The sequence below is a fragment of the Biomphalaria glabrata genome, chromosome 1 (genome assembly GCF_947242115.1).
Source record: "Biomphalaria glabrata chromosome 1, xgBioGlab47.1, whole genome shotgun sequence".
NCBI classification, from domain to species: Eukaryota; Metazoa; Mollusca; class Gastropoda; family Planorbidae; genus Biomphalaria; species Biomphalaria glabrata.
The window spans coordinates 18,457,366-18,579,261 of record NC_074711.1 but is presented as its reverse complement, the minus strand read 5'-3'; the positions used below and the strand labels follow the sequence as shown (position 1 = coordinate 18,579,261).

The 121,896-nt window shown below is 35.8% G+C and overlaps 5 protein-coding genes and 1 long non-coding RNA gene across 7 annotated transcripts; 5 read left to right on the top strand and 1 right to left on the bottom strand.

Annotated features, from left to right (window-relative positions):
* Positions 1–6,930: 6,930 nt before the first annotated feature.
* Positions 6,931–17,654, bottom strand: LOC106058125 (uncharacterized). Of its 2 annotated transcripts, XR_008777474.1 has the most exons (5): positions 17,436–17,654; positions 16,701–16,768; positions 12,975–13,132; positions 8,162–10,120; positions 6,931–7,132 (listed from the first exon to the last, which is right to left on the bottom strand). It is a non-coding gene; the product is annotated as an uncharacterized LOC106058125 (long non-coding RNA). The 2 variants fall into 2 exon arrangements; XR_008777473.1 differs by lacking the exon at positions 8,162–10,120 and having other exon boundaries at positions 17,436–17,612.
* On the top strand, positions 9,468–44,937 carry LOC106058120 (uncharacterized). The gene is made up of 10 exons (XM_056026092.1): positions 9,468–9,605; positions 18,146–18,296; positions 23,141–23,377; positions 23,887–24,061; positions 31,490–31,689; positions 36,771–36,905; positions 42,051–42,098; positions 42,579–42,654; positions 42,839–42,974; positions 43,715–44,937. The coding sequence occupies exons 2-10, from the start codon at positions 18,218–18,220 to the stop codon at positions 44,615–44,617; spliced, it is 1,989 nt and encodes a 662-aa protein (XP_055882067.1). The 5' UTR covers positions 9,468–9,605; positions 18,146–18,217; the 3' UTR covers positions 44,618–44,937.
* A 1,554-nt stretch (positions 44,938–46,491) lies between these two features.
* On the top strand, positions 46,492–53,338 carry LOC106058139 (uncharacterized). The gene is made up of 6 exons (XM_056026104.1): positions 46,492–46,737; positions 48,672–48,762; positions 49,001–49,101; positions 50,716–50,797; positions 51,717–52,024; positions 53,124–53,338. The coding sequence occupies exons 1-6, from the start codon at positions 46,586–46,588 to the stop codon at positions 53,182–53,184; spliced, it is 795 nt and encodes a 264-aa protein (XP_055882079.1). The 5' UTR covers positions 46,492–46,585; the 3' UTR covers positions 53,185–53,338.
* A 2,215-nt stretch (positions 53,339–55,553) lies between these two features.
* On the top strand, positions 55,554–66,224 carry LOC106058118 (uncharacterized). Its single transcript, XM_056026085.1, has 7 exons — positions 55,554–55,815; positions 60,447–60,537; positions 61,028–61,131; positions 62,115–62,193; positions 64,323–64,380; positions 64,411–64,669; positions 65,246–66,224. Exons 1-7 carry the CDS (start codon positions 55,676–55,678, stop codon positions 65,295–65,297), a joined length of 783 nt encoding a protein of 260 aa, XP_055882060.1. The 5' UTR covers positions 55,554–55,675; the 3' UTR covers positions 65,298–66,224.
* Positions 66,225–68,976: 2,752 nt separating this feature from the next.
* LOC106058119 (uncharacterized) lies at positions 68,977–84,535 on the top strand. The gene is made up of 7 exons (XM_056026073.1): positions 68,977–69,245; positions 73,608–73,695; positions 77,546–77,646; positions 79,100–79,181; positions 80,285–80,863; positions 81,170–81,363; positions 83,584–84,535. Exons 1-7 carry the CDS (start codon positions 69,097–69,099, stop codon positions 83,654–83,656), a joined length of 1,266 nt encoding a protein of 421 aa, XP_055882048.1. The 5' UTR covers positions 68,977–69,096; the 3' UTR covers positions 83,657–84,535.
* Positions 84,536–85,401: 866 nt separating this feature from the next.
* Positions 85,402–102,413, top strand: LOC106061908 (uncharacterized). The gene is made up of 6 exons (XM_056026068.1): positions 85,402–85,646; positions 95,219–95,300; positions 95,944–96,044; positions 96,315–96,396; positions 100,481–100,995; positions 101,836–102,413. Exons 1-6 carry the CDS (start codon positions 85,489–85,491, stop codon positions 101,894–101,896), a joined length of 999 nt encoding a protein of 332 aa, XP_055882043.1. The 5' UTR covers positions 85,402–85,488; the 3' UTR covers positions 101,897–102,413.
* Positions 102,414–121,896: the final 19,483 nt, after the last annotated feature.

Here is a 121,896-nt window from a genome sequence, read left to right as displayed (position 1 = left end):
CTTTACTTTACTACTCTCTAATTAAACGCATCAAGGAAGAAAATAGATCGATTCTATTCAGTGATTTGATTGCCAGGGGGACAAGGAGTTTCTGTTTTTGTAAACTGTGTCGTATAGCCTTTGTGATGGTACAATCTCAAACTCCTGGCCCAGAGAGTGTTTTTTTTATTTAAAAATATTTTTAGCTTTCTCACGAATGTTTGTCTCAAATAGTTACCCAAATGGAATTTATTTGTTAACAATGACTTTGCTAGCGGCATTTATTTTTAATGTTCAGATTGCCATACCAGCAGTGATATTGAAACTTAAAATACACTACACTCAAGAAGAGCATTACCTGTTTAAAACTTTTTTAGATTAGTTTGTCATTTTAGCTCTCGTGTTTATGACTGTAATGTTATCATAGCGCCTTGAGCCTACATTTTTTTTTTATGTTAACAGCGCTTTTTAAATAAAATTATTATTATTAATACTGTTGATGTGAGCATGGTAAAACATAGACAAGGCTTTTTCGCTAACACTAAAGGAGGATATTTTTCTTAGTAACCGTAATTTTTGTTGCCCTTTTTGGTGATGAAATCAGTATTTGCAGTAAAAGTAATTTATCATCTAAGACAGTGCCAAGGTATTTACAAGTTTGCACTATTTCAATGGTCTCTCCAGTGACAGAAACAATGTTAATGCCTTCTTTTTCCTACAAAAATCAATTATCATTTCTTTGTTGTTTTTTTTACATTTAATATAAAAAAAAATTTCATTGCAGTATTCTTCAATGTTTTTTTAAAATATCTACAAGATAGTCATTTATGTCTGAGCCCTCTGAGAGCAGGGCTAGGAGAACCGATCAGCGAATTTCGTCAAGGAGCAAAAAGAAATATCTGAAAGAAAATTAGTTGTGTATAGAATGTACCAAAATGGCGATGTCACATCCACTGGGGGCTGTCCCTGTACTGACTATACGTGCTCTAGGTGTTGCACTGTTTACCCTTACTCTCTGAGGTCTCTGTGTCAAAAATTCATTAGCCCATATATGAGCTAATCTTCATCGTTTCCATTTTTTTTCAACAAGTATGAAGTTGTATGACATCATCTACACCAGTGACTCCCAAAGTGGTCTATATAGACCCCCAGGGGTCTACAAAGACTTCTAAGGGGTCTACGAAAGTGAAAAAGTAAATTGGTGGTCTATGAGATGTCCATGGGGGTCTACGATAGTGGATTTCATTTCAGCAAGTCATGACTTTAAAGCCAAGGCTAACGAGTCCCTCCTGCCCGAAGCTTACTAGTTTAGGCGCCAGTAACTCACCTTTGCCCCTTCTCATGTTAGTAAAAACAGTTCGGAAGGCCCAATATTTGAGCCAAACGTGAAAGATCAAGAAATACACGAGAAACTCTTTGTGAAAACTTTTACAATAATGCTTAAGGCAAATTAATTAATTAATAGTAAATGTTTGAAGGACTACTTCATAGAACAACTATATGAAACAATATCCGTAGAAACGGATGATGAACATGCAAAAAAACAAACATTTTAAATGTGTATGGTGATTCCAGCAATACATATTAATTTGTTATTTTAATTGGTTTAAATTTGAATTTTATGTGGAAAAAAGATAGATCTCTCTTGAGTAACTTATGATGCAGCTTTACACTATTTTTCACTCTTCGACTCACTGCAGCTAGAAATTAGTTTAAAAAATTAAATTCGTTTATGAATGTGCCAAAATGCAATAGAAGTTAAGCAGGGGGTTTACAAAAAAAAACAACAAAAAACAACAGAAAACATAGCAAGGGGTCTGCAAGACAAAAAAGTTTGGGAACCACTGATCTACACCTTTACCCTTCTGGTAAGTCAATTATTAAGAGTCTAACTTAGTAGAAAGATCCTTCGAAAGAAATTTTTGAACAAGCAATTTCTAAATGTTTAGACACAATGGAAGTAAATGAAACAGTTCTAAAGTCATTCATTAAGTTTTGTGCCATAGTTAGGGAGACGATGTATCTAAATTACTTGATGGTCCGATGTGATACTGATTACCAATAAGTCAAACAGAGGAGCAAAGAAGTGCAAAGAAAGAAAGGGGCCCAACCACCTTATGCTAAGACAAACTTAACACATTGATCTTCCCTTTTGAAGTAACGTGTGTAATTGATAGGACAAGCAAAAAAAAAATACTTTAAAAAAAAAAAAATAAAGCACATCTCAGAGGAACAACTCCACTTTTATAAACATATGATTTATTTCCCTTTTCTATATCAATTCAGATAATTAATTTCATTTCCACTAATTAATTGATTAATTATTTTTTTTTATTTTTTAAATTGCTTTTGTTAAGGAACAATAAGTAATTTCAACGTTGATCCGAGAATATCGACACTGTCATCATGGCTTCACACAACATAGAACAACGCTATGGCACACATAGGTGTGACTGGCAACACTATTGCAGACTCCTTGGCCCACCAGGGAGGGCAAATTCCACCCACTGAACAGGCTGTAAGTTTTCATAATGCTCTGGCTATAATTCAAAAAACAGAAATGGAAAAGTGGTTTGAGTGCTGGGACAAGTCCCAAAAAGCCCTTGGAGTCTGTGAGCGCACGAGGCGCCCTGACCGCACTTCCCCGTGGTGGAGGCTGTCCAGGCCTGAGCAAGCTATTATAGCTCAGTGCAGAACAGGCCATTCTCCTGTTGGCTCATATTTCTCACTGCTATTGCCAAATTTCGAATCACGGTGCCCCCGCTGCGGGGAAGAAGAGGAAACCGTGCATCATATCATGTTTGACTGCCCCAGACTTGCTGATCTCCGTCTCGACAGGTCTGGGAAACCAAAAATTCTCGACCTGTATGGTGACATTTATGCACTACGCAAGACAGCAGAGTTTCTGTCCAGGGCTTTTGCAAGAGAGGATTTGAGCCTCTCAAGCCCTCACTCAAATGGAGTTTGATGATGATGATGATGACCAATTCAGATAATTAATTTCCACTAATTAATTGATTAATTTTTTTATTTATTTTTTAAATTGATTTTTTAGGTACACTAAGTAATTTCAACGTGATCCGAGAATGGGTGAGGGAGAAATAACTTGTACGAAAATTGTATCAGACAGACAGAGAGACAGACAAAGTGAATAAGAAAATTGGCCGCTACCCCAGCTTATGGCTGATGCTGAGGCCTGACATGGCATTTGCTAAAGAATATATGCCGAGTACAAGGTATACAGGATGAAGCTACGATTCATATAGATCCATTCTCACGTAGACATACAGGATGAAGCTACGATTCATATAGATCCATTCTCACGTAGACATACAGGATGAAGCTACGATTCATATAGATCCATTCTCACGTAGACATACAGGAGGCCGAAATGTAAGTCACACTTGACTGATTTTACCATGTCGAGGCTATAATGAGAGCTCATTAACGAACACAAACGTGGTGGAAGAACCAAGCAAACATTAATTATGTCTGTGGCCCGGCATCTCGTATGGGCACATATAGATCTATTTATATCTCGATATTAACATCGTTTTACTGTGTTAAGTGGTCCCGAGCTCAAAGTCCTAATGGCGGTCACTTAATGAAGCTAATTATCTCCCTTAGTCAACGCCACGTTATCTTGAAAAAAACCTTGAAACAATCCCGTCTATTTTTAGACTAACACCGTAAGGTTTGGGAGAGGGGGGGGGGAGGTGAAGTGTATGAGGGTACTATTCACTAAGGCGTGACTAGGTGTACATGATCAAATTAAACACGTGACGTCCATCAAATGAACCAGCGGACAATCAAAACAGACAAATGATACCACTCTTATTACGTTAAAGTAAAAATACTTAGATCCATAACGTAAAAAACATAGGAGTGTACGCAAGAGATTCTGGTGTGATCCAAGTAGTGATGGTCTCCTACAGTGAGGAACTCTCAGAATCGGGAGTGAAGAGCTTACGCCTTGTCCGCTAAGAGAAATCCCTCTCACTGATCATAGAGTCAGCCCTTCCCTTAATGGACTTCATTTGAAATTGTTGAGCCTCGATATCTTCCCACCTGGCGTCCACTGTTCTTAGGTCCTCCTTGAAAGTGTGGTGCTAAGCTATACGAGGACGTCCCTGTTTGCGATGTTCTCGAAATAGCCTCCATGTCATCGCAACTCTTGGTATGCGTAGTTCATCCTGTCGGAGGACATGCCCCAAAAACCTCATGCGCCTCTCACAACCTCATAAGTGGTTTAGTTCCAGTTCGGCACAGCATTCCTTTGTTTGAGACCTGATCTTAGCTAAATATAGACAAACAAAATGAAAGGATATGAAGAGATAAAATACAATTTCTGAAACAGAAAACATTGGTCAATGTAGACTAGTTTGAAAACAAGTCAGTGAAGTAGAGAAAACCCTATTATAATTATGTCTTCATTGTTTTTATTTATTTTATTTTTAACTAGATTTAGACTCTTAGATTTAAAATCTATACTAGAATCTAATCTCAATCTAGATCTAAACTTCAGAAGGCCTACTCCTTAGTGGTACATCCCACAGCAAGCCACTGTTCTTAACTCCACATTTTTAAACGAAAAACTGCACTGACATCAAAGACTACATTGACACAGGATTTTGTGTATGACCATGGTATGACGCATTATTATTTTTTTTTTATTTTGAAAGAAAATCTTTTAATCATGTTTTTAATTTATTGATTCCCATCAATGGCGGTAGCTAGTATTTTTGGTGTATCCGGGGAACATAATTGATGATGCATTTATAATCAATTTCTACACAGCAAAATAAAATTTCTACGATCTTTCGATTGTAGCAAAAAGTAATCTTTATTATATAGTTGAAGGCGCGGTGGCTAAGTGGTTAAGCGATTGACTTCCGAACCTGGGGTTCGAATCACGGCGAAGACTGGGATTTTGAATTTCGGAACTTTTAGGGCCCTCCCCCCCACCCCAGCTATGTCACTGGTACCTGACTTAAGTTGGGGAATGTAAAGGCGGTTGGTCGTGTACTTGCCACATGACACCCCGTCGGCCAAAGAAACAGATGACCTTAACATAGATCTATAGATCGCAAGGTCTGAAAGGGGAACTTTACTTTGGAGGCTTTTTAGATGAGTGGTAAAGCGCTTGGTTTCCGAACCAAAATGGTCCCTGGTTTGAATTCTGGTAGAGACTGATTTTTAATTTCGGGATCTTTAGAGCGAATCTTAGCCTTCCCTGCTCTAATGGGTACCAGACATTAGCTGGCGAAAGTGGTTAGTCGTTGTGCTGACTGCATTACACAGTCGTTAACCGTGGGCCACATCAACTGCCCTATAGATCCTAAGATCTGAAAGCGGAACTTTATTATATAGCTGGCAATACGGCGTTCCAGACATTGTTTTGTTTGTTCAGCTAATTCAAAATCTTTCAAAATCTTCTTTCTTCCTCTATTTATTTTCTTACGTTTATCTTTGGGTTACCTTATATCGCCCCATATTTCTCCATATTGCTTTCTCTTCTTTGACTATGTTACAGTTGTTACTGTATTTTAGCCTTGTGTCGTGTGGTACGCTCTCAGTACTGTCGTCTCTATAGTCCCGGTTTCGAACCAAACCCCCCGCCCTCCCCTCTAGGATGTAACTATCTCCACTTCTGAAGGAACATTCCAAACATGAAATAAAATATTGCTTAACGCCTAAAGGATGTAGATCGTAACTTTTAAGTCGAGTGTATGTCAAAAAGAGATAACTGCTTTGTACATTTATCGTGAAAATTGTGAATAGGAAGAATCAAACTGTAGGCCAAACAGATAGTTTATGACACATAAGACTTAGGACAAAACAAGTACTGTTATCAAATTAAGGTAGTGTAAAATATGTTTTTATAAATGGACATTCTGGGCCAATTAATAAAAAAGGTCTACTTCTTAAGTCAAAAATGAGAAATGATTAGGCATAGAGTAGATCCTTCCTACCTATAGGTTAGACTGTTAGTCTATGTCTGGTATTAATGAAATTATTTTTTGAATAAACACGTGGAATGTACTGATAGCTTAACAACTCAGTTGGCTTTAAGTTGAAACCGGAAGCTACTGCAGCTGGCTCTTGGACTCCCACCACCTGTCTGATCTGCTGCTGTGCCTCACGCAGAAACTGATCCGGTTAAGAGCAAGATATACGTGATCAAAGATGAACTTTGACCTCACATCTACCAGATCGTTAAAAAAAAAAGTTTGAGGAACCAGGCCAACTATCATTAAAACATGTCTAGGGAAGAAATACTTGACCTGTTTAGTTCGCGTTTCCCGTATGAATGGAACTGCAGGGACTTGTACGCTGTGTTCGGTAAGGTGTGGCTGCATGGTTAAACCTAAAGATGCCACACTCGAAGTGCAAGGATGTCTGTAGGGGTGGGGCAATGAACATTTGCCTAATGAATTGTTTAATGTAGGCTAATTTAAATTTTAAAAAGTGTAAATGTGCAGGTGTGTAAATGTGTAGACCTGTAGTCGAGATGTGTAGTCTAGATATGTAGGTATTGTAATAATAAGCATAAAGATAATTAAAAAAAAATCGTACACATTTGTACATTATTATCGGATGTACACTTATGTATAACGTACAGTAAAACAAAAAGATTTTTTGTTTGTTCCATTAACAGACTATTTGTACTGCCAACACTGCCAACACAGCCTATTGTATTTTCATCTTTGAAGTGGTGCATACGTTTATTTTATTATTTATAATAATCCATTCATTCATTAAATGTTTATACACTCCAGACTCATTCTAAAATGAATATTTATAAATCCTAGTCCAAACCTCCAACAGAAAGGCAGGAAATGGAAACCAGCAAGATTCGAACTTGAGAATCTGAAGCTCATACTCCATGACCAGGCCTCCATCCAAGATCCTGATAAGTTTCTACTAGAAACAAAAAAACAACTCTTCAAAGCAAAGAAATACATTTTATTATAAAATAATTTTGTTTTGTTTTTGTTTTACACGTTTCCGACGTTTGTTGTAGGCCTCTACGTTCAGACTTGAAGATTATTACATTCTAATCCCAAACATCTCGCTGGCTGCGGGCACGGTTCGAACCCAGGACCATCGAGACGATGGCTTAGAGCGCATACCACGGGACCAAGCAGCTATCCTAGATAAAGTAAAAAAGATATAAATTAAACAACAACAAAACAAAAATTTCTTAACCCAGACTTAGTTAACATTATTTAATTCCCTTTTGAAAATACACCATTTATGAAAACATAAGCTCTTCTTTCTGACTTAACAGATTCCAATCTTTCTAATCTGATGATTATGACACTGGGCACACTGAAGGTAACCTTGCCTTGTTCCAGCCGGTGGTCAAAATGTGTGGGGCCAAAGAATCATTTCTACAACAGATCCATTTAGGTCTATTTATATCTACAGTCTTATCACAGAGATGCTTCATGCTTTGGAAACAAAAACGCGAAAAGAACAGGAAAAGAACGAAATTAAAAAAAAAAAAAAACAGATTTGGAAGAAAATGTAAAATTATTTTTTATTACAAAAGATTTTTTTTTTATTGTAAAGCATTTTAATGAAAATTCTCCACTCAACATTTTCAATACAACCAAACCATTGTGTGTAGACCTACTTTGACTATATGTCGAGAGTCATTGTAATACTAGTGCCGGATGGAAGTATGTGGACGACCTGGGCAGTGATTTTGTGTGGTGGCCCATACGCTCGTTTTTAGACTTGAATCATGAAAATGAACTAAATTAATGCGAGGCGTTACCGTACTTGTCCATTTATTTATTGTTTGTTTGTGGAGTGAGGGTAAGGCAGGTCCTGGGTGGCTGCTCTGCCTGCACCGTCTTAAATCCGGTGAGTAGATATCAATATTTAGCTCATGGTCGACAGATCTAGTATTAAAGCTAACGTTACGTACTACAAAGACGAACTAAATTTTTGTTTTATTGACCTTAATGTGTGCAGTGACGAGTGTATGTGTGTGTGTAGGGTCTATAACTGATATGTTGGATTCGGGCTACAGTTTTAAAGAATTTCCCCCAACATAATCTCTTGATCTGCCCTTGAATGTGTGTATATGTATGAGTGTAGAAGAAGGTTATAGGCCTATACATATTCTACAAATAAAATATCATCCTATTTGTTTTGTTTTTGTTATACGTACCAATTTAATTAGTTTAATTATTTCTAATATCAAATTTCTAAGTCTAGTATGCTGGAAATGTCAAGGTTTCCTATAGGGTGTTTTTTCCCCCTATGTTTATCTCTCTATAGTCTATAGTGTAGTGTCCTATTGTTGTTGGTAGTTGGCTGGTATGTATGCAGAACCAAACAGCTAATGCACCCAAACCGATGAGGATGTATTCAATTCATGCTGAAATAAACTTGAAAAGTCTTTTTAAACAAACTTCAATATAACTTTTATTTATAAATATAAATAAATCCAATTTTAAATGAGATCTAATATTAACCTATAATGAAATGATTATTGAACTCCAACTCTAACTACACAACCACGTCTGTACTGTTTCACGTCTCTTAAACAAAACTCCCTCAACTATCATACAAGTGACCGAGTTTGTAATATCCATTAGGACAGACAAGCTCATGGTTTCATCAGAAACACCAGCTCTCCTTTCCTCGTCTTTACCCTGGAAACACACACATACACTACATAACACTTACCTATATACATTCTATTTGTATGTAATAAATTGTGTAAAGAAAGTGAAACCAGCAAAATTAATATATAAATACTTAAAAAAAACATACTTAGGCCTATATAGAATTAAGTTAGCGCACTGTTTAATTACTACCATATCTCAATATTACAAGTTTTATCCTCCCGTTTTTTGTGTAATACAAAATTAGTTGATTAATTAGTTACGACTAATTGATTAGCTAATTGGTTAATTAAAAAAAAAAGATTAATGTGTTGTCATTGACAATGAATGATTGCGCGAAATTTCTACTTGATTCGAGAAAGCGAAGTTGGAGAAAAGTGTAAAAGAATCCACCCAGACAGACAGAGAGACAGGGTGAGTTAAAAATTAATATAAGCTTTATATAAAGTAAATTAATGGTTACGTTTAACATTGGTATTAAAACGAGAAAAAGTGGCGCTTTCGTTATGCCATAGAAATTTCTGCGCCTAACCTTGGCTACAAGAAAAACAAAGAGTATGGATGCTACTCTTCCTACCGCCCCTCGTGTGCACGAAAAAGGGGGATAACCAAAACCAAGCAGTCTTTGATTCGATTTAGTGCAAGCGTAAAGAGCACAGCAAAATAGAGTGATAAAATGCCATCTGTGTTTCATTCTAAACGTTGGATTTTAAATTGCCTTTTCATTGTCTAGAACTTTTGATGGATTACCAGGACAAATGCCAGAACGTTTTCAAATATATGTGCACATATTTGGGTAGATAGATCTAATCTAGAGTCTAGTCTAGAGAATCAGAATTGCTGTGAACACTCCATAATTGTAAACTTGAGTCTAGATTCTGTACATTTCTGTAGATCTAGTCTATGCATTATCACGAAAACATGAATGAGTGTTCTACATTGAGGAATAAAATCCAGATCTAAACCTAAATCAACCATTCAATGGTAAGGCTAGCATGTTGCTATATTTTGTTATAGACCCTACTCTATGTTGCCTAGATATTGAGTCCCTTTATTTTTGAGTCATAGAGGTAAATATATTTAGGAGTTTGCAACTAGATCTATTTATATCCTGATCTAAATGACGTGTACATTTAAAAAATGTGTTTAGAATTTAAGATTAAATCTTGCGGTTTCCGGAACTGAAAGACAAGGTGAAAATGAAACCGGAAGCTTTTTTTTAGTTTCCAATTTGCAGATGACACTAACTCTCGAAGAATTATAAACTAAGTGAGAATTAAACTCATCTTTAAACTTTAAACTTGTTATGATTTGCTTTCATGAATGTACTAAATAGAAACAGAGTCATCAGTTGTGCCGCAACGTTGAGACGTGGATTCCTGAAAGGTTCGGGTTACTAGACGTCCGGAGAAAGAGGACGTGTTCTCCTTTTTGAGGTCTTGTCTCATGTAGGAATCGGCCCAAAATGTAAAAATGTCCGGATTTTATTCCACTGTTTACTGCAATGAAATAGATCTAGTATGAAACAGCAGAATTCAATCCACCATATCTTCTGGAATCAACTTATAAACTCACATATGAATGATGCAATGTGTACAGGACCTAAAAATTAGTCTGACCTTTGTTCACTTGTTTAACCTGTACTGCAACTTAAATTATTTTGCAAGACACAGTTGGCATTTAAAAAAAAAATTTGGCCATCTCTTTCCTAAACAATGTTGTTTGTATATTTTAAAAGGTTCAAGTAGAACCAGTTTTTTAGAGACCCTCAAAATTTATATATTTTCCTTTTCACTAAGAATTTTCAATCAGTGTACACAAGTGAAACTTGTCACTTCTAAAGGACTTAAGGAGCTATTCAGTCATACTAAAGATGCAAGCGTAATTTGGACTATTTTATGACATTTAAATGTACATAAAATTTTTAAAATGTAGTTTGCACTCTATGCCTTTACTCCGACAGATATTATATAGCCCAAGTAATCCATTTGTAGAGTATTCAGTTTTATCCCCTATATAATATCCCCCCCGCCCCCCAGATATAATGGTGTATTATGAGGTAGTAATAATTAAAACTCTAGGAATATATAAAATGTTTTATATGTTTCGGATGTTCCTTCAGAGTTGAAGATAATTACTTCCTAGTCCAAACCTCCCGCAGAACGACGGGAGATGGGAGCGGGCAGGGTTTGAACCCGGGACCATCGATAAATCTGAACGACAGTCCAGCGTGCAAACCGCACGACCAGGCAGCCATATATAAACAATGTAATGTATCTCTTTCATACCTATATAGTAGTAAACGATACATTTAGCCCCGTATATACATGCTACTGACAGCAGAAATAGATTTCTCTTTTTTTTTAAATATGAGATGAATGCCTGGGTATTAGCCGGAACTATGTCGAATACTTAATACTTTCTGAATAACTTATGAAATATGTTGCTATAACCATATCCGTCAAATCTTTTTTTGTTTTAATTTTAAAACTACACGCAGACGACTCACTTTTACGCACGCACACGTACTTTATATACGTCATCCCTGACATTATCTTGGAAATAAGGATTGGACGTACATTTGCATAGAGATAATTCGCGCCAATATATTTCAGTGTTGGGTCTCTTGATCCAAACTCTGATATAATGCGAATTCAAGTTACTAGATTTATTGGCATCGACTCCATTGCAATCTTCACCAAAACTTCTGGACAAATACGCCGGCTTCTAATTTTTCCTAACGGTTGACCCCACCCCCTCTCGAAGCCTTTCCCAAGAAAGAACCAAATCAAAGAGAATTTGCTTTCGAAAAAAAAATCACTTTAGAGCTCTCTCAATGGACAGACCAAGTCCAAATCAACACTAAACTAGAAATGATCTTACATTGGTGTTCAGCACTGGTTGTTAATATAAAGTCTATGTCTGTGATTCGTTTGTAGCCTTGTAGGAGTGATCTTTGCAGCATTACGCTAAATCTTGACTTCAGAAAGGAAAACAACGATCTTCTTATCTTATATAACACAGACCATACTTCAAAAAAAAAAGAAGATGATTACGTCCTACGCGTCATGCATCTAGTCATGCATGTTTACCAATGACTTAAATTCTGCCAAGTCACTGGTTTTCCTGGCTGGTTGAGGCAACCCATTCCTTGCTCTAATAGCATTAGGAAGAAGGAGCATTTGTTCAAATTTGTCTTAGTATATGGGACGAGGAATGTGCCTTTATTTTATTATCTTGCTGCTTTATTTTAATTACCAAAGTTTCGTTATTTGCATTTATTGACATTCTAATAGTCTCTTATTTTCAAAAGTTTGAATGTAGACTTCATTTGTTAGAGTTACAATTTATTTTAATGAGTAGGCCTAATGCATAAATAGTAAGATCTATTTTCAGAATAATAAGATATTATTATTAAATATATTTTTGTTATAGTTATTATTATTGTTATTTTTTATTTTAATTAAATTCATTTATATAATTTTTTTTTCAAATCTTCAATATTTAAACAATAGACTTTTTTTTTTCAATTATTAATTAGGGCTTCTAAAATTTAGGCCAGGATATTTTTTTTTTTTTATATTTAGGGCTAGGTTTAATTTTGTGGAAGTTTATCTTATTAAGGGCTAGGCTTAATTTTCTGGAAGGTTTTATCTTATTAAGGGCTGGGCTTAATTTTCTGGAAGGTTTTATCTTATTAAGGGCTAGGCTTAATTTTCTGGAAGGTTTTATCTTATTTAGGGCTAGGTTTAATTTCGTGGAAGGTTTTTTCTTAGGGCTAGGCTTAAGCTTGTAGAGGTCTTTATAATGTTTTTTTTTTAAATATTAAGGCTTTAGATAAATATATCGCTTGACGATTTTGTCGAATGCAGCCGAATCGTTCATTAATGTCACGCGTATGTGTGTGTAGGTTACAATGAGGATATGGCCACGTCATGTGTGTGTGTGTGTGTGTGTGTGTGTGTATGCAAACAACAAATATGTGATCAAGTAGCGTGTGTGTAGTTAACAACGAGGCTGTGGTAACGTGAGTGTATAGGTAAGAATCTTCAGTAATGAAAAAAGAAATTCCATTAATACATAAATTGAGTTGACCCAGTGGCAGTGCAGCTGCATGCACTTAAAGCTAATATTGAGTTAACTCCAGGCCACTACGTCCTAAGAGTGAGCTGTTTGACCTACTTTACATGTGTCAGGGTAACCCGTTCATTGTTGTGTTGTTTGTAAATCAGCTGTCGCCACGAAATTCCATTTTTGAAAGTTACATTCTTTACTAAATACATGATTTACTTCTACATTTGGAGACTTTGTCTAAACAATTTTTTTGTTCTCATGTTCTCAGTACGCTCTTACTTGATGCGTTAGTTGGTCGCAGTGAGACCAAAACACACATTTCAAACGTTGTCTGCTGTCTTGGTGTCTGTAACAGGATTCAAGTAGCTTCTTGTTTTCCAGCTCTCCCTACTGTGCGTGCAGTGCTTATTGAGTCAGCATGGGCATTTTTTTAATGACTAATAGGAAAAAAAAAAGAATTTCTTTTTAGTGTCATAGCCGACACAGTTTTATTGTGATTATTTCATTGAAGTCTTATCAATGTTCAGAATGTTAGTCCACGCGGCTGTGATGTTGTTTATTAGCAGGACTCAGATGACTGCATTGTTTATACATGTTACTCTATGAGATTGCGGTTGATTATTTAAACAAGAAGAAAAAAAACACTCTCATTAAAATACAATACCTCATTTATAGAGTGATTATTTTTCTCTAAATCACTAATGAATGTTAGGTTTAAAAAAAAAAAGTAAACTTTTTCTGACCATAATTTAATTAAACTCTTGAATGAATATTGCCTACATGCCGTTGCATGCGGAAATACCCGAAAACGTAAAGCCCGTTCGAGAGAAATATTTTTTCGTTCTCTAGCCAAATTTTTTTTTTTTTTTTTTACTTTGTATTATTATAACGGTCAAAATAAAGTTTTCCCAGTGTGGCCAACGAGCTAGTAATTCTTTGCCCAACGATATACGTCAGATTTCTAGGAAAATCATTATAGTCGCGTTAGAGATCCGTGTTTATGTTTTTCCCACCCAAAAGGTTCCAGGTTCCATGAAGGTATAAGTTGAATAGAGGTATTGTGAAGAAGTGCACACCAAAGGATACATTTAATGGATATTTAATCTATTATAATGTAAATATTCAATCTTTGTTCAAATACAAAAACATGAATTTAAATGTATTTTTCCAGCAGAGAAATATCTAAAGACATTACGATGCTCATTCTCGACTAAAAAAATATCTAGGCTTTAACAATTACAATAAGAATTCTTTAAGATATTTGTAGGGTTTCTGTGGTTAGAGCATTTCGTATTTAAAAAATCTCAATATGAAGGTTAGTGATGCGAGTTGTTTGAATCTCTACGATATGAACCACAGTCAGTCTACGAATGAATGCGTACAGCGTTTAGTCAATGTTATTTTTATTTGGTCTTTATTTCTTATCCAGCTCTTCAATGAACTGTTTCTCCACAGCTCTACCATCAACACAATGAAACTTTTGTACCAATACCGTGAATATAAAAAACAACATTTAATTAGGCGCTTATCAGCCTTTCCCATCCCTACTATTGGTCCACAAATAATACCCTTTTTTTTAGAGGAGTCACGCATTGTTGCGTGCAAGCCTCCTCATTTCGCTCTGAAGCTGATGCATCAGCCTGCCAAGGGAAGCAATCTATTTCTCGGACGAAATCGTCAGAAAAACGATGATGCCATCATAGCATTTATGACGAGGTATTTGCAAACGTATTTAGCCTCTTTTTAGAAGCCTGCTGATTTTCTGTCGAGGACCTACTTAACCTTCTGAACATGGCTGTTTAGAGAAAGTTGGCAGGAGTGGAAGTGTCCACGATTGACAGCGATTGACAGATTCTGTTCAGGCCGGAATGTTACTATAAACAATAAATCATCAGCTGATCAATGCAGACTTAGGCTAAAGGTTATTTGCCAACTTTGAAATGTTGTTTGAAGTTTTAAATGGTTTCTTTGTTTACAATGACAAAAATAAAGAGCACACGAACGACCAATCTAATTAAGATGACCTAAAATTCTTAATTTTTTAATTATTCCCCCCCCCCCTAAAAAACAAAAGCAAACAAACGAATAAAAATAAAACAATTACTAATTACTTTAAAAAAGTTTCCAATAACTTTATTTGAATTAAATACAGACAACAAAATTAAACGATCGTACATGCTAGATAAATTAAAAAAAAAAAGTCTTAAAATTAAAACTCTAAATAATTGACTGACCTTAATGGTTTGACTTACATGGTGCCAGACTTTCACGAGTAACGACTAGCAGAAACGGATTTATTTACCAGAATAACTTACACGAGTGACTGACTGTGACTGTTTACCTTACAGCAATGAATGACTGTAATGGTTTAACTAACACGAGTGGCTGGTTGTAATAGTTTAACTTATACTAGTGACTGGTTGTCATAGTTTAAATTACACGAGTGACTGGCTGTAATGGCTTGACTTACATGAGTGACTGTTTGTAATGGTTTGACTTACAGGAGTGAATGGCTGTAATGGTTTGACTTACAGGAGTGACTGGTTGTAATGGTTTGACTTACACGAGCTGTAATGTTTTAAATTACAGGAGTGAGTATAAATCTTCGATCTGTGAAGTAGTAACACTTCAGTGTACTACCGCAAACATTCCTCCGAAACTATGAAAGTAACACTTCGTTTCTATCGTATTAATACAAGAAGTCTATATCATGTAGGGGGTACATGTATGAACTTAAAGCTGTCAATTAAGAGCACTAAGCGTGTTTTTTGTTGTTTCCAAATGCTACAAATGTTTTTTTTTCATCAAATGGCTAAGAAATCATATCTGTCAGTACCATTTATTTTGTTATTTACTGAAGACGACTAATTTCTGGATCTCTAAATGTCGCTAAGTTGTCAACTAATACGCGTCTTAACCAATGTAGGTGTTTGTGTGTGTGTGGGGGGGGGCAGGGGGTGATATTATTACTATAAATAAAGTAAATAATTAAAATAAGATCAATGCATTTTTCTGCCTTTCAGCACAAGTCGTATACTGCAAACAAGTTTGAAATGCATTGGACATTCATATTAAAATCATATCGTTATTTATAGGGCCTCTTTAAAATAACAACAACAACAACTCTACAGTAGTTGGTTGCACCTTTGACCTTTTAAGGACACTAGGTTCACCAGGCATTACTATTTGGTCAATTTTTTGTTTAAAGCAACATGACCCCTAACTTTTGCACTTCTTTGGCATCTTTCTACAAGTCTATCTACTAAATCTACCATTCCACAACAGTGGTAGTGTGTGTGTGTGTGTTTGTGTGTGTGTACTGTCTTCACTTGTGACCCCCACACTCACGCCCACAACTTGAATGAACTGCCATCCCAGTCTCCCCCACCCCTCTCCCCTTTTTGCCCGCCCGCCACATTGTTACTCTCCTGTGTGCAGACAGTGGTTGTTTATGCAGAGGGAAGTCCATTGTGAGCTATTTTTAAATCCATTTCCAAGGACTATCACTCCTTAAGTTGGATTTTTGAAAAGTATTTTGCACTTGGGAGTAGCTTAGTATGCGTACATATGCGTTATACGCTGTAAAAAGTCCTTTACATTTTTTTGTTTTCTGTACCAAAATTGTCATTTTCACAACAGTTTTATTGTGTAGGTCTATGAGAAAGAAGCGCAATATAACTGTCATATATCTCAATACTGCAGGAATAAACTCCATTTTTTACTCTATATAATACTAATTTAATTAGTTACCACTTATTAATTAACTAATTATTTATTTCTCTGATCGATTCACGTTTTGTCAATTGTCATTGATAATGAATAATTGTTCAAAGTTTCAACTTGATCCGACAACGGAAAGTGGACAAAGTAGTGATGTGTTATAATTTCTTGTTGTATGTACATAGAGTGAGCTGATGTAACCTTTATACAAATGCTTCTTGATTGTGGTTATGGTGGTTGATTACTTAGTTTACTAGAAAAAAAAAGAAGAAAAAAAAAACTTACCAATTCTTTTTGTTTAACACAGTTTCATGCTTTTAGCTTTCTCAACACGCAATGATCCCATCACTTGCCTGGACCAGTTGGGGAAAAGGGGGTGGAGAAAGAAGAGAAAAAAGGGGCCATCTTGTGAATGTTACCGTGATCACTTTTGAAATGCATTTATAAAAAAGTTGAAAGACTTGAATTCAAACTCAGGGCGCAAACCTCATAGAGCTTATACAATTGTCACTGTGCCAGAGAAGTGCTTAATAGGTTTTATAGTTATCTGTTGTTAGTTTTAAACTAACTCTACACAAAGTATAAAGGGGACTAATTCTGCTTATACCGCCACATCAGTCAAGTACAATTTCTTTCCCTTGTTCGTTACCAAACAAAATAATTAAAAAATTGATTCTTTTTTTTTTGTCAGGTGCAATAAATAATTGCTCAAAGTTTCAACTTGATCCGAGAATGGGTGTGAGAGAAATAAAGTGTTCAAACTTTTAAACAGACAGACATACCTTGAGCTGATATAAGCCTCCAGTTTCTATATTATCAATTGTAAATGGTATTGATCTTTATTGCCATAATTATTGATTTGAAATAGCCAAAGTCACTTTGAATACAACATAAAGTTTACCTTTTTTACTATAACACTTAACAACTAAAAGAAAGTAGAGTAGAGCTCTCCATATTAATATGTGGCTATACACAATACATAGCCAACATCTAACAATTGTTATTGTAGCTAAGACTTACTGTTGTCCAGACCACATCAGAGATGGGACCCGATACTGTAAGGGTAGCAGATGAGTTATTGTCTCTTTTCTTGTCTAATTACAAGTCTACCGAAATATAATTTAAATATCACAAACATAAGTCATGTAAAGTGCATGACAACATGAAATTTTTATTTATTTTGATTAAAAACTGTGTGTATTTGTCTGTGTGTGTGTGTATTTCGAGTGTGTGTGCGTGCTTCAATGTTCTTGCACGTAACTATCTGTGTATCTCTCTGCTATCTGTGCAGCACTCTCCACCCACAAATCTAACCGACCAATCAGATTCATCACTTTTGATACTTCCACTTATTTCGTGTGACGCAGAAATTGGCTTCTGTTTTTAAAGTTTTTATTACTTTTTTTTTTCTTTTAAAGAATAACCTAGTTTTTTGACGGTTTTGTGCCAGAATTCATAAGAAACTATCAAAAAATACACAGGCAAATATAAACTAAGGATATAATAGAAGTATTAGGGCCTACTATATAAGTCAAGTAGAGAGTTTATGTATTGAAATATTGATATTTAATATATTAATATATACTGAGATATATTGTATGACATTTGGATTATGATTCTATTTTGTAAGGCAATATTAAAACAAATAATCATTCTTCGCTGTTTTTTTTTAAAAATACAATGATTTTTAACCTACGATTTATTTCTATATATTGTGGTGCATATTTCAGACTTGGATTAACCTTCAGAACAAATAAAACTCACAATGGAATATATTTAGATAACAAGAAAAACAACTAGTAATGAAGAGAAACAACTTATCTCCCCTGACTACCCAAGTCGTAGGCTCGACACTGTGTATGCTTCTGTTTGGATATATAGGTAGGGTATACTTTTTTTTTAAAAACAATTCTAAACTCCTGTGCTCTATCTTTTTAAATGATAATTTCATTAATGTACACCGATAAACACACTTTTACATTGGAAGACTTGATGTCAACTCCTGTCAAACTGCTCTCACAAACGTAATAGGCCTCATTAAATGTATCACATTCAGAGAACCATGCGGCCTTTGCATTAAACTGCAGTCCGGGACATAAATAGTTGCCTTATGATGAGCATCCATTCCTACATTGCACTTATGTAAATGTTGATAATGCATCAAAAACTGAACCCTAGCATCAATGGCAAAAAACATGAATATGTAATTGTATAATACAACTCATTAATAATACTAAGCTCTGCACCTTGCGGTATCATTCACTACTCTTGGTAATGTGTTGTACGTTAGGTAGACTATTCCATCAGTAAGAACAATGTGGAAGGCAAGGAATGACACTGTAAAATCTATTTCTTAAAAGATCTTTAATAAAAGATGATGCGAGTGTCAATCACGATTCGACAGTCCGTAGGACATTTGACAAGAAAAATAGAATCGTTTATGAGCTCTACTATCATTCAAAGATACTATCATTCAAAGCAAACATTACGCGGCGGCCCCAACGGTCCATTGGATATAGCCAGTCGCAGTGAACTATGTATGTATAATTTCTTTGCTTGAAGTTGTTACATTTCATTAATGTAAATACTATATAGAAAAATGCTTTCTAAAAAATTTGATTTTTTAAAAATTTATAGTGAACTACTACTACACCAGTAAAAGCACAAAGTTTTTAGAATCTTTCAGTAGTCGATAAGAAAAGTGAATTAACAAGAGATTTACTGGCAGTGTGTATTAGCTTTCTATTAGTGTTGAAAGCGAGCACTTTTCCAATGACTCGAGTAGTTCTGTTGATCAAAATATGCTTCTTTAGGAGGACAAAATTAAGCCTACCTTTGAATTGAGGAGGTGCGGCGGAAATCTGCATCATTTCACCAGAGCAAAAAACATTAACTCGCTTCTCTGTTGAATGATAAAATCAGTCTCATAACATTGATTGATTAATTCGGCACGCTCCTGTATGCTTCACTACTATTTCCATTCATTCCTTAATTGATTTGTTGTTGCCGCCATGTTTGTAAATTTGATGAACTTCTGGCTAAAGAGTTCAAGCGTTCATGTCTACACAATAAATGATTACATCGTCGCAGGACGTTTTTCATTTGTTTTTATCTGAATGATGACATATGCCTCAATTTCCTTCAATAGATTATTAGTATTAATCATTGCCAATATTTTGAGTTAACCCTGTCTAATATATCTATATCTATATCTAAAGACATGTCCATGCTCTCATAGCGCTAGGGAAGAAAGAGCGTATGTACAAATTTGTCCTAGCATATGGAACAATGAATGTGCCTTTATCTTTGTATCTTTCTGAGTATTTTATTAGATTTTGTTTTTGAAGATTATGGTTCAGTGTTTTATGTATAATTGCTACTTTATTTTTGAGTCTTCTATCCCGAAGGCTTTCTAATTTAGTGGTTTTACTAAAGGTGTTACTCTAGTCAAATGTGAATATTCCTTTGTCATGAAAGTGTCTGTGCTCTATTTTGTGTCTATTCCAGTTTCTTAATGTTTTCTACAGGGGTTCCAAACAGAGGATTCGTATTCTATTATTGGCCTAACCAAGGTTAAATAACATTTTAGTTTTATGTTCTTATTTGATTTATAGAAATTTCTTGTAATAAATCCTAATGCTTTGTTTGATTTTGTGATAGTTTCATCAGTATGAGGATTCCATGACAGTTTTTCATTTTTTATAACACCTAGGTATTTTGCGTTTTTAGTCTGTGTTACTGGTTTGCCATGAATAAGATAAGTGGAATTAATTTGTTTTAGTTTTTTGTTACTCTTAATAATTGACATTTTTCTCGGTGGAAAGACATGCTCCAATTTGATTCCCATTTCTGTAATTCATCTAATTCTTATTGTAAAAAGTATGTATCTTGTGTTGTTTTTAATGTTCTATATGTTATGCTATCGGTCTGCAGATAATTTAACAATACAACCTCTCCCATCCCTATTCTACTATCCAACTTCTTTTTCATCCTACTATCTCATTCCTCACTTGTCTGTCTTCATCCGCAATGATCCATTCACAGTCTTCTATCCCTAATTCCCCTTCCCACATCTTCCAACTCTACCTTTCAATTCTCTCTCTCTCGGTTCCACGACTATTCGTTCACTGACATTTCGTTCACCGACACAGCGTTCACGACTTTTCGAAATTAAATAAACTTGGATTTGACCTGATCTCTATAAATTTTTTGCATTTGGAAATAATAGCTACAAAAGTTTTAATGTAAATAAATTAAACACGCGACGAGAATATATAATATTAGCAATATGTTGTCTGTGAACAATTTGTCCGTGCCGTGAACGAATAGTCGCGTGAACGATTTGTCGCGTGAACGATTTGTCGTGAACCAACTGTCGGTGAACATGTTGTCGGTGAACAAGTTGTCTGTGAGCGAATAGTCAGTGAGCGATATGTCGGGTGAACGAATTGTCGGGTGAACGAAATGTCTGGTGAACGAATAGTCGCGTGAACGAAAAGTCGTGAACGAAATGTCAGTGAACGAATTGTCGTGTCCCCCCCCCCCTCTCTCTCTCTCTCTCTCCTACTCTCTCTCACCCTTTATCCATTGTTTTTATGCATGAGCACTTGTTGAATATTTCAAAGGTCTGTGTATTGAAAGACTAATTATCAGTGACTAGGACTACCACTGCACTTGTTCTAGCCAGTTCTGACCTTTTGGTATTGCCACGCCTCAAGTCATTAGTGTTGTTAATGAATGTGATCTACAAGTACGTACTGACATTTGTGTTTTCTGGGTATAATACAGGCAGACATTACTCACCAGAGAGCCAAGGCAACACGTCTCTATGACTTACATGTACACAACAAGACGTGACGTAGTTCCCAAAAGTTTACATTCTGATGGAGGCTTACCTAGATGGAGTCTTAGATCCTCCCACACAGCGCATTGGGCGGCTTGCTGTCTCCATAGAATCGATCTCCAGCAATGTTGTGCCCTCTTCCCAAACTGGCGTCTACTGCCCTGAGATCCCTCATGAAGGTGCGGCGCCAAACTTTATCCCTATTTGAGTTTTCCTCATTTCGGCCTGCATGTTATAACTATCCTTGGGGCGCACGATTCCTTTTGTCGGAGAGCATGTCCTGCAAACAGGTGACGTAACAAGTTCATAATTTCGCTAAATTGTCGAGTTCGGCATATTTCTTTTGTTTGTGATCCGATCTCTGTGACTCTTAAAATCCGTTTTGTCACTTCTGCTGACCCACATTTAGACGTCTCTCGATTTTTGCAGATGACTTCTATGTCTCCCTTCATAAGTTACCCATGAGCTTGGCCTTGCCCAAATAGGCCGTAATCTTTGGAAAATGGCCCATGCCTTTCTTTTTGGGCATGCCCCGTCATGGTAGGCATCCTCATCGCTTGTAATGATAGTGCCTAGAGAAGGTTTAGGGATTGTAATGATAGTGCCTAGAGAAGGTTTAGGGATTGTAATGATAGTGCCTAGAGAAGGTTTAGGGATTGTAATGATAGTGCCTAGAGAAGGTTTAGGGATTGTAATGATAGTGCCTAGAGAAGGTTTAGGGATTGTAATGATAGTGCCCTAGAGAAGGTTTAGGGATTGTAATGATAGTGCATAGAGAAGGTTTAGGGATTGTAATGATAGTGCCTAGAGAAGGTTTAGGGATTGTAATGATAGTGCCTAGAGAAGGTCAGGGATTGTAATGATAGTGCCCTAGAGCAGGTTTAGGGATTGTAATGATAGTGCCTAGAGAAGGTTTAGGGATTGTAATGATACAATCTATTTTTGTAAACTCGGTTTTGCTGAGATCGCTTACTCTAATGGAGCTCTTGAGTTTTGTTGGGAAATGTTAATTTGGTTGGTTACACAGCACCATGGGAGTCGTTCACATCATTAACTTTTATTTTATGGCAAGGGGTCTTATCTATATCAAATACTTTCCTTAGTAAACTCAAACTGTTATCCCCAGAGTTAGCTTTTTAATGCTGCAGAGGCACTAGAAATAATTCATTAACTCTATCTCTCCGTAATTATTTTTCTCATTTGTATTTTACTGTCCTGTTACGATTATACTTCAATTAGTTTTTTGTTTTAATTAGAAAATATTATAAGTGGTATAGATAAATGCATGAACTTTTTATATAACACCAATTAAAGTTAATAAACCCAAAAATTAAGTTAATTTAATGGGGGTCACATCATTGATGACAATCAGGAGAGAAAGAGTTAGATAAACTTAAGAAATGTATTAACTAAGTCTTTTAGAAACGCAATATAAAATAAACTTAAAAAAAGACTTCCGGTATCAAGACACATTTAGCCTTTTATAGATCCAAATAGTTAGGCGTAACTATTATGAAACAGCTTTCTAGGAATTCCCATATTAATGAAATTATAAAGAAATCCTTGCATGTCTATTAGAGATTTAAACCCAGTGCTAAGTCATTGGTTTTTCTGGACGATTCAGGGAACCCGTTCCAAGTTAGATCTTCCCGCACTGTTCACTGTTGGGCGGCTGTCTCCATAGAAATCGATCTCCAGTAATGTTTGCAGCCTAGTTCCAACTGGTGTCCACTGTCCTGAGATCCTTCTTGAAAGTGCCGCACTGTGTTATACGAGGACGTCTCTGTTAATATGGATCCCTAAAGTGAACTAAACAGAACAGAACCAAGCCTAACTCAGTACGCAGAAAGTAAAACGTATACATGTATTTTGTCTCCTCCAGTTCCGGTACAAGGCAACTCAGAATGTATCCGGCACTCGTGTGACAGCTCCGCCCTTATCTCTTGCAACCATTCCATGGTCCTGCTCGTGACAGATGTAACCAATGGACGCTTGAATAGGAGCAAGGAGACCTTTGAGGACGTGAAGCAGTCGTGCATGGGAAGGAACAGGTGCAGCCTGCCGTCTTCCTGTAACAGCCGTCCCGGACAGCTTTTCGTCCACTACTTTTGTGTCAATTGTAAGTGCTCAACTGATTTACCAGTTTTAGTTGTTTGTTTTACATGTTTTGGATGTTCCTTTAAATTTGATGATAATTACATCCTAGCCCAAACCTATAGGACGACAGGAAATGGCGTCGGGCAGGGTTAAAACCGGTGTCCATTGAAACGACAGTCCAGAGCGCTAGCCACACGACCAGGCAGTATTTTTTAATTCCCTAGGCCTATATAAAAAAAAATGAATGGATATTAAAGGGAAAAAGGGGTTGAACTTACATGAAACTAATAAAAATGCTGTAGATATCTTTGTCTAAAGGAATTACAAACATGCCCTTATCACGTGACTCAGGAGAAGTTGCAAGGGAACAAAGCGTCTCTCATGACGTCACATGCCACAGAGTATCATTAACTTTGTACATTTGAACCTATTAGTTTTGAAGTTTGATCATTCTAGGAATATTTACTGTGTGCTATTTACCTGTAATCAACCAAACGAACTAGTCATCAAAGATAAATGTCTTCCCTGCAGCCAGCCACATACGATCCAAGACGTGTAGCGGTACTACATCCATCAAAGCCCAAACAGGATTTATTCAATCTCCCGGTTATCCCAGATTTATTGATAAACCAGTTCCTTGCCGATGGAAACTCGAGGCTCCCAGAAACAGTGTCATGGTTCTGTCCCTTCACGATATTGTTATCAGGTAGGAAGTCTTTCTTTTTTTTTGTTCTCTCTCCCTCTCTCTCTCCCTCTCTCTCTCCCTCTCTCTCTTTCTCTCTTTCTTATCAGTAGTGTTCTTTCTCCCTCTCTCTCCCCCTCTCTCTAGTTCTCTTTCTGTCTTATCAATAGTGTTCTCTCTCTCTCTCTCTCTCTCCACCTCTTTCACTTGTTCTTTCTTATAGACTTTTTCTCACCCTCGTCTTTCTCTTTTACATTTTTGTTTCTTTCTCTGTCTTGCTCTTCTCGTTCTCTCTCTCTCTCTTTAATTTTGTTTTTTCTCTTATCCCTATTGTATACATTATCTTTTTTTTTCTCACTATTCAATCTCAAATTCTCTGATGGCCCTCTTGTATTCCCTCTATACTCTCCTCTTTGATTTCTCTCCCACTTCCTCATTCTCTCTCTCTAATTTTCTTTCACAAGAACGCAATTGTAATTCTTTAATTTAATGAGCTACCCCCCCCCCCCCATGACTCTTGTATATATTCCCTATTCTAAATCTATTTATCCGTGTGAACGACCCTAGTTTATATTCCCTATTCTAAATCTATCCGTGTGAACGACCCTAGTTTATATTCCCTATTCTAAATCTATCCGTGTGAACGACCCTAGTTTATATTCCCTATTCTAAATCTATCCGTGTGAACGACCCTAGTATATATTCCCTATTCTAAATCTATTTATCCGTGTGAACGACCCTAGTTTTCCCTATTCTTGACCTATTATTGCAGTCCTATAAAAAACAAACCTTTGTTTAAATCTTCGCCACTCTTCAGTCAGGTTCCTATCTCATATCTCGGAGGAGTTATTCTTTCCATTTTACTACGCTACCATCGTGTAAAGATCACAAGACGAAATAAACACACAAATAACGTTCATCTGCAAAAGCATCTTGATCTAAACTAATCTTCCGTTCAATACCCATGCGCACCATACATTAGTTGTGCATTATTTACATATCAGCACAGTGTTAACGACCCTCGTATAAATTTCCATTCTTGATCTACTAATAGCCTACGGGCTACGTGGTGCGCTCAATTTCGGTTGGTACTCAAATATATCAAGATTTAATGTTGGCCCTTCACTCCAACACACACTGTTGTTATTCCAACCCCAACATCTAAACCAGGGGTTCTCAACCTGTGGGTCGCGACCCCTTTGGGGGTCGATTGGCGATTTGCCAGGGGTCGCCTAAGACCATCGAAAAAATGAATTGTTTTTGTCCATTCTTCTATTGCTGTTTGTGTATGCGGAGGTTGGGGGGGTCGCGGCAGAGTGGGGGGTTGTAAAAAGGGGTCGCCGAGCCTAAAAGGTTGAGAACCGCTGATCTAAACCAAAGGTATATCTGCAGCAGGATGACCTCATTCCGGTAACCTATGACCACTAATTACCACTGGCTTCATTAGCGACGTAGGTGCCAGGACAATGCGAGCTGGTGAATAATCTTTTTTTTTCCCCCGTGGACTATTATCTCGCCTAGAACTAACATATCTAGCAGTTTTACCCATAATTCGTTACTTAGTGCTAGTTTTTGTTGTAAGGGTTGGTGTTGTGCCTCTTTGTGTTGCAATGGGTTGTTAGGGTCTATGTTGCAATAGGGTTAAGGGTTTATTTGTGTTGGCTTATTTGTAGTGGGTTAGGTCGTGATCCTTATTTGTAGTGGGTTAGGTCGTGATCATTTATAGTGGGTTAGGTCGTGATCCTTTATAGTGGGTTACGTCGTGATCATTTGTAGTGGGTTAGGTCGTGATCCTTTATAGTGGGTTAGGTAGTGATCATTTGTAGTGGGTTAGGTCGTGATCCTTTATAGTGGGTTAGGTCGTGATCATTTGTAGTGGGTTACGTCGTGATCATTTGTAGTGGGTTAGGTCGTGATCATTTATAGTGGGTTAGGTCGTGATCATTTGTAATGGGTTAGGTCGTGATCATTTATAGTGGATTAGGTCGTGATCCTTTATAGTGGGTTAGGTCGTGATCATTTGTCGTGGGTTAGGTCGTGATCATTTGTTGTGGGTTAGGTCGTGATCCTTTATAGTGGGTTAGGTCGTGATCATTTATAGTGGGTTAGGTCGTGATCATTTGTAGTGGGTTAGGTCGTGATCATTTGTTGTGGGTTAGGTCGTGATCCTTATTTGTAGTGGGTTAGGTCGTGATCCTTATTTGTAGTGGGTTAGGTCGTGATCATTTGTAGTGGGTTAGGTCGTGATCATTTGTAGTGGGTTAGGTCGTGATCATTTGTAGTGGGTTAGGTCGTGATCCTTTATAGTGGGTTAGGTCGTGATCATTTGTAGTGGGTTAGGTCATGATCATTTGTAGTGGGTTAGGTCGTGATCATTTGTAGTGGGTTAGGTCGTGATCATTTATAGTGGGTTAGGTCGTGATCATTTGTAGTGGGTTAGGTCGTGATCCTTATTTGTAGTGGGTTAGGTCGTGATCCTTATTTGTAGTGGGTTAGGTCGTGATCATTTGTAGTGGGTTAGGTCGTGATCATTTGTAGTGGGTTAGGTCGTGATCCTTTATAGTGGGTTAGGTCGTGATCATTTGTAGTGGGTTAGGTCGTGATCATTTGTAGTGGGTTAGGTCGTGATCATTTGTAGTGGGTTAGGTCGTGATCATTTGTAGTGGGTTAGGTCGTGATCATTTGTAGTGGGTTAGGTCGTGATCATTTATAGTGGGTTAGGTCGTGATCATTTGTAGTGGGTTAGGTCGTGATCATTTATAGTGGGTTAGGTCGTGATCATTTGTAGTGGGTTAGGTCGTGATCATTTGTAGTGGGTTAGGTCGTGATAATTTGTAGTGGGTTAGGTCGTGATCATTTGTAGTGGGTTATGTCGTGATCATTTGTAGTGGGTTAGGTCGTGATCATTTGTAGTGGGTTAGGTCGTGATCATTTGTAGTGGGTTAGGTCGTGATCCTTATTTGTAGTGGGTTAGGTCGTGATCCTTATTTGTAGTGGGTTAGGTCGTCATCATTTGTAGTGGGTTAGGTCGTGATCATTTGTAATGGGTTAGGTCGTGATCATTTGTAGTGGGTTAGGTCGTGATCATTTGTAGTGGGTTAGGTCGTGATCATTTATAGTGGGTTAGGTCGTGATCATTTGTAGTGGGTTAGGTCGTGATCATTTATAGTGGGTTAGGTCGTGATCCTTTATAGTGGGTTAGGTCGTGATCATTTATAGTGGGTTAGGTCGTGATCATTTACAGTGGGTTAGGTCGTGATCATTTATAGTGGGTTAGGTCGTGATCCTTTATAGTGGGTTAGGTCGTGATCCTTATTTGCAGTTGTTTATGCTGCGATGGCTTATTTGTGATGGTGTGTGTTATGATGGTTTATGTTTTTTTTTGTTTATGTTGCCTCCAAAGTTTATTCTCATTTTTTTTTTGCGAGCGCCAAGATCTACAATTTACACACTGTTATAACCTAGACTGCCCTAGACCAGCGACTAGTAGGGTCTACTAGTTCTACATATTTTAACGATTTCAAACGATTTCCATACTTCCCCCATCCCTATTTTATTTTCCCCTCATTAATCAATTTAGTTGAAGACAATTCTCCTTTTTTTTCTCATGATTTAAAATGTTTCATAGAGGATTGATGAAACTTTTCGCCCCTTCCTTCTAGTTTGCCCGCTCCTTTAAAAACTGGAGGGGTCTATTTTTAGAAAACCGAGTCGAAAATCCTATTTTTAGCTGGCTTGTAAAATAATGTAGATCTAGTTTAATATGAATAAGGAGACATCCAAGAGCGGCTATGAAATTTAATCCGAAAACATGTGCCTGTTTTTAGATTACCAGCAAAATCTTTCAAATCAATAATAGACAAAGGTTAAAACAAAATAATACATAGCTAGAAATCTAGGACAGTAATAACAACGGAGGGCTCAGAGCAATAAAAATTCTTTTTGTCATTCTCTCTCTTTCTGTCTCTCTCTTTCTGTCTCTCTCTTTCCCCTTTTTTTCCCCAACTTGTCCTTTATCATGTATCCTTCTTATTTCTTGGTTTGACCTCCACACTTGTAACAAGGAGATGTTCTAGTAATTTTAGACATCTCTTTTTCTAGCACGGTTTTTTTTTTTGTATGTACGCCATTTCGAGTGTGATGACATCTTGTTTAAATAAGAACATGGCATCTTACACTTCTGGTGTCAGAAGAAGGTATTTTGTTTTTTATAAGTATAAGTACTTAATCGTATCTTCACGTGATGTCGTCAACCGAACCATATACATCAAAGATTCATTATAGATAGAGCCACTCACACACACAGACACATTATAGATAAAGTTACTTACACACACAGACACATTATAGATAAAGTTACTCACACACACAGACACATTATAGATAAAGCTACTCACACACACAGACACATTATAGATAAAGCTACTCACACACACAGACACATTATAGATAAAGCTACTCACACACACAGACACATTATAGATAAAGCTACTTACAGACACAGACACATTATAGATAAAGCTACTCACACACACAGACACATTATAGATAAAGCTACTCACACACACAGACACATTATAGATAAAGCTACTCACACACACAGACACATTATAGATAAAGCTACTCACACACACACAGACACATTATAGATAAAGCTACTCACACACACAGACACATTATAGATAAAGCTACTCACACACACAGACACATTATAGATAAAGCTACTCACACACACAGACACATTAATGATAAAGCTACTTACAGACACAGACACATTATAGATAAAGCTACTCACACACACAGACACATTATAGATAAAGCTACTCACACACACACAGACACATTATAGATAAAGCTACTTACAGACACAGACACATTATAGATAAAGCTACTCACACCCACAGACACATTATAGATAAAGCTACTCACACACAGACACATTATAGATAAAGCTACTCACACACACACAGACACATTATAGATAAAGCTACTCACACACAGACACATTATAGATAAAGCTACTCACACACACAGACACATCATAGATAAAGCTACTCACACACACAACCTTCAATGCAAGCCCAACATACCCTCTCAACTCGAATTATCTGGCGTCCCTGACCCCCCCCCCCCCCCCCCCCCAAGCCATGGTCTTGTCCACTGATTACATTCAATTGACTAGCTCAACTTTCTGGACTACAATTACAGGTCATTGAAAACTTTCTTTTATCTCAGTTCAACAGCCCCCCCCCCCCCAGAATCAATGTATCTATGTCTCTACTAGTTCCAATGTTGTTTACCTGTATCCAGCGAAAGGAAGCGATTTCGTTTCTGGCATCCTTGACCTTGTTTACTTTGTGCGAATTAATTTCAAAATCTCTACAGATCTTTTAATCGTTTCATTCTCTTACGTCTTCATTTGGCTTCCATTTCATCACCACCACATTTCTTCATAACCCATTCTCTTCTTTTTCTCTGTTAATGAATTTTAATACTTAAAGAACGCAAACATGGTCTTAAACAATAAAAGCACAAAAAATACTTTAAAAAATAAAAGCTTATATTAAGTGTAATTGTATCAATTAGTTTAGACCAGTCATGCAATTAAATTTGTAATAGATCTAGACTAACAATAATACATCTGTGCGATTATAAATATTTGTACAAAGCTCATATCAACTCACTCTGTATGTCTGGTAAAAGTTTGTACACGTTATTTTGCGGCTTTTTTTGCCCACACCCAATTTCGGATCAAGTTCAAATTTTGCACAATTATTTCTTGTACCTGACAAAACAAATGTAAAAAAAACAACAAATGAGTTTATTGATTATCGGTCATTAATTATTTTGATTGGTATCGAACAAGGGAAAGAAATTGTACTTGACAGATTGTGGTGGTATAAGTTGAATTAGTCCTCTTTATTCATTGTCAACAGAAAGGACTATTGATGGATAGTGTATTGGCTTTGGGAGCTAGAGCTCTCGAGTTCGAATCTAAGTCGTACAACTTTCTTTAAACAAACTATCTCTCGGGTCAAACCTTTCTCCACACACTGCCATCGTTCTCCACAATTAGTACAAATCTCTCGGGTCAAACCTTTCTCCACACACTGCCATCGTTCTCCACAATTAGTACAAATCTCTCGGGTCAAACCTTTCTCCACACACTGCCATCGTTCTCCACAATTAGTACAAATCTCTCGGGTCAAACCTTTCTCCACACACTGCCATCGTTCTCCACAATTAGTACAAATCTCTCGGGTCAAACCTTTCTCCACACACTGCCATCGTTCTCCACAATTAGTACAAATCTCTCGGGTCAAACCTTTCTCCACACACTGCCATCGTTCTCCACAATTAGTACAAATCTCTCGGGTCAAACCTTTCTCCACACACTGCCATCGTTCTCCACAATTAGTACAAATCTCTCGGGTCAAACCTTTCTCCACACACTGCCATCGTTCTCCACAATTAGTACAAATATCTCTAATTGCACAGATCTATTAAAGATTTTAAAAAATTACATAACTGATCCAACCTAATTGATAAATTACACTTAATAGAAGCTTTTCATTAAAAGTATTTTTTTTTTACCATTTGCTTTAGTTTTTCTCAGCTTCATGCTTTTATCTTTCTGAATGCGCTATTATCAATTGTCTGGACCAGTTGGGAAAAGGGCGCGTTTAAGGGGAGAAAGATGGTATCTGTGCGAATGTTACAGTGATCACTTGGAACTTGAATCATCAATTTGATACAAGAAAAAAGTTACCACTGAGTTCAGATCTTTAAAAAAAAAATATTTGTATTTTGATTTCAGTACTCTTAATTTTAACTAACCAATTGTCTCTTGTTAGGGAGTATTCTTTCATGTTAAATGTAGGCGTGGGCTGTTAACCATCTGTTTTGGTGTGAGTGTGTCGCTCGCTGTGGATGTGAATGTGTCGTGTAGTGTGCTTGTCGCGTGCTCCAAGATGACTGTAATTTGCTAAGATGATACGTTCTTGACCTTTGGATCTTAATTAACGCGACCGGCCGCCTTATCTTGTTAATGTAAGCCACCTTCCTGGTCAGCAGCGCTTGCAACGCTAAGTATTTCCCACTAGATCTAGATCTGGACGTTTGGATGCGGTAAGACAGGGGCTGGAGGATCCTGTTTGGGGAAAGTTAAAAAATGACAATTATTTCTTATGATTATTGAAATATATTATCAAATTCTTTAATATTTACGTTAAAATCTTAATTTTTTTTAAAAATTAGATAGTAGCTAAGTTACGGATAAAAATGAAAAACTGCTGGGTACTTTGAAAAATCAAAATAACAAGATTCTTGGTGTTTTTTTTTTCTTTCACCTGCGGCATCGCTGGCCAGTCTTAAGTAACTGACTAACTCGATTGCTATTTGAACTTGCAGACTAAAATAATGTCACATTTACACGTTCATCTGGATTTACAGGGCCGACAAAGAGCTGTGTGACGGGGGCCTGAAGGTTACTGGTTTCAAATGTGACGAGGAAAACCGAGTCTCCCAGACCATCTCCCTCTGCACAGGTGAGGACGAGAGGCTGCTCGGTCACATCAGGTGTAGCCAGGTGGACATAGAACTGGATATAACCACACGATTCTACCCTCTCAAGTTTTGGATGTCGTTTCACGGTAAACCTTTGATCTTAGTAGTCGTTTATTACATTGAAAGTAACCATTTCAAGTGGTCCCTTTGCCAGGGTCACTATTTGGGTTGTTTGACTTTGGCGTTCATTCATATTTCTAAAACTAAAAGCGTTAGCAAACATTTGGTTTCATTGTGGTTCCTTAATTTCGACTCATTAAGCACTTCCAAAAGCGTGGTTTATTATAATATGATAATGTTGATGCACGCCGGATTAACTAACTTAACAAACAAAACAACAACAAATAAACAAACAAAAAGAAAAAAAATCCCGTTTATCTAAGGGAAATAATTAATCAATTGAATGTAAATTGTATGGATATTATTGTCTTCCGAAAATGTACCGACACGCATATTTAAATAACTATTAGGGATGTCTACATAGCTTGAAAAAAAAAATTGATATTTGATTTTCCCGATGAGTATCGTGTTCAAGACTGGTGCAACTGTTATTTATGGTTCTACCAATAGATGCCCATTATAGAACACTGTTCACAAAACGACGGACTTTCAGGATAAAACATTATTCTTTTTTTTTCAATTGGTTAATCAATCATTCGATTATTCTCGGTCAGAATGTCAATTTTACTTGTTCTTACTGTCAAAATGCTTTACCATAGCCTATATTCATTGATTAGTGGCTTCTTAATTGTCTTAATCCAGCGGTTCTCAACATTTTAAGCTCGGCGACCCCTTTTACCACCCCCCACTCTGCCGCGACCCCCCCCCACACACACACAGCAACAGAAGAGTAGACAATAGCAAACCATATTTTCGATGGTCTTAAGCGACCCCTGGTAAATAGTCAATCGACCCCCAAGAGGGCCGCGACCCAGAGGTTGAGAACCACTGTCTTAATCTAATGTTGACATTAGATTCACATTGTATGTGTTTATCATCTTTAGTAGGAATTAAATTAAAGGAAAACAATTTATTTTCACTTGAAAAATGTTTGATGAAAATGTTGAGACCATCAACTGTAAAAGTATTTAAGAATATATAGAGTCGTTTCAACGTCTCAGACGTTAGACACAGCACTTTGATCACATGGCATGAGGTGTGCTTGGTAACAACAATTGACTGCCTCAGAGTTTTAGTTCTCGTCTATTAATGAATGCCATAACTTTTTTTTAAATTTTTAATGTGTGGATGAGTGACATAAGCCTCTTGGCTACCTGGGGGGAGGGGGTCCAATTTAGTGTCTCAATGTTGTATAAGGATTTTAGATTTGACTCGAGCTGAGTTTTGCTTGCTGTGTGACTAAATGCAAAATATTCTATAAACCCTTTCTTTTAAAAGTGCACCAAAGAGAAATGGCCAGAGCACACTGTCTCACTGAGCCTGTTAACGGAACACGGACCCGAGAAAATAAAAGGAAAATATTTGGCAGCTAATTTGTGTCGGCCATCTTTCCGTTCTCCCTAAATTCAATAAAAATTATGAGGACGCTATTATATTTGCTGTGCTGCACATGGCATGAAGTCATTCAATACCTTTTTTCAATCTTTTTATTTTGTAACTAATAAATGGTTCCCTTCAGTGGACCATTGAATAGAGTGTAATGAAGAAATCTGAAAGTAATGAATCATCTGATCACTGAACACCTCACACCTTTGAAGTACATGTCTAGAGATCTAGATCACTGTTTTAGCTTGTCAATCTGTCAGACTTGATGCAGTGCCAAGCTGTTTACACACTGCCATCCACATACAAGTCACCCACTCCACTGTTTCAACTTAAAAACAACATGACAACATCGTACATATTGAAAGAAACATAACTAAAACTGAAACATTCTATATTAATATAAGAATATATAATTCATTTATGGCATTATTCCACCATACTTGACGAAGAGAACGGCTATATTACATCTGTTGGCGAACTTAACTAAGAAGTAAGCTACAATGATTAACTTAAACTAAACTAATTCTCTTGGCCAACGAAAAAATAATCCTTAAAAAAAACTTATCTAAAGGGGAAGAACACAGTCCTCAAAACTATATCTACCAATATTGTGCAATCTATTGCCCTTATTCGATATCAAGCAAGATAATTAATTACCAATAAATCTTTGACTAATTGAGTATGTTTGTTTATTGATTCATGTCTTGTTAGGTACAATAAATAATTGTTTAAAGTATCAACTTGATTGGAGAATGCGTTGAGGGAGAAATAACGTTAACAATTATTTAATTGAACTAAATCCTACAAATTGATACATATCTGTGAATACTGAAGTATTAGTTTCCCTTGTTGCTATTAAACAAAATAATTAATTACCAGTAATTGATTGTCTAATAATTGGTTGCTTTTTTTATTCATGTCTTGTCTATGTCAATGAATAACTGTGCGAAGTTTTAATTTGATCAGAGAATTGGTGTGAGAGAAATAAAGTGTACACACTTTTTACCAGACAGACAGAAAGATAAATAGACGGACAGATTGAGCTGATATAAGCTTTGTAAAAATAAAATCCTCAAGAAAAAAAAGTTATTTAAAGAATATTAGACAGATAATACAAATCGTTCTCTAAAGCGTCTAAAAAGAAAGTAAAAACAAACAAACAACAACAACCCACATTAACTGCGTTTTACTCGATTCTCATCTTACAACGGTGATTAGAAAAAAACTAAGAATGCCCAAAAGAGAAAGAAGTGTGAGAGGCGACATAATATATAGACTTTCATTGTTCTTTGACACTGTGGCGCCTGTTATTCTATTTTTTGACAACTCGGTGGAAATAATGAGAGTTGGCAGCTTTGTTTAGATGTGTAAAGTGACCATTTCCGGACGGATGGCTCCTGTTACCAGTTACATTCTTACACATCTCCAATTCTGTCTGTGTGTACTAGCACATTGCTGCTTGAACTTGTTACACACTTCACATCAAACACATTGGGTTCTTGGGAAATGTCTTCGCATTTCATTGTAACATGTCAAAAAGACACTCTGGAAATACTAAAATTAGGAGTCAATGAGAACTTGTTTTTCATGGCAAGACAGCTCACATTTGTCGACAGAAGAATGGTCCATAAATCGGGTCGATAGTAGAACGAATCACTCGTAGGAAACAAATCACTTTATAGAAAACTTTGTAATTATTTCCCTTTCTTTTAACCTGAAACTATACTTTGTATCTAAGTTTAAATACAGAACTAAACAAGATTACAGAGTATTCAGAGGAAGCCCCTATCAAATTCACCAATAGACGAGAAATATATTCAAGCCATATTCTTGTTTTGATCGTTTAAAGAAATAAAAAAAAAATGGCTTTATTTTTCACATAATAGCAAACAGTGCAACACGTCGTCTTTGATAAGACTCTTCTAACTCTTCTGGAATAAGTAGAGTAGCGTTAAGTGATCACCTAAGATCAGCATGGAAACCTCCCGATACAGTGTCGCACCTAATACGGTAGCTCAGGGTGTCACCCCTCCCCATCAACTTTCTTGAAATATATTCCAATGAACACTATTGCTAGTTTTGTTGAACCAATACAGTGAGCCGATTACCTACTTTATTGATTTTTACTCAAATGTAAAATCCCAATGTTGATTACATATATTCAAATGTTATTGCAAATTTTACAATAATATTTAATTAAAATTATAAACAGACTTAACATCATATGAACAGGTTTCTTTTGTTATTCTTTAAATGGTATAACATTGTGCTGTATCATTTACACTTTAACTACCATCTAGATGTGTCAAGGCATATTTGGGCATCTAGAGATTTTTGTATTATATTTTTCAATGTGTCTGCTTTTGCCAAGATAATTTTTTCAACTTGGTTGCCACCCCCAAAGTGGTGTCGACTGGTGCGGATCGCACCCTCTACCCCCCTTCCCCAATGACGCCACTGCTCCAAGATACCTACTTCTTCCCAACAATTTCCAATAATATATTGGAGTAGATGTAGTAAGAAATAAAAAAAAAAAATAATGAGCCGGCACAACTTAACAGGTTTCCCATGCAAACGGCATAGGCTAATAACTATTACCCACTAGTAGGCCTACTAATCCTGATCATAATCACTCTATTTACTTAATAGGTCTAGACTAGATCCAGAATATAGAATATATATAGAATCTAGATCTAGATTTCTTGACTAGTTCTAGACATGATATAGTCTAGATCTAGAATTACATCTATAAAATATAATTATAATCCATTGATACTTTACCATTGTGACCTTAGATGTCAATTTTTTGTACCAATGCACGAATCTATGAATGCAGCTTGATTTATAAATGAAGTCTGTGACCTTTTTAAAAGACTTACCTCCCCTGAAGTTTTTCATTTAAAAGTGGTGTAGTTTAAAAAAAAAATGTCTTTGCATATATAATTTTAAAAATTAGATGGTTCACTTTCGGAAAAGAAAAAAGTAGCCGTTGCATCAGAACTTTGAATATCATGATGTCCGATTTTCATTTTCTCTTCTAGTTTCTGAGATCTTAATGAGACGGACGGACGGACAGACAGGCCACACAAAACTAATAGCGTCTTTTCCCCTTTCGGGATCCGCTTAAAACTATTATACACATAGTCTGAAGTACTTTCTTCTACCAATTTATATTAAACATACGCTTTCATTGGACAATAGATCCCCTTTTTTTCATCATCTTAAGCATACTTGGAATAAAAAACAAAAGTAAAGTCCACGCTTTCATAAAACCATATGTACTCGATGGACGATGGGTTTTAGATATGTACAGTTTGAGAGTCTCTAGTGTCATCAGAGTTGATTTTGTCTTTTGAGTATTGTGATAGTAAAGTTAACTCTTGACGCTAGTGAGCTGACGGATGTAGATAAAATAAACAACTTTTTTTTTATTTCTCATTACTCGTGGCTCACTTTTTAGAGACTGGTGTCCACTAACTGTCCACTGTTGCTAGATATTGACTTAATGTAAACCAGTTTTATATTACAAACATATGTCTAGCTTACTGTGGAAAGACTATATCTTTTATTTTCATGCACTGAGATTGTACTTGCCGCATTTGAATTTTTCGGTTTTTACTCTTGACACAATCGCTAATAAGTTTCTATTGTCTGTGTTCAGTTCGACCCAGACCCCAGTCAGTTCTTAGCATACAAGAACAATCACCTCTGAACATTCAAGCCTCATTGTTGCCATGTTCAGGATGGATTTACTACATGGACACTGGGACTTTTGAATATCCTCTGGTCACTACAGGTAATTGCTATCTAATGTAGAAAGCTAAGGTAGATTTTTTTTTCTTTTCACTATCTATTTTTTTGTACATATCCATTTGGAGGACTTTATGTTCTGTGTCTCTGTCTCTTCCATTCATCACGTCTTGTCTAAGTATAACAATGTAAACTTTAACTTATTTAGACTTGTATCAAAATAAAAATAGCAAAACACTAACAGTTATAAATAACAAAAATATTCCAATTTGGTTTGAAAGTAAACTAAAGGCTTACACACATTTATTTGGTATAAGGGAAGTTTGTGTAAGACAAACTTGTGGGCGGAACTGCGGAGTGCAGTGTATTGGGTGGCCCTGAAAGGAGCCTTGAGCGTTTAAAGTTACTATGAAGTGACCCTGAAAAGGACCTTAGACTTTACCTTCAAGTGCGTCTGGTCACACGTGGTGACCCTGAAAAGGACCTTAGACTTAATGACGTAATGCTTCGGATGGCCCTGAAAAAGTCGTATGAGACTAAGTGTGAACGTTTTTTTCAGGTAGCCCCAAAATGCGGTACGTGACGTTTAGGCATGAGCTGAATTGGCTATGTGGACGTTTTGGCGCAAGATATAATTTGACGATAAGTCAGATTTCTATCTTGTAACGACATGCCCCACCCTCCCCACTAAGCCCACTGGATGACATTCTTCGATTTCTATTTCCAAAAGACAGTTTTTAAAAAGTATTTATTTCCGAAGCTTCAGAAGAGAAAACATGGGTCCACAACCAACAGGGACGATATACAGCCAACTTCAACAATATCTTGCTTTTGCCGATGACATTGCCTTATTGGGTAAAGAAACCTCTGACATTGCCAGAGCCTTTACACAACTAGAAGAAGCATCTCGACCAACAGGACTTGAGGTCAATGACAGTAAAACCAAATACATCACAATGACAAGAGACAATGAAACAGAGGGACAATATATCAAAATCATAGACCACGAATTTAAAAATGTCCTAACTTTCAAACATCTAGGAAGTACAATTGATTTTAAAAGAGGACCTACTAACAGAAATAAAGGAAAGAATAGCAGGAGGCAACAAGGCCTTTTATAGCACCCACCATTTACTTAAGAGCAAAACAATTTCAAGGAAAACCAAAAAAATAATATACAAAACTATAATAAGACCAGTAGCAATGTCTGCAAGTGAGACCTGGACACTGACAAAGACATCTGAAAATATATTAAATACATGGGAACGAAAAATTCTTAGGAAAATCTATGGTGCTATACAAGATGAAACAGGGTGGAGGACTCGCAGTGGCGTCACTAGGGGGGCGCGGGGGTGAGGTCAGCACCCGTTTGGGGGTGACACCCGAGCGGAAAGAAATGCAATTTTCCAAAAAAAAATATAATAAATACCAACATAAAAATGTGAAAGAAGCAAGATCATAAAGCATAGGAATGGTTGAATAAAATGATTCTTAATGGGGAAAAATCAATAGGAAGATTTGCTCGTTTGATAAATAGTGGGCATGTCCACAATGGGAAACTCGCGAGAAGAGTGAAGAACATTTATCAGGTTTTCAAATTTGTAACAATTAAGCAGCCGGACAATTGACAAGTAAGTCATTGCTATGATTGACGTATAGATGAGAAAACAGAGGAACATCTTGCACTTATAGATTGCTTACTATCACATTGTTTCTAGCAAAACAAAAGTTGGTATATGGTGGCGAATTGAAGAAGAGTTTACAGAAATAATGGAATTGTTTTCTTGGGATTGTGGAAATGTTATCTAAATATGAGCCAGTGCTGAAATAATAACTTATAAAACTGCAAGGGAGCGATGCATGTTTCTAAATGTTTTAGCATACCACTTGAGGGATATACTGAGACATAAATGTTGCAAGGTACCATGGTACTCTGGTATCTTGTATTACACCACACCTAACATAGATCTCTGAAGTTGTAAAATATATTAACAGTAGCAATGGTAATGTTGAAATGACAGAAATGTTGTAGGATATTCCTCTTGAAGTGGACCAAAAGCTGATGGTATCAGTTCTGATAATTTAAAAACGCCTGAAAAGAGATGGGCTTAACGTCTAGATATGATGAGCTCAAGGACTTGGTCATGCAGCTACAATGTCAAGGAAGTCACGAAGAAGTGCAATCAGTAGTAATGGAGAACAGAAAAGAAACTTGAATGGATGTGTACACCGTTTATTTGAGATATTTGGTCTAAATTCTTAATCAGAAAATGCTTCTGGCATACATTTTTATAGTTTTCTAGAAAAATGTTTTCTTTCTTTGCCGCTTTTACCAATCGATGGGATATTTGAATTAATGATAGAGTTTCATATGAACAAATCTCTGGTGTGCTCATCGTGTTGCTGTTAAGACCCATGAAAGTACGATTTGATGAAAGTGTGACTGCGAAAATCTTTGCCGTCTTTCTGAAAATACAAACACTTGAGGACCAGCGCAAAGACAGATGTCTGTGAATACAAGCATACATTTCATTGCTTTACTTTCTTGTTGGCAGATGTACTGAGGAAAAAGTCAACAAAATACAAGAGTACCTTTAAATTAAAGTGTAAATTATTGGCAAAGTGGTGGTCAAGGGCTTCATTTACTCTACGAAACGTGTGACAAGTTAGCTCAAAATATTATTGAGATCACTTTTGTCCAATCCAACGAGCATGTTATTGCAACAGAAAAACAAGTTTTAACGATAAGAACACATCATGAAAGTAATCTTAAGATTCCGGATTCACTAATCAAATAGAGAACAAGAGGTCAATGCTGAGTGCATCCATCTCTTTTATACTGAGCCAGACGACAAGATCTGTGAACTAGAAGACATCTACAGGCAGCCAAGTTTTGAAGGACGTCAACGAATCTCTACCAGCTTTAGATTGAAGCCTTTAACTGTTTCTTGCCAAATACGTTTACGTGGCATATGGCATGCCTACGTGGCGTCGTGTGAAAGAAGCTTTTCAAAACTTAAGCTAATTAACCAATGTTAATAACTTTTGAAATCGAATTTGAAATCAAGCATTTCCGTCCATTGAAAACGAAGTCGCAAACTATATTGAGTTTAAAGTTATTTATAAGTTTTCAAAGTTGAAATCCTGAAAAGGAAATTTAGGTTTTTATTTTCTAAAGTTATTGTAGACTTTTAAATGTTAAGATTAAAAAATAATTCATTTTCAAGTATTTGTACCGATCATTATACTTTTCATAAAGTTGCATTTTTTTCCCAGTAGTCGTCTTCAGGAAACTAGCACTATAATTTTAAAAAGTTTCCGTTAGGAGCTCTCTAAAGTTTACTAAGGAAAGCATGTTCAGCAGATGATTAATTTGTTTGTAATTAAAAAATCTTAGATGTTAATATATGTAATAATTAACGATAAAATGTCAGCGACAAAAACAGAATCGACACTCATTTGAACGTTGTGTAACAGCAACCAACGACAAACCAACGAGAGTTGTTATTGGGAAGAAAAGGTGGAACGCTGCGAGGGGGGGGGTGACACTCTGATCTTACCGCACCGGCTGACATCCATCCTAGTGACGCCACTGAGGACACGCACTAACCATGAGATATATCAATTGTATGAAGGCCCACCAATAGTGACCGAAATAAAAAAAAGAATAGACTACGTTGGGCAGGTCGCCTTGAAAGAATGTCAGATAACAGAGGAGCGAAAATCGTATACAGGCAAAACCAAAAGACAGGTGACCTAAAGACAGACTCCGAATGCGATGGATTGATGATGTGGAGGCAGAAATAGCTTGGGGTTAGGGCGTGGAGACGAAAAACCCAGGAGAGATCTGAGTGGAAGGGTGTGTTGAAGCAGGCCAGAGCCCTTCATGGGCTGAAGCGCCATTTTGATGGATGGATGGATTTATATCCGAACAAGCTAAGAATAATTTTATTTTATTTGAGAAATTGGTTAGGGGTGATTCGGGTGACACAAGTCCCTTTGACACAGGTAAAGTCAAACAACTGAAGACAAGACCTACACCAAGCGCTGGTCGTTGGCGTCATGCGTCTGACGATCATCTTCTCTGACTGGTCATTACGTCATGCGTCTGACGATCAACTTCTCTGACTGGTCATTACGTCGTACGTCTGACGATCAACTTCTCTGACTGGTCATTACGTCGTACGTCTGACGATCAACTTCTCTGACTGGTCATTACGTCGTACGTCTGACGATCAACTTCTCTGACTGGTCATTACGTCGTACGTCTGACGATCAACTTCTCTGACTGGTCATTACGTCGTACGTCTGACGATCAACTTCTCTGACTGGTCATTACGTCGTACGTCTGACGATCAACTTCTCTGACTGGTCATTACGTCGTACGTCTGACGATCAACTTCTCTGACTGGTCATTACGTCGTACGTCTGACGATCATCTTCTCTGACTGGTCATTACGTCGTACGTCTGACGATCAACTTCTCTGACTGGTCATTACGTCGTACGTCTGACGATCAACTTCTCTGACTGGTCATTACGTCGTACGTCTGACGATCATCTTCTCTGACTGGTCATTACGTCGTACGTCTGACGATCAACTTCTCTGACTGGTCATTACGTCGTACAACTCGACGATGTGCTCTGAACATTAAATGGAAATAATTGAACAAACGATTTTGTTGAAGCCCATCGACGATGGATGAGCCACCCAGCCATATGTAAATTTATTGCTGGTGTGCGAGTTGTCTTAAAAGTCTGTGACCTTATTCATAAACAACCCATCGGGGGAGATCAGCTGCTTTCAAAACGAAAAGAGTCTATTGAAACAGACACAAAAATACAAGTAATCGTACAAACAAACTTACTAACAGAGAAACATCATTGCATAGGCCCATGGTGCTTTGTGTTGCCCGAAAAAACACACTAGTTTTTACCTTAAAATTAAAAGTCTATTGGGCAAGCGGATGATCTTTCCAGAAGCTATATCTGGTGAAAATATGCTACCGATATTAAGATAACAGAAAAGTCATGTCAGGTAAAAGTAAAAAGAATAGAATAGAATAAAAAACTATGGACCATTAAAAATACAACACCAGAATCTTCTAGAATTTAGACAAAAGGATAAATAAAATACGCAGATACTTTTAAGTAGATAATGTTTTAAATCTATCCAAAAGTTTTCTTTTGCAGCCACACCACAAGAACCAGAGATGGCTAACCAGGGAAATAACACAGAGTGTAAGTGAATACATAAGTTAGACCTGATTGTCTACCCTATCAACATTTTATACTGAACTATTTCCTGCTACTGCAATGGACATTAGGCAGTAATGATGTAAAACAAAAATATACAAATAAACAGACAGCCAGTATATAAGTTTAAATTGTTTTAAACTGTAGGGCTTCATTTTTAATTGAAAACATACACACAAATACATAAAAAACTAACTCTTAAGATGAAATGATGAAAGCCAGGTGAGAGGTAAATTGTTGATCTTTAGTAATTTGATAAATTCAAGCAAATGTACTTCCTTTTTACAAGTTAATATTAAATAACAATAATCATATTCTGAGGCTGATTCTAACTTATTAGAAAAATCTAAAGCAAATCTTATAAACAATAATTCTGATACTTATTATAAAAAAGTACATTTGTAAAAACAAAAATATTTCTTTAAACACTGCTCTACTATTATCTTTTACTATTTTTCTTTTCAGTACTTATTATAATGCTGTCAATAATTAGTGGATTCTCACTGGTGCTGCTGGTTATACTTGTACTTGTGTGTATCAGGTACTGACACATTACAGAGCAAACCCTCTCCCCCCCTCCCCCCAATAATTTCATTGAGTAATATATTTACATTTATTATGTTATTAGTTCTTATGTTATTAGTCACCTATATTTTTATTGTTGCGAAACAGGTATCAGTTTTTAGATTGGAAGTGATAAGGAATCTTTTCTTTTATTTTGACAGATGTCATCTCCTTCAGACCAGTCATACTGAGTATCTTTACACTGAAACCAGTTCAGGCCTTCAGGAACACAATCAGTACATTTCTTCACTCGAAAATGAGAAGCCCAGACCTCGATTAGCAGACGGTTATTATGAGGTAAACAGAGAATCTGTACAAAGTGTTTCTATTCTAATTGAAGCAACTTTGTAACAAGATTACAACTTCAGTTTAGATTGAAATTATATAGTAGCTAGCAAACAGAGACAATGAAAATGAAATCAAATAATTGTTCAAGATCTTAACAATTGTGAATAACCTAGTTTATAAAATAGGTAAATTGAAGCATTTTATTTTAAAAAGGTAACTCTTTTGAACTTATGGTCTGTGTTGGCTGATGATGTAAAGCTCATCTGTTTCTATGGTAGATAGTTAACAAGCGTGTCATGTGGTTAGCACAATGACCCAATGCCAGGATGGCTGCCTGGTCATGAGGTTTGCGCGCTGGACTGTCGTTCGGATTTATCGATGGTCGAGGGTTCAAATCCTGCCCACTCCCATCCCCCGTCGTCCTGCGGGACGTTTGGACTAGGAAGTAAACTATCTTCAACTCTGAAGGAACATCCGAAACATGTAAAACAAACAAAACAAATGCCTTTATTTCCCCAACACAAGTCAAACACCCATTTGTGTTGTGTGAAATCAGGAGCATCCTTAAAATCCTGAATGAAATCACAGTATTCAAAGGGATGCAAACTCAAGTCAATTGCCTTACTACATTGCCTTCTTGTCCCTTTCTAAAAAAAATGCTGTTTTTTTTAGCCTTAATTTATTTGTAAAAAAAATGTAAGTATTTTATATATAATATATTCATTATTTGTTATAATATATTGACCCAGGTTGCTGATGCAATACCTCCATCCCAGCGTGGAACTACTCCAACTTCACCTGCTTATGCCGAGGTAGAGACCATTGTGAATCTCAGAAAAGGTCCTTGGATGGAAAATGACATCAAATTATTCAAGCCATCTCTCTTAAAAACAGATGACAAAATTTCTATTAAAACTGGTGATGGCCTAAATGGAAGATTAAAATTTGGAACTCTGCCTGTCATGAAAGAAGAAAATGTCAAAAGTGACAATAACATTTCTGCTGGCTTCCGAAATAGCACAGGGCCAGTAATTATAGCAGCCACATTAAAGAAAAAGAACCTGAATTCTGAGTCCATCATTCAGAATGAGGTTACAACAAGCATCACATCTAGTTCTGTCCAGGATGATGGTTCGCCAACATATGAGCCAATTGGTGACTGTCCTGTTAAAAAATCAACTGAAGCCAACAGTGAATCTGTCTCACAAAGAAGCCCAGGCTCTAAGAAAAAAAAGGTGAAAAATTGTTTGGACAATCAGACCTATGTGGATTTAGAAAACTATAGCAAAACCTGGAACAGGGATCCTGGAAAAGCAACAAATGCCAAGGCCAATGGTGTTGTCTTAGACACTCAGTTTAAAGGAAATAATATTCTGACCAAAGATGGTCAAAAGGTGATAACAGCGGCTTCTACAAGAAACAATGTGCGAACAACAGGACAGAAAAGTGATGTGGTAAAAATACAAGATGGAAGCAAAACACTTCCAAATAAAAACACCAGAGGTTTCCTTGAAATTCATGCAATGAAGAACAACAATTATAAATTTTCTGATTGCTCAGACCTGCAAAGTTCAAAGGGCATTGTGCGTAATGGAATTAGAATGTTTGAAAAAAATAAAGTGCCTGACATTGACAGCCTTTCAAATTCATAGACATTGTTTTTTTTTGTTGTGTTATAGTTAATATATTGCAAGCATAAATATTGTTACAGTTTATTTAAAATGTTTTTTTTAATAGAATTATGGACCAGTACAATCTTTTTATTGGTTTCTCCATTTATATTATAAACTATATATAAGAATGTTTCCATTTTTCATCAGTAACAAATGTTTGTGTATTTTGTTTTATGATAAGTTAAAGTATCATAATACTTCAGTCAAAAGCTGAAAATGAGAATACTTGTTTAATCATAATTATTGAACATGAAGATGCATGCTGATAATGCATTTATTCAATAAATTCATTTTTTTTTTACAATTGAGAAATAGAAATTCTTAGCAGCAGTTCTTTGATTTGTTTAATTAATATCTAAAACCTGTTGTTGTTTTCTTATTATGTTTTATTGCTGCATTTTAACTGCTTTTGTGTTTTCTAAAATTGTGCCTCCTTCCTGTTGGTTTGAGTTTTAAACAAATCTACTCATTTTATACCAATCAAAATAGTAAATTATATTCTGTTCCTGCAATAAACTTCTTTGTGGAAGAGTTACAGCCAAAGAGCCACAGTTCCCTATCACTGAGTTTGTCCAACTAATCCGATGTATGTGTATCAAATTCGTCTTTTAAAACACAACTAAATATGAAAGTAGATGCAATGTTAAAACACAAGGAAATGATAGCTAAAACAAAGTTTAACTCACTAAAAATACATGTTTTTTCAGACTCAGTGTTTCAGTAGTTTCCCCTTGTTCAACTTTCATGCCAATATTTATGAACAGAAATTTTTCAGCAGCATCTGTCCTACTTTCCTAATGATTACACCATAGCACCAACATTATAAGATCTGTAATAAGACAATATAATTTGTAAGCTCTCAATTAAAATACTAGAGTTTTTACTACCTCTGATTAGAAAATATTGCTATTCTAAAAGAATATGAAGAGTAATTTAATGAAATGAAGGATATGATTTATAATTTCTCCACCTTAGAGAATAAAATGTGTAACAATATTTAATGAAATCATACATTTTGTAATATCTGTGCTATAATATAAATGGAATTTACTTTAGACAAATCAGTACTCATACAAATGAAACCAGTATTTACAATCTCCATCCCTAAGAAAATGTTTCTTAAAGGTTTTAAAGAGATTTCTCTGGTCTTGTTTGTATTGTGTACTTCTAATTTTAACATTAAATTTTTGTATATGATGACTAAATCTTTTAACTCTTTGGTCGCCATTACAAAATTGTAGAGAACATCATCTTATGAATTGAAAAGTATTCTAAGGTTCAAGGAGATTTGCTGAGAAGTATAAAATCAATTGAATTTGAGTATATCCAGGTATATATTAGTCTCCAATAGGTCAAAATAAATCTAAGTTATTTTCACGATAAAATAATTTTAATAATTAGTTCATGGCACAACTTAATTTTCCTTGACACCCAAATATCTTTCTTTTATGCTGTCAGTCAATTGTATAACTGGTGATAATGCCAATGATATGTTTTAAACTAATTTCGACCTCCTTAATCTGATTTGAAATCATTCATCCCCTGAAAGACATCATTGATACTAATAAAATGTGCACATAATAAAGCATTCAAAATATGCATTACCGGAATAGCCAAAATGTTTATTTATAAAGTTTATATATGAGAATCGAATATAAGAAAAAAAAAACAACAACATATTTTAAATATAACATATAAAAATCGAAAACAAAATGACTGTAAGATTAAAGATCTAATTAATGAACTCTTTGTTTTCTTTAAAAAACAAAAACAAAAAAAAAAACGGTACGATACAACGCTACACACCTACACACATTGACCTGAACAGTTTGTGTTGATAAATAAATCAATTGAGTTTAATCAGAAGGACGCGTGATCAACAACACACCTGCTCTCTAACCAACACCGCCTTTCCTTTTTTTTGTTTGGTTGGAGACACCTGAGAAGATGAAGACTGCTGTGGTATGTCTGCATGCTGTTCTTGTACTCATTCTGCCTGGTACTGTTCTCTGCGGTCTATTGTGTACGCAGCAGCACTTATGTCAATGTGCCCTGCCTAATAATACCTATATAGACCTGACCCCACTAGCTAACGTCACGTAAGTAGATAATTATTGTTGTGTTGTAAAGGATTTCCCAATATTTGAGTTCTCAATAACTTTCAATGTAAACAGTTGGCTACTATCTTCATCATGGCTGGCAGCAATTATTCGTATCTTCAAATATCTTAAGTAGTACCCGATTATATCCCTCGCAAATATAGTATCGTATTGTCTTCTTTACTAATATCTTAACAAATACCAGGCTACATTGCCGCTACAGGAATATATTAAGGGGATGGACGTTTTGTTGGATTTTCGTCTGCATATCCTAATGACTATATCCAACAACAGTGTTTGGTATTGAGTTTGTAGCGTCAGCATAGAAGTTTACGTTAGGCCCTACCCCTCATAGGCCCTCCCCATCGTCTTGTCTTACGCGTCTGTATATATAGATCATCATAGAAATGGGATGAATGCCTGGGCATTAGTTATGGTCGGAACTAAGTCGCCCATGCCACAGCCCCCCCCCCTACCTTTTCACGCGGCTGATGTTTACAAGGGATTTGCGGCGTCGCAAAATCTCTAAGGGTCGCCGGCTCCTGATTTTTCCCCAGGGTTGGCTCCCGAACGTAGATAATTAAAAGTAATTGTGTGATTAATCATCAAGTTGGTGAATATATTGTTCATTGGTTAATTTTGTTCCATCTATCTCTCATCTCATCTGTTCCTTGACTTAGTTGTATGTGTGCTGGGACAGTTCGCAAAACCAAATCCCTCCCCCACTTTTCCCGATTAGCAGCTGTTATTAGCTGGATGTTCCATAGGACATACAAATGTTAGATTGCAGCATCGTCTTGGATACAAAGTTTTAAAAGAGGTTATTAGTAATGTTATTTTTTTTAAACATGAATACCATCTTGGCTTGTCTTTAAATATAGATAGTACTACACAAACTGAACTTCACTAACTAATTTGACCCATACAACATTGATTCTATTTATACATGGAAACAAAAAATGTCTCTTTCATTCAATGATTCAAGGAAATAAGCTAAAACTAAATTCACATTTTTCACGAAGTCATGAACTCAACTTACAGTAAAATAAGAAGCAGGGGAAGTAATTACAATAAAATTGCAATACAAACGAGAATTTATTTTAAATTTGAATGTTTAAAAAGTTTTACAATTCCACTTTTAAGTTTGAAAAATTCATGTGTGGAACCTGAAACCTATCTGAGGGGGACACGGATATCAACAGTAGCTCTAACGATTTTTTCTAGAGATTTGAAAGTTTATGAATATCTTTGCAAAAAAATTACTTGCTACTCGGCTACACGGAAACCGTTATAGATGTCACAACGACCAACCGCCTTTACTTTCCCCAAGTAATGTCAGGTACTCATTAGAGCTGGGTGGACTCAGAGGTGCCCAAAGATCCCGTAGTTAAAAATCCCAGTCTTCACCAGGATTCGAACCCGGGACCTAGGTTCGGAATCTAGTGCGCCTCCTCTTTTTCCTGGTACTGTTCCCTTAAGGAAGGTCTTTGCGAGCCCCGATGACCTTGTAATATGCCCATAGAATTTTAGTTTGAGTTTTTTTACATCAGTTAGCAGGTCATCGTGGAGTCCAATCGCTGTACTAAACCTGTCTCTAATCTCTTCGTTCGGTCTTCGTATGTGATACTTGTGATCATTCGGTTATTGTAAACTTTGTAAAAAGTATTTTTTAATATGTTACTTTATTACAATAGAACACAAATTAGTTGAAATGTTTCAGTTGTAATTGCTATCGAGCTACATACGAAAATATGAGTATAAATATAGTTATAAGGAAGAAATAAAAGAAATGTTAATGTAAAGTTTTAGTTTGAACCTTGAGATTAAGAAACAAACTCGCTTGATGCGCTAAAAGACTCCACAGAATTAAATAGTCATTGTTTTATACATGGGATACTACCGAATATGCTTTATGTGTTGTTCAATATTCTTAGATTTGACCAGCTATTCCCTACTGGGGATTATAAATATGCAATTAATCTGTGCCAGCCATTCAACAAGGCAGAAGATTGTACTAATGTATATGTAAGTATATTAACTTAATGTATCTTTTAAAATCTAGGCCTGTATGCTGGATAGATGAGGTTTGGTTCGTATTGCATTTTATTTATTGGGAGTTCTTTCAGTTTTTGTGTTGGTGAAGAGTCTAAGTGCTGATTGGTAGCTAAAAGAAGTTTGTACCTTCGCTCACTTTAGAATGAAAATAAGTTTTCAAATAAATATTTTCAATGTTTTAAATGTTTTCAAATATATGATTTGATAGGCTTGTCAGTACAACAACGAAACAGGGAAATTCAATGCACTAGGAAACAATGAGCCAACCTTTATTGACATCAATACACTCATGCTAGAGAACAACACCAGGTAATGCTATATGTTACGTTTTCTTTAGGCTCTTGTCCAGAATAAAAGACAAACATTAGGCCTACACAAGTTTCACACATGTCAAGGTCAGAGAAACAAAACTCACTCGGAATAAAACAACCGCTTTAGTATTCTTGACGTTAAAGTTAGCTCATTGACCAGGTAAATACTTGACAAAAGTATCTCAATATTACTTTTAGAGGAGTTAACAAAGTGAACGTCTCATTCCCAATATTGCATATCACACCAAAGTTGGTGATATAGATGTATTCTTTAGTTGTTGTTTTTTTTACAATACCTCTATTCAAGTCACTTCTTCTTATATATTACAGTTGATGCATATCGTTGAGAAAAGTATTACTAGTTCGTGGATCACACGAGGAAAACTCTACTTTGACCGTTATAAATTTTCAAAGTGAAAGATGTAAATTTGGCTGGAGACTATATCTAGGTCTAGAGCCAACATGGCGTAATCAGCCGTATCACCGTAATTTTGAGATAACAGTAAATTTAAAGTTGCTTCAATTTTATTGATATTTATAACCGTTGCTTATATAGATTAGCCTACATCTAGATCTAGAAGTAGATGTAGACTAGATCTTAAGAGTTCTCTATCAGAACTTTAGGTCTAGTGTTAGATCTAAATGTCCATTTAATGAATACAAATGGAGATCGTCTTGTCTCACTATCCGTTGTTTACCTAGCAGTCTCTATCAATATCCTTTTTTCTACAAGCTCTAGCCATATCTCCTCTATGTACCCGCATTCTGTAACGTCATTCTGTCTGACTACGTCACTACTTTTACCGTCGATAAAAAACAATGCACAATATATTTATTTACAATGCTAAACAATGTAAAAACGTAAGTTTAATAAATTTAACGAGAGCAAAATAGACTAGATTTAAATGTTTTATGAAGCTGAAGTACAACTGAGCAATACCTTTGGTTGTGTTTGCCAAACTTACATTGCTTCAATTCTTGACTATTTTTCTGTGAACATTATTGACTACCTGATATTGTTTTATGGTAGTTATCACAGTTAGGGTTACTTTATGTTGATGGAAATGCTCGTTCGTCGATGGTGCTAATAGATTGTAGGCCTTTTCATGACTGTGACGTGCCGGGGATTCTGTAGATATATCTCTCTAGATCTAAATACTATCTTAGAGATTCAATTAACAAAGATCCTTTTTATTTAAATACAGAACTTTAATTAATAAAACTGTATTAGATGAATATCTTCTTTCAAAGCTCAATAATGAAATATATTCAGATTAATACTAGATCAAATAAAATACAAGATTTGTCAATGCGACTCACAACTCAAAACTCAAATACGTCTTATCTCTATAAAATTTCCTCCACAACTAAATTTAAATCCCACTTTCTTCCAAATCATCTTATCCCCACCCCAGACGCTTGTTTAGCCAATCCAAATACTCCGCGCCAGATGTGAAGCTGTCACAGGATGTGATGAAGTCCTGTGCATTTCTTTGTTTTTACATACTCGTAGTTTGCCTATTTATTTTGTAGCATTCCTTTAAATTGGTTTTCAATTTACGACATATTTTGAAAAGTGTTTCTTGTTCTTTTATATTTTTTTTTTTAAAAGTAAGGTCTACATAGAGCTCTCGTGTTCTGGTGAAGATTACACTTTGGACTTTGGGAGCCAATTTTCGGAGAGATCACCTTTTGTACGTATTGACATATTGTTCCTCACAAAATATAGTTTTATAGTTTGACATGTTTCGGACGTTGCTTCAGAGTTAAAGGTTAATACGTCCCAAATCTCCCACAGGGTGGTGGGGGATGAGAGCGGGCAATGTTTGAACACGGGGCCATCCAGACAACAGTCCAAAGCGCATTCCACACGACCAGCCATTAGCTTCATTTAGTATGTCTAAAAATTACGTATTACGCAGCTTGGGCCCTTGTTTGGTTCATGTTGTTTAAATCTGGGCAATTAGACATCTGAGTTGTCCACTAATATACGGTGTTAAGTTGTTTTCTTGCTTCAAACTTTCGATCAGACCATAAAAAGGATAGATAATAATTAGTTGTCAATATTCAAACTGGTGAACATCATGAGTCATTGGTTAATTCATTGTTTTCCCACAACCTGTGTTTATGTGTGTGTGTGTGTGTGTGTGTGAGAGAGAGAGAGAGAGAGAGAGAGAGAGAGAGAGAGAGAGAGAGAGAGAGAGAGAATGGATTTGTAGGGCGCAGCACAATTTCCAGTGGCGTAGCAAGTCAGGGTTTCATAATATGACGGTGCATCTCTTATTCTCAAGAAACTCGAAGGCAGAGTAGGGAATAAAATGGAGTGATCCTGTAGGAACCACTAAATTTACACTAAATTCAGTTACTTGTTACAAGTAAAGTGTCATGACACTCCATTAAGTAAGAACTACTTACAAGTATAGTAACATGACAATGCGTTTACATCTAGAAGTACAAAGGGTCTGGATGACTGGTTCTATCTTTCAATTTACCATTACAAGTAGACATTTCAATAGCAATACCTTCAGCTTGTCCTCATTCTGTTTTACCTGAAGATACTACAGGCTTGCTCTGACCATTTCTTCATTATGTTCATTATTTCCCATGTTTCAGAATTTCACTTTAAAAAGCAAGTATGCTTGCCCGCTGAACGGATCGTTACCAACAACAGCACCAAACACAACATCCTCCTTCGTGACCACACATGGTATCAATGTTACAACCACTGGTTCAACACTATCAACCGTCGTAACAACCAGCGTGAAAACGTCAGCATCAAGCGCTACAACCACCAAGGGAACTTCAACGCAGAAGCCGCCAACCACGTCTAGCCGTAACCCAACCACGTCTAGCCGTAACCCAACTTCGACGACGATAAAAGTGTCATCGACGACTCACAAAGGAGCGGCTCCAGTTTTAAGGTATTGAGGTTTTAGGACCATGAGTATGTACCATGTGAGGTGACGGCTGTAGACTATTGTGCTATATACTTAAAATAGTATTGTATTTGTTAGATATTTTGAAGGAGACCAATAAGAGAGATAATCAGGGCGGACCAGAGGCAGATCATTTCTATCCCAGCCAAGTCAAGTCTGGAACATTAGTGTAGTTTATTGTAGCCTACTTTAGGGCTTCGGTTGGTCGTTGTGCTGGCTACATGATACCCTCGATAACCCTGGGCCACCTTTACATCATCTGCCCCATAGATCACAATATATGTAAGGGAACTTTACTTTACTTTAGGGCTTAACTATTTAAAATGTCAGCACAAAAAATAGATTCACAAACCTTATTATTAAATGTCTATTTTTAATTGAGAAACAGAACGGAGAATATTGTAGGAGTTTGAAAGAGGACGTGTGAATGCATCAAGTGACGACACAACACATTTCACCTTTTTCTGCTGCTACTATGACAGGCTTTAAGAGTGGCCATAGAAGGTCACCCATATGGCTGTCACAGCAACCTCACAGCCACATTGATTTCGATAAGCTTGACACCTCAGCTCCATTCGTGTGTGAACGTATCATATCAATGATACACAATGGGTTCTTCTGTAATTCGGTGTGATTATTTAAAAACATTATTCTCTCTTTTTTACCTAATATATACCTTGATTTTAGTCGCAAATATTTAAATATAATTTGTGTGAAAGATATTTGTGTATATTGGGAAAAAGAAAGGCTCAAAATAACTATAACACTCTCTCACTTCATAAGCGTTATTTAAAGTTATGAACTCTTATTCAATATTAAAATGTGTCTATTACACTTTTGCATCTGTTATATCATTCGTTTATATATGACATAATTAAAAGGCAACTCCCCTACATTTAATATTATAGAAGTGTGTCTGATGGTTGATAACTCACTTTATACTTTATACACAAATCGAAGGCTTTGTACTACCAATAGATATTTAAAAAAAACCGGCTTAAATAGTGACCAAACCATATATTAGAAATATTTATTCTGAATCAATGTTTTTAAAAAATAATGTTTAGTTGTTTTTTTTTAACAGCTCGATGACAACTCCTATCATGGCAGTGGCAGTGCTAATAGCAGTATTTATTTCAAAATGACCTTGACCGAGCTATATTATGTAACATATCCAGCCAATGGAGCACTAGTTTCGAATTTCACAGAATATTTTGGGTCATTGAATTACAAAAGTTGGCAAATACCTTTTGTCCATGTTTACTACGAAATAAAATATGTACGAAATACTTTAAACAATTTTCTTTATTCTCGCGGTGTTGGTTCAGTAAAAAAATAAATATGTTCTCAAATATTATTTTGTCACTCAAAGATTCGCTCTTCTAAATTTGTTTAAATACATATATTTAATACTTCTATCACTATAGTGTAAAAAAAAAATAGACCAATCAAAATTTATCAAACACGTTCACAATGTAGGCCTACATATGATTAGATGCATTTTGCCAGGACAGAAATTAAAACTAGGCTAAGCTTGAATCACACTGCTGTAATTTAAATATACTTCCAAAAATCAATTGACCTACAATTAATAACACATAATGTATAGAGATGGACAAACTTGTTTAGTGTGACAAAACCAAATGTTTAAATTACAAACTTTTGAAATAAAAACAATCATATAGCTTTTTTTTGCGTCATCAGCCATGTCTATTTGGATGGTGTTGTGATGAGGACTGTATAATTTCAGCGTTCCTTAAAATAGAAGGCGCATTGTTGTTGTTTTTTTTATGCTGTATGTCAGTATGTCACGTTTAGATTTCTAAAACTTAAAGGTTATAGAATACCAGATTTCATAATCGCCTTCTGTATGTTCTAAATAGTTCCAAACTTTTGATTTTAATCAAAGGACATTTCTAAAAGCAAATAATGCAAAAAGTTGTTTTTTAAAATATGAATATTTATAATTAAAAAAAAGATAGTAGGTCTACAGAGACTATGACTAGTAGAGAACTATTATTTTAACCACAAATCATATTTAATTATTGACTAGAAATGATGTAGGTCTTATGCTTAACCAATAACAATGAAAAGTTAAGATATATTTTTTAAATTACTTATTATGCAAACAGAAAATACGCTTGTGCCTTAAGCCATAGGTCAGATCTCGTTAAATGTTCTGTGTCCATGACTATCTCTCAGACTTCTGATGTCACTATTTGACCTAAATGAGCTGAACGTGCTGTACCATCAGAACTACTTCCCTGCATCTCTAACATTTTGATATGCTCTCCGGCGTCACCCTTTGTATTTTTTTTTTAAACCCGCCCCGCTGTATTACTTGTTTATTAAGATACACTATCACTGTACTAAAAACCGCTTTCATTAAGAGGGACCATGACCTATAACTCAAGGAAAAAAACCTTAAATAATCCAGGCAGATAAGGCCCACAATGGATTTAGGCACTCAGTACGTTATAGAGCAATCAAAAAGCAGGGGCTATAGCTGATTGAACTGGCTAATGTTTTTAGTGAAGATTTGCTTTGGGATACTAACTTTGATAGTGGACCAATGTGTGATGTGATAACTAGTCAGTTTATCAGATATATCTTATCGTTGAGACGGGGAGTGTACGATAGGATAGCATTGGGCAAAGCAATCTTTAGCATACTTACAGTTTATTTTAAGAGGATTTGGATAAACAACACAAATTAGAAAGTAATTCATTATTTTGTTAGCAAATCAATAGTACAGGCTATTCAGAAATATTTATATTTATTGAAAACGTGCTTTATTAGCGAAGAAAAAAAAAGTCCACCTATTGTGTTCACAACTCAATCGAATTTCAAACTGTCACTTCGAAAAAATTGCAACATTGCTTTTCTTATTAAATACAGACGTTACTTAAAAAAAGAAGACGATTACGTCCTTCACGTCATGCATGTTAACCAATGACTTAAATTTTGTAAGTCACTGGTTTTCCTGGCTGGCTCAGGCAACCCATTCCATGCTCTAATAGCACTAGGGAAGAAAGCATTTGTACACATTTATCCTACTTATGAAACGAGGAATGTGCCTTTATCTTTGTGTGGTTCGAAGTATTTTATTAGATTTTGTTTTTGTATTTGAAGATTATTGTTCAGTGTTTTAAGTTTAATTGCTACTTTACTTTTAAGTCTTCTATACTGGAGGCTTTCTAAATTTAGTGATTTTACTAAAGGTGTTACTCTAGACAAATGTGAATATTCGTTTGTTATGAATCTCACTACTCTATCCTCGATGTCCTTTGTTAAAATTCTGTTGTTTCTTTCTAAACTAAAAGGCATTCACTAAGTTTAATTTTTGTTTCTTTCCAAGATACGCTAGTCAGTATACAGATTATCCCTGAGAATGTCTCCCCATTCCCGCCCACCCCCGCCCTTGCCACAGAGACCCCGGCCATGTGTATGTAGGCTAGCTAGACGAACCACATGATTGAAAGATAAACAGATTTAAAAGGGTCGACTGATAAGTGTGTGTAAGACCACAGTGAGCTGTGTGGTCACTTACCTGAGTGATTGACAAGAGAAAGGACTAGTCATTATAGAAGAATAAAATCTTATACCTGTCACTAGAAAAGAATAGAACATATCAAGATGGTCAATTTACTCATGATGCTATTAGCTCTCGGTATCACTTCTGGAGCACCAATGGCTCCTTGTGTCAGTCAAGATGGATGTTATTGTCAACAGACCCAGAATGAGTACATAGATCTTCAGCCCATTGGAAATGTTACGTAAGTGTACACACCTGTTTATTTACACTGAAAGCCAAAGTCCATGGAGTAGAACATAGATAATAAAACTATATTTGATACTAATATTGGAAATAAGGATCTCCTCCTGACCATTGGTAGAATCAATGAAACATAAGGTCTAATTTATTATCGAAATTTATAAACTACCATGACTTTATTTACATTTCAAATTATTGTTAGGCTTGTGCATTCAATTTAGAAGATTATTATTAGTGAATACATGTACTAATAAACATTTTAAGAATGATGAAATAAAAAACAACCTTTAATCAATAAAAACATTTCATAAATTATAAGAAATTTAAATGTAAATTAGTAGACAATGAAAGAAAGTCATATGGAAGTACGAATGATCAAAAAGTAAATAAAAGACTTGTAATGTATATACAAATTCTTTAGTTACGTAGAGAGGACACCCTGAATAATAATGTTATTTAGAGATATAAGATATAACATAAAATGGGTGTACACCGGGTCTCGGCCATCCAGGATAGCCAACAAATGTATAATAATTAGAATGCTAAAATTATAGGAGAGGACACACGAAGTCATAAAGTAACTCCCTGAATTAAAGCAGCATAATCGAGGTTAGAAAATTGTCTAACCCTGCAATACACATAAAACACATTAGTAAAGAACAATGTTACAAAGACAGTTTGTGTGGAAACACAAACTCAAAATCTGCCCGAAGTTTTCCACCCAGGCAGGTAAAAAGGCAGGTTTCAATATTTTCAGAAACAACATCAGAATGAAATTCGATCAAAGACAAATGACAGAGAAGAATGGAGAAAGAAGGTTTATAGATCTTGTTTGGTGCACCAGTGGTCTAGCAGACCAAAGGATAGGTGAAAGTAAATGTGAAGTTGGATATGAACCTGGCATAACTGATGTCTTATAATGAATATCTAATTGATCTAATTGTTTTGTAAAGGGTCAATCTCTTATATAAATCCTCTAGAAAAAAATATTTCCGTAAAAAATTATATATTTCCATTAGTTAAGTGTTCTACAACCTTATGAAGCTACTGCAGTTCATGCGATAATATGAACAATTACTTTTTAATTGTTATTTTAAATTATATCCAAATTATATGCATATTAAATAGATTTTTTGTCTTTAAAAAAAAGTAAGCAATTTTTTTTTAATGTAGCAGTTACTGTGACAGAACTTATTTAATTAAGCCATGTAAATATAAAAAAGAAAATTTTTTGACAAAAATCTAAAATCATTTGGATAAATGTGTTAGTAATATTGTAAATAACCATCTCCCCTACTGGCTGCCTGGTCGGATGGCTGTCTGGTCGTTCGGATTTATCGACGGTCGAGGGTTCAAACCCTGCCCGCTCCGATCCTCGTCGTCCTGCGGGAGGTTTGTACTAGGAAGTAGACTATCTTCAACTCTGAAGGAGCATCCGAGATATCTAGCACAAACTAAAAATCCTCCTGTGTTTGTTACTATTAATAGTGAATAGTTGTAAAAGTGGTGAATTTTTATGGAAAAAAAACTGCTTGCATAAGTGATTTTAAAAATCAAATTTTTCGCTTTCAGAAAAGAAAAAAGTAGCTTTTGCATCAGACCTTTAAATGGTCTAAAATATTCTGATGTCGGATTTTTACTACCTTTTTAAATTTACAAGAACTAAACGGGACGGACGGACAGACATTCCTTCCAGGGGCCGCTAAATATTTACAAAAAATCAATAAAATATAACAATTTAAAAAATGCTAGGAAGGAAACAAATTTTCACGACAAGTTTATAGACTAGAACAGGATTGAAAGATAAAGGTGAAAAATAGGACAGAGATGGGAATGAAATGCTGGAGGGACTAACATGTATTAGAAGGAATCCCATTCAATGCTTCATGGGATGGAGATCTGTAATAACAACTACCAGATTTATTACCTTTTTGGTCTATGTTCTTCATGAAATGTAAAGAAGTTACTGGTGGTAGTCAACTGTGAATTATCAATTAATGAAAACATATAGTGGAATTATAGCTTGGAACAATAACTTCCTTTTAATATAATCATTTTTGTTGTTCTTTGATCAATAAGTTAATCATTCTATCTAGATAAGCTGACTTTCATTCAATATCTGAAGCTCTCTTCTAGATTTATTTGTGATTATTATTCTTGTTGGCTCCTGGCTAACTTTTGAAATGTCAAGTCTAGTTGCCAAGGCCATGTCTAAGTTTCTTATCATGTTCCTCGACACTTGGTCTTACGTACTCTAAGCTTGGTCAAAGAAACATTATTTCATTTATTGGTACAGTAAGTTTAAACAAAAAACAACAACAAACTGATGTTTATTCTCATTTGATTTATTTCTTGTACTGCTTACTGCAAGGAGTCTTTCCAATGGGCTTTACACAATCAATTTCATCTATTAACAATCCAGCTAGTGATTTTACAAAGGCATGTGGACTTGAACGTTTACGTAAGACGGTATTCAAAATGTTAATGTAGATCCAGTTAATCATCCATCTCTTAACTAAATACAAAGAAACATTTGAGTCGAGTGCGGGAATTCCCGCTGAAAACGTGGTCAAAAACAAAAAGACGTAAGCCAAATTTAATTTTATGCTAATTCTATTTTGAAACATTATAACTTTCAAACATATTAGCTAGTATCACCCCTAACCCAATTTAAACATTAATTATCAAATATATAGGAAAATTGTTAGAGCCGTTTAATTTTCGAAATACTCATCCACCAAGTGTTCACCTAGTGTCTACCCATGAAAAATTTGCAAGCTAATAGGAGGAATGGTATTAATAAAACTGAACATAATGATACTGTATGATGTACTAAATGATGCACAGAAAATCCACTTCTGGAATCTACACTTCAGGAGCAGATCCCGTGACCAGCACAATTACCTAGTCTTTACTTTCCGCAAGTAAGGTACATCATTGATGGAAAACTGTTTACGTCCCCGGTGTACTTGGCCTTAGGCCTCGCATCTAACTCCAAGCGTCTTGGGTTTCGAGCCACAAGTAATATGGATGTGAAATACAGACATCTGGTTGGATCCCTCCTAGCCAGAGCGATTGTTAAGACAGAACGGCAGAAGGGAGCTTTCGTTGGCCTAGACTGGACTGAGTTTCAACTTCAAGTCTGTGGCTCTTTCGTCAATAACAACTTTGGTGCATCCGAAACCCGAGGGAAAAAACATGTTTCAGGATCTAGTCTTCGTTTAGCATTTGGGATTTTCACACTAACAGATAATCACTGTTATCTGTTCTGTGTTTTCGATTTTTTAGATCCCGTTTAAGTTTTTTAAACAATACCATCCAGTAAGAGGGATAGACGAAGAGGTAGCCGAATGGAAGAAATGTGCTGGCAATAGAATAGAAACGAAAGAAAAACTAAGAAAACGATAAGTAAAATAAATAACTAAATAAACAGTGTCAAGGCCGTTATACTGAAAGAGCTTTGTTGCCAACTAAATAATAAGATAAAGTAAAATTTTAAAAAATACTTTAAAAAATACAAAGCTTATAAAAGGGAAAGAATCACACAATCACTGCCATATCTCTGCAAGATTTATCTCCCTTGTTGTATATTAAACAAAATTAATTTAATTACCACTAAAATTTGATTAACTGGTTAATTATTTGATTGATTGATTTATGCATTATCTTCGACAATAAATAATTGTGCAAAGTTTCAACTTGATCCGAGAATGGGAAGTGGGAAAAATAAAATGTACAAGATTTCTACAAGATTTGATACAAGCTTTGTAATTACTTTGGGCTACCACCGACTGAGCTTAGAAATTATGATTCTATAGCTGAAAATTGTTAAAAATATATATATATATATATTGTTTTAAAAATATTTCGCTTATCAATACCTCCGAATTCGGTCCGCCTGATTTGCTTTCATGTATGAAAAACTTCAATAAAAGTACAATTGAAGATAAAGGTTATACATTCCAATACAATAACAAGACTTATAGCAGTACATTTCAACTGAACTGATAAACTTAAAGTGACAGATTAAAATGACTTTCTTTTCGAACGAAAGTATAATGAACATATGAGGGTCTTTTTTTACATGCATGGGCTAAACAATCGATATATGTTAAGATATGTTTTGGTGCGTGCATGTTTTGTTTAAGTTTAGGAAATAAGGTCATCATGGAAATAGACGTAATTGTTGGATTTTCCCTATTACATTTTAGCATCCCAGTAGTCGACTCTATATCATTGGAGAGAGGTGGCGTTGAAGTCTCTATTGCTAGAAACAGAGTGGTAAAATGTCTGCCCACAATTGAGACCTCGAGTTGCTGTTCCTAATCATTTCTATGACATTAGATTATTTACATACACAAACATATCTACATAAACAGACATATCTACATATTTATTTTATTTATTTTTTAAAAAACTAAAAAACAAATCTGAGAGATTAATTGTTTTCTTGATTATTGTAATCAATTTTGATTACCCTAATTAAAAGAAGTTGAGTTAGGGGTGATACATATTGGTGATTTGAGCGTTTCAATGGTTGAAAGATTCCAAAACAACCAAAATGTCATTCATTTAGAAACGTTGTCATATTTATTTATATCTGTTTTTTTTTTTTTTTTTTTTTTTGCAAAGGTTTAAGCTGAATGATGCCTCAGGAAAATTCAATTATGAATTTGAATTGTGTCAGACCTTCAACTTGCCTGCTAATTGTTCCTCTGTTTACGTAAGTCTTAGTCAGGAAATATTTAAAACACACACACACACAAAGCGATGGCTTATTAAGATATAGATCCTCAATTGAAAAGCTTGTCAATTTGGAGTAACTTGAATTTTACAGTATTAACATACAATTCTAAAGTTAATGTAGTGCATAGGTTGACTAGAAAATGTTGAGGGAATGACGACAAGATGAAAACAACATTGACGAAGGAAGGCTATGTTGCAGAAACTCTAAGCTGCCCCTGTGGGTCAGTTATACTACCAATCAATCCTTCATTTGATTCACAACATGGACCTTGACCAGTAAGAAAATATTCTCACTAACAAAGTTTATGGGAGGAAATGGAGTGTTTTCAAAATTTAATCTGACGGACAAACGCACGGACACATTTTTTTTGACAGACAAACTGATTTAAAAAAACAACAGAAATATTATTGATTTTGCACTAGATGATAATAGATGATAACAATAATGAAAGTGTTTTTTTCTCCAGGGGTGTCAGTTTAATTCTCTTATAAGCCAGTATAATGACATCGCAAGTTCCCCTCCAGAGTTTGTGGACATCTACACGATCAGATATAACACTTCATCTAACATGTACGAGAAATAGAAATGTTTTCTAGTGTTTATTACATAGATTTTTTTCATAGATTAATATTTATGTTGGTTAGTTGTTTTTTTTTTACTATATCTCTATTCAAATCGTCCCTTCGTGTAAAAAACTTCTGGGTGGATGGGAAAAACCTGGACACAGATCTCGAAAACTACTCTAACGATTTTCAAAGAAATTTGACAGCTGGGAAAGGAATTACTTGCTCGTTGGCTACATCGAGAAAATCCTATTTTTACGGTTATAATTTTTTAAGCATAAAAAAAAAATGTTGCTTGAGAACTAGAAAATATTGAACTTAACCGGACTATACGTCTTCTGGTATTTCAACATTCATTCCAGAGTTTAATAAATAAATGTTCAGGATTTTTTTGAACATGTCTTCTAAATCTATAACAAAAGGATTATCATTGGAATAGATAATAGATCTATACATTCACTTAACCAGCACTCATTTTATCGGTGTGGGGGGGGGGGGTACAAGATGTTTACTTAAAAAAAATCTATTTTCATTAGATTGTAATTGAAAATTTGGGAATTTGGCACATCGGCACAATTAAGGTCATGTCGTGCTCATGATCCCCGAAGGGTTACTTCCCCTTTATGGCTCAAGAGTTAAATGTTATACCGTTCTATTGTTTGAATAAAGGAGGTATTGTCTTTTTTTAAACACTTTACCTAATTACTTCTTGTTATCTGTAGAGTATGTATTGTCTTTTTTTTTAAAGGGCATGTATAAATGTATTTCTTGTTATCTGCAGAGTTTGTCTTGAAGAGGTGTGGCGTTTAGATTTAGTAGAGATAAAGGAGAATATTTGCTGAAATCTGAATTTAATTTGATGAAAACAATCAATTTTATTACAACTTAGACCTTTATTATCTCAAATGTTAAATTATAAATCAGCGGGGAACCTCCTGAAACAAATATTCTGGATTTATATTCAAAACATTTTTTCTTTCTATTTTTCAGCACCTCGTTTGTTCAGCTGTATTGCACTAATGGGACTGATTCGTTTGTACTTGTTAACATTACTGACCCTTCACATCTAGTAAGAAGATACTTATAAATGTATACTTGATATTTTGTTTATTAAGACAAGAACTTAAGCGTAACGTAAACATTGTGTTTGCGGTGCCATGGTCACGTGATCTTAAATATTCTGATTTAAGAGCTAGAACAAGGGTGTCCATGCGCCATTTTTTTCCACTTATAATTCAAATGCGTCGTACAAACTTATACCCCCCCCCCCTTTTTTTTTTTAAAATACATTTGAAATATGGTAATTTGGCCATCAGTGGAAGTTATATTCATTACCCTGTATAATTGTTTCTATCAAAACCATTTCCCTATACGATACTATGAGCAGATATAGCAGGTTGTAGAGGAAGATAGGTCGCACATACTACTTTATTTACTTTATGTGCCTGCTTGAATTAGCATTGATACCTAATTATAATGGATTTATTCCTAATCTACTACTAATTAAATATGAACACTGATAGCAGTTTTTAATTTTTGTATACTGACAAGTTAGCTAGCTATAATGAGACTCCAACAAATCTGTAATATTAATAGTTAAATTTGATGCTGAAAGCAACCGTCAGTTCTTCAGACTCTAATCGGAGAGTCGCGAAATAAGTTGGTCCTTGATCATTTCTAATGAATGCATTTGAATGTTGATCCGAACTGACTTAACAAATAGTCTTAATTTGTAAAAAATGTTCTCATGGTTATAATTGACAAACAATTTCAGATGCATTTGGGAGAGAGAGAAGTTTTTTTTTCAATATTGATTTCACTTATATATCATTCAGTTCCAACTGTATATTACAAGGCGACTTCAGTTTATTTCGTTCAATGTATGTCACTTGTGAAAGAAAACTTATAAATGTAAGCATTCAGTATCAAATAACTATCAAAGTCATCTTAAAATAATGTGTTGTGATTGCTCTCTAAGATATTATATATCATGGCATGATCTTCAACACATTCACTTTGTTCTTTAATATGTGGACATTGACCCAGTCAGCGACTCTTTGTTCATGCTTTGCTAACAATAACATAAATCATCGTTTTCTGGGGTTTTGGTCTATTCGTATTAAAAGAATGCGGTTCGATGTCGTAGTGGCTAATGAGTTACACCTCGTTATACTTTGTTTTCTGAAACATTATTGCATTATTTTTTACGTGCAAGCATTTTTTGTTTATTGTAATATCTCTGGGGTGTAGAGCGCCACTTGTAATCGTGCTAGGCGCTTTGAGCCAGTGTTGACGCATGCGCCATGACTTGGCCACCTGTGAGCTAGACTATGTGCCACTATCAATGTGTGTGTGTGTAAGTGTCTATTTTGTGGCAAGATGTGCAATACTTATACAAACTTTAGACACAAACTTTCCTGATGATGACTTTGCGCAAATCACTTTAAAAGACTTTTAACAACAACTTCATTTAGGATTTCTTCATGTTTTGGGGGGGGGGGGGAGGGGACATGAGTTGATTGCCTTTAGTAGTATAAGTACTATGACTCATTTCTAACATAAGATGAGAGCCTGAGCCTTGGTTATGGCTGTGGTAAAAAGCTGTTGACCACACGTTCCAGAATGTTAGAATTTTGAAAACATCTCTCTCTTAAAGACACATTCGTTTACACAAAACGTATGACACAGTAATGCTTATCGGACTTTTAAAATTATCACTTATTTATATGGGCTTGAATTGATGGTTATAAGTATATCTCTGGATTTATCAATACAACAATAAGAAAGAGGCTTTCAATACCAACCTGTATTTTCCTTTTCAGGACGCTGCTAAATAAAACAGTACCATCAACGTACCATATGTATATCGCCCTGTATTGAAACATAAACCTGTCTTGAATGAGATTAGGCCTCAGAAGTCTCGGGTTTGAATCCCGGTGAATACTGGATTTTTGAATTCGGGTTTCAACCCACTGTAATGGGTACCTGACATTAGTGGGGGAAGTAAAGGCCAAAGGTGGGGCATTGTGATGATCACATGACATCCTCATTAACCGTCGGCCATAGAAACAGATGACCACCTTTACATCACACAGGACTGAAAAGGTAGTTGGTAAGGTTCCAAAATCCCATCAGTTGGATTTTGATGATTTTGAGAATGACTTTGAAAAAAATATTTTGTTTTCTTTTCTCCTCAAGCAATTTCGACTAGAAACCAGGCATGCGTGTCCACAGATGTTGTCTACCACAGTGTCACCTACCACAGTGTCACCTACCACAGTGTCACCTACCACACTCAGTACTTCGACAACGTCCAATACAACCACAGCTCACGCCAACACGACGGCGTCCAGCACGACTGCTCACTCCAACACTACCACAGTGACCACAAGCCCTACCACGCATGTGACCAACTCAACGGCTTCCAGCAACACCACGGCATCCACGTCCCCGTTGACGACATCAACGACGACCACAGGCAAACCTTCGAGCAGCACAACCCATATCTCATCTACCACACACAGCGGGGCGATGACATCACATGGGTATGTATCGTTTCCTATTGTGTTCACTAGATGTAAGTAGGTCTGGGAGTAGAACTGTCGTTACATTACTGAACTAGTAAATCAAGAAATAGCGAAATGTTTGCTTGGTTGAACGAAGTCTCTTTAATTCAAATCATGGTTTGCTGTTATTTGGGTCATCTTTGTATCTATACAGGGTCTTGATGGCCAAGTGACAAGGCGCAAGGATAAGAGCTGAGAGTTTTTAAGTTTGCAATTCCCATATTTTAAACACCAGTATAACCAAGCCCTACTTTTACTCTTAAAAGCTAATAAGGGCTTACGTACCTGCCATAAACACATTTACAGCTGCCTTCTATTAGACAGACTGTAATACATTTGTCTTCCGGCTATTGGACAACGGCCTTGTCTGCATGAGTTGTGGAAATTTATGCAGGTCGCAACTGAGTTTTCAAAGCCGTGTGAAACAATGCTCTCATTCTTAATCTTCAGAATCAAAGGCATCGTTATTATACTTATGTGAGTAATGCAACATGAAATTATTTGAAAATATATTTTCCTTCAATAATCTAGTAACACTTTTTCTTTTTGAAACAGATCCTTTTGCTTCATTTTGATTCTTTTTGCCACCTGGTGCCTGTGTCAATGAACAGTGACCTAGAGACTCATTTGGACCAATACAAAACCACGTCTAAATGTGTATATATATATAAATACATTTCTCTCCATGTCTATACAAGATTTGGTTTCCAAAATTATACAAGCACGATATGACGAAAGTTGATTTTCTAATCCAACTTTTTGATGTGCAAGAGAGTTTTCAGATTCTGAAAAAAATGTTTAATGTGTTGTTTATAGTTTTTTTTGGTTCAGATATTTAATTTGTATCTTATTACACTACCTATATTCAAGTCAGAACTTCTTGGACGAACCAAGACGCCGATCTCATAAACGGCTCTAACTTTTTTCTAAAAATTATGCAGTTGATGTATATCGCTGAAAAAAGAATTACTAGCTCATTGGCCACAAGGGGAAAACTCTAGTTTGACCCTTATCATTTTCAAGTAAAAAAATGAAATAAATTTAAATTTGGTTATACATCTAGCTCTAGGTTTTTAACCAATATCGGTTTAGAAAGGACTTTTGCGTTCATGAAATGACTATTGCTTTTGTGAATTTTTTAATGCCAGGTCTCTCTGACTGAAGAGTTCAATAAATTGATCAGGAAATTTTGGCGCATCGTCTTCTAAGTTTAGATCTAAATACATTACATTGGCATATGATCAAGTGTACTACATCTGTACATTCACTTAAACAGGATTCTTTCTCGGGGAGACTTGGGGAGAGGGTCGGGGGAAAAAAGCTCCATTAATTATTAAATCTGACATTCATTAAATTTTAAGAGAAAAACAATCGCTCTATAAGTTGCATAAAGGAGGTATTGTCTTAAAAAAAAGTATTTTAAATGTCTTTCTTGTTTCTGTCTAAAATTGTGTCCGCATTATACATAAATCATTATCTCTGTAAACTAGTTTGTTATATTTGAATGTATCATACAATAAACGCATGTATTATATTTTCTCAGTAAAACCTATTCTTGTTTTTATTTCAAATAAAATCCCGTTATTTAGAAACATCTGAATTGAATCTGACGCAGACGACAGAATGATGACGTAATGATCTCTTGTCTCACATTTGAAAGCGCCACTGGTTCGATATGAGAAACTGGAGTTTAGGTAATGAGCTGATGCGTTGAGCCTGAATCTACTGAAACACAATGAACGGATGGAAAATGACTAGACTCCAGCAAGTGCTCCAAGCACTACATTGATGTGAAGATGTGAAGTAACAAAATGTATAGAATGACTCCAGCAAGTGCTCCAAGCACTACATTGATGTGAAGATGTGAAGTAACAAAATGTATAGAATGACTCCAGCAAGTGCTCCAAGCACTACATTGATGTGAAGATGTGAAGTAACAAAATGTATAGAATGACTCCAGCAAGTGCTCCAAGCACTACATTGATGTGAAGATGTGAAGTAACAAAATGTATAGAATGGCTCCAGCAAGTGCTCCAAGCACTACATTGATGTGAAGATGTGAAGTAACAAAATGTATAGAATGACTCCAGCAAGTGCTCCAAGCACTACATTGATGTGAAGATGTGAAGTAACAAAATGTATAGAATGGCTCCAGCAAGTGCTCCAAGCACTACATTGATGTGAAGATGTGAAGTAACGAAATGTATAGAATGGCTCCAGCAAGTGCTCCAAGCACTACATTGATGTGAAGATGTGAAATAACATAATGTATAGAAATAGCGACAGACGGAGGGAAAAGTTAAAAAAAAAATGAATTGAATATCTTCGCGAGTCGCGTATAACGCTACAAGCGTGCCCAATGCAGTCGGCGTGCAGCGCTTTGACCACCCCTTTCATTAACTCTTTCACTCCTAACTGACGATACCAACGTTGATTTGACCCCATTAAGTTAAATAAAATTTTGATTTTATAAAATTTAATTTGTTTTATTTAAAAAGAGCATGCATTCTTCTACAATTGTATATCTTAGATAACATTTCCTGATTGCATACAAATAGTTCAATCATAATAGGGTAGTGAAACAAACTAAATAATTCCATCGGAACGTGAACAATAATTACAGAGAGAAAGAGTTAACCCATGTTCACAGACACTGCGGTGTTTCACATGTAAGATAATAGAAACGTGTAGAATATAATTAAATAAGTGTTTGGGGGGGGGAGTGACTCGGAGGACTGGGATTAAAAACAAACAAACAAAAAGTAATTAACCAACTGGAATTAGAAGTAGGGTTAAAGTTCAGTCGGAACTAAGAAACACTTCACAAGATTATAATCACACAACGAACAGAGTATGACTAGGACATATTTGCAATACTGTCTTGGTGTGTAGACAAATATCTATGTGAAGTTGGGAAGAACTCATTTTTATGTCCATTTAGTCGAACGTTACACTAAGGCCGCGACGTCTGTAAACAGCAAATTGGATGTTCGTAACAATAATAACAAATATTTTTTTAAAAGGCAAAAGCTTATCCTAGAGGAAGAACGACAAAATCACTGCCCCATATCTCAATACTGCAAGGCTTAACCCATTTTCCTATACAAAACAGAATTAATTAATTATCACTAATTGATTAACTAATTGGTTGATGTTTTGATAAATTCATTTAGTGCCATCAACTACGAGAAATTGTGCAACATTTCAATGCGTTTTAATATAGGTGTTTTGTTTACAAAACTTATATTAACTCACTCTGTCTGTCTGGTAAAAAGTTTGTACATGTTGTTAAATTAAAGATGAATATACACACAGCCTTTGATATAATCTTTATATCAACGTATAGTCTTGAATTAATCTTTACATTAAAATTTATTTGTTCTCTTTTGCTCAAGCAATCTTGGAATTCTTGTCGCCTGATTCTCTACACAAAGCTAATCTCTCCCTTACACTGGCGAGTTTTTTTTCTTCTAAATATTCTATAAAATCAAAATGAATTAATTACGACTGTTTGATAATATATTTGGTCAATATTTCGATTGACTCATATTGTGTTACATGACTAATTGTGCAAAGTTTCATTTAGATCCGAGAATGCGAGGTGGAAGAAATAACGTGTACAAAATGTGTACCAGACAGAGTAAGTTAATTTAAGCTTTGTCATACGTTTTGTAAAAACTGTACAAGTAAAATAGCTGTGTCACTATGAAGTTTGACAATTTCAGTTTATAAAATAAACACTTCTGTCAGATCAATAAACAAAGCCTAACTGGACTTATTTAGTTTTAATTAATTCATTTAATTGAGTTCCCACTTGGTTTTTAACAAATAATTTTCACATAGTTTTTAACATAAATAAAATTGATACTAAATAATAATAGGTTCATTTTGTTTTATATATTCACGTGTTGGCATCGACAATGAATAATTAAGCAAAATTTTAACTTGATCCGAGAATTTGAAGTGGGAGAAATATGGTGTACGCCTTCACGATTTTAACCATATAGACAGACAGACAAGACAGACAGACTACTTGAGTTGATATAAGTTTAGTAAAAATATTGGATCTTACTATTATATCTTAATACTAATTTGAGTTCATAAGTCGATTTCCTAGGACAGTATTCATGTTTATATAACGTAGGCCTACCTCGAAGTATTGATCTGTGTTTATTGACACATTATGAGCTATCATCATCCTTCCTTGTTTTCTAAATTTTTAGGAAATAAAGTATAACAAGCTCACCTTGTTAGATCATGTGGTTTTGCTATCCCGGATCTAGTATCAGAAACACGTAGGCCTGCCTTCTTTGCCTCGCCCCAGTCCAACCAACCAATGTCATGCATATAAATGAAAGCGACCCTAACACTTGGGTGCTTAGAGATCTCGCTTGTTGCTTGGAAAAATGAAGTCTCTTCTATCAATGTCAATTATGCTCGTATCATTCACGTCTGCAACAGCAAACAGAACAGGGGTTTGTCAGAATGAAAAAAAATGCTTTTGTCAGTTTTCGGATTCTCGGTATATTGACTTGGAACCTATAGGAGATATAAGGTATGTAACAGACAATTATAGACAAGAAATTACTCGACACATATCCGCACATAAACAATAGATTCAAAGGAATATCATTAGTAAACACTCTTGTAAAAGAAAAGAAAACATTAATTGTTTCAATAATTGAAATTGGCTAATCTATATTTTTTTTTGAACTACAGTTTTGGTTTATGTCGAATGTGATAAGTGTATTGAGAAAACCTCAACAGTAATAAGAAAATATAAAACAAAATACTTAAATAAAAAACAAATCTTATCCAAAGGGAAAAGCTCCACCCTTAAAACTATATCTATCAATAATGATCACGTTATTTCCCTTATTTGATATTTTCTACATTATGGAGTTATCAATAGTTAATTGACTAAATGTTATTTTTAATATTGATTCATGTTTTTCTTGGTACAATAAAAATTGTTTAAAGTATCAACTTGATCGGAGAATGTGCGAAGCAGACATAGCGTTAACAATTATTACAGGGGACTAAACCCAACAAATTTAGCCGTATATGTGAACTCTGAATAATTAGCTTCCCTTATTGGTATGGAACAAAATAATTAATTACCAGTAATAAATTGACTAACTGGTTACTTTTTTATGTCTTGTCTATGGCAATAAATAATTGAACAAAGTTTAAGCTTGATCCGAGAATGGGTGTGGGAGAAATTACGTGTGTAAAACTTTGAACCAGACAGATTGAGTTGATATAAGTTTTGTAATCATCCCTTTCTTTAAGCTTTGCTTGAGAGGCCGTTCTTCCAAGCAGCCTTCACCACGGCGGTAGTATGACAGTGAAGCGGATCACTTGGAGTATTGAGATAACACCTAACAGGAAAATTGTTGACTACCTCAAAGCGGCTTCCATTCTCTCTGGAAACGTAAAGATTGGCATCACCACTTCTGCTCCATGGTCTCACAACAGACGACTTGTACCTGGAAGAGGAGATACAAATACGCATACGTCTACGTTTGCCAGACTTACAAGTCAAGTATAGGAAAACCGGAAGCTCACTACCAAGACCGAAATAAAGTTCTACAAGGCATATGTTTGTAAGCACACTATTGTAAGGCAGTATGGTGGCGCGGTGGCTGAGCAGTAAAGCGCTAGGCTTCCGAACCGGAGGTTCCGGGTTCGAATCCTGGTGAAGAACGGGATATTAAATTTCGGGATCTTTGGGCGCCTCTGAGACCGCCCTGCTCTAATGGCTACCTGACACTCGCTGTGCTGGCCACATGACAATTAGTTAACCGTAGGCCACAGAAACAGTTGGCCTTTACATCAACTGCCCTAAAGAACATAAGGTCTGAGATGGGATTGTAAGGCAGTGAGTCATGTTCATAGACTATGTACGCTAACCAAGAGAGAAAATTAAATTAAATTCACTTGCGTTGCATCCAGAGGATCTTGAACATGGCATGGCAAACAAGTGTGTGCAATAACAGGCCCGGCTTTAGGGCCACTTTAGGCATAGGTAAACTAGGCAGCCGCCAAAAACCCTCCAACTAGTTAACTTGTCCAACTCTGTCTTTACTACAAAAGTAGCGATTTATGAATTTCAGTTATTTGTCGATTTAAATATAGACACAGAAAATTTTATAAATAATGGTGTAATCTATCTATCTATCTATCTATCTATCTATCTATCTATCTATCTATCTATCTATCTATGTGTGTGTGTATCATGGGCGTAGCCAGGATTTTTTTTCGGGGGGGGGGTTTGGGGGGGGGGGAATTTTTTTCCTCCCCCCCCCCCCGCGAAAAAAAAAATATATGTATTTATGTGTGTGTGTGTGTGTGTACATAATCTTTATTACATTCTGACCCTTCATTCTTTTGGAAGACGTTTATTGTGCCCTAGAATAGGTTCTTCCATGAGTTAGTGGAAAAATTGTAGATTTCCCTACATAACTAGCAAAGGGGTCTGGGGGAGCGCTAGGAGATCCCCCAGCGCGGGGCAAAGCCCCGCCGCCAAGCACTATTTCTGATATTGAAAACCAACAAAATGCATATTCTGAGGTATCTACAGTGCATTTTCCTGCTATTAAAAATTTCTATTTCAAAAACCTAATGTGCTATTCTTACTGACTTAAACCCTCCCTCGTCGTTCGGCGCATTTGCCATCAAGCTGTTTCCATAAAATTGTAGACTGCCCGCCACTACTAGCAAGGGGGTCTGGGGGAGCGCTAGGAGCTCCCCAGCGCGGGGCGAAGCCCCGCCGCCATTCACTATTTCTGGTATTGAAAGCCAACAAAATGCATATTCTGAGGTATCTACACTGCATTTTCCTGCTATTAGAAAGTTTTATTTCAAAAACCTGATGTGCTATTCTTACTGACTTAGACCCTCCCACGCCGTTCGGAGCATTTGACGTCAAGCTGTTTCCATTAAAAATCTGTCACTGGTAATGTCTGAAGCCTCTTCCCACCTACCATGAGGACCTTCATGAATGAGTGGCGTCAAGTTGTACTAGGATATCATTGCAACTCTTCTTATGCGTAATTCATTTTGTCAGAGAACATGTCCCGCAAACCTCATGCGTCGTTCTCTCACAATTTTACTAAGGGGGTCGACTCCCAGTTCGGCATAGGATTTCCTTGATTTAGACCAGATCTCTATAACTGACTCCTAAAATCTGTCTTAGCCATCTTTGTTGAGCTACATTTAGTGTTTTTCGATTTCGGCAGATGACTATTCACTGCAGTTTATTAATGGAGCCCTGCCACTGGTAAAAATGTGTAACCTCTCTTGAATACGCTCTTGGAATTAAGTGACTGTAGTTTGCTTTAGATTTTATATCGAAAAGAGAAGTTTTATCGTCAAAATCTTCTGTTGGGGGTTTTCCACCTCAAAATGCTCTGTAGGGGGATCTTAGACTCAAAACCATCTGGAGGGGTTTTAAACTTAAAAAAAAAGCCATCTGTAGAAGAAGGGTTTAAACTCAAAACCCCCGATTGGCTTGGCTACGCTCAAATAATTTTAGTGTGTAATTTGCTTTTTTTTATATTGAAGATGTATTTTTAGCACCAAACCCCTCTGAATGGGCGTTTAAACTCAAAACCCCTATCGGTAACGTTCATAGCATTTTGAGTGCGTAATTTGCTTTTTTCTTACACTGAAGATGTATTTTTTATCCTCAAACCCCCCTGGCGGGGGGTTTAAACTCAAAACCACTTTCTCTACTCTCATAGATTTTAGAGTGAGTAATTTTCTTTTATTTATATTGAAGAGGTACTTTTTAGTTTCAAACTCCACTGGAGGGGAGTTTAAACTCAAAACCCCTTAGACTACACTCATAACATTTTTAATGTATAATTTGCTTTGTTTTTATTATTAAAGAGGTATTTTTTTACTTTCAAACCCCGCTGAAGTGGGGTTTAAACTCAAAACTGAGTCAAAACCCATTTAGCTACGCTCATAACATTTTGAGTGCGTAATTAGCTTTTTTTTTATATTAAAGAGGGGGTTTATCGTAAATTTTAGACGGGGTTTTAAAATTAAAATCTTCCTTAACTGTGCTCTTGGAATTAGGGGATTTTCGTTTGCATTTTTGTTTGTTTTGTTTTATAGAAGAGGGGGAGTTAACTGCAAAAACCCGAGGTAGGGGGTTTAAAACTCAAAACCCCTGGTAGGGGGTTTTAAACTCAAAACCCCTAGTAGGGGTTTTTAAACTCGAAACCCTCTGGTAGGGGTTTTAAACTCGAACCCCCCTGGTAGGGGTTTTTAAACTCGAACCCCCTGGTAGGGGTTTTTAAACTCGAGCCCCCCTGGTAGGGGGTTTTATACTCAAAACCCCTTTGGTTGTGCTGGGGAAAGTGATGGTTTAGTATTAAAATCTCACCTAAAATAAACAAAATCAAAGCAAAAAATCAGTCACTAAATTCCGACTCCCCCCCTTCGGGGGGGGGGGGGATTTCATTTCGGGGGGGGGTTTGAACCCCAAAAACCCCCCCCTGGCTACGCCCATGGTGTGTATATAATATTAGAAAATATACTTCTTTGCATTATTAATACTTTATCTCTAACTAGATCCAGTATTCCAGTCTAGACTAGTCTTTTCATTTTTCCAATATCAGGATTTATATCAACAAACAATAATTTTCAGTACTCTGAAAGCGCTGAGTAGATTTGTACATGGCGGTAACTAAGGGACATTTTTTAAAAATAGTTCTTCCTTGGACTCAGTAATAAGTTATTAAGAGCGAAGTAATCGCTCTCACAAATGGTCATCAGCTTTACAAATGAAGAACGGTCTTAAAACACCAACTTTTTAATATTACTTGTTTCCATTTCTCTCTGTTATAGACTAGTAGCTCACTTCTCTATACAAACATGTCTATGTGTCTATGTTTGTGTGTCATAGATTTAAAGACAGAGTTTTTCCTTGGACTCTACGTTACGAAATTCAGCTTTGTGAAACATTTAGTGAGAGAACATGTGAACATGTGTTGGTAAGTACTAGATCTATAGGACATGTGAACATGTGTTGGTAAGTACTAGATCTATAGGACATGTGAACATGTGTTGGTAAGTAGTAGATCTATGGGACATGTAATCAAGTGGTGGTAAGTACTAAATCTATAGCAGTATAGGACATGTAAATACTAGCTCGTTATGACAGGGTTTGATAAATTATATCAATAGGACATGTCAACATGAACTTGTAAGTGCTAGATCTACGGTACATGTAATAGTAAGTACTTCATCAATAAGAAATCTCAACATGTATATAGGACTTGCCAACTTGTGTTCGTAGCTAGACTACTAAGAAAGTAAAGTAAATAGCTTTTCATTGTCCCTGTGTTAGTGATGAGAATAGAATCTCAATGTTTCGGCACATTTACTTTTCACCAGATAGAATAGTCTGATGTATCATTGTAATGTTTGGTTGATATGTCATTACATATGTTTAGATTTAATCAGACTATGTCAATCTGACCTAATGAGTGTGTGTGTGTGTGTGTGTGAGAGAGAGAGAGAGTGAAATTAAAATTACTGAGTTCCAGGGCAATATCTTCTCTTAACGTGCTGCAATAGGAAATGAGGAGGGGGGGGGGGAGAAAGGAGATAAAAAAAGAAGTCACAAATTAATTAAAATACATTCCATCCATAGCCATGGTGTGTTTAATCATACATACACATTTTTTAGTGATACGTATTTTTCCGCTTCTCTTGCAAAAAATGACAAATTTGACCTTTCCTACCGTCTTCTGAAAAAGCAAAATATAAAAAATCCTTTAAAAAAAAAGAAAGCTTATCTAAGAGAAAGAACTTCACACTTACAGCTATTTCTCTTAATAATGTAGAAGATTTTTCAATTGTTTGATATGAAACAAAATAATTAGTAATCCTAATAAATTGACTAAATTTTTAAATTGATTTTATGCTTTATTTGGTACGATAAATAATTGTTTAAAGTTTTAACTGGATTCGAGAAGGGTGTGGTGGGAAAATAACGCATTTAATTCTCTAAAGGGTCGGAACACTACATATTTAGCTGGGATTTTTAATTTCGGGATCTTTGGGCGCCTCTGAGTCCAACCATTCCTAATGTGTGCCTAACATTAATGGGAGAAAAGTAAAGGCGGTTGGTCGTTGTGCTGGACACTTGACACTTGACACCCTCGTTAATCGTAGGCCACAGAAACAGATGACCTTTACATCATCTGCGCTATAGACCACACGGTCTGAAAAGGGGATTTTTTAAAAACAAAATTAATTGACTAATTTTTAGCGGCCCCCGAAAGGGGAAAAGACGCTATTAGTTTTGTGCGAAATGTCTGTCCGTCTGTCCGTCTGACCGTCTGTCCGTCTGTCCGTCCGTCCCGTTTAGATCTCGTAAACTAGAAAAGATATTGAAAATCCGACATCACAATATTTTAGTGCATTCAAAGTTCTGATGCAACGGCTCCTTTTTTTTTTTCTGAAAGCGAAAAATCTAATTTTTAAAATCAGTTATGCAAGCAGTTTTTTAAAGAGAAAAAACTAATTAGTATGCATTATAAGTTAGACCTAATTTAAAATGAATAATGATCTTTTAAACTTCATTTTTCAAATTTTTTTGTATTTGGCGTAGAAAGGATTCGAATAAAAGAGCCTTTTCAAAACAATTAGATCAATTATAAGACATCAGTTAGGCCAGGGGAGGCGCGGTGGCTGAGCGGTAAAGCGCTTGGCTTCCGAACCGGGGGTCCCGGGTTCGAATCCTGGTGAAGACTGGGATTTTCAACTTTTAATCTTTTGGTGCCTCTGAGTCCACTCAGCTCTAATGGGTACCTGACATTAGTTGGGGAAAAGTATAGGCGCTTGGTCGTTGTGCTGGCTACATGACACCCTCGCTAACCGTAGGCCACAAAAACAGATGAACTTTACATCATCTGCCCTATAGACCACAAGGTCTAAAAGGGGAACTTGTTAGGCCAGGTTCACATCTAACTTTACATTCACTTACACCTATCCTTTGATCTGCGGGACCGTTGGGGCACTACACAAGATCTGTTAACCTTCTTTCTCCATTCTTATCTCTCATTTGTCTTTGATATAATTTCATTTGGATGTTCTTTCTGAAAATATTGAAGCCTGCCTGGGTGGACCTCTTCGGGGGCCGATTTTGAGTTTGTGTTTCCACACAAACTGTCTTTTGTAACCTTGTTTTTTTTATTGATTCGTGTCTTTTCTATGCAATTGAATAATTGTGCAAATTTTCATCAGATTCGTGAATGGGTGTGGTAGAAATAAAGTGTAAAAACTTTTTATCAGACAGACAGACTGACAGAAGCAAGAAGAAAAATATAAATAAAATACTTTAACAAACAAAAACAAACAAACTAAACAAAACAAAGCTTATATTAAGTGTACCTGCAACAATTAGTTTGGTCAGTCGTGTCATTCAATGTGTACTAGATCTAGGCTAAAAATAAAAAAGTATTTATAAAAATATAAAAAGGGGAAACGACCTGAATTCGAACTCATGGCTCAGGCCAACGCCGTAACCACTCTACTAGCGAAGAGTCTATGAACATAGAAGATAGTAGAGTTATCTCTCTTGTTTTTATTTTATGTGTTCACTAAGCCTAAGACGAATGGTTGCCAGGTCTTGCGGTTTGCGCGCTGGACTGTCGTTTGGATTTATCGATGGTCCCGGGTTCAAATCCTTCCGCTCCCATCCTCTGTCGTCCTGCGGGAGGTTTGGACTAGGAAGTAAACAATCTTAAACTCTGAAGGATCATCCGAAACATGTAAAACATTTTACAAACAGACGGCAGCCTAATATAAAGTGGACTAATTCAGCTTATACCACCACTTCAGTCAAGCACTATTTCTTTCCCTTGTTTGAGTTTCCAAACAAAGTAATTTATTCCCTATAAATGATTAACTAATTGATTAATTGTTGAAATTGAATTTTATGTTGTCAGGTAAAACAAATAATTGTGCAAAATTTCAGCTTGATTCGAGATTGGGTGTCGTAGAAATAACTTGTACAAACTTTTGGCCAGAGACAGACACACAGACAGACAGACAGAGTGAGTTTGTAAAAACTAAACAGCGTTTTCTTTTTCAATCCATTTGTACATTACATTCGACATCGTTCCGACCTAATGCAAAGGTATTCCATTTCTTTGAGGTGATCCACTGTCACTTCCGGACTAAAGGAGGTCATATAGAAGTAGAATACGTTTCAATCTGCAATATGTTTCTTTGTTAGTGTCAACTATCTGACTTAAGATCTTAAATCAAGCCATTTATTTCTCGAGGGACATAGTACTAACAAAAAATGTAAGCATTTTTAAATTACCCAACTTATTATAGGTCTAGGCATTTGAAATAGAAACAATTAGTTCACTAGTGAATGAACTGTACAAGTCATCTTCCTCCTACTCTCAATCGTCTCACATTTTCGACATAATGTTAGAAATTGATCAAGTTTATACATGTTTACAACAAGATAACAGTCGACTCCCACATGTTAATCTTGACCTTGAAGTAGTTTGACACATGACATCGCCAGACGTTGAACTGAACACATTAAAATTTAAAATTGTTCTTCTATTTTCTGTATACAACATTTTAACAAGACTGAAATTATTTTTTTTGAAGTTTTTTTTTTTATGTAGTAAGACCTGACCAGCAGAAATATATGAACAGTCTTGGAAGATACATGTACAACTAAACCTTCTTGATAGATACATTAATACCTAGACAATCTTGCTATAGTAATGCATACATAGAGTGTGTTCCTATGTAGGCCTATATGTATCCATAGTCAGTCTTGTAAGATAAATAATTAATCTTTTATAACAGGGCTGCCAGGTTCCTTTGTTTGGCAAGACGTTTTCAATAGGCAGCAGCCTAAGTTTTGTCTCTGAAACTCTTATTGAATTGCTGAATGGAACAGATGGAAGGTAACTCCAGACATTCAATTCTAAAAAAAATGTAAAAAAAAATCAGTCATTGAATTTAAAATTCATCGTACCAGCCGTTGAACTAAATACCAGCCATTGAACTAAATACCAGCCATTGAACTAAATACCAGCCATTGAACTAAATACCAGCCATTGAACTAAGTTCCTTATCAGAAACCCCAGTAGTAAAAGATCATGCTGAGAATAATCTCTTAGAGCACGTGAAAGAAGTTGGCATTGAATCTGAAGGTCACCTTGTCCCCGTTCAAGGATAGACCCGTTGTCGCACACTGACCATTTCTCTCTCTCTCGTATCCTTGTCACAATCTGCCCTCATTTTAAACACGACATCCATAGAGAATGTGGTTTATTGTTTCATCGTCCTCGATGCAGTGGCGACACCGTGTGTCATAGTGTTCTAGAAACCGTCCGAAGTAAACACCTTTGTATTTTATAGTTCGTCCGTCGTGGTTCGATGATGACCACTTTTGTCATCTAGGGGGCTGAGGGCTTTGCACTGGGGGTTTTATGCCTCCACATGTGGCTGGTGAGATTTATGTGAGCCCGGAATGTTCGGCTGCACACTGGGCAGGTTATTCCTGCTGGAGCTAGTGTCATTGGCCTTGCTTTTCTTCTCTGGCGTTTTTCTTCTGCCAGCGTTGTTCTCTTTTCTTCAGCAACCTGTGCGCCAGTTTTCACAGCGCGACGCCATATGGGGGGGGGGGGGATAACTAGATTTTTATATAAACTGCACTGGATGAGTGTCTTTTAGTAGTCCAGTTGAAATACATGTAAGCAAGTTTAGGTAACTGGGGATGGACAGAGACAAGTTGAAATGGGACAAACTGTTCAAGTACTTTGGGGGGTAATACTTGATCAGAAACTGATTATGTATCCAATCTAGATAAGCGGCGTAAGAGGAGTCTTGCAATCACTGAAAGCTGCATCGAAGTGTCCACAATGGCGGCACTCTCAACTGGACTACAGTCTCCATGTTCAGATATATTTTAACAGCAGACGTCTCAAGTGTTATTGCTGTTTAGAATCGAGCCAAATGGTTGATTTGCGGTACGTTCTACCTCTCTAGCCGCTAAGGAAATCATGGCCATTGTACCTCAGTTAAAACTGCGCAGAGAGCTAGCGTCATGAGAGAAAAAGTTAATAGAAAATCAATCAGTCATAATTTTGTTTTGCCAAAAAGAAGAAATATTACAATTATAGCAGATACTGATGTTTACATTTATTTAATAATTAAAGTTGCCCTGTCCTTTATTTGGAAGTCCTGTTCTTTAGCACTGCTGATCCAGTCTAAGGCAATGAGAATACTTTGTAAAGTAGATAATGACATTAAATTATGGTAGGCAATATGTATACAGTGCATCAATGTCATAGGTAAAGTGTATTTAGATTATAAATATCTTAACCTTAAATTAGAATATTACTTAACTGACAGGTCATCAAGGATCACTTTGTCATGTAACAAGAAGGAAAAAACTTCTTTGCAGTTTCTAAATGAGGAGCCAGCATTGATTTACGTAAGTAACAATTGACTTGTCTAGTGATAGGGTGACTTTATCATTCATCAACTATTTGATGACACTTAAGAAACTCACAAGTGTTCTCTCCTAACAACTTTTTGATATAATGCGACAGTCGACAGTGAAGAACTTTCTCATAACATCTCCTAGTCTCGAGTTTATATTTTGGGGGGGGGGATGGGTAGGGTTTGAATCCGGGACCATCGAATTTATATTGGTTAGAACATGTGTATGTAATGTGCTAGGGTCGAGTAATTTTTCCGAATGTTTTTTCTTCGTCAGTTTTACCGTTGAGAAAGTATATTGAGACATGCTAACTTTGCTTTGGTTGTACTTTGTGGTTTTCTTTTTTTTTGTCAACTAACCAGCAGCTATTCTGATCATAGCTTTTATCCAGTGGAACATCCTTTACCGATGCAGCGATGTTTTTAGAAAGCTTATACCTCTGTCTGTCTGGTGCGATGTTTGCACATGTTTTTTCTCTCACACCCAATTTCAGATCGTGTGGAAAGGTTGCACAATTATTTCTTGTAACTGACAACACAAGAATCACAAAGACAAAACAAATTAGTTAATTATTTTGTTTAATTATCGAACAAAAGAAAAAACTTGAAAGAGGTCGAGGTATAAATTGAATTAGTCCCCTTTATACTTTGCGTAGAGAATTAAAAGTCTGAAAATAACAAAATTTAGCTATGATACCTTCTATTGTCTTAAGCACTTCGCTAACACAGTGGATAGTGTATTGTCTTGTGGAATCTTGAGTCCTCGATTTCAAATTCAAGTCGTACAAACTTAGAAAAAATACTTTTGAAAATCGATCACAGTAACCTTCTACCAGATACCCCCTTTTTTCCTCCCCCCTCTACCCCTTCCCAACTGGTTCAGACTAGTGATTGGATCATATAGCACTATGAGAAAGATAAGAGCATGAAATTGCGTTTTAAAAGGTCGCTAGCGAGCGAGCGCCACATAATTGTGAGTCGGCAACTCTTGGTTTTGGTTTTCACTTTACAGCTGTTTAGGTAGCCATTTGTGTACAATTTTATTTCAGAACTTCAAGCTGTTTAGGTAGCCATTTGTGTACAATTTTATTTCAGAACTTCAAGCTTACAAGTCCAACTGTCTGCACCCAAGACATGACAACGATAGCGACATCATTTGAGCCCCCAACTGTGACAACTGCAACAACTAAGATAACTGATTCCACAACTGTAACCACTGCAACAACTGATCCCAGAAATGTAACCACCTCAACAACTAATCCCACAACTGTAACCACTGCAACAACTAAGATAACTGATCCCACAACTGTATACACTGCAACAACTAAGATAACTGACCCCACAACTGTAACCACTGCAACAACTGATCCCACAAATGTAACCACCTCAACAACTAAGATAACCGATCCCACAACTGTAACCACTGCAACAACTAAGATAACTGACCCCACAACTGTAACCACTGCAACAGCTGATCCCACATATGTAACCACCTCAACAACTAATCCCACAACTGTAACCACTGCAACAACTAAGATAACTGATCCCACAACTGTAACCACTGCAACAACTAAGATAACTGATCCCACAACTGTAACCACTGCAACAACTGATCCCACAAATGTAACCACCTCAACAACTAATCCCACAACTGTAACCACTGCAACAACTAAGGTAACTGATCCCACAAATGTAACCACTGCAACAACTAAGATAACTGATCCCACAACTGTAACCACTGCAACAACTGATCCCACAAATGTAACCACTGCAACAACTGATCACACAACTGTAACCACTGCAACAACTGATCCCACAAATGTAACCACTGCAACAACTGATCCCACAACTGTAACCACTCCAACAACTAAACCCACAAATGTAACCACTGCAACAACTGATCCCACCACTGTAACCACTGCAACAGCTAAGACAACTGATCCCACAGCTGTAACCACTGCAACAACTAGGACAACTAAGACAACTAATCCCATAACTGTAACCACTGCCACAGCTGCCACAAGTCAACCCACGTCTGTCACAAATGCCACGACATTGCCAACTCACGTTACGAATATGACCGCTGCTTCCATTGAGACAACCTATACCGCTACTACTGACATTACAACACCTATTCCGACTACAGCACATACATGCAGAGGCAGTACTCTCAGGTGGGTTACAAGTCACATAATTTCATATTTTCCTTACATTGGCAAAAAACAATGTCAGTGTCGTAACAAGGCAACTGTTGACCTGGGTCAGACTATAATGGTGGACCTCCTACCATTAAGAAACCCGTGTGCTGAGTGCAAACTGAAGTCGTGTCATTCTGTATTTTTCATTTCATTGACAATCTCAAACCTATACCACCTCCATTGGTACCCTTCCACTCCACTCAGTTACGACTTTTTACAACTAACTCTTTCATGACACTCAATGTTGGTACGCTTAAAATTAATAAACGACAACGTTTCAATGGCACCCGTGGGACCCAAATATTCATGATGATACGCCACTGACATTGCCTGCATAATGTTAATAGAAAATCTGTCTTCAAACCATTTTTACAATTCCCCTTTACAGGTTGCAAACTCTTCATCGGGTCATGGAAAAAAACAAAAGGGTGAAACTTGGGTGGCCATGATGCTCGAGATAGCGGCTCTAAAGATTCTCTTAGAAATTGGACAGTTGATGTAATAAGTTTGAGAAAAGAATTACTAGCTAATTGACCACACTGGGAAAACGTTAGTTCGACCGTTATAATTTTTCAAATTAAAAAATAAATAATTTAAATTTGGCTAGAGGTTTAGACAATCTTTATCTTGAACAGACATACGACAGCGGGTTTTCCCACTTGTATGTCTATGGTCTACGCCTTATTCCACAGACCTACATATATTATATGTACACTGGGCGTGCCTATCTCTTAGGTAATGAAACAGGGTCTTAGATTGTAAAAAAGTTCCTAGAAAAGAAGATTTGTTTTTGAAACATTAACCCATATTACATATAATACACATGATTCAGATCTAAGCTATGTTAAAAACAATAACGCCGTTCAATTTTTAGATCCATAATCTAGATAAAGACCTAGAACAATCTATTGAAATGTACATTCTGAAATCATTAGAGGATTAAAACCAAAAGGCTTGAAATATTTAGATGTAAGATTGTTGAAACACGACAAATTTTGTTATTGTGATTGTGGTTTAAAATCGAAGTAAGCTTTGTATCATATATTTATATCATAGATTTGTGTAATTATTAGTTCTGTGATAAAAGCTATTTTTATTTAAAATACGCGAAATTTTAATGTGATATTGCTAAACTTTTGGTCTCAAATGTGTATCCCGTGGCCTTTGTGAATGACCTCCAGCTGTCTCGTTCTGAGGCTGCATGCAGCCAGGTGCTCTTTTCAATTGCGCCTAAGCTGGTCTTTGAAGCGCTTCGTGGGGCGCCTTAGTTACGTAGACCATCTTTTAGCTCACCAAAAAAAAAAAAAGACTGCCTTTTGCATACGTTCGGAATACGTGCCCTACCCAGCTCCAGAGGACAGACGCAGACGGCGAAAAGAAAATCTAAATCGACCACCTGCGGACAATTATTATGCTTGCCTTGGTTGTGGCAAAATATGTAGGTCACAGCTGGTGCTGCGCAGCCACGGGAAATACTGCATTCCTCACTAATCTTCCGATTCGAAGACAAGTCTTCTTCTTATTATTATTGCTAAACTTTGAAAAGTAAAGATCATTACTTTTCGGAGACAGAAGAACAATGTGCAAGATTCCTAAGGCGTACTCCCCCTTACAACTTGAACAAGAGTTACGTGCATAACGATCTGGCATGAGGTGGAGATGTTTTTCCAAGTCTAGATATAATTGTTGCCTGGTCGTGCGGTTTGCGCGCTGGACTGTCGTTTGGATTTATCGATGGTCCCGGGTTCATCCCCCGTCGTCCTGCGGGAGGTTTGGACTAGGAAGTAAACTATCTTCAACTCTGAAGGAACACCTGAAACATGTAAAAAATTTTACAAAAACATTTTACAAACAATGTATATAGGTCTGTACCATATTCATTATTCAATATATAATTTGAATTAATCAAAGGACGTTCAGAAAACATTTTATGCACCTTCTTCTCAGTCTGGATATACAGACCTATCAAAAGAATATTTATTTTTACATAAATTATACATTGGCTTAACCTGGATATTTGTGAATAGGATGAGGACAAGGGGTAAACAATGGTCCATTTTTGTTTAAATCAATCATTCATTCGTTATTAAGAGTAAATAATTGCTTTAACGAAACAGTCATGAGTTTCACAAGGTAGTAATTGTCTTTTTAGAAAAGTATTTGATATATTTTTTTTTTTTATGGTTTTCTTTTCAGCTCAAGCAATGCTCTCACCATGTGGATTCTCGGACTTCTTTCTAGCAAATTAATTTACAGACAGATTTTATAAAAGAGAACAACAAAAGTTGATAACTCTAAGAGACTCTTATTGCATTGTTGCATTTCTAACTAATCTTTCGTTTTTAACTATTATTGCAGTTATATATTCAACTATATATGGTTATGTATTGAGTTTTGAAGAGGCTATATATATTTTCAATGTGTGTGATCTCAGAATGAGAAAGCTTAGGCTGTAACTACAGGAGCTTATGCAGACATTTTTGACGGCAATATCAACGAATGTATTGTCTCATGTCTTACTAGGTAAAAGAGTAAAAAAATAAATATTATCCCTACAGTGTACAATAGTAGGAGAGTGAAGTGTCTTAGCGGCGGTGTCAGAACTGTATACTAGTTTGGGATGTAGAAAAGATATTATTTCCAATGTTAAGGGTAATGTATTTCAAAATTTGCTAAATCAGTAAAACATGAGTAAGGAAAAACAATAATGCATATTATATTGAAACAAACAAACATGCGAGTTATTTCCACAAGACCTTAGCATTTAAATAAATATTAATGAGGCGACAAAGTGTGGACGAGAGACAATGAGGAGGGGAGAAAACTAGTTAAACATTTTATATGTACACCGAAAACTTTATTATTTCCCTTTTTATGTTTAGCTTTCAATATCATGAATGTCATAAACTAACCAACCCCAATCCAATATTTCCAGTCCCTTATCTTTTTTTTTCTACCATTATTGTCTGATCCAATTCAATATGTATAAGTTTTTTGTGTTTTTTTGTTTACTCTATGCGTTATGTTATGAAGAATTTCTTTTTTCTGAACTTTATAACGCCCTAGAAATGTGACAAGAATTGATGTGCTGTGTATTTTGTTAAGTATTAAATACCGTGCCAGAAAGTAAGAGAATGTCTTTGAGGTTGCATTTATTTGGCTTCAATAGTTGAGTAGCTTAGAGTTTTCCTTTTTTTTTTTTCAAACAACGAAGGAAGGAAAACATAACAACTGTCTTACATAAGTGGAGAAAAATAATCATTTGCAGCTAGTTCGTTATCAAAATAATCATATATGAAACAGTTTGCACCCTATATACAGCAAACAAAAGAATATTGATTGGAAATGAGTAGAGGTATTTTAAATATCTCCAATCTGCTTCCTCTTCTAGCCAGCTTTTTGCTGCTTAGCTGTCACCTCTTTTGCAGGCTGTGCCAATAGTGAGCTGTTCTCCTCAGTTGTTCAGCACTGCCGTACAGGGCTGGTTATCTTAAACTGAAAAGGTAGTAGTGTCTGTGTAAGGTGGATTAATTTCCAATCTAAAAAGATGACCATGTCTCAATCTTTTTTTTTTTTAATCTTCTGTTATTTATTTAAAATAAACAGATTGAACAAGGTATTAATAACACCAACATAGACATTTTTAGCCAATTTGAAGGAAACAAGTCTGATATCTCGGTATGAAAGAGAACATTCGAACTAAGTAGATTTAGAGCAGTGTATTTAGTTCAGCCAGAGTGTATCAGCGAATTCCAGTTGGCATGAGATTGTCGTCCTAAGACATTAATTAAAGATGAAAGATTCTAGCTCAAATAATGCTGTTAACAAGTAGTGAATTCTTAAATCGCTTTGAAAAAATAGTATATAGAAAAAAAAGCTGTTATCTAAATTGAGTAGTAGGTGGATTTAGTTCTTAAAAAAATATGTTTCAATTTTCTTTCTCATGAGACGTGAAGCATAAATAGCTTCTTACGCTTAATCACGTGACGAGAGTACGGCTTATAAAATGTTTATCATACTAGTGTGACGCCCATTAGGTTGAGAAATACATAGATGAATTTGGTTAGTTTCCATTCATAATTTACAAGTGTTGAATATAGAATGCTTATAGAAATGAGATCTGTGCTATTGTCTCTTATATTGACGATGTCACTGACATTTGTGACATCTAACACAACACAAGTATGTCAAGAGGTGAAACATTGTTACTGCCAGTTTTCATCGTCACAGTATCTTGACTTGACAACTTTACCACAAAGGTAAGTGATGTATTATTTACAACTTAATACTTCAGTTGAACAGTCAGGTCTTTGTTTATTTAATTACTAATTATTAAGTTGTCTAGGTATTAAAATTGTAATTTTTGATTACAGTGTGCGTGTGTGTTATAATTAATTTATGATTTCTTATTACTTAATAAATATATCAGTCCCAAGGTTCAGCCTAACAGACACATCATACACACCCAGTTGTAAATATATTAATAAACGATGTGTATGATGATTAATAATTAAACTATAAATTTAATCCAATGAGATTTATACAATGAAATGACATATGGCTAATAGGATTGAAAAATAATGAATACAAGTAGGCCTACATATAGCATGATGTGAGAAATTACTAAATCATAGTCTAGTTTCATTAACTACTGAATTATTATTTCAAATAAAGTAACCACCTTGTAATATGATGTCCGATAATATTGTCCTCAACAATATTTCATTGCAAAGCAAAGACTTCGTGATGGATTCAGTTCACTTCATATTCAAATGTTCATGGTAACACACATATCTTCTAGCCTATACAAATGTTCATGGTAACACAAATATCTTCTAACCAAGACAAATGTTCACCAATGATGAAGATAATTAAAGTTCAAAGCAGCACCAAAACTTACAACATCACAATGTAACACCGAAACTGAACACTGAAAATCTGGAACTTGAAATCCAGAACCTGAAACTTGAAACCTTATAGAAAGACAAATAACAGATTCTTCTAATCTAACTACAAAATACAAACACGACCGAATCCATATTAAAATAACTTTACAATGTGAAATAAAACGCACTCTAATTGGGGTCAAAGAGTCCTTCAAGAAAATACCAATGCAAACGCTAAGGCTGTCCAGTAGCATAAGCACATGGCTAATTCAGGAACTCAAAAGATACAGCTTCCTTCAGTCCAGCAATATGGCGTGAAGGCACCAAATGACCAAGAAGAAAAAATTGACGTCATAAGAAAAATTACGACGCAGCGCAAGGGGAGAAAAAATACTGCACAGAAATAAAATAGCACACGGCTTTAAATTGTTAAGTTTATATAAAACGAACATCAAATATTAGATTTAAATGTAGTGGGGCATAAATCTTTCGTTTGTTTGTTTATCCTTAGCAGTAACATGTAGCAGCTACGGTGACTTAATTACAAAAATAAAAATGTAGAATAAACAAGAAACAAAAGTTGGTGGATAGAATAGGGTCTTGTTAGCCAGTTCAATGCTAATACTAATCAAACGTATTATTTCTTATAGTAAATGCGACTATAGCCCAACATAACCAACACCCTGTACGGCAGTGCTGAACAACAGAAGAAATCAGCACACTTTTTTTCCTTGGCACAGTCTGCAAATGAGCTCACAGCTCAGCAGCAATAAAGCTGGCTAGAAGAAGAAGAAGAAGAGTAAATGCGACAGTGAATGATTTTCCTGGGTTGATGGACTTAATGTGTTAACATGTATCCAGTGATTATTAACTTATTTTGTTGGCATTGTGTTCAATTTTTCGGATTAGTTTATTGCAAAGCTTTTATCAACTCAATCTGTCTGTCTGTCTGTTAGTACAATTATTTTACACCTTATTTCTCCCCCTTCACATTTTCGGATTAAATTAAAACCATACACTTAAATATATTCTATCTAGACTGTAAACCGGAAACAAATTATTATCTGCGATTGATCGATTCACAGACCTATATATATATTTATGTACGTAACTCTTTTTCAAGCTCCAAGGGAAGTCGCCACAATCCATCTTTTCTGTCTTAGAAAAGTAATGATCTTTAGTTTTCAAAGTTTAGAGATAATGCAAAATCATTTCTCGGATTTTCAGTAGAATGGGCTATTATCACAGAACTTTATATTCACGCAAATATATGAAACAAAGCAATTTCCTGTTAGTTTACATTGAGATAATGTTTCAAAAGATCGAAATAATTCATGTCTGTTGATTTTAATCATGCACATTTAAATAGATGGATTACGTAGATTTGTCTAGATTATGTATATAAAAGTTGCAAAAAAAAATATTATTATGATACGAGAGTACTCTTATTTTTATTGTTTAATTACTAGAGCTAGATCTAAAGATTAAATTATATATTACACTAGACATATGTTACCCGCGACCCGCGGGTCTTTATTTGCGCATTACTTTCGATATAGTCACTGAGAGTGTTTTTTAAACAATTAAACGAAATAATAATGTAATAAGTAAAGCGAATGTGTCAATGTAAAAATGGTGTGAATGAAGATATCAAATCAAAATAGCTAATAGGCTTAAATCTTCTTTTTTTTTCAAATTAAAACATTTGCTTGTAGGTCTACATATATTTGATTAAAATTTGAGATGAATAGACTAAATTTTGTATGTTCACGTGTATAAAGTATAAAGTAGATCTTGAGGTAGACATAGATCTAAATCTACACTAATCTAGAGTTAAAAATTGGCTTTCATAGAGTTCATTTTGTGCTGAGCATGCGTGAACTTTTTTTCATGAATGAATATAGGCCTATCTCAACACGGCTACGCAGCTTTAGCGAACAGCGAACGAATGTATTAAAAATGCTTTAGAAAAACAAATTTGAATGTTAATTTGATTAAAATATGAAATGAATGGACAATAATTAGTATGTTTATGTGTTAAAGCATAAAACTATCTTTGGAAAAGAAGTTTTATCATCTTAGAGTTCAATAAGAGTTTTAGACCTAGGCCTAGGAATAGACTCAGTAGAGAGATGTGTTTATGTGTAACCATTTGGTAATAGTAATGTCTAATGAAAGAATGTTCGCCAGGAAATCTGTAGTCACAGATATCAGGTACTAATTTATGTAAAAAATGCTTTTGAATAATCTAGTGGATTGGATTTAGATGTATGTTAAACGTAGCTAATGATCCTTTTACGTTATTTCTCTTTCGCTACGAAAATAAAATTAGTTTTGCGAAAATGGGTTTACCCGAGGCCGATACATTCTTATCTATTAAAAACGAAAAGAGCGATAGCTTTGTTAAATGAATGGGATTATAAAGTGAACAATTAAACGAAATAATATTTAGTACGCGAGTCATGAATGAATATAGATCTAGGCCTATCTCAACTCGGCTTCGCAGCTTTCATAAGTGAATTTAGCTTTAGAAAACCAAATTTGAATGTTTATTTGATCAAAATATGAAGTGAATGGACTTTAATTAATATGTTTATGTGTTAAAGTATAAAACTATCTGTGCGAAGAGAAGTTTTATCATCTTAGTGTTGAATTAGAGTTTTAGATCTAGGGATGGGATTATAAAGTAACAATTAAACGAAATAATTTTTAGTACGCGGTTCATGAATGAATATAGATCTAGGCCTTTAACTCGGCTTCGAAGCTTTCGTAGACGAATGTAGCTTTAGAAAACCAAATTTGAATGTTTATTTGATCAAAATATGAAATGAATGGACTTTAATTAATATGTTTATGTGTTAAAGTATAAAACTATCTGTGCGAAGAGAAGTTTTATCATCTTAGAGTTGAATTAGAGTTTTAGATCTAGGGATGGGATTATAAAGTAAACAATTCAACGAATTAATATTTAGTACGCGATTCATTACGGTATTGTCTAATGAAAGAATGTTCGTCAGGAAATCTGTAGTCAAAGATATAAGGAACTAATTAATGTAAAAAATGCTTTTGAAACACAAAATTGAAGGTTAATTTTATTATATAATGAAATCAATGGATCTTCTTTTGTATTTTCAAATGTCAAAGTAAAAAACTATCTGCGCAAAGTGTATTTCTTAAAATTAGATCTAGATCTAAATCCTTTCTATCTTTTCTCATGTCAACATTGTAGACATGGCCTAGATCCATAAAATACTATAGCTTTGATAGAGTCGGACAACTTTATTTTTTTTGAGGGTCTTAAGTTTGTTTTAGGGCTACAATACATACACTACGGTCTAAGTTAGTACCCAAGGAACATTCCTGCCTAGTTTTATCAAGATTGGTCAAGCGGTTTTGATGTCTATAAGTAACATACATCCATACATCCATACATACACCTCACATTCTACTTTATAATATAAAGAAGATAGGTTAGGGTTGAAAAAAAATAACAACGTTACTCTCCTGTGTCACTTTACAAAATAACGCCTTGTTTCAACTTAAATAAAATTTTCACGGCTTTTTTTGTAGTGTTAAAATATCTCTATGTCCAGTCTAGATATAATATATATAAGTCTATGGTTAAAACATTACACACGCATACACTGTAGCTAACAAAACATGAATCAATGAAAACATTAACCAGTTAATTAGTTCATTCAATTATTTTTTCTTGCTTGATATTGGGAAAAAACAACAACACATCTTATAGTATTGACACATTTGGCTCTCATTGTGGAGTTATTCCCCTTCGATAAGATGTTGTTTTTTTTTAAAGTATTTTTCTATTTTAATAATTAAAGTTTCATTAACTTAGTTAAAAGATAAGATAAGATAATTTGTATTGATCCAATCAAATGGAAACTCAGTTTGACTACAATTGACAACCTCAGCATAACTACTGCAACAATAACAATATAGATGCAAATACGAACAACATTCACACACGAAACACTTACACACTCATACATTAGACTTCTATGTACTTCTCGATGACGACAGATGATCTTGTAACACTCTGACCGAAAGTGGGATGAAGGAGTTTTAAAATCTTTTTGTTTTAGTCCTAATGGAAAGAAGACGACCACTTCGTTCAGATCTTATGTAGTAGTGGTTTAAGGGATGCAGGTTGTCTTTAAGAATCGTGAGTATTTTGGAAAGGCATCTTTCATGAAAAGTTCTGTGTTCGAATGATATACGATGCTACTTTACGTGGCTACTTTACGTACTTTACATAGCTACTTTACGTGGTTACTTTACGTGGCTACTTTACGTACTTTACGTGGCTACTTTACGTGGCTACTTTACGTGGCTACTTTACGTACTTTACATAGCTTCTTTAAGTACTTTACGTAGCTACTTTACGTACTTTACGGGGCTACTTTAAATGGATACTTTACGTGGCTACTTTACGTACTTTACGTGGCTACTTTACGTACTTTACGTGGCTACTTTACGTACTTTACGTGGATACTTTACGTACTTTACGTGGCTACTTTACGTACTTTACGTGGCTACTTTACGTACTTTACGTGGATACTTTACGTGGCTACTTTACGTACTTTACGTGGATACTTTACGTACTTTACGTGGCTACTTTACGTGGCTACTTTACGTGGCTACTTTACGTACTTTACGTGGCTACTTTACGTACTTTACGTGGCTACTTTACGTACTTTACGTGGATACTTTACGTACTTTACGTGGCTACTTTACGTACTTTACGTGGCTACTTTACGTACTTTACGTGGCTACTTTACGTACTTTACGTGGCTACTTTACGTACTTTACGTGGATACTTTACGTACTTTACGTGGCTACTTTACGTACTTTACGTGGCTACTTTACGTACTTTACGTGGCTACTTTACGTACTTTACGTGGATACTTTACGTGGCTACTTTACGTACTTTACGTGGATACTTTACGTACTTTACGTGGCTACTTTACGTGGCTACTTTACATGGCTACTTTACGTACTTTACGTGGCTACTTTACGTGGCTACTTTACGTGGATTCTTTACGTGGCTACTTTACGTACTTTAGGTGGCTACTTTATGTGGCTACTTTACGTACTTTACATACTTTACGTGGATACTTTACGTACTTTACGTACTTTACATGGATACTTTACGTACTTTACGTGGATACTTTACGTACTTTACGTGGATACTTTACGTACTTTACGTACTTTACATGGATACTTTACGTACTTTACGTGGCTACTTTACGTGGCTACTTTACGTACTTTAGGTGGCTACTTTATGTGGCTACTTTACGTACTTTACATGGATAATTTACGTACTTTACGTGGATACTTTACGTACTTTACGTGGATACTTTACGTACTTTACGTCGATACTTTACGTACTTTACGTGGATACTTTACATGGATACTTTACGTACTTTACGTGGCTACTTTACGTGGCTACTTTACGTACTTTACGTGGCTACTCTACGTGGCTACTTTACGTGGATACTTAACGTGGCTACTTTACGTAGCTTCTTTTCGTACTTTACGTAGCTACTTTACGTACTTTACGGGGCTACTTTACATGGATACTTTACGTGGCTACTTTACGTACTTTACGTGGCTACTTTACGTACTTTACGTGGCTACTTTACGTACTTTACGTGGCTACTTTACGTACTTTACGTGGATACTTTACGTGGCTACTTTACGTACTTTACGTGGATACTTTACGTACTTTACGTGGCTACTTTACGTACTTTACGTGGCTACTTTACGTACTTTACGTGGCTACTTTACGTACTTTACGTGGATACTTTACGTGGCTACTTTACGTACTTTACGTGGCTACTTTACGTACTTTACGTGGATACTTTACGTGACTACTTTACGTACTTAACGTGGCTACTTTACGTAGCTTCTTTTCGTACTTTACGTAGCTACTTTACGTACTTTACGGGGCTACTTTACATGGATACTTTACGTGGCTACTTTACGTACTTTACGTGGATACTTTACGTACTTTACGTGGATACTTTACGTACTTTACGTGGCTACTTTACGTACTTTACGTGGCTACTTTACGTACTTTACGTACTTTACGTGGATACTTTACGTACTTTACGTCGATACTTTATGTACTTTACGTGGATACTTTACATGGATACTTTACGTTCTTTACGTTTCTACTTTACGTGGCTACTTTACGTGGCTACTTTACGTACTTTACGTGGCTACTTTACGTGGCTACTTTACGTGGCTACTTTACGTGGCTACTTTACGTGGCTACTTTACGTGGATACTTAACGTGGCTACTTTACGTACTTTAGGTGGCTACTTTATGTGGCTACTTTACGTACTTTACGTGGATACTTTACTTACTTTACGTACTTTACATGGATACTTTACGTACTTTACGTGGATACTTTACGTACTTTACGTGGATACTTTACGTACTTTACGTACTTTACATGGATACTTTACGTACTTTACGTGGATACTTTACGTACTTTACATGGATACTTTACGTACTTTACGTGGATACTTTACGTACTTTACGTACTTTACATGGATACTTTACGTACTTTACGTGGATACTTTACGTACTTTACGTGGATACTTTACGTACTTTACGTACTTTACATGGATACTTTACGTACTTTACGTGGATACTTTACGTACTTTACGTACTTTACATGGATACTTTACGTACTTTACGTGGATACTTTACGTACTTTACGTACTTTACGTGGATACTTTACGTACTTTATGTGGATACTTTACGTACTTTACGTTGCTACTTTACGTACTTTAGGTGGCTACTTTATGTGGCTACTTTACGTACTTTACGTACTTTACGTGAATACTTTACGTACTTTACGTGGATACTTTACGTACTTTACATGGATACTTTACGTACTTTACGTGGATACTTTACGTACTTTACATGGATATTTACGTACTTTACGTGGATACTTTACCTACTTTACGTACATTACATGGATACTTTACGTACTTTACGTGGATACTTTACGTACTTTACGTGGATACTTTACGTACTTTACGTACTTTACATGGATACTTTACATACTTTACGTGGATACTTTACATGGATACTTTACGTACTTTACGTGGATACTTTACATGGATACTTTACGTACTTTACGTGGCTACTTTACGTGGCTACTTTACGTGGCTACTTTACGTGGCTACTTTACCTGGCTATTTTACGTGGCTACTTTACGTGGCTACTTTACGTGGCTACTTTACGTACTTTACGTGGCTACTTTATGTGGCTACTTTACGTACTTTACGTGGCTACTTTATGTACTTTACGTGGCTACTTTACGTACTTTACGTGGCTACTTTACGTACTTTACGTGGCTACTTTATGTACTTTACGTGGCTACTTTACGTACTTTACGTGGCTACTTTACGTACTTTACGTGGATACTTTACATGGATACTTTACGTACTTTACGTGGCTACTTTATGTACTTTACTTGGCTACTTTACGTACTTTACGTGGCTACTTTACGTACTTTACGTGGCTACTTTATGTACTTTACGTGGCTACTTTACGTACTTTACGTGGCTAATTTACGTACTTTACGTGGCTACTTTACGTGGCTACTTTACGTGGCTACTTTACGTACTTTACGTGGCTACTTTATGTGGCTACTTTACGTACTTTACGTGGCTACTTTACGTGGCTACTTTATGTACTTTACGTGGATACTTTACGTACTTTACGTGGATACTTTACATACTTTACGTGGCTACTTTACGTACTTTACGTGGATACTTTACGTACTTTACGTTGCTACTTTACGTACTTTACGTGGATACTTTACGTACTTTACGTACTTTACGTGGATACTTTACGTACTTTACGTGGATACTTTACGTACTTTACGTGGATACTTTACGTACCTTACGTGGATACTTTACGTGGATAGTTTACGTACTTTACGTGGATACTTTACGTATTTACGTGGCTACGAAGCCCCATTTTTACGTTTGTCCTCAGAAGTGTATTTTCTTCTGGTCTGAAATGTGTATTCCGCTATAAATAAAAAGGAAGCTGGAACATAAGGGGTCTTCTAAACGTTTCCTGGTAGTACATCTGTTTCGCTGACCACCTTTTAGCTCACCAAAAAAGATGGCGCTTGGCATACGTTCGTCTCCCATACGAGATACATGCACTGCACAGCATAACTGTCGAACACTTAGCTATCCCTCTATACTAGGGGTTCTCAACCTGTGGGTCGCGACCCCTTTGGGGGTCGATTGACCATTTGCCATTGACCATTTGCCATTTGCCTAAGATCATCGAAAATATGGATTGTTATTGTCTACCCTACAATTCTGTATTTGTGTATGGGGGGGGGGGGGGGTCGCGGCAGAGTGGGGGATTGTAAAAAGGGGTCGCCGAGCTTAAAAGCTTGAGAACCGCTGCTCTATACTGTCCATATTGGCATTCACAACAACATCTTCTTATCTTATCTTATATAATACAGACGTTACTTCAAAAAAGAAGATGATTACGTCCTACGCGGCATGCATTTAGTCATGCATATTAACCATCGCTATTTATTGTTCAGTCTTGTCATCATATGTCCATGATGAAAGTGTTCAAGAAGTCTTAGTTGCTTTCTGCATGGTACCCATGTCTTAGATCCATTAGAAGGGGTGAGAGAACGGAACCACTGCTTGGTGACAATGATTTTGTAGGCCGGAAAAACACATTTAAATAATAAGACGCAATAGAATATTCTAATATAGCCCCAAATACGACTGTAATTGAATAGCTATTCCCCCATTAATTATATTTATTATAACATTAGTTTTTATCCGAATGTCAACGTTTCTCTATGCACTTTACTTTTAGAGCCCTTTACGTTGTCTCATTTTATATGTCTTCCTCTGTTCATTAGTTTGACAACGACGCACGAGTTTTCAACGTATGTCATTCAGCTGTGCAAACCGTTCACTAAGAAAGGATGCGAAAGTGTCTTGGTAAGCTCACTACACTACTGAGTCAGTAATATCAAGTGGGACTAGGACAGATTGGAGGAATAAAAATAAACATAAAAAATTGGGGGCGTGGGATATGAAGAAAGTTTATTGGAAATCATGATTAGGATTTATGGCTATATATATATATATATTTTAATAATCCCCCCTAACATACTTTTTAGACCGTGAATAATTGTATCGGCCCTCGTTCTCTTTGCCTCTCTCTTTCAACTCACTCTGTCTGTCTATCTGTCTGTCTGTCAGTAAGGTTAAAAACTTTGTACACGTTATTTCTCTTCCATCTAATCTCGGATCAAGTTGAACTTTTGCACATTTCTTTCTTTTAATTCTTTTACTTTTAAATAGGTTAATTAAGTATTGGTAATTAATTATTTCGATTGGTATCTATCTATCTATCTATCTATCTATCTATCTATCTATCTATCTATCTATCTATCTATCTATCTATCTATCTATCTATCTATCTATCTATCTCTTTCTCGTTCTCTCTCTCTCTCTCTCTCTCTCTCTATATATATATATATATATATAATGACCAAACGTCAGTATGTTGATACTGTTTGGAGATATTTTTTAAAATCTATTTTAAATGAACAGAAAGAAATGCCATTCTAATCAACAGGGTTGCAAGGAGCCACTTGTGGGTCAATATGATTCTATTGGCACCAAACTCAACTTTGTCAGTGAGTCACTAGTTGAGTTACTAGACGGAGACAAGGGAAGGTAATTTTATTATTGACCGTTTAGATTTTTGCTCTTAGTAGCAAGCCAACAATTATTTTAATCCAGATTATCCAAATTATTCTGACACTAATATTTGAGAATTTCATTTAGATTGTATTATCTCAATTTTTCAAAATTTTTAATTTTGCTAGCATAGTTTTTATAGTTGAAATATATATATTTAATAGATATATAATATATTTATATAAAGTGATTTGTATCGTACTCTCTTTGCCTACCATTATTTTGTTCATATTTTCGTTTCACTAGATCATCAAAGATTGTTCTAGAATGTAGCAGAGACAGCAAAACGCAGTTTAGTTTTGTTAATCAAACTAAAGAACCCAGTTTTGTAAGTATTGCCAAATGTTAAACTTTTGTTATTTGGTCCATTGACCATAATGTTTTGTATACTTCATTAATATGTTTTACCATGCACTGTGACAAGTCAAAAACTCGCTGTCAGAGTCACTCAAATTTATCACAGCATTAATTATTATTTTTCATCATTTATTTATTTTATTTTAATTATTTCCCCATCCTACCTCCAAATTATTCACCCGCCACACCTTTTCCTCTCTACCAGGCTAGACTTAGTCCACCACCTTGGAGAAAATTAGGCCAGTCCTTTCATTTATCTTCCCTTGGCCGGGGCAAAGATACACGCAGACTCTTTGATCTTATCCGCGGATGTCCGCCGCGATTGACACCCCCCCCCCTTTTGGTGGAATGTAGGTCACTCTTCCCCCCACGTCTCTCTTTGATCTAAGAGATTACACGGGTCAATACACCGCCTGGTACTCCAAGGTGTGACGCTTGTCGGACTTCACCCACGTGTAAGCTAATTCTTAGCCTAGGACATTTCCTGTGTCCGCCCACATTTCCCAGGCATATATAAAGTGAATTAAATCGAGTCGGACCCTCTTTCATTCTCATACGAGCTGAGCTATCGAGTCTGGACTACTTCATACATTCTTTCTCCTAGAGGAATACCTGGTGGTAAGCCGAACTTAATCACAAGTTCCATCTTAATTACTCTGTGTATATTTCCATTGGATTTTATCATGTGTAGTTTGTTATTTCATTTATATTTAATTAGTGCATTGTGTATTTCTCACTGGCGTAAGTAGAAAACATGAACATGGCTAATGTATATTTTATGTATTGCATTAATCTATTAATGCTACGTTGCTCAATTGATCGTTGATGCAACCATGTATATATTTGTACATCTTATTCTATTTCCTTTATCTCGGTTGATCGCCTTGATAATTTTACTAGCGCACTGATACTGCGTCTAGAAAAGAGATACGAGTTATCTCCCCTGTATTGAATTATCTCCCCTTTACTCATTTTACTCTAATGAGAGTTGCGCCGCTTGAACGGACACACCATTCAAGCGCGCTCCATTGTTCTCGACCCACGGTCATATGTAAACAAACCATCTGGGTCACTGACCACCGCCCATTTCACTTCCCCCCCCCCCTTCTTTCTCTATCCACCTGTGTTGTTTATTTGAGATTATTATTTCCCCTTCTATGTACATTCTTATATCATTATTTCCCCTTTTATGTACATTTCTATATTGCTACTATCTGTCATCTATTTTCCAAATCCCATTTGTCATCATCTCCCCTTTATGCTCTAAAGCAATTTTACCAATCTGACGAATGCACCTCAGTCGAGGGCACCTATTGCCTAGTTATTGGATCAACGATCTATTTACCTGCAGTTGTGCTTAGTGCTATTCAGCGCTGCACTTGCCTACTGAGATCTACTCAACTCTACCACTTGGCGCTATCGGCATTGCCCGCCTATTCAACAGCTCACCTGTCAAGCTATTAGGTGCGACGTCCCTATAGAGGCATATCTGTGCGAGACGTCATAGCTACGCCAACCCTCTGCAACTCACTGGACATATCCTGTTACCTACACTGCCCACGGCAGATCAGCTCTGCCCGCAGTAACCTTGTGCCCACGGTATCCGGCCACCCGCCATACTGTGCCCACTACCGATACTAGAACTTGGGACTGAGACTCCATAAGAACTATATCGCCGGCGTCCCTCTATCCGCTAGAGCGCCACCTCCAGCTGCAGAACCTCAAGCCAGGACACAGCCAGCTGCGACATCAACAGGACAACCAGCTAAGTCAGAGGACAAAGTGACATACTCTCTTATTAAATGCACGAGTGATGATTAAACATAGAATATACTAGAGATAGATGCAAACCCTCCCCCTTTTTATTCTTATATGTATATTTATGTAAATAAATATTCTTTATTTTTAACTTTTGTATCTATCTTTCATTGCTTTGTCTCGTTGCGTGCCTGCTCCCGATTCATATGCTGATAAGTGGGGGTGTGATAGCTTTAAAAATAATCATCCCCTAGACATTAAACGAGTCAAACACACGTCACATTTCCCCACCTGTCACATGCACAACTGCTTTGCTTGTGTCATTTTGACATTCGACATTATGACTTGAGATAATGGCGTAATATTTAATACAAAAAAATTCGAACACTCATTTGCAGGCCCCCTTCAAGTGGGGTAACGGGGATATTTTCAAAATATACCACCACCATAGTTACGCCACTGATCAGAGTTAGCTAATTTAAATCTAATCAGAGACAGAACATCACTTTTCCTTAGTCATTTGAAAAAACGATGATAATTATCTGACATACTTTGAAAGAGATACGTTACTTCCGTATTAACTTTATAGGTGATGTGAACATTGTCATTCTCTTCTATTCCGAAGATAAAGGAATAATGCATTAGTTCATATGATCACGCAAATCCAGTTGCGATCAACATATTTCGCCACATTTAAAGCAGACAAAGCCGTTGTTCTCAAAATGTCTATTTTAGTTTCCTTTTTGTCATCTGCGCCTGTGAATTTAAAGTAAAAGTAAATTTCAGACTGTACGATCTAAAGGTCATCTGCTTCTGTGGCCCACGGTTAACAAAGGTGTCATGTGGCCAGCACAACGAGCTTTGGCCTTTACTTTTCCCCAACTAATGTCAGGTACCCATTATAGATGGGTGGACTCAGGACTCAGAAGCACCCTAAAGATACCGGAACTAGAAATCTCAGTCTTCAACAGGATTCGAACCTGGGACCCCTGGTTTGAAAGCCGAGCGCTTTACCACTTAGCCAACGTGCGCCTGTCATAGTCAAGGGAAAATACTGCATCGCCTCCAGTCGCAGGCTGAAGTAAAAAAATCTACGAAATAATTATCTAAATCTAAACCGGTTTCTAGTATCAAATGTAAGTGCACATCACTCGCGCTGCCTCTCAAAGAAAATTTACCATAGACATAAACAAAATATAGACTGGCCGAAGGAAGTAACTTCATGTAACTTGAAAACATGTATATCTATTGTATTCGGATTTCCGAATTATGAAAAATTGCATGATCTTCATTCTTAGAGATTAAACAAAACACTAGTGAAAATATTGTAATACTTATATAGGTTATGGCTGAAATAGATATGAATACTTAACTTTTATACTGCTCATAAATGCTGTATTATAAAGTAGATATACACAAAATTGCAAGTCACAAATGTTCGTTTCATAAAACTCTTTAATCGGCCAGTCTATATTTATTTATGTCTATGAAATTTACATATAGGGAGAGAAAACCCAAGCATAAAGCGTCTGTAAATCCCTTGCCTTGACTAAATCATGTTTACTTCTACCTTAGTCGGAAGGGTGATTCTCGTGGTACAATAGGTGAGGGGGAGGGGGTATCGTTAAATATATTCAATATTATAGAATTAAAATAAAACTAGTAAAGATTTTTTTCCTAAATTATAAGAAACAGGCTTAAATCTTATTAGAAATAGCGAACTCTTCGAATAGAAAACAACAACAACAAAAAAAAACCCATAAAAGTAAGAAAAGCACCCTGTTTAAAACTTGTGATTTAAAGGGCAGATGATGTAAATGTCATATGTTTTTAAGGCCGACAGGAAACGAGAATTTCTTGTGGCCAGAACAACGATCAATCGGCTTTACATTTTCCAACTAAAGTCGGGTACTCCGAATTCTAGTCTTCAGTGATTTTCGTAAACGTCTAGCGTCGCAACGAGACACGTCATCAAAATCTAAGTTTGTCATGACACTGATTTTTACGCTTATCAGTTTTGTTTACTTGTAACTGTGTGATACAGAAATAACAAAGCTAAAGAGATGTTATTTACATATTTTGTATCAAATATGTAATACATTTTTATAACATATAATCACAAAAGTACTCATTGGAGATGACTTCGCTATAAATATAATGATGTTAACTTTGACGCTAGCGTAAGCGTAATCTATATGGTGAGCAAATATTTGTTTGAATGATTTGATAAATATTGGCATGAAAGATCTTGGTAATAATAATAGTTTAATTGTGTATAATTTGTTCTTTTATTTCAGACCTTTAAACTTATAAGCAATGAAGTTTGTATCAAGACATTACCAACAACAACGGCAATCACAACAACTGCAACTACACCATCCACTACCCAACATACAAATGCGACTACTCCAACCACCATTCCGACCAATGCGACAACTGCAACCACACATTCAACCAACGCCACAACTGCAACCACACATTCAACCAATGCCACAACTGCAACCACTCATTCAACCAACGCCACAACTGCAACCACCCATCCAACCAATGCCACAACTGCAACCACCCATCCAACCAACGCCACAACTGCAACCACCCATCCAACCAACGCCACAACTGCAACCACCCATCCAACCAATGCCACAACTGCAACCACCCATCCAACCAACGCCACAACTGCAACCACCCATCCAACCAACGCCACAACTGCAACCACCCATCCAACCAACGCCACAACTGCAACCACACACATCACGTCCCCAATAACTACTCAGCCTACTACTACTCATAAAGCTGGAGCCAATATAGTCAGGTGAGTACTCCACTACAGATCATTGAAGTTAATGTAATAGGTAATAATGAAATGTAATCGATAAGTCCAAGAGGAGTCTGCCATTTAGGTTTACTTCTGGTCAGGATGACATTTCAGGCTTTCAGAAAAAAAAAGATGTTACTAAGTTACAACGTCACTTCAAACAACTCTTCAGACAGGAACTTATTTCCTTCCATTTGAAAAACTGAAAGACGTCATTCAATTTCTTTAAAACACTTCTCCTACCTCCTACACCAAATCTTGACTTGAGAAAATGTAGGTTCCTTTTTCTTTGAGCAAAGCTTTGGGACATGGTTTCATGTCCTAGTATCATTTGATTTGAAGAAATGAGGATAAGAAAAGAAAATATGTTCAAGTCGGTTGTCAGAAAATGTAAACGTCAAAGACACTTTGAACTTTAATGATCAAATATCCTTACTTTGAAAGTATTCTTTGTCCCTAAACTAATATTTTTCAATTGCATGTCATCCCTTAATAGCATGATGTGAAAAGATATTCATTTCTATAAATATCCGAAGTAAGCGAAAAAAAGAGGGGGTAGCTATTTCATAAATTAAAATATGTGTAAGCCTACACACTATAGCCACAGTAGCCGCTCCTAAAAACCTTAGGCCACTGTAATATAAAGTTGTGGGTGCGCAGTTGTTGGTGGTCTGGAGGGTGGAACTTCACCTTTATTTTACTGCAGCAAGAAACTATATAGGAACAACATTTTGGAAAAGAAAGTAGATCCCATTTTATTCTGTTCTCGTAATCTATTCTTTTGTTATTGCTAGAACAATCTAAAATATTCTAGAACGTTTTATTTCTTTATTTCAGCTCCTGTACAGCGGTCACTTTGTTGATATTGTGTTTTGTCACAAACAAGCTATCACACTAAGAGTGTCTCAATAAAACTTAAGAACTGTCACATATCAATCAAGACATGACAGTGGGACTATTTTGTTGTGTACTTCAACTCATCTACTAATTGAATGTTTTGATATCAACGCATAAAAAACATCATCAGAAAACAATCATCTCTGGTCCGAAATAAACGAATATTGTTCAACACTTTGGAAAAACCCAACAGTACGTGAAGTGATTCAACAGTCGCCTGATAACACACACTCAGGTCTGGTGCGTGCCGTGAGACACAACTTAGTGGACACACTCGTACCAATCTATCAATAGCATTAGCTATCTGATTAAGACACCCATGCTCCTTTGTTGACGTGAAGAAGCTAAGGTTTATGTTATCGTCATTGTTATCAGCACCAAAAGTCCACAACAAACTTACTAGATCATTTATCAGTTGATTACAAAAGTAGATAGCAGGACGTGGGTGGGCGTGTCTTTATGTGATATCTTAATATGTGTATATAAATAAAATAACTAAAACTATTCTAAAACGCTCATCATCCATTGTTTGATTCTTTTTTTTTCCAATATTTTTCTTTTTACTGTTTCGTTGAAAAATATAAAGAAAACTGAATTTAACTAACGGAAAGGGGACATTTATTTAGATCTCTATCTAGTCTCACCAGTGTGACTTTCTTACCAGTAGTTTTATTTAAAAAATACTGTTCATGCTTTTGTAAAAAAAAACAAGAAATTAACTCTCCATCTATCACATTTCATTGTTACATCTTTTACCAAGGAGTTATTTATTAGTATGGTAATATTGAGAGTCTAAGATCTAAGACTCCGAAATTAACATTTAAGACTTTTAAAATATTTGACCTTTTTTTTAAGATTCTTTCCCCCAATGTGTATTGTATGAAACTAACTACCTGCCTTTGGTTTGTTTTACCCGCTATTTTGTATTTTGTTCCCTGTACACTAGTCTGTACGCTTTTCCGTAGTGTGTACACTTATCTGTTCAGTCTTCATTCCATGTACATGAATTAAAGCTATATATTATTGCAGACAATAAAAACTGATTTGCAATTGTACCAATTGTGTACAAAGAGATCTGTTTCAAAGGTCTAGTGTTTGTAGCACCATTTTTGTGGTTTTAGCATAGATGCTACATTTGTGCTTTTGTGAAGATGAAATTGAGACAGGGTTTGAAGCGTTGAGAAAATGGAGGGGGGGGGGATTTTATATATAATATTATAGCTTTTATATATAACTACTTTCATGCTTATAGCATGCTCAGAGTCCAATCTTTTGGTCCAATCTCATTTGTGGACCAGTTGGGGGGGGGGGGGTTTATCTAGGAGTTGGTTTTCCGTGCTGCCTTTAGGCGCTCAGTAAACACAATTCTGCACTTGGCCTCTCGACCACGCTTCGCAACAGTAATATATTACTTCGTTAAGCTGATAACATTTAATTTGTTACAAATGTGTTATTCTTCTTTCTATCTGAGCTTGTTTGTTGACTTCCATTTGATACAACCAATCTTGTCCATGCATTACCAGACAATGCAACAATAATGTGTATGTCTATCATATGATGTTCGCATGCATAAAGTGAATACTATATCCTTATAAGAAATGTTGCTTTTTAATCACAAAGTATTTAGGCCCTAAAGGGATAGAGCCTGCTAGTATGTCTACGAATGTAGGCTATTACATTTTTCTTTGGAAAATATGTTTGATTTTAGATTAAATTAGCAATACACTATAGAGTCTCTAAAAGATTTAAAAAAAAAAAGACGCTCAGAATATTATAAAATCTTAAACAATTAAATACGTTTCATATGTGGCTCTTTAGGTGTCCCCACCGGCACATTTAGTACCAGCCTACCGGGCATTTGCACGAATGCCCATATAGACAGTCTGTCCCTGAAAACAAGGGTTGTCAATCATTGAAGAATTATTGGTGTATTGACTTTACATTGGTTATCTCCCTTGACTCACAGCGTTACAAAGCTGGTGAAACATTAAAGGCTTTTTGTTACACTGTGGGGTAAGGTCATGGCGTCACCCCCATTACAACTTCCTCACCCCCACCTATTTATAAAAATCTTAAAATCTCATTAAAAAAGAAGCGATGATTAGGCCTAGCGTTTGCAATACAAAATCTCAAAGTATTATGTTCGATGCATGAAAACTGTTTTGATTTATGTACATAATCACAACCGATTGTACAACTCATAACAAAGTGTTCTCAAACTTTTAATTTATGAAATATAGGTTTTAGCCCCAGCCCCCTTCCCATCTTACCTTGAGGACCTGAAGAGCACCGCAAGCTCCCCCAGAGCCTCTCTGCAAAGCTTCTGAAAGAAATGTTAGCTTCAGAAAATCATTCACATCACATGTCTTCTGAAAGAAATGTTAGCTTCAGAAAATCATTCACATCACATGTCTTCTGAAAGAAATGTTAGCTTCAGAAAATCATTCACATCACATGTCTTCTGAAAGAAATGTTAGCTTCAGAAAATCATTCACATCACATGTCTTCTGAAAGAAATGTTAGCTTCAGAAAATCATTCACATCACATGTCTTCTGAAAGAAATGTTAGCTTCAGAAAATCATTCCCATCACATGTCTTCTGAAAGTAATGTTAGCTTCAGAAAATCATTCCCATCACATGTCTTCTGAAAGAAATGTTAGCTTCAGAAAATCATTCACATCACATGTCTTCTGAAAGAAATGTTAGCTTCAGAAAATCATTCACATCACATGTCTTCTGAAAGAAATGTTAGCTTCAGAAAATCATTCACATCACATGTCTTCTGAAAGAAATGTTAGCTTCAGAAAATCATTCACATCACATGTCTTCTGAAAGAAATGTTAGCTTCAGAAAATCATTCACATCACATGTCTTCTGAAAGAAATGTTAGCTTCAGAAAATCATTCACATCACATGTCTTCTGAAAGAAATGTTAGCTTCAGAAAATCATTCACATCACATGTCTTCTGAAAGAAATGTTAGCTTTAGAAAATCATTCACATCACATGTCTTCTGAAAGAAATGTTAGCTTCAGAAAATCATTCACATCACATGTCTTCTGAAAGAAATGTTAGCTTCAGAAAATCATTCACATCACATGTCTTCTGAAAGAAATGTTAGCTTCAGAAAATCATTCACATCACATGTCTTCTGAAAGAAATGTTAGCTTCAGAAAATCATTCACATCACATGTCTTCTGAAAGAAATGTTAGCTTCAGAAAATCATTCCCATCACATGTCTTCTGAAAGTAATGTTAGCTTCAGAAAATCATTCACATCACATGTCTTCTGAAAGAAATGTTAGCTTCAGAAAATCATTCACATCACATGTCTTCTGAAAGAAATGTTAGCTTAAGAAAATCATTCACATCACATGTCTTCTGAAAGAAATGTTAGCTTAAGAAAATCATTCACATCACATGTCTTCTGAAAGAAATGTTAGCTTAAGAAAATCATTCACATCACATGTCTTCTGAAAGAAATGTTAGCTTAAGAAAATCATTCACATCACATGTCTTCTGAAAGAAATGTTAGCTTCAGAAAATCATTCAAATCACATGTCTTCTGAAAGAAATGTTAGCTTCAGAAAATCATTCACATCACATGTCTTCTGAAAGAAATGTTAGCTTCAGAAAATCATTCACATCACATGTCTTCTGAAAGAAATGTTAGCTTAAGAAAATCATTCACATCACATGTCTTCTGAAAGTAATGTTAGCTTCAGAAAATCATTCACATCACATGTCTTCTGAAAGAAATGTTAGCTTCAGAAAATCATTCACATCACATGTCTTCTGAAAGAAATGTTAGCTTCAGAAAATCATTCACATCACATGTCTTCTGAAAGAAAAGTTAGCTTCAGAAAATCATTCACATCACATGTCTTCTGAAAGAAATGTTAGCTTCAGAAAATCATTCACATCACATGTCTTCTGAAAGAAATGTTAGCTTCAGAAAATCATTCACATCACATGTCTTCTGAAAGAAATGTTAGCTTCAAAAAATCATTCACATCACATGTCTTCTGAAAGAAATGTTAGCTTCAGAAAATCATTCACATCACATGTCTTCTGAAAGAAATGTTAGCTTCAGAAAATCATTCGCATCACATGTCTTCTGAAAGAAATGTTAGCTTCAGAAAATCATTCACATCACATGTCTTCTGAAAGAAATGTTAGCTTCAGAAAATCATTCACATCACATGTCTTCTGAAAGAAATGTTAGCTTCAGAAAATCATTCACATCACATGTCTTCTGAAAGAAATGTTACCTTCAGAAAATCATTCACATCACATGTCTTCTGAAAGAAATGTTAGCTTCAGAAAATCATTCACATCACATGTCTTCTGAAAGAAATGTTAGCTTAAGAAAATCATTCACATCACATGTCTTCTGAAAGAAATGTTAGCTTCAGAAAATCATTCACATCACATGTCTTCTGAAAGAAATGTTAGCTTCAGAAAATCATTCACATCACATGTCTTCTGAAAGAAATGTTAGCTTCAGAAAATCATTCATATCACATGTCTTCTGAAAGAAATGTTAGCTTCAGAAAATCATTCACATCACATGTCTTCTGAAAGAAATGTTAGCTTCAGAAAATCATTCACATCACATGTCTTCTGAAAGAAATTTTAGCTTCAGAAAATCATTCACATCACATGTCTTCTGAAAGAAATGTTAGCTTCAGAAAATCATTCACATCACATGTCTTCTGAAAGAAATGTTAGCTTCAGAAAATCATTCACATCACATGTCTTCTGAAAGAAATGTTAGTTTCAGAAAATCATTCACATCACATGTCTTCTGAAAGAAATGTTAGCTTCAGAAAATCATTCACATCACATGTCTTCTGAAAGAAATGTTAGCTTCAGAAAATCATTCACATCACATGTCTTCTGAAAGAAATGTTAGCTTCAGAAAATCATTCACATCACATGTCTTCTGAAAGAAATGTTAGCTTCAGAAAATAATTCACATCACATGTCTTCTGAAAGAAATGTTAGCTTCAGAAAATCATTCACATCACATGTCTTCTGAAAGAAATGTTAGCTTAAGAAAATCATTCACATCACATGTCTTCTGAAAGAAATGTTAGCTTCAGAAAATCATTCACATCACATGTCTTCTGAAAGAAATGTTAGCTTCAGAAAATCATTCACATCACATGTCTTCTGAAAGAAATGTTAGCTTCAGAAAATCATTCACATCACATGTCTTCTGAAAGAAATGTTAGCTTCAGAAAATCATTCACATCACATGTCTTCTGAAAGTAATGATAGCTTCAGAAAATCATTCACATCACATGTCTTCTGAAAGAAATGTTAGCTTAAGAAAATCATTCACATCACATGTCTTCTGAAAGAAATGTTAGCTTAAGAAAATCATTCACATCACATGTCTTTTGAAAGAAATGTTAGCTTCAGAAAATCATTCACATCACATGTCTTCTGAAAGAAATGTTAGCTTAAGAAAATCATTCACATCACATGTCTTCTGAAAGAAATGTTAGCTTCAGAAAATCATTCACATCACATGTCTTCTGAAAGAAATGTTAGCTTAAGAAAATCATTCACATCACATGTCTTCTGAAAGAAATGTTAGCTTCAGAAAATCATTCACATCACATGTCTTCTGAAAGAAATGTTAGCTTCAGAAAATCATTCACATCACATGTCTTCTGAAAGAAATGTTAGCTTAAGAAAATCATTCACATCACATGTCTTCTGAAAGAAATGTTAGCTTCAGAAAATCATTCAAATCACATGTCTTCTGAAAGAAATGTTAGCTTCAGAAAATCATTCACATCACATGTCTTCTGAAAGAAATGTTAGCTTCAGAAAATCATTCACATCACATGTCTTCTGAAAGAAATGTTAGCTTAAGAAAATCATTCACATCACATGTCTTCTGAAAGTAATGTTAGCTTCAGAAAATCATTCACATCACATGTCTTCTGAAAGAAATGTTAGCTTCAGAAAATCATTCACATCACATGTCTTCTGAAAGAAATGTTAGCTTCAGAAAATCATTCACATCACATGTCTTCTGAAAGAAAAGTTAGCTTCAGAAAATCATTCACATCACATGTCTTCTGAAAGAAATGTTAGCTTCAGAAAATCATTCACATCACATGTCTTCTGAAAGAAATGTTAGCTTCAAAAAATCATTCACATCACATGTCTTCTGAAAGAAATGTTAGCTTCAGAAAATCATTCACATCACATGTCTTCTGAAAGAAATGTTAGCTTCAGAAAATCATTCGCATCACATGTCTTCTGAAAGAAATGTTAGCTTCAGAAAATCATTCACATCACATGTCTTCTGAAAGAAATGTTAGCTTCAGAAAATCATTCACATCACATGTCTTCTGAAAGAAATGTTAGCTTCAGAAAATCATTCACATCACATGTCTTCTGAAAGAAATGTTACCTTCAGAAAATCATTCACATCACATGTCTTCTGAAAGAAATGTTACCTTCAGAAAATCATTCACATCACATGTCTTCTGAAAGAAATGTTAGCTTAAGAAAATCATTCACATCACATGTCTTCTGAAAGAAATGTTAGCTTCAGAAAATCATTCACATCACATGTCTTCTGAAAGAAATGTTAGCTTCAGAAAATCATTCACATCACATGTCTTCTGAAAGAAATGTTAGCTTCAGAAAATCATTCATATCACATGTCTTCTGAAAGAAATGTTAGCTTCAGAAAATCATTCACATCACATGTCTTCTGAAAGAAATGTTAGCTTCAGAAAATCATTCACATCACATGTCTTCTGAAAGAAATGTTAGCTTCAGAAAATCATTCACATCACATGTCTTCTGAAAGAAATGTTAGCTTCAGAAAATCATTCACATCACATGTCTTCTGAAAGAAATGTTAGCTTCAGAAAATCATTCACATCACATGTCTTCTGAAAGTAATGTTAGCTTCAGAAAATCATTCACATCACATGTCTTCTGAAAGAAATGTTAGCTTCAGAAAATCATTCACATCACATGTCTTCTGAAAGAAATGTTAGCTTAAGAAAATCATTCACATCACATGTCTTCTGAAAGAAATGTTAGCTTCAGAAAATCATTCACATCACATGTCTTCTGAAAGAAATGTTAGCTTCAGAAAATCATTCACATCACATGTCTTCTGAAAGAAATGTTAGCTTCAGAAAATCATTCACATCACATGTCTTCTGAAAGAAATGTTAGCTTAAGAAAATCATTCACATCACATGTCTTCTGAAAGAAATGTTAGCTTCAGAAAATCATTCACATCACATGTCTTCTGAAAGAAATGTTAGCTTCAGAAAATCATTCACATCACATGTCTTCTGAAAGAAATGTTAGCTTCAGAAAATCATTCACATCACATGTCTTCTGAAAGAAATGTTAGCTTCAGAAAATCATTCACATCACATGTCTTCTGAAAGTAATGATAGCTTCAGAAAATCATTCACATCACATGTCTTCTGAAAGAAATGTTAGCTTAAGAAAATCATTCACATCACATGTCTTCTGAAAGAAATGTTAGCTTAAGAAAATCATTCACATCACATGTCTTTTGAAAGAAATGTTAGCTTCAGAAAATCATTCACATCACATGTCTTCTGAAAGAAATGTTAGCTTCAGAAAATCATTCACATCACATGTCTTCTGAAAGAAATGTTAGCTTCAGAAAATCATTCACATCACATGTCTTCTGAAAGAAATGTTAGCTTAAGAAAATCATTCACATCACATGTCTTCTGAAAGAAATGTTAGCTTCAGAAAATCATTCACATCACATGTCTTCTGAAAGAAATGTTAGCTTCAGAAAATCATTCACATCACATGTCTTCTGAAAGAAATGTTAGCTTCAGAAAATCATTCACATCACATGTCTTCTGAAAGAAATGTTAGCTTCAGAAAATCATTCACATCACATGTCTTTTGAAAGAAATGTTAGCTTCAGAAAATCATTCACATCACATGTCTTCTGAAAGAAATGTTAGCTTCAGAAAATCATTCACATCACATGTCTTCTGAAAGAAATGTTAGCTTCAGAAAATCATTCACATCACATGTCTTCTGAAAGAAATGTTAGCTTCAGAAAATCATTCACATCACATGTCTTCTGAAAGAAATTTTAGCTTCAGAAAATCATTCACATCACATGTCTTCTGAAAGAAATTTTAGCTTCAGAAAATCATTCACATCACATGTCTTCTGAAAGTAGTGCATGGAAGTAGAGCACTTCCAGAAATATCTCTATTCTATTTATTGTGGATTTGTTTTATTTTTTTTTGCGTACGTTTTCGATGATTTTTGAGATCAAAAAATTAAATTAAAATAGCTTTTGTTGTTAATGGCGACCATTGGCTCATATCACGTGACAGACGTTTTTCGTGAAAACAGTAGAATAGATCCTACTTAAGGAAAGAAACAGTAGAATAGATCCTACTTAAGGAAAGAAACAGTAGAATAGATCCTACTTAAGGAAAGAAACAGTAGAATAGATCCTACTTAAGGAAAGAAACAGTAGAATAGATCCTACTTAAGGAAAGAAACAGTAGAATAGATCCTACTTAAGGAAAGAAACAGTAGAATAGATCCTACTTAAGGAAAGAAACAGTAGAATAGATCCTACTTAAGGAAAGAAACAGTAGAATAGATCCTACTTAAGGAAAGAAACAGTAGAATAGATCCTACTTAAGGAAAGAAACAGTAGAATAGATCCTACTTAAGGAAAGAAACAGTAGAATAGATCCTACTTAAGGAAAGAAACAGTAGAATAGATCCTACTTAAGGAAAGAAACAGTAGAATAGATCCTACTTAAGGAAAGAAACAGTAGAATAGATCCTACTTAAGGAAAGAAACAGTAGAATAGATCCTACTTAAGGAAAGAAACAGTAGAATAGATCCTACTTAAGGAAAGAAACAGTAGAATAGATCCTACTTAAGGAAAGAAACAGTAGAATAGATCCTACTTAAGGAAAGAAACAGTAGAATAGATCCTACTTAAGGAAAGAAACAGTAGAATAGATCCTACTTAAGGAAAGAAACAGTAGAATAGATCCTACTTAAGGAAAGAAACAGTAGAATAGATCCTACTTAAGGAAAGAAACAGTAGAATAGATCCTACTTAAGGAAAGAAACAGTAGAATAGATCCTACTTAAGGAAAGAAACAGTAGAATAGATCCTACTTAAGGAAAGAAACAGTAGAATAGATCCTACTTAAGGAAAGAAACAGTAGAATAGATCCTACTTAAGGAAAGAAACAGTAGAATAGATCCTACTTAAGGAAAGAAACAGTAGAATAGATCCTACTTAAGGAAAGAAACAGTAGAATAGATCCTACTTAAGGAAAGAAACAGTAGAATAGATCCTACTTAAGGAAAGAAACAGTAGAATAGATCCTACTTAAGGAAAGAAACAGTAGAATAGATCCTACTTAAGGAAAGAAACAGTAGAATAGATCCTACTTAAGGAAAGAAACAGTAGAATAGATCCTACTTAAGGAAAGAAACGACGTCAATAAATTTAATGGATTGATTTTTCAAACATTCTAAATTATGTCTCTTTTATGTGATTGATTCTCTAAAATGTATTGATCACTACAATTTGTCATTTTTTTACGTTCCCCCCGCCCCACACACACTGGCCCACACACACTTTGAGAGACACTGGCTTGCAGGTGACATAAAGTTTGGTGTAATATTTGTGGGAATATTTTTTTGGAACTTTAACCCAAATTATTTGTTACAATTAAAAAATATATCTAATGCTCATTGAAGCACGTTTGTTTGATATGATACTATCATTCTTTCCTACTTGGGGTGTCACTCCCTAACGAATGCTATCCGGTGCAGTATGCATCTCTAGTACCCACAGGCGACGCCACTGATGTAGTGTTTAAAAATAAGTCATACATGATTAAGTGTTTAATAAAATAAGTCTTACAGTTCCTATTAATTATGTGGTCAGATTTCATGTGAGATATTAATCGAAACCAATTCATTAAATCTACTTCGCTTACTTCAGTACTCAAAATACAGTTAAATCACCTCGTCTTTTCAATGACGACCCTCAATAGTGGACAGTGGATCATATAGGATGAGGAATCACTGGTTGACCGTTACATCAAATAGTCAGTTCTGGAGATTGTTTTAAATTGGGGGATTTAACCCCCCCCCCCAAATATTAAAAAAATTCGCCTTTCCCTACCCACCACGCTGGTCGTAAAACTAAATCAAAGGTCACATTGAGGGCGGTCACTTAAACCACGGAGCATGACGGGAAATTGGAGCGCCGGCATGGCGTCCAGCGAAACCAGCCCGGTGTCACGGACAAAAGCAATCAGTCTGCTAGGCCGGCCTAAACAAGAGTTTAGTGCCGGAATGGAAGGTGGTATCACAATGGTTTTATCTTCATCCCAGGGAGTCATTGACTGTATCTGGTGGACCTCCCACGAACTGGGCTCCTGCTTCCATACTGTTATCATTTCCTGGGAAAGGATTTTGGTTTCTTCCGTTAGATGACTTATCTCCCATACTAACCTGATTATAATTACACACCGTGAAAGATCCGCATTAACGTTTAAGTCAGACTGTGATAGACGTTGTATCAATTTTGGAATCCACCACATCGATTCCAATGAATAACATTCAGAATCGATACTATGACTGTAGTTCCATCGATTGTTAATCTTGTTACTCCTGAAGCCGAGTAACGATACCTAGAATTTAATACTCCGTGAAATATTCACATGTTAAATACACATTTATGTAAATAAAGTAGAACCACACAGTATAACAACAATGTGAAGTGAATGCCTGTGAATACAAATAAAAAAAAATTATATACTATAATTAAAAAAATGCTTATATCAAGCGTACTTGTATCAATTAGTTTGGATCAGTCATGTAATTAAATCTGTAATAGATCTTGACAAATGAGCTCAAATGAGTACCTGTCATTAGTTGGGGAAAAGTAAAGAGGGTTGGTCGTTGTGCTGGCCACACCCTCGTGAACCATGTGCAATTGAAATAGTTGACTTTTACATCATATGCCCTATAGACCACAAGCTATGAAAGGGTAACTTTACTATTTAGTTCTAATCAATTAATTAAATTTGTCTATATAGCAGAAAGGAAGCTTAACCCCGTAATTTTCACATAAAAGGCAGTAATTAGCGGTTCTTTCCCCTAAATAAGCTTTGTTTTGCTTTATTTTTTCTATTACTTGTTTCGGTATAGAATCGCACACAATATGCTCTTGAAATCTTATAATTATGAATTAATTTTTTTTAATTAAAAGAGACATAATAGTTATAAAAGAGGGAAAACAAACGAAAACCCAGTCAGATCCAATAGGCTTCATGTTTCATTCTGGGCTATTCCTCCAAGTTGGGTCCATGTCCATCCGGCCGTCTTAGTGTCTTGGTCCAGTGATCTCCTAAAGGTTTGATTTGGTCTCCCAGTTTGTGGGTTCAAGCCCAGAGCCTGCATTGCAATGTTTCAGCCCCATTTGCGTCTTGATTTTTTAGAACCACTATTTTTTTTTGGTATTGATTTAGGATATCAAGCAAGTTTAGAAACACTGTTCTAAATCAATATAAAGGTTCTTGAATAGTTTTACAACTAAATTCAACGAATGTGTTAGTGTAGAAATATACTAAGATCTTTCCATTGCTGGGGTAAAGGCTGGGCGGTAAATTTGCGAGTGCTGAGCTGCCCACACGTCAGCACACACCTCTTTCCATACTGACCGAGCAGGACAAAAAGCTGAATGTCTTCCACCTCCGATGCCTAAGGTGGATCTTTAAAATAAGGTGGCAATATAAAATAACCAATGAGGAAATGCTACGAAAAGCAGGGTGCAAGAACATCCGCTCTGTTATCAGCAGCAGACGCTTTGGCTGACTTGGCCACGTTCGAAGAATGCCAGTAGGTCGACTTCCACAAGACCTTCTGTATGGCGGTCTAATAGAAGGCAGGAGAGTCGCTGGTCGCCCACTTTTACGTTATACGGATGTATGCAAAAGCGACATGAAGCTCTTCAAAATCGACACTAGCAGCTGGGAAAAAGTAGCCCTGGATATATCGACATGGAGAGAGAGTATAAAGGAAGGGTCTCGGATTGCAGATGCCATACACAACAGAACAGAAAGAAGGGTGAAAATGCAACGGCGCCTTGTGATTACATATACCCAACTTGCGATCACAGCTGTGTATCAAGGGTTGGCCTCTTTACACACATGAAGTTGCAAAGGGAAAAGATCGTCTCTCCAGAAGTAAAATGCCACAGATACTAAGACCGTATTAAAGGATATTAAACAATTTTAGAACTACTGTCCCAGTGTCTACAGTTCTACACTAGGCGACCCTGCGGCCGATGTAATAACTTAATGCCTGGCTTGAGGAAGTCCATTTCCTGAAATGATCCGCCCATTTGTTTTTATTTCTCTCTATCTATGAGGTTGTGGAGGGAGTAGATGGTTGACTTAAGCCTGTCATCATTGCACACGAAACTGTGAAACATGGCACAGCAGTACATTTAGATGTTGACTTTTTTTTGTGGCACTGTCGGGAAGCTATTTGTAGATATATACAATCTAACGGTCAGTCTATAATAATTATGAGTAAAAATTGAAATCATATCTCGCGATACAGCTAACTTTGATATGAGTTGGCAGTCTAAATCATTCAGCAGTAAAACATCTCGTCTCCCTACCAAAAGCTAAGAGTACAGTCTGGACGCACTAATGCTACTAGAAAGTTATGATGCTAGTAAGAGATACGTTATACACATCATTATCATTATTATCATTAAAAATGTGTTTAAAAAGAGTTTCGGAATACAGCCCCCACCCTCCCTGCGCCGCTGCCTTGAAATGTATATCTACATTTAGTTATGTTTGTTAAAATGTCAATATTGCGTCGTCTGTGTCTAATAAAAAAAGCATCTAAATCTATTTAATAATTAAACATGTAATGAACATAGTGTATTAGATTCCATTTCTTTTAACATTCTGTTCTCTTGATCTGTTTATCGAATAAGCACACACACAAACTCTCTTTTTCTCTCTATCACTCTTCTTTTCTCTCTCTGGCTCTCTTTCTCTATATCAATATATTGCTCTCTCTCTCTCTCTTGTTTTCTATTCTCTGAAGTTCCATTCGAACAGAACTAAACGCCCATTTAAACGTCACGTCAAGCCAACCACTCCAGCTAACCTGCGATGTGCAGCGTTCCGGGAGATTGCGTCATCAATGAAGGCCAAAGCCAGGTCTTGGATTGAACACGGCCAACCCGAGGAGAAACAATCGTTCATTTATTTAGCTGGCGTCGTCAAGGAAGCGCGTTTGAGTTGTTTTCACCTAGCAACGCGTAGACCGGAACTTCCTCTGCAGTTTACACCTGAGTCACTTCCCCTTGACATTTATTTTGTTTAGTTAGAAATCTGACATGTGGCTTTGCGGTAACCCTAGCCTATATATTTACATAAAATATATGCACTAGGTGGTAGGAAGCTATGAAAGCGTGTTTTTTTTTCATTGTTTTTCTTTTTTGAAATACATAAATTCTACTTCCTATTTCACCAATCAAGTGCGTTCGACCTCTGTCATGGACTGTCTAGACTTAGAAATAAGCAGGACTTCTTTGGTTTGTAGTTGTGACAGATTGTGTTGGTAGATTCACTTATAGGACTTCTTTTAAAGTCAGAGAAAAAAAGCTAAAAAAGTAACAAAACGAAATGAGGATTTATATAGTGTATAAATTACGTGTTTATAGGTCTGTCCGTTTGTCTGTCTGCGTATCATGTAATCCATCTTTTCTTGGTTCTTTAAAGTGATAGGAAGGAATATAACAAAACAATAACAAACAACATCTCCATAATTTAATTTTTTTTTATTTTTATATAAATTTCGTACCTATTTTTCTTAGATAGAATTTCCTCCAACCGTTTGAGAAGATAAATGTAGTTTTACGAACTTTTTTATTCCAAAGTAAACAATTTGCATTTAATAACAATGAAGTTCTAGTCTGATATTATAGCTACCTAATATAAAGTCGTTTAAAAATGTACAAAGTAAAGTTTTGACTTTAAAAAGTTTATACAACATCTCTGGGAGGTCTTGACTTAATTCAATAGTAACGCGTTTTTTCTCTTTGTAAGTTGAATATGAAGTTCAATATATATATATATCAGGTTATTTTAGGTAATTGTCATGTTGTCTACAACAGATAGGGAGGTGCGGTGACTGCGCGGTAAAGCACTTGGTTTCCGAACCGAGTCCACCCAGTTCTAATGGGTACCTGACATCAGTTGGGAACAGTAAAGGCGCTTAACAGATGCCTACGCTGTATATTAGGAAGTAGCTACTGTCAAGTTGTAGGAGAAAAAAATCCCATAGCCCAAGATATTAAAAATCGAAACCGGAGCTGGATAGGACGCACCCTGCGAAAACCAGATACCAATGTTGCAAGGCAGGCACTGGATTGGAATTCGCAAGGAAAGAGGAAAGTGGGCAGACCTAAGCAAATCTGGAAGAGGTCAGTCATCAGTGATGCTGAGGATAATGGAATGACATAAGAGCAGATGTACAAAGCTGCTCAGAACCGAGTTCGGTGGAGGCCCTATGCTCTCTTGGGAGTGCACAGGATTAACACAAAGGCGGTTGGTTGTTGAGTTGGCCACATTTCACCTTCATTAACCTAGGGCCACAGAAACTGATGACCTTTACATCATCTGCCATATAGATCGCAAGGTCTGAAAGGGGAACTTTTACTTTTGACTACAACCGAAAGATAACAAAAACTACCTATCTTACAATGTTTTGAAAGTCTAAGTAAACCAGAAGATTGCTGAGGGCACAAGTTATCTGTGATGTGAGAATCCTAAAACACGACAGAGAGAACTCGCTCAGAGACATCCACTCAATACGGGATTAGTTCCAAATATTAAATCTCAATTTTCCGGCTGTAGGTAGGGGACGCTCTACAGCTAATGTTCGAAGATAACATCTAAGGATTGGAGCCAGACTGTCATCACTACTAAGTCTGCCCTAAAAACCTGATTGAAGTCAAGTCCACTCATCTTTTCCCCGCACGCTATCCGCGCTGTAAATCTTAAATCATGGTCTGTGTGTGTGTGTGCCAGTGGGGCGGCACGTTTTTAAGACCAATAAAACTAAGAGAGTGGACTGGCCTGGATGACATTCATTCCCTGGACCTAATCTTTGATTCAGTTTGTGTCGCTGTTACGTTCAAAGAAGTATCATCGAATCCTTGTTCTTCGTATCCTTAAAGAACATTTTATCAGATTAATAAGTTGTATAACTTTTTAAATATTGTATATTTCAGCATTTATAAGTGAGTACTGAAATAGAGAGATGTTTGGGGGGGGGGGCACTTGTAAACATAACCACAAACATGAGACAGAAAGAAAGAGCGAGATAGAGAGTGAAAGAGAGTAAAGGAAAAAGAAAGACAAACAGAAATGGTATCTAGTTTTAGATAATTTTGGCATAAAAAAACTTTCCGTTTTTTTAAAGTATTCATTGTTGTATGTTATTCTTAAGGTGTCATAATTTGAACAAATGTTAGATTTACACTGGTTGCTAATATCTTATCATGTAAACCTCTTTACAGCAACATCTAAACCAAATCATGTAAACATGTTATGATTAACTAACAGATAATAGTACAAGACAAATTGGTATGTGAAATGCTTACAAACTGGCACCGACGATACCATAGAGTTAAGGCAACACACTGTTTACTGAGACTTTACAAAACAATAATTATTTTGAACTATAATGATATGTCAACACCGAGTCTTGCTCAAGGGGGATCATCAATAGTTTGACACTAGAAGCAGGTCATGACTGTTTGTTTGACAGTTGATAGATCTAGTGGTAAATGTCACCTTTGGCTGAATACAGGTTACAAAGGTCAATTTATATGTGACATACTTAACAAGACAACGGTCGACTATAATAATACACTGTAAGAGTACAAGACATGAACTGGCGTTATCTCCCTTGCCAATAATCCAAGCAAACAAATATAGGTGGCTAGATGGTAGATAGCTTGGGAAGGACTACAATTAAGTGTCACCAGAGGGCGCTATTATTTTTCATGACAAAAAAACAACAACACTATTTAAAAAGGTCAATACACCTACATTGGGAAAATGAAAATGACGACAATGAAATCTTGGTGTAGATCTACCATCGAGTACTTTTCAATGGATATTAAAGTTGGGAACTTAGCAACACATCTTAGAAACAAGTTTTCTTCTTCATCACTAGTAGCCTCCATTCAAAGACTCTTACGATTAGAATAAGGAATAGTATTTTTTTTTCTTATTAAATCTACATTATAAAAATAAAAGTATAAATATGTAAGGTATGAAAAAGATGCATTGTATACTATATTTCACTATTGCTGTTAATTAGTTTGAGAATGTTAAAAATGAAAATGTTTCCTTTCTTAGGTTCACAATGAATTAATCATGGTCAGTCGAAGTGATGCAATGAAGTTAATTTACAAACAAGTATTTAATATATTAAAAATGAGTTTTTTTTAATTGGCGGATGTTGTTTTCTTCAACTCCAGGTAGGTTGGATATACAAGCACAATAGTTGAATCTTGTCTGAGCTTTATGAAATTTGAACATCAGCAGTTTGTCTGTACAAAAACTTGTATGTTTGCTAATAAAGTATTTCTTTACCACACAACTCTATTTAATAAAAGATGAGCTGAGCTTCCTCACTATTGTCAATTCCACTTGCAGTTCTTCAATCTTTTGGACTACAGACTTCAATGAAACTGCACATTGGACAAAGTGATTGAGAAAAGGAGAGCACATCCCCTTCTACATCCTCCTCTTTATTTAAACCTTCTTCATTTATCTGTTAACCAACAAATTCTTTTTTATAATTCTATTTTTAGCGGCCCCTAAAAGGGGTTTAGTATTGCGTCGTCTGTCTGTCTGTCTAGAAAAGATATTGAAAATCCGACATCATGATAGTTTAGAGTTAGAGTCTGTTAGACCAATCAAAGTTCTGATGCAACGGCTTTTTTCTTTTCTAAAAGCGAGAAATTTAATTTTTAAAATCAATTATGCAAGAGTTTTTTCATAAAATAAACCCCTTTTAACTATTCACTATTAATAATATTAAACACGGGAGGCTATCTACTAAGGGAGATAACCGTGTACGAATTACAAAACAATTACATCAATTAGATAATTATAGGACATCACTTAGGCCAGGCACAAATTAAACTTCACAATTACCTATCCCTTGGTCTGCTGGACCACTGGGGCATCACACAAGATCTGTCAACCTTCTTTCTTAGTTCTTCTCTGTCATTTGCCTTTGATAGATTTTCATTCTGATATTCTTTCTGAAAATACTGAAACCTCCCTTTTAACCTTCTAAAATTGGACCACTTCGGGGGCCGATTGTAAGTTTGTGTTTCCACGCAAGCTATCTTTGTAACCTTGTTTTTAAATGATTTTTATATAGCGCATATTGCATGTTCAGAGCGTTATGTTCCAAAATCGTCTGTGGAACAATTGGGGGAAGGAGGTATCTGGGGGAACGTTTTTATGCTGCTTCTAGGCGACCAGCAAACACAACTTATCAAGCACAACTCAGCAAGCACAACTCAGAAGGCACAACTTAGCAAGTACAACTTGAGTCGGGATTTGTACTTGAGCCCACTTGATAGATGGCCAAGCGGTTTATACCTCTCACCCAGACATCCCACCTGTTTGGAGTGTATATGCGTGCCGCTGATGTAACCGTAAGGGAAGTAGAGCGAATGTTTTGGTTGTGTAGACTGAAGAGTTTCTGTTAAAACTTCGAGGGGGTCAGTTGTAATTGAAGTTAGTAACAAAAAAAGAATGTGATATATGAAGGGGAGACTAGGAAAAGATGTGGGGCAGAAAAAACTAATATATATATTATATAAATAAAACTCCAACGTCATTCTTTATGTCGTTCCCAAAAATAACAATCCATTGTCATCTTTCATGTGTTTCACAAAACAATTGTTGTTTTTTAATCTCGTGATATTTCCTAATAATAGTATCTGGCAAGATAAACTCAATAGATTTTCATTAAGATGGAGGCATAATTATTGTTTGTAGCTCCTAGGCTATGCACACACACAAACAATAACAAAACCATAAAACATTATTTATATTCTGAAGAACGTTAACAAAGGCGATGCCTATAAAAATCCTAAACCCAATCTAGTAAGCTTGTATATCTGTATAGAGTCTGGAATAGCACATTCATCAATGACTTGACCTGTGGTCGCACTTTATTATCCAAACTCTTCTCATACTTGTAGCAACATAAGTCTGTAATACAAAATAAATCTTTACATAGGAAATATATGTATTTCGTTTCATGTCAGTTTCTGGAAAACATTTTTATTACATGAAAGAAGCCAAATTGACGTATTTTAAAGACTTATTAGGTTCATTGTCGTTGCTGGTTGTTGACTTGTAGCACCAATCTCATGGTAGACAACTAAACCGCTGTAGACGTATTATAGTTTAACTTAAAAAACTTAAAGTAACAAATAACTTGATTCATTTCTTTGTGAATACTTCTATTTATACTTACACTAGAGACAAATGAAACGAGATACAATGAAATAATTTAGTAGACTTTAGCAATAATATAAAATTGTATTTTGAACAAAATTTCACTCACTACAAAAATATGTCTTTTCACTTTGGCATTCTGGCCTACCCAAGAAGACAGCTTACGACAATGCCGCTTCTCTTGAATCATTCACACTGCAAAGTCACTTACCAATCGCTAACTTCTTCTCATGTCACTATAGGAACACACAAACAATCATACATACACATACACACTCCAAAATACTCAGTATGGTCATACATTTCTTCAGGTTTATCATGTTCATCAGGTTTAAGACAATTTGTTATTACCTTTAAAATTAGTGAAATTGGAAGTATTTTCTATGTACTTTTAGAGACAAAATAAATGGGAGAGGGTTGAAGATCACATGGCTTGAGAAATAATAGCTTTCAACTATGTGTGTGTGTGTGTGTGTGTGTGTGTGCTTATAATCAAATGTTTCTGATCGTCAGATAAGTGGGCTGAATTAGTGCCCATGTCAAGCTGGTTGAATGAGCGCCGATGTACACGCTTGATGACTGATTTCTCAGTGTGAATGCTGTATTAAAATGAAAGTATTGAACAGTGTACACCTACAGTTGAATGTCTTAAGTTTGCAATAAGTTCTGGATTCATTGCGTCTCAGTGATCTTAGTAGTGGTCTCAACATTTCTTGAAGAGAAGTCAGAGAAACATCCTTTCATGTGCCTACAAAAACCAGGATTCAAAGAAGACGTGAATGTTCTAAGGTCGCCGCCCAATAATTAACATATCAATTTCCTCTCTTCAAGCTCGGGAAAGAAAAACCAGATTGAGAAAAAATAAACTAGAGCTTGCTCTTGAAAAGAAAGTTTTTCATGCAGTTAGGGAGAAGTTGACCAAGAATTCAAAAGTTTCACAATCTAATGACAAGCCCTGACAGCAGCATATTGGGCAGCTTTGATATCTTCTTCTGACATGCCCTCTTTTTCTTCTTCACCACCCCTCCCCCCATCCTTGACCTTTCTTTTTCTTTCCTTAACATTTTTTTATCAATCAATATTTGAGACAGAAATCTGTGTGTGTGTGTGTGTGTGTGATTGAGAAAGAGAGAGAGAGAGTCATATAAATGAATTTATTCTCCAAGGAAAAACAACAACAACAAATAAAACCATAAACATAAAAGTGTCATAAACAACAAAAACTCATTTTCATTTATTTCCCAGAGCTCACGTGACTTCAGGCTATTTCAAAATTATAATTGACTAGTAAACTATGAAGATAAATATTTATTTTTTTTGCTACTCTGTTAGTCTCTCTCACTTTTTCCGCAAGTCTTTGCATGATATAAAAAGGTCGACAAAACA

Excerpts from the sequence above, each read along its gene's own strand:
- LOC106058139 (XM_056026104.1), top strand. The coding sequence starts at position 46,586 with ATGAAGACTGCTGTGGTATGTCTGCATGCTGTTCTTGTACTCATTCTG. Across the intron at positions 46,738-48,671 it reads ACCCCACTAGCTAACGTCAC|ATTTGACCAGCTATTCCCTA; the intron begins GTAAGTAGATAA and ends CAATATTCTTAG. Across the intron at positions 50,798-51,716 it reads TTTCGGAGAGATCACCTTTT|AATTTCACTTTAAAAAGCAA; the intron begins GTACGTATTGAC and ends CCCATGTTTCAG.
- LOC106058120 (XM_056026092.1), top strand. The coding sequence starts at position 18,218 with ATGAAGAGAAACAACTTATCTCCCCTGACTACCCAAGTCGTAGGCTCG. Across the intron at positions 23,378-23,886 it reads CCACTACTTTTGTGTCAATT|CCAGCCACATACGATCCAAG; the intron begins GTAAGTGCTCAA and ends TCTTCCCTGCAG. Across the intron at positions 24,062-31,489 it reads CTTCACGATATTGTTATCAG|GGCCGACAAAGAGCTGTGTG; the intron begins GTAGGAAGTCTT and ends CTGGATTTACAG.
- LOC106058119 (XM_056026073.1), top strand. The coding sequence starts at position 69,097 with ATGAAGTCTCTTCTATCAATGTCAATTATGCTCGTATCATTCACGTCT. Across the intron at positions 77,647-79,099 it reads CTGAATGGAACAGATGGAAG|GTCATCAAGGATCACTTTGT; the intron begins GTAACTCCAGAC and ends CTTAACTGACAG. Across the intron at positions 81,364-83,583 it reads TGCAGAGGCAGTACTCTCAG|CTCAAGCAATGCTCTCACCA; the intron begins GTGGGTTACAAG and ends TTTTCTTTTCAG.
- LOC106058118 (XM_056026085.1), top strand. The coding sequence starts at position 55,676 with ATGGTCAATTTACTCATGATGCTATTAGCTCTCGGTATCACTTCTGGA. Across the intron at positions 55,816-60,446 it reads CAGCCCATTGGAAATGTTAC|GTTTAAGCTGAATGATGCCT; the intron begins GTAAGTGTACAC and ends TTTTTTGCAAAG. Across the intron at positions 64,670-65,245 it reads GGGGCGATGACATCACATGG|ATCCTTTTGCTTCATTTTGA; the intron begins GTATGTATCGTT and ends TTTTTGAAACAG.
- LOC106061908 (XM_056026068.1), top strand. The coding sequence starts at position 85,489 with ATGCTTATAGAAATGAGATCTGTGCTATTGTCTCTTATATTGACGATG. Across the intron at positions 85,647-95,218 it reads TTGACAACTTTACCACAAAG|TTTGACAACGACGCACGAGT; the intron begins GTAAGTGATGTA and ends TCTGTTCATTAG. Across the intron at positions 96,045-96,314 it reads CTAGACGGAGACAAGGGAAG|ATCATCAAAGATTGTTCTAG; the intron begins GTAATTTTATTA and ends TCGTTTCACTAG.